This window comes from Vidua macroura, chromosome 21 (genome assembly GCF_024509145.1).
Source record: "Vidua macroura isolate BioBank_ID:100142 chromosome 21, ASM2450914v1, whole genome shotgun sequence".
NCBI lineage: Eukaryota > Metazoa > Chordata > Aves > Passeriformes > Viduidae > Vidua > Vidua macroura.
The window spans coordinates 11,218,835-11,360,258 of NC_071591.1; the positions used below are offsets into that span (position 1 = coordinate 11,218,835).

The window sequence follows — 141,424 nt, forward strand, 5'->3', positions numbered from 1 at the left end:
TACACAGCTGCAGAGCAAAGCAGGGATTCTGGGAGTCTCACTCTTCCCCATCACAGGGGTCTCCTGGAGGGAGCATCTGCCTTCAATCAGTTGTACCTTGGAACAGAGCTGTGCAGGCAGAGGTGAACGCCCACGCCAGGCTGGGATTGCAGCCACAGTGAATCACTGTCTCTGGAAGAGATCTGATGGGACACTGAAGCAGAGCATGGATGCTGTGCTTGATCCCCTCAGGATAGGAAATGAACCCCCCCAGAAATGAACCATGTTGGTGAGCAGAGGCTCAGCCTCCACCATACCCTGCAGTGGGGAGGGCAGACCCTCTCCATTCCACCTGGGAGTGGGCTTTTGCTCACAGTGCTGCAAATGTCAGCCACAGGCAGGGAAGAGGAACAGGGAGCACTGGGTAGCACCAGGTGACACTCCTATAGCAGAAGGCAGTTTATCCCTGCCAAGAGGAGAATAGATTCGGCATTCTGGAACCTGGGACACAAGCAAGAGCCCAGGATACAGGCAGGGCTGCAGCAGCACAGCACGAGGATGGTCTGAGATGGGAGAACACTCTAACTGAGGGATCATAGGGATGATCAGCACTCACTTGCAGGTCTGAGATGCAACAGGCACCTCCTTAGTCCAGTCAGCCCTGCATGGCCCAGCTCCCCATCCCAATGAGAACCATCTCCAGGACCCAGGGTCTTCTTCCGGTCATCACATCCTCAGTTTGCTTCCCAGAGAGTTGCACTGACAATAGCAAGGCCAGGAGGTGAGAGCAGGAGGGCTGCAGGGCCAGGGCAGCAGAGACTGGTGGCCCAGCAGTGCTGATCATATGGCAGGGAAGAAAAGCAAAAACGACAGAATGTTCAGGTCAGGGGCCCAAGATGCAGCTGTTCCTGCTGACATGTAGGATAATTGCTCTGCTGGGACAGCAGCCCTTCTCTGAAGGGGCAGCTGGGCATGGAGTCCAGGCTCAGAGGACATGTAAAGGGCATGTAGCTGGGCAGGAGAAGAGAGAAAGTATGAATAGATAAACCTGGGTGACTGGATCCTTCCCAAACTGCACAGCTGAGGACACAGAGGATGAGACCCTGCATCCCTGGGCAGCCCAGGGGCCAGGTACCCCTCCAGACTGAGCTCAGGAGAGGGCTCACTCTGCTCAGACAGTAGCTCCAGGCTCTGGCAGTGAGGACCCCCCATGCAATGTCATCCTGGCACCCACCATAAATGCCCAGGGACAGGCATGTTGACCCCATGGTGTTGCACCTGTGTGTGACAACCTCCAGCATGGAGGGCTGTGGGGAGGTGAGGTGGGTTGGCAGGAGCTGTCCTGGCTGGGGGCAGCAAAGCCCTGCTCCATCTGTTCCCAGTGTAACCACAGCTTCACACAGTGGGTTCCAACAGTTATCAGAGCCCTGGACATGCCACAGATCTACACCAACCCAGTTCCAGCAGGAAAAAGCCTGAAGAGAATGGAACATGCTCACCCACGTGTTCCAGCATACACATCACTTACAGGCGTGGCCCCAAACGCAGGTCTCATGGCTCCTGAGCCAGCCCCCACAGTTAAGGCTGCCAAAGTGGACACAGCCCAGACCCACAGGGGAGGGTCAGGCCCATCAGGGGCCTAGAAACAGTGTGGCCAGGCCAGAGTGACAGCGTGAGGTGAACTCCGCAGTTCTCAGGGGAAACCTGGTCCCATTGGGCTGTGGCACTGCCAGGGCTACCCCACAACCTGCTGCAGCCTCACAGAAAGTGAGATGGGGGCCAGTTCTGCTGTCCAGGGACAACCCCCCTGGGCTGCGGCAGAGAGCGCTGCCCTGAAGCAGTCTGACAAGGGAACTGTGACTTTCTTTTTCTTTCGAAGCCCTCATGGGCTGCACACCCAAGCAAAGGCATGAAATGGGAACCAAAGGCAGTTACCAACCCTCTTCCTGCCATAGCTGGAACTAGTGGCTGCCCTAAGCAGCACCTGGAAGAGGCCATGGCAGAGATTCCTTTGCCAGCTGCCAGTAAGCAGACTGGGGTCTCCCTCTTGGCTCTGCTCCCTGCAGGGGAGGCTCAGCCTCTGCAGGGTGCAGGGTTCACCCCACAGCCTGGGAAAGGAGGGTGCCCCAATCAGTGCAGAGACTCAGGTTCACCCTTTATGAGTTGCCATCTCAGCATAGGGCAGAGGGACACGTGCCACACATGCCATTCCACTGAGGTCCCCTGTGGCTGACCCTGTGGGAAGGAGTCATTGCAGAGCACCAGCCACTGTTGCCATCACTGTGGGGCAGCTCTGAGAAAGGGTACTTAAAAGTAAATAAGAAGTTGTGAATTGCACCAGCACTGCCTGAGCAGTGTGACCCCCAAGCACAGCTTCTGGAGGAGTAGACAGATGAGGCTACAGCACTTGGAAGGGGTGCAGGTGGCTTTAAGACCCTGCCCCACAGCAGGGGACAGGGTATCCCCAGTCCCTGGGAAGCCCAGAGGTGATGGGAAAGGACATGGAAACATGTCCAGGTGCAGAGACCTCTGGGCTCTTTGTTTGCTCACCAGATTGCAGCTTCAGCTTCCCCTGCATTCTGAGAGACAGGACAGGCAGGGACTTCAGGGCTGACAGCAGTAGATGGGGTGATTTAGGGAAGAGATAGAAGGATAAATTAAATAGGTCACCCCACTTTATTATCCCTACAGACAGGTAACCCTCATAAAAAGGGTCAGTTCTAATTAACCTCAGGCAAAACAGGTACTGGACACTAGAAGAGGCATCACAAAAAGAATGGCAGGCAGTGATGCCCAGGGGACAACTAACACCCAACACCCTTGCAGACAGGGGACATGACTAGCCATGGCCTTGCTGCCTCTCCTCCACCATCTCCCTGGTACTCTGCTGATCCCCACTCCAGCTGCAGGCACAGGGCAGACCAGGGATTCATGCCTTGCAGTCAGCTTTAGCTCAGGATCAGTCTCAAAGAGAACAGGTGGATGGGACAGAGAGTCCTGACAGATAAGAACAGAAATGAGAACAGAATTGGCCTGCATGTGTCAGCTCAGGGCAGAGCCAGCACCTTCTGCCCAGCTCAGCTCAATGCCCAGCATCATGCCTGGAGCGTCAGACCATGAAACAACACCAGAGAGAAAGGTCCTGGCCTTGGGGATACAGAGGGCCAGGCTGTGCTAAATGAGCTCTCCAGTGAAAGTACCACAGATACCAAGTTCCAAGCCACAGTCAAATGTCATTCAGCTCAAGCATCATCACTGAGCTGGGTGGGAAGCAGGAGGAGTCCTGAGATGTGCCATCTAATAGGACCCCATCTTGAACCACCACCACCCCTCAAGACACCTGCAGAGGAGTGCAACTCACAGTCAAGATGTCATCCCTGGTAGTAGCCTCCACAATCATGTGAGGCAGAGCTGCCATTTCTCCATGTGGAGATGTGCACAGGGAAGAGCCTGTCAGCCTCTGCTCTGTCCCACACTCAGTTAAATACAAAACCAAGTTCTAAAGCCCCTCTGTGAGGTCAGGCTGATGTGAGCATCCTCAGGCTATGGAACATCACTTCTCCTTTCACGGTCATCATGAAAATAATCTAATTCTGGCAGATATCAGGAAGTATTTGCCAGGTAAAGCCAAGTAAAGAGTAAGGTATCTGTCTCAACTTGTCAACAGCCCAAATCAGCAGCTCAGAGGTGTAGGCTATCTTGGTTGGGTCTATGGCTCATTCCCTACAGGAGCCTACAGACATGTAAACAGCAACTATGGTATCACTACCACAAACACAACAGAGTGGTTGCCATGAGGACCACCAGTTTGGGCACTACAGGGCCAGGACAGTGCCTCTGGCAGGCAGAACACGGGCAGCAGAGAGGGGCCAAGCATGCCTCCTTGGATTTCCAATCTTGTCTTCCAACAGCAACACAAGCAGGAGCCAGCACCCTCTAAGGGCCAGGCTTGTCTGGAGATGCTGGCTAGTGTTGAAGACACATCACTTTTTCCCAAGAGCACCCAAAATCCAGTCTAAGTCAGCAAGACCACAGCAGCTTACCCCACACAGGCAGCACAGACAGCATCCATGTCTCCTGCATGCTGGGGGTCGCAGGGCTGGGGACAGCATCCCTGCAGCCCACTTAGAACCAGGAAAGGAGCAGCTTGAGAGCAGCATGGCTGATAAGCCATCAGCAGATGCTCCCCAAGAGGGGTCCTGCCTTCCTCGCACAGAGATGCCACCAGCAGCCCCAGACCTTGAGACACAACACCTGGAGCAGCAGCTGTGAATTTGGGGCAAGAGTCCCTTGAAACCCCCAGGTACATTTGGGGATGGGGCAGGGGAGGCATGTACTAGATGAAGGTGGAGTCCAGCTGGCTCATCTCATGGTTGTTGTGGGCATGAGCCTCAAAGAGCTGCTTGATCAGGGCAGATTTCTCCTGCTCCAACTGGGTGATGCGCTCGCTCTTGTCAGTCACCTCCTGCACAAGACAGGGGAGGAAAATGCTGGTTAGAGAAGGAAACTGCTGGCAACTGGTCGTGTTGCTGTTAAAATTTCATAGAACCACAGAATCACAGGCTTTGTGTAGGAGGACAGTAAAGCCCATCTCATCCCAGCCCCTAACCAGGGGCAGAAACACCTTCCACTAGAGCCAGTTGCTCCAAGACCTGTCCAACCTGTTCTTGAACACTTCCAGGGATGGGGCAGCTTCTCTGGGCACCCTGTGCCAGGGCCTCACCACTCTCACAGGGAACAATTTCTTCCCACTATCCCATCTAACCCTGCCCTCTGGCAGTAGGAAGCCATTCCCCCTTGTCCTATCCCTCCAGGTCCTTATTCAAAGTCTCTCTCCAGCTCTCATAGAGGCCTTTTAGGCCCTGGAAGGGGCTCTGAGGTCTCCCTGCTTTTCTCTTCTCCTGGTGAACACCCCCAGCTGTCCTGGCCTGGCTCCAGAGCAGAGGGACTCCAACCCCCAGAGCATCTTTGTGGCCATGTGCTGGGAGAGAAAACCTGTCCCAGTGAGCAGTGAGCCTGGCCCTGGCCTGAGATGGTAGACCATCTCTTCCCTGACAGTCCCCAGCTACAGCCTCTGCACTCTCTCATGACCTCCATTTGTCACAGTCTTTTCCCTCTGGCAGGACTGCCCCATCCCTGCCACTGACTCACCCAGCAAACAGCTGGAGACAGCTGGGCATAGCTGTGTGCCAGAAGGTCTCCACATGCAGCCCACACCCCCTTCTCTGGGATGACCAAGTCTGGCCAAGCTGAAGGAATACTTCCCACTGCCTGTCCTTCCTTCCCTAGCCCCATCCCATCCCCTTCCTCTCCCAGCACCCCCAAGGACATCTCCTCCACCCCTACCTCCACTCACCTTGGTGAGAAGCCGATTCTGCTCCTTCAGCATGTTGATGGCTTGCTGGGAGCCTGTGGAGGCTGGGGATGTCACAGGGACCAACCTGCTCAGTGCTGGGGAGGGGTTTGCTGTCTGTAGAGAAGGTGAAGGGATGAGACACTGAGCCTTCTACCCTGTGGCCCTTCCCAGGCCTTCTTCAAGGTGAGATGTTTCTATGGCACAAAAAGAACTGAGAGAAGCCCAGTAGAAGATTAAAATCCCAGCACAGGCCATCACAGGGTCTCCAGCCCCGTGAATGGGGAAGCATTCATGCCAGTGCCTGGCTTCTACCCAGCAGGACAGTCACCTCTGAATTGGCTGACTCAGTACCTCAGGAGGTCGGGCTCCTTACTCCCTTGACAATGGCTGTACCTTTTTGGGGATCTCCTTTAGGCCCCCAAAGCATCCTCCAGCCCACTTTGGAGTGTGGTGAGGTCAGCCGTGCTGTCCTCTTGGCTGTCCTCCATCACGTTTCCAGAGCTGGCGGAAACTTTGGCAGCTCCAATGTCAGCCCATCCCCCAACATAGGAGGGACAGGATGAGTCCTAAGATCACAGAAATAACCTCAAGCTGCTGATGTGCTGTTCTCACCTTGCTGGCAGTGGAAAGAAGGTCACCCAGGCAGCGGTTCACCTCCTGGAGCTTGGGGATCAGGCACCCCAGGTGGCTCTGGCCACCTTCAGAGAAATCCTGCAGGATGGGGAAGAAGAAGAGGCTGGAGGTTACCATGGGGTCAGCTCCAGGTCCAGCCACCTCCCAGCCCTGTTCTCCAAACCCACATGTAGCCAGGTGAAGCCCCAGACTCACAGCACTGGTTCTCCTCTTCCCCAGGAGCCGCTGGTGCTCCTGCATGAGCTGGATGTGTTGGTGGTACCACTCTCGAGCCCGGTCTATAAGCTCCAGGCCCTGCAACAGGAAATCCTTCTCCTGTTCCAGCTCCTTCATGTACTTCAGCTGCAGGACAGAGCACATGGATGTCACCCACTCCCCACCGAGGCTTTCTCAAGTCCCAGGAGTTGGTTTCTTCATGAGGTGTGGGGGAATGTGGATACAGCCCCTTTCCCCATGAAAAGCTGAAGAGGAGCAGGATAATGACTGCTGCCTGGCGCTGCTTTGGAGGAAGATTTTTGGAAGAAAAGTTCTCCAGTTTGGGAAACAATCAAACTGTGTGAAGGACACTTGGGTCACCTTTACCCTCCTGCTCACCGTTGCAGGTACAGGTTTCTTCACCTATTTACCCAGGGAGGCAGCAGGAGGCAGCCTGCAGCTGCCCCCAGCTCCCTTTGGGGTGTGAGTGTCAGCACCAGAACAGACACACTTGGATTTTGGTGAGCACTGAAGAGTCTAGCTCACCGTGCAGGCTGGAAGTCAGGGAAAGACTGCAGCCCTGTTTCCCTAGTCTGCCTCATCCCTGGAGGCACATGAAGCTGAGCAGAGCATAGCACACCACACCTCTCTGCAGAAGATCTCTGCCAGTTGCTCAGGCTCCAGCACCAGTATCACCTGGAGAGCAGTGGGGGCCTTGCTGTGCCCAGAGAGCTGCTATGAGGGTGCCTGGGGCTTCTGTTCCCAGAGCAGCCCCTTGGAATAGGCCAAGCAGGAACCAAGGCTGCCACAGAGCAGGGGGCTTCACCCACATCCACAGGGGATCCACGGCCCTCATTCCACTGTCACCTTCTGCTCCTGCTGCCCCTTGGCATCATGCTGGCACCGGCAATCAGAGAGGTGGAGAGGGATGAGGGGACATGCCTGGGGAACAGAGCAACTGATGCAGTGACCCATTCATCACCCTCACCCTGTGACCCCACAGCCCTTCTCCTCTTTTCAATATGAGGCTGTTCCCCCAGCTCCCAAGGGTATGGGGAACTTCCTGCCTCGCTACCTCTGCCTTCTTTGCCACAACACAGCCTGGCCTTCACCCACAGCACAGCCTGGGCTCCACAGGCACCAGAGACTTTGGTCACCCAGAAAATGCTGGATGCACCAGAACCTCCTCCTTTGGAGTGCATCAGAAGTGGTGCAGCTCAGAAGTGACCCTGAACAGAAACCTGTGGATAAGTGGCACCATACCAAGACCTTCTTCAGGCCATCAGTATTTCCACATCCTCACTGCCAGCCCCAAAGCCTCTCCGCATCCCATACCTGCCACCCATTATACTGGGGCTGCTCTTACTCCTGCTGCTCCTGGAAATGCTCTTTGCAACCCAAAAACTCCCCCCCACACCCTTCTCCAATGGCCCAAAGGGACGCACCCAGAGGAAGAAGTGCAGAGCCTTAGTGCTGTTGCTGAGGGGCACAAAGAAGGTGCTGTATGTGGCAAGGACCCCCATCCATCCAGCTGGGGGTGCAGCCCACTGCTGCCTGTCCTGCCCTTCTCCCACAGGGCTCGCTGGCCAGCACAGAGACCAGAGGAAGAGGGAGCATCCCACAGAGCAGAGGGACACTGCCAGACCTGCCCAGTGTGGGACAGGCAGCATCTCGCCAGGATGAGACACTTGGGGCAGGAAAAAGACAAAGCACTGTACTTGTACACTGTACACTGAGCTGGTGCTCAGTGGCTTGTAAAGGGGAGGGGACAGAGCTGTGCCCTGGGCTGCTTACAAATGACAGTGCTCTGCCTTTCAGGGAAGGTCTCATCCCAGCCACCCTCATGGCCATGGGAAAATAAGGCCAACAGATGAGGGACTGGCTGGAAAAACACCAGCTGAGCGAGTGAGCACCAGATGAAAGGGTGCAAAGGGTCCTGGGGCTGCAGCACAGCCTCCACAGCTCTGCTCCCTGCTCAGGAGGCACCAGTCCTGGTGCACTTCGAGATGTAGGATGGACACCAGTGCTCCCATTCCCCGAGGGCTTTAGGCAAATTAGTCTAATGACAGTGTTCTTTTTTCCTTGGGAGCCCAACATTGGGGCAGGAAGGGGTAAAGGAGGTGACAGTACAAAGATTCAGTCCTTGCTGGGCTCAAACCTGTTCTAGCTGTCTCTGTAGGCTTGGAAATGGTACCTAAGGCTGTGCTCAGGATGTCAGGAAGGCTGAGACACCCTTTCTCTGGGGTCAAAAGTACAGAAAGGCAGTGCAGCACTTGGCAACATATAGGGAGAGAGGGCAGGAGGCGACATCCCTCCCACTGCCCACATGACACCTTGGGGGAATAGAGACCAGGGCAACACAAGCCCTGAGCAAGAATGCTTATAGTAGAACTGGGGACAGACATGGTGGCAAATACTCCCCTCACAGAGGACCTTGAGATGTACTCCAGCCCAGAGCTGCACACACAGGGAAGGGAAGCAGAGACCTTCCTCTCTCCCCAGCCCCCAAGAAGCAGAGCCCTCAATCCTAGACACACAGAGTGACATTTATCACTTCTTATCAGCACCTCCCAGCAGAGGTTCCTCTCATGGCTGCAAGCCCAGCAAACGACCTGCACAAACATCCCCTCCCCAGGCTGGCACTGGGGAATGTTGTGTCCCCATAGGCCAGCGACAGGCTAGGCACTGCTGGTCACGCCTGTTGGGCTGCAGGAGCAGGGTGACACCAGGGTGCAAGGGGTGAAAATGCAGTGGTGACAGTGCCACCAAGTACTCATCCTGCAAGCTTGGTCCTGGCTCTCTGCCCAGGACAATTTAGCTTGAGCCTGTGGACAACATGCCCAGGCAGCTACTCCATTTCACCTGGGAGCAAATGAGATCACCCAGGCAATTTGATCCAAGTCTCTCCACTCAGCAGTGGAGACAGGGGAGCAGACCCCTCCATCCTGGGCTGCCTTGGTAAATTCAGTGTGGATTTCTCTGCTTTGCTAGCAAGAAGTCTGTCGGAAGCCAAGAGGACCTGCAAGTTTGAGCCCTGATCTACATGGACCATCTGGGAGAGGGCATAGCCTGGCCCCACTGCTTGCCAGCACAAAGCATACCTGACCCTCGCTGGAGTGCTCTTAAGGCCCAGAGATCCATCTGTTCCCACACCTCCACCTTTGTCTTCCTCTTCCCAAGGCCTTGCCCATGGGGAAGGCAGCCAGCACACTGGCTTCATGGGCTGACCCCATTCTGGGGGAAGGATCCACCTCCTTCCTGTCTGGCACGATTCAGGAAAGCACCTTGGAAATAATATACATCCACACACATCAACAGACCTTCATATCCAAGTATCAGGATTTGCCTTACGTCCCACAATTCACTTCTGCAGGGTGGGCAGCAAGGAAGCCAAAGCCCAGAGATGGCGTCAGCAATGAGGAACCCCTGCAACCCACCTTCCCCTTCATGGGAGCCCACAACACTCCCTTACCATGCTGAAGTCCACGCCATTGGTGATGGTGTGTCTCCGGTGTTCTGCACGGCCTCTCTGATGCCTCCGAGTGTCCCCAGCCCCTGGGTAGCCACTGTCTTCCTGGGGCTGCCCAGCAGACTTTGCATCACCACCTGGAACAGAGGAAGGCAGGAGGCCACAAGCTACTTTCAACAAAATCCTCCCCAGGGCCACTTCTGTGAGATGATCTGCAGGGTGGTCTTGCAAACAGGGAGAGACTGAGCAAACCACCAGCCTGAGTGCCTGCTCCTGTTTTTGTCCAGGCAGAACAGATGCCAGGAGTGATTGAGTCAGCTGTGCCAGGCTGGCAACAGATCTCGGTCATCTTCTATAGAAAACGAGTAGCTTCCAGGAAAAGCTGGTCCACTCCCAGCCCGGGCAACTAAGCCATTAGTGATATTGCCTGCCCTCATGTATCCTCATGGGACACCTTGCTTGCACTCAGGTGGCATCAGCTCTGCCAGGGAACCAACTTCTCCTGAAGGCAGTTCTTGCTTTGTGATGGACTTGGCCATGTGAGTATCCAGCCCAGACACTATGTCTATTATGTAACCATAATGTAAATCAGACTGTAGATTTTCCAAAATTTTATTAAAACCCCAACATCCTATCGTGCAAAAGACCAAACTACTAAAAACACATGGTGCTGATGTAAATCTATGCATAACCTTTTTCTGAAGATTAAGTTCATACTGGCAGGTTCCAGGCTGGATCAGGCTCCTCCTGCCTATCAGCCAGGGCAGGAATTCCCTGGGCTCCTGCAGTGAAAGCCATACAAGCCCCACACTGCCCACCCTCACCAGAAACCCAGTGCTGCAGTCACAGCCAAGCCAGCTCTGATCCACTGCTATATGAGCTGGTAGAGCAGAACCCTGACACCCCATTTGCCCAAACCACAGCATCAGGGCAGACAGGGGTGCAGCCAGCATCCCCAGGCAAATCTGGATAACAGCCTGGTGCTCCTTCCTTCCTGCCCCAGTCCCCAGCCAAGTGCCCAGCACACCCTCTCTCATGCCACCCCCTCAGTCCCACAGCTTGCCTGCTCCCTGCACACAGCCTTCCTCAAGAGTTCCATTCCCAACTTGGCTTTTCAAGACGAGCAGCAGGGAGCCGGCAAGTGATGGCAGGCAGCGGGGGAAAACGCCCTCTTCCCAAGACAGCTCCCCACGCATCTGCCAGGCACCCCCACCCCTTGCACATCCTACCAGAGCTGCCTGGCTCAGGTCTGGCACATTCCCTGCTGCAGGCACACAAAGGGCTGTGAGTCCCAGGACAGGGTGTGTGCCACCACAGGGGCTGGCACTTTTCTTCCCTCTGCTTCACAAGTTTCCTCAGCTGAGCACATGGACATGAGAGAGGAACGATATGAGGCAAGAAGGCTGTACCAGGGCTGCCTCTGCTGCCACGGTCACACTGCTTCAGGGATAGGAGACAGGCTCGGGGCGGCAGGCAATGCAACACCTCACTTTGTGTCACTGGGGAAAGAAGTCACCATGTCATGGGCAAAGTCCTCCTGGTCCATCACAGTATCTCACTCCACCTCCGAGCAAGTAATCTGGCACAGACAGTTCTCTAGCACATCAGTGAATACAAAGCGTTTGTGAACACAAAGTCTTTGATATCACCTATCCATCTGCTTTGCCAGCTCCCTTTGGTTTCATACACCCAAATCCATCTGGGAGGAACCCAGCAAGACTTGTGTGACCACGTACATTGTCCTAACAGACCTAGGACATGTAGTATATCCTGCTCAAAAAACTGAGGAACAGCCCCAAAACCAAGGATACTCTCAACAGTAAGAATCCCAAGGCAAAGCCAGGAGCACTTCTGGTAGGAGCTGCAGGACAAACACATGTTGAAACACTTTTTCTTTTTTTTTTTTTTTGCTGCAGTTACTTAAAAGTGCTGGGTTGAGCTGAGCTGCAACCGTGATAAGCAGGAGCTCCTGGTCAACCAATCGAGCTCTGCACACCTGAGCTGACAAGCTAGTGGCTAAAAACAGGACCCCTGCTAATGAGCTGGGATAGTTGTTCTTAGGGAAAGAACAGGATCAGATCACCAGAGGTGGAAGAGATCCTGGCATGTGATAATGGACAGGCTCCTTCCTCCCTCAGGGTTAGCAGACAACTCATGGTTGTTTTACACTTCTCCACAAGTATCCTTGCCAATGGCCCAGAGAAGCCCCTACAAACCATCCCCTCCCTCCAGTTAGTGCCAACAGCAGCTCTCTAGCTGCTAGAGCCAAGTCACCTCTGGACCAAGGGAAAGCACTGTGCTGAGGAGGAGCCAGTGCCCAGGGCCATGACACACATCCTGGGCTCTTTCTGCTCTGTGCCTTGACTTCTCCAGGTCCCAGATCACAGGGGAACTACTGGGCTAAAGACCCCCAAGAGTGATGCGTTCAGACACTGCTGTGACAAGACACCAGGCACCATAACATAGGGACATCATTATGGTGACTTCCCTGCCCTGTGACTTCTCCAATATCCACCTCACCATACTTGTGTCCAGTGGGTGCTGTTGGCTCCTCAGGGACCATGGGGTGCCAAGCAGCAGCTTGCAGACTGCACCAGCACTGCTGGGCTGAAGAGAAGCTGGAAGCTGACTTAAGCAGGGACCTCAGAAGCACTTCTGCCCACATGCTAGCAGAGGTTAGTGTGGGAGAGGGAACAGAATTGGTATCCCACTGGCTCACTGCACCCCTGGACATGCCAGGAGAACCACCTGACCCCAACCTCTGCCATTTTGCCGTGAGTCACATCCAAATCACGTCTGGCATGTGTAGATGCTCCTCAGACCTAAAGCAGAGCTGGGGAGGCACTCTGTGAGCACCCTCTTCCCCCAAAACGCAGGCAGGGAGCATTTCCTCACACTCACTGTAGCTTACGAGCACTGATACATCATCTCACTGCACTTGGTCGGGGTCTTACAGACATGCACCACATGCAGCTGGAAGCTCAGAGTAGCCTCACACCCAAATGATATAATCTTAGTGAAGACAGGTCTTCCTGGAGCCACAGGCAGCTCCCAGCACCCACCACACATCTCCGCAGCAGGGATGGAGCCATATCCTGCCACAGCACTGCCCAACTCCCTTGCAGCCAGCTGAGAACACCCACCTGTTCAACTGCACCCTGGGAAACCACGTGTGGAGGGGCGCACTGGGCAGTTGTGCAGGATCTAGAGCTAAAAGAGATGGAGTAACTGAGTTGTACCATTTTCTAAGCTGCCAAATGAACTTGAAACTCAGGCTTCTTGCCAAAATACAGCCCTGCAGTGTGGGATGCTGGCAGCAAGGGCTGAGGCACTAACCCTGCCCACCGGCTCTGGACAGTTATGGAACATCACCCTGTAATGGAAAGATCCTCAGCAAGCAGAAAGCTGCTGCAGTCATCTGCTTGCTTCTTCCCAGGGCAGAGCTTTCAACCTGCTGTCTATTCACCAAGCCAGATTTTTTTCAGGTTTTTCCAGATTTACACTCCTGATGATAGAAAAGTTAATCTGCTTAATAATATTCCCTTAGATGTAGCTCCAGTGGTTAGTCTGGAGGCAAAAATGGTAAGCAGAGAACCTCAGTCACAGTTAAAAGTTTCTTCTCCACCCAGCAGAACAGACTGGGTTGGGAAGGGAAGGCAAACCAGCCTGACCTTCCCAAGGTGGAGGAAGTCATTGCACTCAGGTGGTGCAATAACGTGTACCAGCACTGCACACAGACTTTGTCTCCTCTGATCTCAAAGCTCTTCACAAACCTAGATAAAGCATTATTACTTACTGAGATAAGCCCAGAAGCCTCGTTTCCTTATAACATCTTCTACTGACTAGCAACAAATCAAGACGCCAGTGAAACAGTCTCCCCCATGCTAAGGTCAGTGTACCACCCTGGAGGGCTCTGGCAGAGCCAGCACAGGGAGCCCAGATCCCATGGAAAGGGCAGAGTCCACAGGGATGTACAGGTGAGCTCTGTGGACAGAGCCTAGGACAGCAGAGCACATCGTCCTGGTACTGCTCTCCCATTTATTCATTGATTAACTGTTATTGGGAATAGTGCCGCGGAATGATCCAAACCAAAAAGCTGGATCAGGTTTTGCATTTTTTGTCTAAACCATGCATGACATCGTGAAGGAATCATTCCTGAAAGCCAGCCCAGCGCAAAGCCCACCGAGCACACGGCCGCTCTGTGACCGCAGCTTCACCCCAGAGAAGCTGCTCGGCTTTGGGGGTCCCCAGGACCCAGCCATTCTCCGAAACGCCCAGCTGTGCCACCCACCCCCGGGGAAGGTCAGGACAGACTCTACGCCAGGGGACAACCACGGACACATTACGGCAAAGCGCTTAATTCCTCCTGTCAGCGCTATAAATAGCCCAGCGCATCGCGAGGGGAGCACAGCCCTGGGCAGGCGGCGGCGCTGGGATATTCGCACTGGAATCGGAGTTCAGCGAAGCCAAACCAGTACTAACAGTAACTCTGGTCCCCCAGTTTTACACCGGCCCTGCGGGAACCGCTGGCTCTGAGCCCAGAGGAGGGCACAGGGGAGCGGGGTGAGCCGCGGAATCCCATTCCGACCTCCGAGCGCCAGTCCCCGGCCTTGGCGCTGCCATCACCCCCGCGAGCCCGAAGCCCCCAGTCCAGTCCCGCCACTCACCGCGGCCTCGGGGCTGGCCGTGCCCCGGTTCCCGCTGTCCGGTGCTCTTCCCCCGCCGCTCCTCGGAACAGCGAGGGCTTGGCGGCTTCTCCGCGCTCCGCTGTTCGCCGCTGCCACCCTCCACCGGCGGCTCAGTCCCAGGCAGGGCCGCCCGCAGCCCCTGTACGAACCTCTCGAAGGTGAGGTACCCGCTGGCCGGCGCCGCCTGCCGCAACCCTTCCATCACCCCAGCGGGCAGCTCCTGGGCTTCCGCTCCCCGCCAGCGCGACTCAATCTCCCGCAGGTGCACGTAGCCTCGCCGCCGGTCATCGAGGATATCGAAAAGAGTCCGCAGGCTCTGCAGGAAAACCCGGGGAAGACCCTCGGTACCGGCGGGGAGCGAGCGGTCACGGCGCTCCGGGGCCATCGCCGCCGCTCCGAGCGTTACTCCAAGCTCCGCCCCCCGAGCCTATTGGCTGGCGGCGGAGAGTGCCGCGCTCCCATTGGCTGGCGGCGGGAAGGTGCTCCGGCCATTGGCTGAAAGGTAGCACGGCGATTTGAGTTGCACGCGGCGCCCCGCCCCGCCCCGGGCCCGCGGGTCGCTGGGGTCCCGCTCCTTTTGCGGGAGGAGCCCGACCTTCCCCTGGCGACGAGGGACCGCGACAAACGCCAAATCCTTGCTCCTTCTTCCCCCCGCTTTATATACTGAGCATGATGTCGTATAGTCCAGAATATATCTTGGGTCCGTTGAGGTCAACTGTCCTGGCTGTGTATCCCCCCCAACACCTTATGCACCTCTATCCCCCTCCATAATGGGGAAGGGTGAGAAGCAGAAAAGACCGTGGGGCTGTACAAGCACCACTCAGCAATAAGAAAAATATCTCTGTATTGTCAACACTATATTTTTGTCTCCATATTTTCAGCACAAATTCAAAACCTATCCCCATAACAGCTACCGTGAAGATAATTAACGCTAACCCAGCCAAAACCAGCACAATTTCTAAAGACTTCAGAGACAATGTGATTAGTGAACAGGGACAAGGAAAATCCCAACGATGGTATATTCACTCTTACTGCCACCTTTGCAAACACATCCAAGAAGTGTCAGTCAATGCAGCATCCCTACAGGAGGGGGTTGTAGTTGCACCAGCACAGAAGAGTCCTGTGTGGCGTATTTGTCCGGTGCCACGGGCTAAATAAATACTGACAGAGGGACTAGAATCCCATTCTCCCAGTGCCGTGGCTGGTAAGGCACCAGTGGCCAGCAGCCAGCAGGAGATGGGGTAGGGGCCCTATTGAACCACAGACATAAAAAAAAGAGGGGAAAACCCACCAGTGTTGACAAAAGTGAGAGAAACAGGATTTGGATCTTATCTTTTACAAACTTAATATGCACTGGCATTGGTAAGAGAATGAGTTTCTCTATTTTACAGGGAAATCTGCTGTGTCTGTTAGACGCAGCAGCATATTAATCCTAGTGCAAGGTGCTGCCTCCTCTGCAAACCCCCTCATCAGAGAGTCCATTGCAACACAGCAGACTGCAAAGCCCTGGTGTTATGATTCCCACATCACAGGCACTTCAGTTTGCTCAAGGGGCTCTGGGCAGCCACGTGCCGGCACCTCCAGACCCCCCCACCCTGGATTGATGCTCACGATGCTGAGAGGAGCATCAGGGAACAACCCTGCTGGAGAAGGGTGATGGCCAGGAAAGGTGATGAACCGCTGTCCAAGTGATCAGGTTGTGAGACTACCTGTGTCATGGACATCTTCCTGTGCCACAGACATCTTCTTGTGCCACATGCATGCCAGGGGTGATTCCCTTTAGCTCTGAGTTGGCTTCAAAGGAAGAGGGTGGAAGCTACTTGGGGCTTAAGTCCTCCCACCCACCTGGCCCTTGCTGTGCTCCACTTGCCATCAGATTCCCTGTCCAGGTCAGACTTCATCCAAGTGTCTTCAGCACCTTGGTCCTACTTCTGGCTTGTCATTCAATTCTTGCCACTTCTCCACAGAGACTCAGCCTTGCCAGCCCCAGGCTCCCAGGTAAATCACAGCAGCCTCTGGAGACCCTCAAGAGGGCTTTTCTCTACCAAGGTCCTGCTCTAGCTGCTCTCCGTGCTGCAGCTGAGCTGTTCACAGTCTGCTTTTCTTTAACTCATTTCTTTTCATAAATTTCCCAGACCCATCCTACCTGTTTGAGATGTCTGCTTGGCTTAGCTGTGTTTGACTGAACAGGTTCACACCTACTGAGGATACGGAAAGAAGGAATCAGTGCTTCCCTTTGCTTCCTACTCCAAAAACAAGGCAGTCACTATGGTGCTGCTCAGCTCTGGTAGCATCAGCACACAGGCTGCTCTGCTCAGCAAAGCTTGATCTGCAAAAAAAAAAGGGGATTTCCCCTAGGTTCCTTCCCCATCTCTGACTTTGCAGGAACAGCCAGGAATAACAGGGAGAAATCAGAACTGCCTTAATGTCTTGTGCCTAACCACTCTATCCCACCAGGAAAGTGAGCCAGAGATACCAGTTTGTGGTGTTTACTGTGTCTGCAAGTTCAGCTGAGGTACTCTCACTGCTGTGCATGTGGAGCTTCCTGCTCCAGCACAAGGAGCTGGGACACAACTGCTGAGGGCAGCCCTGCTCTTACTGCATTTTCTGTACCAAAGTGCCTTTGACAAAGCTGCTTTGAGACAGGTTGACATTTCCATCCTCAGTGTGGTCTAGTGGATGAGGTTAAGGAGATTTTGGGTATTCTTGGAAAAGACTTCTTGGGGGGTTGGTTTTTTGTGGTTTTTTGGGGTTTTTTTTTAGGGGAGGGTTTATTTTCTGTCACTATATAGTTTGTCTTGGGGCCAGCCCAGACCCTTCTGACAGACAGAGATGTCTTTTTTTTTTTTTTTTTTTTTAATATAAACAGTATAGTTATTCAGCTCTCCTTCCTTCAAGCTACTGGGAAGCACCAGCTGCCATTCAGACCTGGCCCAGCCCTCCCTCTCTCCTGGCCTGCGGGTACTGGCAATGACACACACAGCTCTGGTGTGGTGACACCCAACATATCACCACCCCTCTCTGGGGAGGGCACAGGGCATCTGTTGGAGGCTGGTGGCAGCCCAGTGTGTCTCACCAACCAGCATTGCCACCTCTGTGAGGAGAGACCAGAGCAGCTGCACCAAACCTCAGCAGAGCACTGGGGTAAAGAAATGCTGATGTTGGAGACTGGGGCACCTTCCTACATGACACTGACTATCGAAGGGTGCTGATAGGTGATTTAGCAGTTGATTAAGCACTGTGATGGCTTCGGCAGCAGGTAGGTGTTCACATATAAATCTTGATGCTGCAGAGGACACATGGTGACTTACAGCCACAAGGTTGTCTCCTGATGACCATGTCCAAGCAGATGCTATGAACCTCTGTTGCCACATCTTCCCAGGGGAAAGCAAGGTCTGGTGGGGAACCAGCCAGAGGTCTGTGGACTCAGTGTGTGCGTGCTGCTGCCTGGCACATTGAACAGCCAGCACTGCCACTGGCTCATGCAGTGCTGCATCCAGAATGGGTATGTTCCTGGCCAGTGCAGGTCACCACCTGGCACAGTCGGTTCGGCCAGGAGCTGTGCCAACAACAGTCCAGGTGCCAAGTCCTGCTACTTCCTGTCACTGAACAATTAAGCACAATTGGTGTTAACTCTTCTGTCAGTCTCAAAGCTAGCAGGGAATTACTTCCACTGGGCTACCAAAGTGTCAATCCGGAAATGCATCTGTCTCCAAGGAGACCCCTCAGCAGAGGCTAAAAATAGTGAGGAGAGCACGGTGGGAGAGTTTTCCCTTTGGAAAGGGATATCTTGTTCGATCTTCCCAGCTCTGCAATGGCATTGTGTTTTCCATCTTTCTGCTCTGTTTGCCTTGCTGAGGGCCAGGCACTTGCCATAAAGTGTTTTTTCTCACTTCCAGACTCTTTTTTCTCCCGTAAGGTCAGCATGCAGGAAGTCTGGTAGATGCCCAGTGGCTCAGAGGCTGTCACAAGGGCTGGGAGAAGAAAAGCTGGTGAGCTGTTGAAATAAGCTGTCCAGAGAATGGTGGGTTGTTTGCTCACCTCAGTCCACAGAGCAAGAACTGGTATTAGCAGGAAATAGAAGTCACTGCGTCCTCTCTCACCATGCCACCTCTCCTGCAGTCTTAGCACAGAAAGTTTAAATAGAGGGAATCACCTGGGGCTTAAATGAAAGTCCAGTAGATGCTGCAAGGCTTCCAGTCAGAATCCATCTAGCAATCCCTCTGTCCTATCACAAACTCCATTCTCCTGCTGCTGACAAGGCCAGGAGTGGACAAGGGCAACAGCAGTCACAGTGGTGCCACAGCCAGAAATTCATCAGCCTGTCACCTTGTTCAGGGACTTACTGTAAAACCATATTTCTTTGGGGAACATACTGGTGGTCTGTGGAAAAGCCAGTATCCACAAAGTAGACAGAAGAGTCCTTCAACTTTATTCAAATAAAGGGAGAGAGTCCACTGGGCCATACCCCTGTGGGATCTCTCTCGAAGTTTCACAGGACACAGCTTCCTTTTCTCCTTAAACCCCCAGCCACATTTTGCCCTCTTCCTTTCACCATTGGCTGAGTTACTAGGAAGGTACAGTCTTCCGGAACTGCCTACCACATATTCTACACTTGAACATGTATTGACATTTCCCCCCAAAGTTAAGAAGTTCGGGGTTTGTTCTGCAGATCCACCAGAAGTTCAGACTGTCTGGGTTCTGCAACAGACTTTGTGTGGACCCATTTCTCCTATTATCCTGAAATTCAGAAGCTCAGACTGTCTGGTCAAACTGTTTGGGTTCTGTAACAAATTTGTTCGGCTTGATGTTTGTAGATTAAGACCCATTTCAAAGATATTAGCACCCATTTCTCTTAAAGACCCTCACCAATCAATTCATTTGTAAAGACATTAGCACACGCCTGCCTTTCCTATCAGTGGGTATTTACATGTTGAAGCCTGGAGCAAGGTCCTAAACACAACCACCTCTGCCTCTCTCCTGGTGAGATACCGCACCCTGACTGTCAGTGAGCTGGAGCTTTTTTCTTGCTGAATTTCCTGTTCTACTTGCATGTTTGTGTTTTGTTTGGCCCAAGCATCCCTCCCTCCTGTTCACTGGGGTTCTTCTGCCTGGTATAACTAATCCAAACTGTCACCATTTTTATTGCTTGGCAGAAGAAAAGACATACACACAGAGTGCCATGGGCTGTAGAACCAGCCGAGGGGATGGTGTGTAGCTAGACTAACCTGTTCTGTGGATGTCTGGATTTGGGGAATGGGAGCACATTTGCCAGCAGCAGCATGATTTGCTTTGGTTCTTCTAGAATCCTATGGGTATGTGTGAAAAATGCATCTGAAATGATTGGCTCTTTGCAAATATTAAATTGAATACTATATGTGTTATTTTGGAAAGTTATTTTGTAGTACTGTATTAATCCTTTTGAAGTAGTGTGATAGATATAGTTTTAGGTTATAACATAATGTTATGATAGAAACTATGCCATGTAAGATATTTTTAATTAACTCAAGAAAAGGATGAGATAATCAAGAAATTCTTTGCACAGAGATAACAGCAACAAGACACCTGAGAGTTACTGCCTCTTTATCAGAAAAAACAAGCATCCTTCCACCTCCTCTCCATTTTAAGGAGCCACCAAGATTAAAGGGAAGAAGTTAACCATAACTAGAGAACACCCTTTGTTTGAAAAGCAATTATGCATCATGTATGAGATATGCAACAGGCTATTGCTTTTAAGGGTTAATCCTTTGTTAGTGAGCCATGCTTTCAAGAGGAAAGCATCTGAACATTCGTAATTCTTTGTTTTTTATTGTCCTTTATTGTCCTAACTGTAATGATCCAAATTCTTACTGCTCTAATTTTTATTACTATTTTTAATAACTATTTTATTACTATTAAACTTTTAAAATTTAAAAACAAGTGATTAGCATTTTTCACAGTATGAGATCCAACGGCTCTGAGGTGGGATTCCCTCAAGGTAAGGCAGCAAGTTCTGCAGGAAAAGGCAGGGCTTGATTTACAAGTTGGATCTGACAGAGCCTTTTCTGATGGATAAGGGTTGGTGGTTATGTAGGCACCATGTGTGTCGAAAGACCTGCACTCATTTGCACGCTGGGCAGGCAGGGCATGCAACCACATCAGGGAGAGATGTCATGTAAAGGGGAGCACAGCAAGGAGGTTTCAAAACTCCAAGGCTCTTCTAAACAGGAGCTGTGTCAAGTCACATAAAATAAGAAACAGAATGTGAAACAGAAGCTTTGACAAATGTCAGGGATTCTCCCTGACCTGATGGTCATATCTGAATGAGGTCTAGCTTCCCTGAGTGAAATCACATGCAGGGAGGTGGCTGTGTCTGAGCTGCTGTCTGTCTTCTCATGTTCTCCTACCCAGCTGGGCTCTGACTGCAGGCAGGATGACTACTGTGAGTAAGGGGCAATCACAGCCTACAGGTGAGGATTTTTCTATGCTCATGAGCACAAAGTTCAAACAAAGTTGTTATTTGGCATTTTAGTTTGATTTGTAGTGTCCTGCTCTTTACTTCTCAGTTCATGGCTCCTGGTTCCTGCAGATTTGGTTATTCCTTCACCATTCCTTCATCTTTCATAACTTTTTTATTTGTCCTTGAATTTGTCCTGTACTACTTCAGTGATTCCGTGCATTTTTAACTCTTATCCTTCTCATTGGTACTTTATTTCAAAAATGGGGAACTGGATTTGTGAGCAGGTGGCCTGAGTCTGCACCATGTCTGAGGTACAGCTGGGCCTATCCAACTCCTGCTGCATTGAGAGAATCCTGAGACCCTGCAATGTTTCCAAGTGTGAGTGTAAGATGGGACATTGGGACCTCCTGGCACAGGTTACACCAGGACCTGGCAATCCCATCAGACATACCTCATGCCAGCCACAGGACCACAGCCACTGTAGAGCAGAAGTTCGGCCACAGGGCCCAATTTTCAAGAAAGGAAAGGAGTACCCCAGAAACTAAAGGCCTGACAGTGTCACTTCAGTGCCTAGTAAAGTTATGAAGAAGATTATTCTGGGAGTTATTGAAAAACACCCAAAAGACAACACAGTCACTGGTCACAGCCAGCAAGGCTTCATGAAATTGTTTATCAAACCTGATTTCCTTTTATGGCAAGGTAGCTCACCTGGTTGATCAAGGAAAGACAGTTGATGTGTGGGAATCCTTAAAATCAGAAGGTTTTGGGCAAGTTGCAAAAGGCAGGCCTCAGAGACAGCAGAACTGTGATTAGAGCTAAGCAGTAGCCATAAGATTTGTCAGCAGAAAAATTATACAAGAAGTAGAAAGTAAGGACAAATAGAACAATGGTCAGTGTATTAACACTTGGCTAGAATAACTCCCTAAGTTATAGAAAAGTATATCTAGTGAGATATTAGGAAGTTCTAAGCTAATAATAGAGCTCTGTACATTGTATCTTAAGGCTTACAAGCAGGTATTGTATTCTAAATTAGCGAGCATTGTTTTAACCAAAGGTACATGTGCTTATAGTGGTTAGACAGAACTACTGTCAGTATGCTTTTGCTTTGTGTGATTGGTCAAAAAGCTTTTAAAGTAAGTTGTAACATTAAGTTCTTTGTCTGCTGCCGGGGATGTAAGCTGCTGGCATCTTCCCATTGTCATAACCATGTAATGAGACTGATGCTTGAAAATGAACAGCTCGAGCCGCGTTCCTCAGCAGTCCCATCCCGTTTGTGATTTGTACATAGTCCCCTGGCTGGCGATAGATGTAATCTTTTTGGATTTCAGTAAAGTTTTTGATACTGTCTCTCATAGTATCCTTCCAGATAAAATGTCCAGCATTCAGCTGGGTAAACATGGCATGTGATGGGTGAGCAACTGGCTCATGGGTTGGGCACAAAGGGTGACAGTGACTGGGGTGACATTAGGCTAGAACCAGTCACTAGTGGAGTCCTGCTAGAACCAGTCACTAGTGGAGTCCTGCAGGGCTCCATCATTGGCCCTGTGCTCTTCAACATCTTTATTAATGACTTGGACACAGGACTGGAAGGGAAACTGAGCAACTTTGTAGATGATACAAAACTGGGAGGACCTGTTGACTCCCTCGAAGGGAGGGAGGCTCTGCAGGGAGACCTGGACAATTTAGAGAACTTGGTAATTACCAACGATATGAAGTTCAACAAGGGAAAATGCCAGATTCTGCACTTGGGATGGGGCAACCCTGGATATACAAACAGACTGGGGAATGAGATGCTGGAGAGCAGCATCACAGGAGGGGACTTGGGGGTCCTGGTTGAAAGAAGGTTGAATGTGAGTCAGCAGTGCCCTGGAGCCAGGAGGGACATTTGTGCCTTGGGGGCATCAGGCCCAGCACCATGGGCTGGTCAAGGGAGGGGAGTGTCCCACTCTGCTCTGGGCTGGGGTGGCCTCACCTCGAACCCTGATAGCAGTTTTGGGCACTACAAAATAAGAAAGACACTAGGCCATTAGAGATTGTCCAAAGGAGGGCAACAAAGATCTTGAGGGGAAGCTGTATAAGAAGTGGCTGAGACTTGTTCTGATCAGCCTGGAGAAAAGGAGACTGAGGGTCAGAGTGACAGTCGACAACCTCCTCCTGAGGGGAAGAGAAGGGACAGACACTGATGGCTTCTCTGTGATGACCAGGGACAGGACCTGAGGGAATGGCCTGAAGTTGTGTCAGGGGAGATTCAGCTTGGATATTGGAAAAAGGTTCTTCCCCAGACGGTGGTTGTGCACTGGAACAGGCTCCCCAGAGAACTGGTCACAGCACCAAGCCTGACAGAGCTCAAGGAGTGTCTGGACAACACCCCCAGGCACATGGTGTGACCTTGGGGATGGTGCTGTACGGGGCCAGGAGTTGGACTCGATGATCCTTGAGGGTCACTTCCAACTCAGACTATTCTGTGATTCCATGGGGGAAGCGCTGCGCTGGACGCAGTTCCTGCGGGGCCCGGAGTGGAGCGAGCCGAGGAGCGCCTCCCGAACCCTCTGACCGAGAAGGCGCCGCAGCACCGAGACCGCGTGACCTACAAGCGGCGGGGAGGGCTCCGGGGGGGCGGGATGGCACCGCTGGCTCCGCCCCGGCCCGGTGCTGCCCCGCCCGATCCCGCCGCGTCCCGCGACGCTCAGGCCGGGCTCCCCACGCCATGGACCCTCCCGAGGAGGTGCGGGCGCGGCTGGAGCGGTGCGGACAGGGCCATCTGCTGCGGTTCTGGGCCGAGCTGGACACGGCACAGCGCGGAGCGTTGCTGGCGGCACTGCCGCCGGGGCTGGGCGAGCACTGCCGGCTAGCGGCGGCGGCCGGGGCCCGCCAGCGCGGCCCGCACGAGCGCCTGGACGGCCGGATGGAGCCGCTCCCCCCCGAGCTGCTGGGCAGCGCCCGCCGCAGCGGCCCCGCCGCGCTGCAGCGTTGGGAGGCGGAAGGTGAGCGGGGCGCGAGGCCGCCTGTCCCTTCCGTTCCGGGGCTGCCGGGGTCCGGCGCGGGGGTTCGGGGACAGCCGCGTTCTGCCGAGCCCCGCGGTGCGGGACAGGGACTGCCCCCGGCGGGGCCTCGGGGCAGGAGCCGCCTCTTGCGGTGGCACCGCGGGGCGCTGGGCAGTCCACCCCTGGCACCGCGGATGGGAGCCGCAGGGACGGCGGGTCGGGCATGGAGGAAGAGAGCAGGGTCACGGCTACACCCCGGCCCTTAGCGCTGGCAGCCGGTGTCCTCGGCCCGGGGAACTTTGGTTGAGACACCCGAGTTTTCACGCTGCGTTATGAAATGCAGCGGCCGAGGCCCCGCGGCCGTGCCTGGCTGGATCAGAAGATCTCTACAAGCAGTGATAGCCAGCTGGGGCTCAGTCTCTCCTCCCACAGAACAAGCAACGGGATAAAAAGAAAGAACCTCAAGTTGTGTCAGAGGAGATCCAGGTTGAATATTGAAGAAAATTTCTTCATTGAAAGGGTGGTCAGGCATTAGTACGGGCTGCCCAGGGCAGTTGTGGAGTCACCATCCCTGGAAGTGTTCAAAAAGCAAGTGGACATGACACAATACTGTTTAGAGGGCATAAGGTTATTCTGCCAAAATGATTTACAGTATCTGTCATGAAAAAATGTAATACTAAAGGATTTAAAGGGGCTCCAAGAGAGTTTGAGAGGAACTTTGGACAAGGACTTGGAGTGACAGAGCAAGGGGGAATGGCTTCACACTGACAGAGTCAGGGTTAGATGGGATAGTGGGAATAAATTGTTACCTGTGGGAGTGGTGAGGCCCTGGCACAGGATGCCCAGAGAAGCTGTGGCAGCCCCATCCCTGGAAGTCTTCAGGGCCAGGTTGGACAGGGCTTGGAATGACCTGGGATAGTGAAAGGTGTGGCAGAGGGTGGAATGAGATGGTCTTTAAGGTCTCTTGCAACCCAAACCATTCTATGACTATGAGTCCCTGGGGAGGGTGGGAGCGTGGGGGCTTTCATTGCTGCTGAGCTGGGTAGCTGCCTGGAGGATGAGCTCCCAGCCCACCAACAGGTGCAAAGGTCGGTCTCAGGTGCTGATCCCCATCCATGCTGTGTCATGTGTGGCAGGAGGCTGGTGGGATCTGGGAGAAGCCAAGGAAAGTCCATAATCCATGGTTTTTGGAACCTGGTAGATGCGGGTGTGTGAAAGCTAGGGGTAATGGGGGAGATGGTGGCTGGATGTGCTCTTCCCACAGCATGTAAATCTTACATGGATGTCCTATGCTTTTTTCTAAGTGCACACCCTTATTTATTTATAAGGGCTCTTATGTGTCTTGGATCTTTCTTTATAAAACGTAACAGCACTGTTAAAAAATAATTTTAATAAAAAAAAGAAAGCCAGGAAGATCCACCTGGGTTGTAGAGACACTTGCCTAAATTTTGACAAGTGGCTGCACAGCCTTGGCTCAGCGTTGCCAGTAGAGGTGAGGATGTGTGGGCAGGGGAGTCAGATTTTCCAAGCAGAAACAGAAACAGAAGCATCAGGGTCACAGGGCAGAGGAGCTTTTCTGCTGTGTCAGACTCCACTCATGGGGCTGAGTGGTGATGGAGGGAACATAAGCTGGTACAGTAATTCATAACATCCCAGAATGGTTTAGGTTGGAAGGCACCTTAAAGACCATCTCATGCTACCCCCTGCCATGGACAGGATCACCTTCCACTGTCCCAGGTTGCTCCAAGCCCTGTCCAACCTGGCCTTGGACACTTCCAGGGATCCAGGGTCAGCCACAGTTTCTCTGGATAGCCTGTGCCAGGGCCTCACCACCTTCACAGGGAACAATTCCTTCCCAGTATTCCATCTATCCCTGCCCTCTGGCAGTGGGAAGCCATTCCCTGTGTCCTGTCCCTCCATCCCTTGTCCCCAGTGCCACTCCTGCTCTCCTAGAGCCCCTTTAGGCCCTGGAAGGGGCTCTAAGGTCTCCCTGAATCTTTCTCATCTCCAGGTGAATACCCCCAGCTCTCCAAGCCTGGCTGCAGAGCAGAGGGGCTCCAGCCCTTGGAGCAGCTCCATGGCCTCCTCTGGACTCGCTCCAGCAACTCTATGTCCTTCTCATGCTGACAACCTCAGAGCTGAAGGCAGCACTGCAGGTGGGGTCTCACCTGAGCAGGGCAGAGAATTTCCCCTTCTCACTTACTGCCCCTTGTGGTATCAGCCCAGGGCACAGGGACTTTCTGGGTGCCAGTGCACTTGGTCAGGGCATATTGAGCTTCTTATCCACTCACGCCCCCAAGTCCATCTTGGCACGGCTATTTGAGGGTGTCACAGTGAGGAGGAAGGGACTCTTTGAGCCCTAGAGGCAGATGGGGCTGGGTCAGGGCTGGCTCACTTGTCCCCCAGCCAGCTAGGCAAGTGAGAAGCTGGTGTGTCTGCCCTGTGCCGCTGGCCGCAGCACAGAAAGGAAAGGAAGGCCAGGCTGCCTGTGTGGGCTGGCCTTGCTGGTTGCCAGCACTGCCTGCGGCAGCACAGGTCTAACATGTTTGGGATCTTGCTGCTGTGCCCAAATCCTCTGGCCCTAAAGTCTGATGGCTCCAGGCCACCTCAGCCCTGCAGGCAGCCTGAATTTCTGTCAGAAGGGTACACACAGATGTTCTGTTTCATTTGGTTTGTTTTTATGATCCGGTTTAAGGCTGAAGAGGGATTTTATTTCCTGGAACAGGGCAATCGGGAGCAAAGACTGTGTTCCACTGAGCCCAGGCACTGCTGTGTGTCCCTGCAGATGTGGCAGCATCCCTGCATGGCATTTCCCAGTGGAACCAGTGATATGGGCACAGACTTTGTGGGATCGTGGGTCTCTGAGGGAATGCAGCTCTGAAAGGCCTTTGTTTGAGGTGTGTGGAGCAGGCTTGGAGCAGATGAGCCATCCCAACCTGCTGTCCAGTGTCCCTGAGACTGCCTGGCTGGTACAGCCTGCGGCTGTGGGGTCATCATCACACTGAGCTGAGATTCTCTGTGCTCTGTCTGTGGGTGTCTGAGCTCCCCACAGCTGCCACCTGCATTGCATCCTCCAAAGACTGAACAGCTGAAATAATACCTCCTCCTCCCCCCTCCCCCTTTTTCTATGATAAAAAATTATGGATAAGAACCAGACAACTGAAAACTTGCCTTGGGAACTGTCTAGGTTTGGAAAGACAGATGTTTGTTAAGGAAGGCAGGAGCCTCCCCTGAAATGGAAAAATGTAGATTCCTTCCTTCTGAATTGTTATAAATTTGAAATTAAGGGAGCTCTCAGGTAAAAATATGGGAGCAGGAATAACAGTTCTTTATTAGGGAAGACAAGAAAAAGATAAAATAAACAATGCGGTGAACCAAAACAACACTGACAGAGTCAGAATACAACCTGACACCCTGTTGGACAGGGTGTTGGTAGCAGTCCAATTGGAATTGTGGCTGCAGTCCTCCTGGAGTGTCAGGCGTGGTTCTGTTGGAGTAGTGATCTTGTAGAAAAGGGTGCAGTCTTCCTCTGAGAGGCAGTGGAAGAGGCAGCTGTTCCTCTGGGAAAAACCAGCAGAGAAAAAAAAGTGTGCTGGTGGGCCAGAATCTCAGGACTATCTGCAGGTAGGAATGCTTTGCTCCTCTTTTTGGGCAGAGCATCTTACAATGGGATGTTCTAGTTTTTATCAGTTATGCAGTGACACTCAATGGCCCATTATTAGCAGATGTCGCCGAAGGGAGGATTGATTGTGGAAGAGATAAGGAAAAACTGCCTACTTAACACAAGACAACTGCCATACAGATGACAAATAGAATACATCTTGCTTTTTAATCTGGGACAGGAACACCTGAGATATTTTTAATAGTTAAAAAACGAATACTATTGTTACTGTGTCTCAGACAACAAAACTGCCTGGTCAGATTTGCTTTCAGATCTTAAACACCGACATCTAACAATCACATTTTCCAGGCAGCCCTAGGAATGATGGTACAAATCAAACATAGACACAAGCACTTTTCCATTCTGTCAGTGTTTTATTAATGAAATCTAAGTCATGGCCATGGGCTGAGGTGTACCCCATTTCATCTGAGAGTTTGATGAGCCATTCTGGTTATCTGACTGCTCTGCAGAATTGAAAAGTTTGGAGTCTTTTTCTCTTACTGACTACTGTTGTAATGGGACTGATGTGCCTGTTCAGTAAGAGAATTCAGTCTATTCTTGCAAGACCAGTCTGTTTCTCCTACAAAATCTATTTTTGTTTTTTTACTTTTTATGCAGAGTAGGAGCAGCTGTAGCATTGGTGGGTATCTCCGCAGCCAACACGTTTTCTCTTTATTTTGTGTTTCATATGCTTCAGAAAACTAGGTGGATTTCTTTAAAGGGGATCGATCTTTCCATTGCAGCCAGATGAGTCAGTTCTTATGAACTTTAGTTGTGAACGTTGGTAATTTTACAGTTGGGAAGTCAGAGCAGAGCTACTTACTCAAATTTTTGGTGTTATTTGTTTTCATGGTGACCTAAGATCAGAATTGAAAAAACTGTCTGGGTTGTAGGGTTGTAATCATAAATACTGAGAATGCCATAAATGAGGGGATGCACTCCTCTGTCTGGGTTGTTCTTGTGCACCATGGTGAGCCCTCCTGGAATATAGCCCTGTCAGTCTGCTGGATTGTAAAAAAGAGTGACATCATTGATGTTATCAGTGGTATTGCTTGAGTTTATCCCACTGAGGTTGAGGTTTCAGTCCGTGCAGTGAGAGGCCCCTCCAGGAGATGGGTGTGAGATGGCAACTCCCCCTTGGGTAGACCCCATCCCTTTGTCACTGTGTGGAAAACCTCTGAGAACTGCTATCTCCTGTGGGGCATCTGCATTTCAGTGGGGTGTCGCCAGCTGTGGCACCTGTGAGCTGTGGCTGAGAATTGTAGCTCCTTGATGCTGTGGGGCAGAGTGGGGACCTCCTTGACTTTCCCAATACAGTGTTCACTTCAGAGTGTCATGTAAATGGTGCTCTTGGTCACAATCTGTTGCTCAGCAGAAACATCTAATTTGGGATCTGTGGGATGTGGTCTGTGAAATGAACAGGGCTAATGCCTTTATTAATGTTCAGCTCTTTATTAAAAAGATCAGCTGGGCAGGGGGCTCGACGCAGAGCTCGCCCCCGCGGTCGTAGCTTTCCCAGGCAGCCGAAAGGAAGGCGGCGTGCAGAGTTGGTCACTGGAGTCCCGAGCAGCAGCTGTCCTTTCTCCTTTCCTTGTGGCACACCGGTGGCCCGAGGATGAGGAGGCGTGGTGTGCAGAGTCTGTTGCTGAAGTCCAGAACAACAGCTGTCCCCGCTCCTTCCATGGTGGCAGCACCAGGGCTCTCTGTCTCTATCTCCCTGCTTCTCAGAGCCTAATATAGTCTGTTCTCTCTTAGGTGATGGCGACGGTTAAAAGCCAGTCAGGGGATGTGTTTCCCTCTTCCTCAGCTAGGGCATTTATCTAGACTCCTCTATTGTGTTCAGTTTTTGATTTATATTCATTTTTATCTCCTAAAAATACTCCCATGATCCTAAGGGGTTTTTATTTGCATGTTAGTCCCAGAATGGCAGCGTGGAGGGGTGGGAGGCCAGGTAGTTTAGAGAAAACAAACAGAGCAATTAGCTAATTAGCATTTCAATATCGGTACTTAGCTAGAGTTAGTAGTTTTCTTTTAGTGTTGCCATGGGAACTAGGAAAGCCCTGCCAGCGTCTCTGGGGAACACCTGCAAACTGTTCATAACAAATCCCTCCTCTACTTCTTTGATCGGGCTTAAGCCCGCATCAACTTACAGTCTTTGGCTTTTGAGGGCTAACTTCTTTTGGCATTTGTATGCTTTTACTCAGGCCTGAGGGTAATTCTAGTGTTCTTTAGAAACCAAGTTTCTTTTTTTTTTTTTTTTTTTTTTTTTTTTTTTTTTAGGTAACTCCTTTGGCTAAAGGACACTTAGTCTTATTAAACAATTACCAAGTACTTAAACCTTTTCTATGGTACTTTAACTCAGAAACAGTTATTAACACCTTACTGTATATCAGCCTCTAGCAAGTCTTCTTTAAAGTTAATTTTAAGTCCTCTGGTTTCTTAATTACTGTCCATGCACAAGAGGAGGCGGGTGACGCTGTTGGGTCTGGTCTGGCGTCTGGGGGTGGCACTGGTCCTTTAACTCTGGTGATGTGGGTCCAGCCTTTTTCTTGGGTCCGTACCGCAGTGTGTGTGGTGAGTAGTACCTGGAAAGGTCCTTCGAATTTGGGGGTTAATGGAGTGGTAGTGTACCAGGACTTTATCAACACCCAATTCCCAGGACTGATGTGGGCATTGGTGTCCAGAGGGGAAGTTTGGGAGAGATACCCCTTCTTTCGGAGGCCTTCTAGGGATTTTCCTATGACCTCTAAATATTTCTGAGTTGCTGCCTCCCCTTCCAGATAATCTGCTGTACTGAAAGGGGTGATTAAAAAAAAAGGGAGTCCAAACATTATTTCATAGGGAGAGACCCCTATGTCAGACCGAGGTCTGGTTCTGCTGCACAAGAGAGCGAGAAGTAAACACCTGAGCCAATTCATCTTTGTTTCTTCAATTAATTTAGTTAACACATTTTTAAGAGTTCTATTCATCCTTTCCACTCTTCTAGAGCTTTAAGGATGCCATGGGGTGTGCAATCTCCACCTTACCCCCAGGACTTTTGTTACTTGATGTAAAGTTTGAGTGACAAAATGTGTACCTTGGGCTAAGTCAATGTTATTGACTAGCCCATATCGTGGTATGATGTTTTCTAAGATTATTCATGCAACTTCCTGCACAGTTTCCTTTTTGGTTGGGAAAGCCTCCACCCAGTGAGTGAGGTGATCCACGATCACTAGTAAATGTTTGTACTTTAATTTTCCCATGCAGGATCAACTTTTGGGCTTCTTTTATCAGGATAGCTGCTGCTGCTGCGATTACTTGCAGGCAAGTTGGCCATCCTCTGGCTACTGGGTCTAGTAGTTTTGAGAGGTAGGCTATTGGCTTTTTTTTATCTTTCCCACTTAAATACATTCTTAGGGCTTCTTTGAGCAACTCATTCATGTTCTTTTCTTGCCACTCCTCTATCTTTTCTAGTTTTTGTCTAATATCGGGTCAGGATTTGGTGACAAACTAGACCTTTAAGAGGACTTGACCCTCTGGGCTATCTGGGTCTATATTTGAATATAACTGGAATTTTCGTTTTAGTTGGTTAAGCCAAATTGCCAGGGTCTCATCCTTCTCCTCAGTACCATCAAAGGCCAATTTCGTGTTGCTTCCTCTAGGGATACTCTTTGATCCCTCTTATCATGAGGGACCTATAGTCTCTCATGTTTTGCCTACCTTCTTGTTGGCTGGGACTCCAGTTGGGGTCCACCAAGGGCATCCCCTGGTTCCCTGGGGGCCCCAATCCACCCTCTCTTTCCCATATCTTCACCCCTGCCGCTCAGATCATCTGGACCTTTCTCAGAAAGAATAGAATGCTTAGAATAGCTCAGGTCTCCCCAGGTACAAATACTCAGCCCTAGAAATTGGTCCAACTGGCTAGATATTCCAACGGGGTCTTCCACTAAATTTCTTAGCTCTTTCCCAAATCCCCGGACTTTGGAAACTGCCAAAGGTGCATCCACAAACCTAACTCCCCCAGCTGCTCTACCCACAGGAACCCCTCTAAGGGGAAAGAGCCCCTCCACCCTTGGTGCTTTGGATCGGGTGCTACAATACGGCCCTTTTTCTAAGGCACCAAGCAGGGAAATAGTAGTGGAGAGAGACACTGGAGGCCAGGGGGCATGCCAGGTGGTGAACCAACCCTGGGCAAAGGTGGCCTCAGCTCCCAAGTGGGAGGAGGCAAGGAAACTCCATCTGGAGAAGAGGAAGAGGGAGTTGGGGAGATGGCTGAGGAAACTAAGGGAAGGGACGATGAAACAGAGGTGGGAAAACGGGGGAAAGGAATCAGGGACTCAATAGGAGGGGCTGAAGGACCAACTGGGGAAACTGTTGGGGAAGTAACAGGAGCAGACGGGGACAGGCAATCGAGGGGGTCTCATTCCTTTATTTTTCTAGTCTCCCCCTCTCTATTCCCTTTTGTCTTCCTCTCTATTTCTTTGTAACTTGCATATTCTCACAGTCTCATTATTTATAGAATTCTCCAGCCAGCAAGCTGCATGAGATAGTTGTTCTATATCAAGGCCCTCTCAGTTGTGGTTTGTTTTTTTTGTTTGTTTGTTTGGTTTTTTTTTGTTTTTTTTTTGTGTTGGTTTAACTGATTACACATCCACTGATCTTGGGTTCCATATCACGGCCACTGTCCCTGTAATTCTAACTTCGGCCATACTTCCTATACTGTAATGTATCATCTTACTCTTGTCTAAACCCTTCATAGTCTCCTGAGAATCCCATTAGTCTAACAGTTGCCCCAAGGGGCTGTTAGGGGGAATTCTCTTTGCTTTGGAAGGATTTGCTCCTTTACTATAACCTCTTCCCATTTTCAGGCCTCAAAAACAAAAAAAAATATATACCTTAAATGGTGCTTCTATCTAAAATGGAATATACTGACAGGCAGCTAAAGCGCATCTGGCCCCTCCCAACTTCGTATTTTGAATCACTTGACTAAACTTAATCTCTTTTAACTAAATTCCCACTCTTGGTCCTACCCTCTTGGCACTTTACATTGTCTCTTGGCCAGGACAATCACTAGTCACACTCTCATCTATTGCCTTCTGTTCTTTTCCTCTTTGGCCTAAGTTTTGAACTTCTTGATGGACTTTCTAGGCTTGTACCCCTGCTAAGTCCTGCCCAAAATCTTACTTGGCCTTTTGCCTAACCTTACTAGGCTTGGGAAGCTTGGTCTCCCTGCCGAGGTAAGGTCGAACGTCCTGCCGAGCCTTACACTCGAACTCCGGCCAAGCCCCCTTGCCTGACCCTCCTACTAGGCTTGGGAAGCTTGGTCTCCCTGCCGAGGTAAGGTCGAACGTCCTGCCGAGCCTTACACTCGAACTCCGGCCAAGCCCCCTTGCCTGACTCTACTAGGCTTGGGAAGCTTGGTCTCCCTGCCGAGGTAAGGTCGAACGTCCTGCTGAGCCTTACACTCGAACTCCGGCCAAGCCCCCTTGCCTGACTCTCCTACTAGGCTTGGGAAGCTTGGTCTCCCTGCCGAGGTAAGGTCGAACGTCCTGCCGAGCCTTACACTCGAACTCCGGCCAAGCCCCCTTGCCTGACTCTCCTACTAGACTTAGCTTCCTTGCCTTCCTGCCTTTCTGCTTACTTGGGTTAGTGCCTGCTCTGATGGGGACATCCTGCCCTGCCTTCCAGGGCCATTCCCCTATCTGCTCTGACGGGGACCTCCATCCATGCCTGCCATGGACATCCTACCTGCCCTGTTATCCTGTCCTGCCTGCTGGGGACATGCCCCCTGCCTGGCGGGACTTGCTGCTCCTGCTTGCTAGGACATCCCGCCCTACATGCCCTGTTATCCTCTCCTGCCTTGTGGGGACATGCCCTCTGCCCGGTGGGGACATGACACTCCTGCCTGCTTGGACATCCCACCTGCCCTGTTGTCCTGTCCTGCCTGGCAGGGACATGCCTTTTGCCTGTCGGGGACATGCTTTCTGTCTGCCAGGTACATGCCCTCTACCTGCCAGGTACATGTCACTCCTGCCTGCTAGGACACCCTGCCCTACCTGCCAGGGACATCCCACCTGCCGTCCTATCCCATCCTGCCGGCGCCGGGGACATGTCCTCTAGGACCTCCACATCCCACCTGCCCTGCTGGGGATATTCCCCTTGCCCTGATTGCCAGGGACTTACTTTGCCCATAGGGCACCTCCACACGCTTGGAGGAGGGCCTGCTTTACTTCTAAGGAGACGCCTCAGTCGTTCCTCTATTCCACTCGCTTCCCCCCGTTCCCGGCCGGCCCCTTCGCAGGAGTCCAGAAACGCGGTACTAGCGGGTCCCTCTCACTTCAGGGGTCCGAGCTGCCGGCCCCCGTCTCATTCACTCACTCATTCGCTCGTCTCCTGGTTTTTCTTACCTATCCGATGCTCCTCTGCGTTGCTCCTCTCACGCAGATCCTAGGGTCCGAAGGTAGCCAGCAACTCCCGAGGGTCCCTCGAAGCAGATGGTTGAGCTGTCCAGCTGTCCGGGGGTCCTCTTCGGGCGTGGCTATCCCGGACGAGCCCCCAAATTGAAATGAACAGGGCTAATGCCTTTATTAATGTTCAGCTCTTTATTAAAAAGATCAGCTGGGCAGGGGGCTCGACGCAGAGCTCGCCCCCGCGGTCGTAGCTTTCCCAGGCAGCCGGAAGGAAGGCGGCGTGCAGAGTTGGTCACTGGAGTCCCGAGCAGCAGCTGTCCTTTCTCCTTTCCTTGTGGCACACCGGTGGCCCGAGGATGAGGAGGCGTGGTGTGCAGAGTCTGTTGCTGAAGTCCAGAACAACAGCTGTCCCCGCTCCTTCCATGGTGGCAGCACCAGGGCTCTCTGTCTCTATCTCCCTGCTTCTCAGAGCCTAATATAGTCTGTTCTTTCTTAGGTGATGGCAATGGTTAAAAGCCAGTCAGGGGATGTGTTTCCCTCTTCCTCAGCTAGGGCATTTGTCTAGACTCCTCTATTGTGTTCAGTTTTTGATTTATATTCATTTTTATCTCCTAAAAATACTCCCATGATCCTAAGGGGTTTTTATTTGCATGTTAGTCCCAGAATGGCAGCGTGGAGGGGTGGGAGGCCAGGTAGTTTAGAGAAAACAAACAGAGCAATTAGCTAATTAGCATTTCAATATCGGTACTTAGCTAGAGTTAGTAGTTTTCTTTTAGTGTTGCCATGGGAACTAGGAAAGCCCTGCCAGCGTCTCTGGGGAACACCTGGAAACTGTTCATAACAGTCTGTTGCATCAGAATGTGAGTGTGTGTGTTGGTGTGAGGCTGGCAGTGCAGGGGGGAGATGCAGCAGGGCAAGTGCCCGACTTCTTCCACTGGTGGGTGAATATCAATTGCACTCTAAAGCAGCACCCCCTATGCTGCAGCAACTGAGACCAGCAAATGCTGAGCTCAGACCTCAAGCAGCTTTGGTTTAAATTGCTGTGAAATACTTTAGATCAAGTTTCAATTCTAGATTATTTTAAAGAAAAAATAATTCTTAAAAAATGTTTTTATTGCCTGTTTCACAGAATCACAGGATGGTTTGGGTTGGAAGGGATGTTAAGGACAAGATAGTCTTGTTCTAACTCTCCTGCCATGGGTGTGGATGCCACTCACTATATGAGATTGCTCACGGCCTTGTCCAACCAGGCGTTGAGCATTTCCAGGCATGAGGCTGAACACTTTGGAAATGTCCCACAGGGCAACTGTTTTAGGATTTTTTCCCCCTCCATAAATTCTTTCTGTGCTGGATCCCAGTAGGGAAACAGCCACCACCCAAGCCAGGGCATGAGAACATTTGGAGCCATGCTTTGGTGCCTCTCCATTCAGCTCTTTCCCTTCTCCTGCAGTGATGCCCTGCACTGGCAAACAGCTGAGCATGCAGGAAAACCATGTGATGGGACTGGGGCAAGTACTTGTTGTAAGTAATAGCTAAGATCCTCTGCTCTGTACTTTGAGTGTCATAGGCAGCTCAGTGGAGGCACAAAGGGCTCATTTATTGCTTGTGGTTTGTTGTGAAATGATGGATGTCTTATTTGCATCACCATGCAGCTCATTCAGATCCTCTGTGTCTTTTACATTACCAATTTAAACCTATTCAACTTTCCTCTGCTGTCCAAGGACCTCCTGAAACCTAGAAATCCCAAGATTTCTACACTCAGGAAAGGTTTCTTCTTAGGGAGCTCTCCTAATTCCACTTGGAGGATTGAAGATCTCTAGAGGTTGTTTTCTACCCAGTTGCGGCAACAGTATGGAGATGTCCTGGCTAGCACTCTCCCTATGGCCGGAGGGCACAACAGGAGGGGCTGCCCCCAGATCTCTTCTGAGATCTCCTGGGTGGCAGTGCTCAGAAGGAGTTGCTGCTCCCTGTGGCTGGCTGTGGCGTGGGTAACACAGCTCTAAAGCAGAAACAAAGGGCTGAGGCAAAGAAACAAGAAGGGGCCACTTGTATGAATTCCAAGGTACTTTATTCTCAAGGAGGGTTCAGGGACAAGTAAGGCACAGGAATGAAGGGGGCTCCACATTTTAAAGAGGGGAGGGTACGAGGGGTGGAACAACTGACATCCAATGAGGGGACATTAGGGGAGGAGAACCCAACTGGGGTAATCCAATAGAGACAGCACAGGGGAGGGAGCAGGCTTAACAATCCAATGGGGAACTGTGCAAAGGGTAACAGACAAGGAACTTTCCGGAACAACCAGGGTGTGTCTAACTTGACAGGCAGGGGTAGGGGGCAGTGAACTGGGGATTGACAGGGACACATAAGGAGACAAGGGAGGTACAAGGGAGGGACTGGGGAGACTGACATAGGGACTGACAGGCACTTGGCGGGAAAATGTAGAGGTAAACAGCTTAGGGCAAAACCATTAGGGGAACAGAACGGGGTACATGGAACAAACCATTATAAACTTATTAACAGAAAACAATTGTAAAACAACAAACCACCACAAGAGGTGGCTTCCAGCTCTCACTCCTGGGGCCTTTGACCCCAGAGGCTACTCTACAGCAGAACCATGGCTGTGTGCCAGGACCAGTCTTTTTGGAAGGGGTGTGTTTAGGGAGAAAGTCTTGTGTTACTGCTGTGGTAAGACTGAAACTTGTAAGCATGGGAAGGTGAATGGTGTTACTGCAATGTCATGGACAACTTAAGTCCTTGCTGAGAAAATTGCTGGAAGCTGCAGTTTTGAACAGAATTATAATCGAGCCAGAGTGTTAAAATGGCAGTTGGTAGTTTTGCTCTATTGTTCATTTAAACAGCCAATTATTTAAAGATTAGGATAAACTCAATCCCGTTTGTTTCTAATTCAATTTCTTTGGTCCCCATATATTTCAGTCCAAATCAAGAATATTTTAGCCACAGCCGTGGTTAATGTGAGGTGTTTCCTGAAGGCTGGGGTGCTCCACAGGCTGTCCTTGTCTACAGGAGCAGTTGCAGTTCAGTGCTGTGTGATGGCAGAAGGCCCTGATAGCTACCTGCAGCAGAGCTGTGGCTTCTGACATGGCAAGCCTAATGTTCCTTGCATTCCCAGAGAAACGCAAAATGTTCCCTAATGAAAAATCTTTCTCACAATTGTCAGTCATTATTGTGATGCTAACTTCAGAGAAGGGGACCAAAGTCTGAGAGTGAGCTGAGTGTTTATTATGTGCTCTGGTTCTTCCCCAGGTTCTGGACTTCCCTGGTTTGTCAGGAGCACTGACACTGATTTCAATTAGATTGTGGAAGTTGTAGCTCCTGCAGGCTTGGCTGTATTACTAGCAGCTGACTGCAGCTGTGTTCAGCTTCTATTGAAGCTGGAGCACAGGTACAGATAATCAATTAAGGCAGATTCCAGAAATCCTTCTGCTTTACTCAAGATGATGAGACTTGGCTTCTTTGGGATATAGAAATGGTAAGGGAACTCTGGAGGTCTCTAGTCCAACCCCCATTTGGAACAGAACTGTAAACATCCTGAGGCCAGGTCAGCCACAACTTTACTAAAGTAAGCCTTGAAAACCTTAGAGGACATTCCTTCCTCTCTGGATGTCTTTTCTAGTGCTGCACTAGCTCCCTAGTAAAGATTTTGTATCCTAATTTGAATGTCCTAAGCTGTAGCTCATGACTATTGCCCATTTTTGCACCAATTGTTGCTTTAGGTGAAGAAACTACTGCATCCAGGAGTTGAAAGGAATTTTCTCCTTTGTGTGCAGTGGCATATTTCTCTCTGAGCTGCCAGCATTGAACTGTCAGCTTCGGGCTGTTGCCTGAGCTCTGCAGAAACGCTCAGGAGAAGAACATGGGGTGTTGATTGCTTTGGAGGTTCTTATATTCCCTTGGGCTTCTTTTCCTACAGGTTTACATCAGATTTCACAGAACAAGGTGGCAGTGCTACTCCTGGCTGGAGGACAAGGAACCCGCCTGGGAGTCAGCTATCCCAAGGGCATGTACAACGTGGGCTTGCCCAGTGGCAAGAACTTGTATCAAATCCAAGCAGAAAGAATCCGCAAAGTGGAGCAGCTTGCTGGCAAGAGACACCACTGCAAGTGTGTCATTCCCTGGTAGGTGATTTAAAGCCCGGCCTGCTGTGCAGGGCTCTTTGCATTCCAGTCTTGCCCATGTTCTCTTCAAGAAGCACTGAGCTGGGTCCTGTACAGAGACAGGTTGAGAGGAACCTTTTGTTGGCAGGATTTGCAATGGCAGTGGCTGGAGGAGGGTGCAGAGGGATGGGAGGTGGCAAGTCCATGTCTGCAGACCTGAGGGATTGAGTACTGCCCTTCTATCATTGTCCACAACCCTAACTGCCCTACCTTGCTGGCTTTGCAAGCAGCTACTGGCAACACTGTAAACAGCACTTTTCAGTGATTACTGCAGATGCTTTACAAGAAATTTCATCAATTTCTGCTTTCTCAAGTTCCTGCATGGAGGACAACCTAGAGCTTGCCTTCCAAGCCCTTCTTCCTGCCCTTGTCCATAACCTTTGCAAAAAAAAACTCTTGCTTTGTGTGCAGGCCACCTCCTGCTGTCACTGTTTACAGTTGCCCCTTCTGCTGGCTGCTCCTGGCTTTCAAAAGAGATGAGCTCTGGGCAAAGTGCAAAATGTGAATTCCATATGGGGTGTGGTGGGTGAGAGGAAGGCACTGCAGATGTATCTGTGTTCTGGTTTGAAAGCAAAACCAGTGAGAGACTCCAAGTCAAAAACAGAATTTATTGGGAAAAGGGAAAAGAAACAAAATACATGCAATAATACAAAAGGAAAACCACTGACAGAGTCAGAATACAACCTGACACCCCTTTGGCCGGCGTGTTGGTAGCAGTCCAAATTGGAGTGTCTGCAGTCCTCCTGGAGTGGCAGATGTGGTTCTGTTGGAGCAGTGGTCCTGGAGGAAAGGTGTAGTCTTCCTCTGAAGGTCCAGTGGAAAACCACAGCTGTTTCCTATGGGAACCTGTGTAAAGGCTGCCTCTGATGTCCCCAAAACCCAGGTTATATCCAGTTAGGAATGCTTGGCTCCTCCCTCTGGGCGGAGCATCTCACAATGGGATGTTACAGTTCTTATCAATCATGCAGTGACATTCAATGGCCCATTATCAGCAGATGTCTCCTCTGAGAGCAGATTGGTTGTGAAAGAGATAAGGAAAACTGCTGACTTAACAGAAAACCACTGCTACACAGATGGCAATAGAAAACATCTGGCTTCTCAATCTGGGACAATCAGGAAATGTTTTCTGCTAAATGTCCTCTGTTAGACCATGAGGACTATGTAGAAATACCCTTACGGAATCAGTGTCTGGTCTGAGACAGGGTTTTGGCAGTGAAAGAGCAGGTGTCTGAGGACTTCAGGGTGCCACATTATTTTACAAATTGGAGGTCAAAGTTGATTTCTACATTGTTTCCTCATGGAACATGAGTCCATATTGTGCTTCTTCCTGAAGCCTTGTGTACAGGACCTGAATTGCAAATGCATCATCCCTGGTGCTGCTAGAAGCCAGGATGGATTATTTGCAAGATGCCACATCTGTTTCCAGTTCCCCTCTCAGGGGCAAGGAGGCAATTGAAACATTTTGCTGTTCCAGTATACCTGGGCCCAGGCTATGTTGTGCTACAGAGATGTAAACTGGGGATGGGCAGTTGAGGTCCAGGCTCTTCTGTGTTGTTTCCTCATGCTGACAGAGGACCCTGTACCCCTATGCTGATAGTTGTTGAAGAGTTTGACAAGTAGATTATGAAAATGGCTTTTAGACAGTAGTGGAGGAAGAGACAGAAGCAATGTGGAACTGAAAGGAAAGGAGGAAATAGAAAAACTTATGACAAAAACAAACATGCAGCCAACATATGGAAAGACTGCTGTTGCCTTGGCACTGAAGAGATGCTGACAGAGTGAATTGGTCAGGGTTTCTGTAGACATTTAACATCATTTTGAATCTAGAGTGAATGAGGCTGTTTTCTGCCCTTTGTCTTGTTTTCCAGCTCATCCAGATACGCAGATGTTGTTCACATTTAGGGCACGGCTCTTCTGTCCTGGCTGGAGCTAGGCCAGGGTAGGATCATGCCCTGATATGGTCATAGGACCCCATACAGCCTTACTGCAGGATGAGTTCTGGAGGAGAACTCTCGTGTGCAGTTGCTCACCACGGGATGCTGCCATGTGTCTCATTTCACACTCCTGGGATTCCTCTCTTTTCTGTTCAGTTTGTTGTTTTGCCTTTCACTTGTGTTGTTCTTTCTCATTGCCAAGCTCCCATTCCTGCCCAGGTACATCATGACAAGTGAGTTCACACTGGGGCCAACAGAAGAGTTTTTTGTACAGCACGACTACTTCAACTTGGATAGATGCAACGTTGTCATGTTTGAACAGAGGATGCTGCCTGCTGTCACCTTTGATGGGAAGGCCATCTTGGAGGAGAAGGGGAAAATTGCCATGGCTCCAGGTACCTGCTATTTGCTCTTCCATACTGCAGTACTGTCATGTGTGTTGGTAGTTGCTATGGACCATCAGCCTGCCTAGGCACACAGAGCAGGCTTTGGGGGTCAGGGTTAATGCTTCCAGTTAATGTGGAAAGGTTCTCTAATGTTTCAGGCTGGTAATCAGGAACATACATCTGTTTAGTTCTGGCTGGACATTTGACCACAGCACATGTTTTTTATCCAAGTCTGGGAGTGGTGGCAGGATTAGGAGTGCTCTGGCTGCAGGGTAGGAGAAAGGTGCATTAGCAGAGCTCTTTATGAGGTCTCTGGAGCACTGCCTTCTGTGGTGAAGGTCAGGAGCTCAAGGCTGATAGCTGGAAATGGGTAAAAAAGCAGCAAGAGGATGAACTCTTTTCAAAATGACAGCAATGTCTCACCTTGTAATGTTCTTTTAACCTAGACATGGTGAGAGACTTGGTGAGGGCAGCCCTGCTGGGACTGTGTTGCAGCTGCAGAGTGGTTCTCCCAAGCTGACAGGGGCATCCCAGGAGGAACTGTTAAATGGGTGATTGGTGATAAAACATGCAGGTGTCATTTGTACAGCTGCAGTTCAAGCCTTTGAAAAGGCATTGAGAAGTTGTGGGAGGGGGAAGATAAACAGAGAATAAGACTTATTTTGGTCTTTCTTCAAGAAAGAGAATAAATATGCTTTTGCCCTGTACTGGAGGAGAAATGTAAAAGACTTTTCCCACCCTCTGCATACATTTGCCCTTTAGTATTCTCCCTCTGAGGATCCTACTAACCTTCATAAAGTCTCATAATGCTGCTCAGTGAGGTTGGTCCCCATGGTCCCACTCTTCAAGTGAGAGAACTGGGGTGAAAAGAAGAGCATGCTCCTCTGAACTGTGTGGCAGAACTGGAAATAAAACCTGGTATCGCTGGCTCTTGGCTAGAAAGCATTCTTCCATTCAAGAAAGTTTATTCAGTACTTTCTGCTTTTGCTCTATTAGCTAGAAAAAACCCACCCCAAAGTCACAAATGAGCCAAGACTTTCTCTTTTCTCTTGCATTATAGATGGAAATGGTGGCTTATACCGTGCTTTGATGGATAATAAGATCTTGAATGATATGAAGCAGCGTGGAATCCAGTATGTCCATGTATATTGTGTGGACAATATCCTCGTGAAAATGGCAGATCCAGTCTTCATAGGTTTCTGTATTTCCAAAGGGGCAGACTGCGGTGCAAAGGTGAAGGAGTGCTAGCACTTGGCTGGTTTCTCACAGGGAGTTTGGGTCTGATGACACTTGGAAGCTGCTGGTTGTGGGGAGCTTACATGACCTGTGGAATTCAACCCTTTGCCCATCAGCAGCTCACTCTGAGCAGGTTTAGAGTTCCTTGCTGCCTGCACAGCATTTCAAATTCCTAGCTGTGGGTGTCCTCTGTTCTTCCCAGAGTACTGTGGAAAATAAACTTCAGTTAGAGCAGGGAGTATAGCTGCACAGGAAACTGCACACTGGAATTGCTTTGCATCTATGCCCAGCCCTTTCTACAAAGGCACTTGGGCTGTCTAGAAGCCATATTGGACTGGGTTGTGTTTTATAAATGCACCTGTAAGTCCAGTGGAGGCATTTCTTACACTCTGTGCTGTGGAAGATGGGGAAAGCCTTTACAGTCTGGATTTTGTTCACCTAAAGCAGCACGTGCCTGAAGAGAAATTTATGTTACCTGAGTCATTAGCTCTGTTCAGGCAAATGGGGAGTTGAAGGCTAATAGCTGCAAACAGCTTTCTTTTAATGCCAGATCCTAGTCCTTGGTAAGAAAAGTGCCCCCCACTATGCAGATTGCTTTTAACTGTCTTCTGAGAAACTGTCAATTTAAGTGGCTGAGTACTGGGGTTTGTGTTGAATTGTTGGGCAAAATGTGCCTCCAGGCTGCTCTGTGCCCCTTACACAGCACTGAGGTGCTGGAGGATCAGTCGTTCAGTGGGATTGTTTGTACTTGGGAGTTGGAATAGTCCTGGGATTTTCTTCCTCTTTGTCATAAATCTGTGCCCTGTGGCTGCAGGTAGTGGAGAAGGCCTACCCCACAGAACCCGTTGGGGTGGTGTGCTGTGTGGATGGAGTGTACCAGGTGGTGGAGTACAGTGAGATCAGCCTGGAGACTGCACAGCAGCAGCGCCCTGAGGGGGGACTGATGTTCAGTGCTGGCAACATCTGTAACCACTTCTTCACTGTTGAGTTCCTGGAAGTAGTGGCCCAGTAAGTCCCAGCCGACCTTCTAGGTAGCTGTGCAGCCCAGAAATACCTCCAAGACTGGGTGTTCCTGTTTTGCACTCTGGAATGTCAGTTATGGTTATCTTCTGTGTTGCCTTTCATCTCCTCTCTCTTCCAAACGGTTCCAAACACCTGAGTCCCCTTTCTGACAGCCCCAGCATGCTCTTCAGGCCCTACCCAAGGAAGAGGTTCCCAGGTTCACTGTAACAAAGTCAATTGAGTTATACCAGTGCACCATCTTCCTTGGCCTTCAAGGGTGAGCAGCTGTGCAGGCTGCTGAAGCAGCCTCATACCATGGGATTCTAGTGGGAATGTCAGCCATGCCAACACTTGGGGCAAGAGTTTGTGGGAGAGGGTGAAGTTATGGGTGGACTCTGCACCTTAGTGTTGGGGAATGGGGATGTGATGCTGGGCATTCAGTGAGCAGCTGTACAACCTTCCTGAAGAGCTTGAACCACCTTTGGGTGAGGGATCTGCTCTGCTCTGACCCCAGTCAGGTAACAATTTGGGTTGCCTCTTTGTTTTTTTTTGTAACCTCTGCCTGCAATTTCAGCTTGATGCAAACTTCTCTCTGTCAGAGACAGAGACAGTCAGAGGACTGTCATGTCCCAGTGGTACAGAGAGAGCCCATGGCCAGGCTGCTCTTCTTGGGGAAGTGTTTCCTGGATGTGACTTGGATCACTTGGGAGGCCACAGTTGAGAGTTGACCCAGAGGAGTAATGAGCCATCCGCTTCCCTCAAGTGTATTGCTTTTTTTCTAAGTGGGTTTGAACTAAATAAAATGGTTGGTTTCTTCTCCTTTTGCAGGAAATGGGAGTCACAGCTGAAGCATCATGTAGCCATAAAGAAGGTGCCCTACATTGACAAGGAGGGAAATCTGGTAAAACCACTAAAACCAAACGGGATAAAGCTGGAGAAGTTTGTGTTTGATGTGTTCCAGTTCTCTAAGTTAGTGACAGACATAATTTTACTTTTCTCCTCCCCTTCTCAGTGTTTGTTTGAATGACTGTAGGTTGAAACAAGCCATCCCAGGGAGCACATGGTTTGTGGGTGCCTTGTTAGGAAGGTTGTTGGATCTACACCCAGCTCCAATCCAACTGTAATGCCGCAGGCTCTAAGGGGAACTCAAAAAGCACTCAGTGCTTGCGCCAGCCCTGCTCCCAGACTGGTCATCCTGCTGAGGATGTGTTGACTGGCCTGGCCTCTGCCAGCCTGGGAAAAATAAAAGGAAATTGAGTGCAAAGCCAATGAAGCCCATATTGGAGTATTCAGACTTTCAAAAATTGGGTCTTTCAACATTGTGGCTTCCATGACAGCTGCGGCTCTGGTTACATTTTTGGGTGCTGTTAAGCCAGGGCTCAGCTCGTACCCTTTGTGCTCGGAAAACTGTTTTCTTAAGCACCATGGGGCCAAATGGAACTATCAGTGTTTGCTTTCCAAATTCTGCAACATAGCTGGGAGTGCTGTGACATACATAGTCAGGGGTACTTGTGTCTAGGGAATATAGGATTTTAGCAATTAAGCATAAATGTTGTTATAAAATCTATTTTTCCAATGTCTCAAATTCAGCACTGAAGATTCTGTTTTAGGCTTTAATAAATGCCAAAGAGAGACCTCAGGCAAACTGAATGATCTTTGTTTGGGTATACTATTTCTCTTTTTATATTATTTCCTTTAGAATAGAGAGCTCAACGTTTGAACCAGTCTCTGTTTCCTGACATGTGTTAAATAAAGTAGTGTCAAACTAAAGACAAAACCAAAATCCCAGGGCGATGGGAACACTGCTGAGTTCTGAGCCGTGACAGAACTCATTTTTAAGCAGTGGTTCCTTGTGGTTTTTTTAACGGCTCAAAACCACCTTGGCAGCTGTGCTTCACACATGAAGTGCAGAAACGCACATATGTTGCTGTGGGGCTTTTTAATTTGCATTCCCATTTCTAGTAAACAGCTGTACTTCACAATCACCTGTGAGGCCTCCCTTGTTGCTTATTTGTCCCTGGGAGCTGGTGTCCTTAGTTGGTCCTTAACTACAGACTCCCAAGCAGGGGGCATTTCTTGGGGCATGGTGGGGTGCTCTGCAGTGACTGCACTGCTCATGCTGTGCCCAAGCTCTGAACAGTGCTGTGCTCTCTGTCCTGCTGTGCTCTGAGCTGTCTTGTCCAAGAACCTCCCACTGCTTAAAGATGTTTCTATGGCATCTCTGGTGAACTGTTGCTTTTTCTCTCCCCTGAGCACAGCTCTGGTAGGTTGGGAGGCTGCTGTTAAGTTCCCAAAGAGATAAGGCTTCTTGTGTTTTTCCATTCTACAGCCCTGGTACTCCTTGGCTCTTCAGAAGGGCAGTGGGCTTCCATTGACTTGACTGCCTCAGGCTGCATACAGTGCTTCTCCCAAAAATATATATAGGCCTTTCCCCATTAATGTTGTTGCATTAGCAGGGCTGATGACTAGCTTTGGTTTTCATGATCATTGTTTTCTTCCCTTTGCTGGTAGGAATTTTGTGGCATTTGAAGTTTTGAGAGAAGAGGAATTCTCGCCACTAAAAAATGCAGACACAGCTGACAAAGATACTCCTACCACTGCTCGGCAAGCCCTCCTGGCCCAGCATTACCGCTGGGCTCTCAAGGCTGGAGCCAGATTTGTGGATGAAAATGGTTGCAGGATACCAGAAAAACTCAGGTATAAATCTGTGACCTTCTCTGCAGCTTCTCTAGTCGAAGTGCTCAGCCATGCCAGCTGGCCAATGGCACATGCTGGGCTCTCCAAAACCGGGCATTAGTGTAGTCACAGGGTGGCTCAGCGTGATTTTTGTTCAGCTGGTCCTCTCTGCATATGCAGGTTGATGTCTATTACACTTCCTGCTCCTGTTATGGCTGTGGGTGCTCCAGATAGTTACCGCTTGAGGCTCTGGGCTTTCTCTCTGGTAGATCCCTGCTCTTGGAGTAATGAGTTGGCCCTTCCTGTAGCACCTTGTTAGACGGGGGCAGCCTTTTCCATCACTCTGGATTTAGCAATGCTAGGAATTTTAATTTGTAGGCCCTGACAGCTTTTCTGTGTCCCTAACAGGATTCTCAGGTGGTCTTAAGGATTGGTTGTTAAGAGTGATTACCAGTTCGGATACCTTTCTGCATCATATGTAATGGAAAGCTGCTTTTATTCCATGGGGCCATTACTTCATCAACTCATAGTTCAGTAGACCCACAAGTTGTTCATTTGACTTGAAGAGCATCTCTATAAAAGGGGTGTTTTGGTTTTGCTGAGTAACATTTGTGACTTATTAATTCCTTTTTATTTTCACACTTTGTTTTCACATAATGTCTGGTGCATATGACTTTAACAAATGTCTTATCCTTCTGGATATCCTGTTCTGGATAATCTCTTGAAGAAGATGCACTGTTTTTTAACCATGGCAGGAAGTTAATCCTGCGTTCTCTTCTTTAGTCTCTCAGGAACTGAAGATCCTCCGGCTGTGTGTGAGATTTCTCCACTAGTGTCTTATTTTGGAGAGGTGAGAATAACTATCTATGGAGGCATTTTTAAGTGTGCAGGTATGCATCTGACTTCCTTCCAAACACAGGTAGTTTCTTTAGCCTGGGCTTGCTGAGAAATGGTAAGATCAAAGAAACAGGGACTTGGACTCTGTGTTATCATAATGTGGTTCCATTATGATTTATTCTTCAGCACTTTGTTCACTCTCAGTTTTAGCCATCTGTAAAATGAGATTTGCAACAAGGCTGCAGTTTCATTAAGATTTGTGAGCGCTTTGATAATGAGAAGTGCAGAATATTCAAATTAGAAAATCCATGGATTGTGTGCTTATTTGTGCTCATATCCCACAGTAAGTGAATCCTGACTGAGAAATATTATATGGGTGTTGGTTTTAGGGAAGCCATTTCTCAAGTTTGTCTCTCTGAAAATAATTGATCCTGAGAAACCTGCTTCCATTTTATAATGAGAATAGGAGCTTCCCGATTGGATGGACAGAGTGAGAAATAGTAGATTGCAGGAGAATGTGTGGGCACTGTTTGCTAGGTTTCCATATGTGATAACTTGCAAGCCAGCTACCTGCAGTAGGTGTATTCCTCAATACGTGCAGGTGGTGAACTCATTGAAATCAATAGGTTGTCAGAACAAAATGAAAACAAGGCAATTTGACATTCTTTGCCAGGATTATTCTAATTTCAGTTAAGGACACACCTTCCCATGCTGCCCTCCCAAGAAGTTTGTTTCTGACATCAGGTTTCCTTAACACCTCTGCTTCTTGAACCCCAGAAACACTTTCTGTCACTGGGGAAACTGTTACTTTTCCTTTGTTCCTGACCTTTGTCAGTCACTTGAGGACTTAAAATAGTGCATTTACAGCCTAACAATACTGTTCTCACACATTCTCAGGGTCTGGAGGTATACATGAAGAATAAAGAATTCCCTTCTCCCTTTGTACTCGACGAAAACAAAGTGGAAATGCTGGAAAATTCTTGAAGTGGGAAGCCTTTCCTTCTCAAATCAGATCCATGTTTGTCAGATCCATTATAAGAACTGACAGTACTAAAATGTCAGCTATGAAGTGCATTATAAAAAAAAATGCTTCTGTGGATTAACACTTTCTGGGTGCTAAACAGATCCTACAATTCTTACTTACTTGCATACTTGCATATGAATATGGAAAAGAGCCAGTCAAGGCCTGATAAATCAGCTTTGCCTTCAAGAAGATTCAATTTCTTCAGTGCCTTGTTAGGTGTCTTGTTTGTGTTGGTGTGGTTGTTTTTTTTGGTTTGGTTTTGTTTCTAAATCACGTGCACAGTTGCAGTCAGATTGAGGTCCCATCCTGAAAAGTATGGAATGACTTTGGATATTGAGGTTTCTCTCTAGCAGTCAATTTTTTCCCTAATCATGTGCTGATTAGAAGATCCAATTCAGCAATTGCATCCTCTAAGCAGATCATACAGGGTCTGCTGTATGTAGGGATGTTGCTGTGCCTAAGCATTGCTTGAGGCTTGGAGTCCAAAGTAGAACAGACTAGTTTTGTATCTGGGCTCACTGGTGCCATGTCTAGACTGATTGCTCCTTACATTTGTAGTGACTTGGGTTTTTTTAATTAAAAAAAAGATAATATTTTCACAACCCTCTGCCCTTCCTGACTATTACAGTTTTCTTTTCTATTTCCTGTGTAATATATATCATATCCCTCAGACAAGGCTCTCTTGACGTACCTGAAAGTAGTAAGAGAAACAAATCCCAGTGGTAGAATTTAATGCCTAACCAAAATAAATAAATAAAAAAAAAGGCTCTCAGCATTAACAGAGTGCACAGTAAGACACCAGCCTCCGCTTCTACAGTTTTTCCCCAGGTGATGTTCCAGCACTCTTTCACTTAGGAAGTAATTCCATAGATGCCTTTCTTTTAGGTATGTTACTAACCACAATGTAAAGATAAGTGCCAGCTAATGAAGGACACTAATTGTCAGAACATATCTAGCATGTGAACTCAGCCCTGGCCAAGGGGTCTCAGGGTAGCTCTGGCCCTTGACCCACCAGTGATTCTGCATGTTCAGTTTTTGGACACTGCCCCAGAAAGCTCATGCCCATCTGATGGAGAACCTGCGCTGAGCATACCCGACACGTTTCAGCCTTGGTGAGGATGCATCAGCTGCACTCTCTGGTGGCTGGCCTTTGCATCAGAAATATTCCAAACTCTTTCCCTAAACATAGTGTTAGGAAAGGTAGCGAGAAAGACATTTCATTTGAAACGTTATTTCATGCATTAGCTTCTACTGAGGAATTGCTTATGCTATTTCATTAAGCATAATTAATTTCCATAGCTTTCTGCAATTTCTGATCTGAAGCTCTATTCAGAATCATAGAGAAGGGAACGGGGAAATATAAAAATTACTTTGAGAGTAAATACAGTGTGTAAGTATGCTCAAATTTTCCAAAGAAAGCATCTAAATGTCAGTATCAGTTTTTGGTTGTAAAGTGTTTCCGCATGAACTTGAGTAATGATCCTTTCTCACATGCAGACGGCTTAATGACTGGTTCTGACTACCTCAGTTGGCATGTGCAGCCAGTAATTCACTTTTTTAGTATAAATTAAGCATTTGTCCTTGTCACCCAATTCTGTAGTCTTTTTGCAGTGTTTCTATGACACATTCCATTCCTGTCAGTCAAGTTTTATATCTGAGAACAAATTGTCTTGTAAATTTGTGAGTATTGCTCAGCAGTTCAAGCACATGCTTCTTTTATACTGTGCTGTGCTATAAAGAAATATTTCTTCTGCTTTTTCTAAAGTTCTTTCTCTTTTGAAGCTTCAGTTTCAATGCAAACAGAACAGAGCTGCTGACGTGGTTTTCAAGAAGTTAAATTAGAATGCTAAATGCCTTGTCTCTTGGGTTTTTTATTTTCTATGACTCCTCACATTTTAAACTGGAACATAGAAACAATTTTGAGACAACTTTAAAAAAAAAATCTGTCCTGTATGTAAGTCTTTGTACACATTATAAAATGAAAAAAAGTACCTGAAACAAAGGGAAGACCTGTAGTACTCCAGAAACTTCTGGACATTTAAGAATTTTTAACAATAAAGATGTTACTGTGATTTCTATGTGTTTGTCTGTGTTTCTTGTATGTGAGAAAAAACACACTTCTTGTCTCTGTCCCTGTGAATGTTGTCACTACAGCTGCAGGATGGTGTCACTCATGGTGCATCTGGAGACTACAGTGCCCACTTTTCAGATTACAGGGGCATATGGAACTGAGCAGAGGGTGATTCCTGAAGGGAGTTGACATTGTGGGATCTATTTTTTCATCAGAAAACAGAATAGTATGTTCTTGTCTCCAAGAACAAGAGACAAGCTGAAAGTAAACTTTTCAGCTTAGTTTACTGAGGGAAGGGAGTTTAATTGTAGGTGGTGGTTGTCTTATTTCAAGTCGATTTGAGTAACATGGTTCTGAGTCAGTCTCACAGCTGGTGTGTAGGTAATGAGCACTTGCTGCAATGCAACTTTGCTTTCCAATGAGAGGCACTTCTTAAACACAGTTCTATTTGTAGCACAATCAGTAGGGAAAGGTAGAAATACCTCACAGATTGCCCTCATTTGGGGGTTTAGGGCTGAACCCAGCAAATGTTCCTTTCTTACCTCTTTCCCCCTGTTTCTCTCTTGACGCCCATGTGAAGGCTGCTGGGGATTTAAATATGTTTTTAAATATGTTTACACAAATCAGTAGTTTCCTGTGATAGGAAAATTAATACTAAAAATGAATGCATGCTTTAGGCATCTTAAATTGTTCTTCTGCTTGTTTATGTGCTCTTCGTATCTACCGGGATTTTTGATTAATTAGTTTTCTTAATCATTAAATGCTCAGAAAACACCAAATTTTCAGTTTTATCTTGAAATCTACTGTGAGGTGGATTGCAAATGTAAAGGCTTAAATGATGGAGGCTAACCTGCCACTTAGGCACAGTGGAGGTGAATTCACTGCCAGCACTTAGAGCAGCAGTCTTAAAGCAGCTGCTTCAATGCTGCCTTCTTCCTGCTGGACTATGAACCTGCGCTAGAAGTTATTATTTGGTATGCTATGGCTCTGAATGTGTACATCACTAAACAATGCTCTTTCCTACTCCAGCTGAGTATGTCCCTCCTTCTCCGCAGGGAAATCTTTAATTGCAGAGGGAATGACACAGGGCTGCGAGGCTGTGGAGGAGCAGCTGAAGGAAGGAATTGTGTGGGATGAGTGCTTCCTGCTGCATACCAAAATTCAGTGCTGGGTCTTATCGAAGGGTCTATTTACACAACTGGTTAAGTTGCTTTTCACCCACTCACATACATCCTCTCACAGATTCCAGTTGTCTGCTCTCAGGCCCGTGTTCCAGCACTGCCTGCTGGAAAACTGTTGTGTCTCGGTTTTTCGGTGGCTGGTGATAATGCCATCAGACAGCACTTCCCTGCCCTCTCAGACGCAGCAGCACTTCGGGTTTTCCCCGGCCGTGCTCACTCTGCAGGTGGGCGGGAGGAGCCGCAGTGGCCGTGCTCCCTCCACGGGTCTGGGTACAGTGCTCTGTGCCGGGGCTGCACCTCACCACAGCGGCCTACTTCCAGCTCCATGGGGACTTGCAGGCCATTTACTGAGCTGATTTTCCTTATTATTTGCCACATGCACGTCTTAATTTACATTTCTTCCATGCCAATGACTCTGTGACTGGTCTCTATGCTGTAGTCTCACGACACCAAAGAACAGCGAGGATTCCCAGCCTCTTTGTCTCACTGCCGACCCCGGCAGCTGCTGTCCTCGCTGGGCAGGGCGCGGTTCGGCGAGGTGCGCCGGGACAGCGAGAGGCAAGGGCAAAATCAAAGCAGCTCTGAGCACCCCCATCCAAGCCTGAAGCCGGAACCCGTGAAGTAGGTGGGGGGCTCGGGCCGTACCCACGCCTAGGGCTGCGGCCTCGGGGCGGCTCGGCGAGTGGGCAGCGCGGGCTGAGACCTTCTCCTGCCCGCCCGCGGAGAGGGCCCCTCCCGACGGGGCTTCCTCAGGGCCGCTGCTCCGCGGCGCCGCCGGCCGCGCCGGGTCCCGCCTCACCCCGGTGCCACCGAGCGGGGACGCGCCGGCGCCAGAGCGGCACCGGAAGCGGTTGCCGGAAGCAGCCGCTCCGTCCCGCGGAGCCATGGCGGCAGGCGGCCCCTGAGGCGCCGCCATGTACTCCGGTGCCGCCGCCGCGGGATCGCCGCGCCGGGACTTCATCTCCGTCACTCTCGGCCCGGAGGAGGCGGTCGGGGTCGGTGGCTACAACAACAGCAAGGCCTGGCGGCGGCGCTCCTGCTGGCGGGTGAGGGCCACGCGGGGAGCTGTGCGGTACCGGGGTATCGTCGGGCTGGGTTCGGGGAGCACCTGGTGATGGAGGAGGGCTGTTGGGTGGCCAGGAATGTCCCTAGGCTTAGGTGCAGCTGGAGTGTCATGGGAGACCTGGCGTCGTCCCCCAGTTCCGAGTCGGGCAGAGGCCACGGCTGTGGGCCCTGGGCGCTGGGGCGGCCCCGCTCTGGGCTCTGCTTTCAAGAGTGCTCAGGGAGCTGCTTTCCGCGGGTAGGGGGGTGTGTGAGGCGCGGGCTGGCTGAGGTGTCCCCACGTCATGTCTTTTCACCAATAAAGCTGGGACCGGGGGCATACGGTAAAATCTTGCCCTCTGCTAGTGGACATTTGAGGGGCAACGCTGTGCTCTCTGGACAGGAATGAGGGGAGTGAGATTTGGTCTCTGTGCCTTTGTTCCCTGTGTTAAGGCTTAAGGGGAGAGAGTCCTGTCTTCTGCCCATGGAGAGTAAAGGGAACAGTGTGAAAGCTGAGTGTGAGAAGAGGTGTCCTCTGGCAGAGCTCTGGGAAGTGACCTTCTTGTCTGCTTGTGGGTAGAATGGGCAGACAGCTTCATGTGCGATGGGAGTCTTAGGCTGGAGAGTCTTGTGTGGGAAAGAGTGAGTCAGAGGGCCAAGATAACCCTTGTTACAGATAGGAGATGATGTATACTCACCTCATAGAGGTTTTACAGGTCATTAGATGAAGTGTATGAAGAGCTTATTTAGGCACACAGTTCCACAGTTCTCTTTTTGTTACCAGCTAGAGAGATATGGGCCCGAATCATCACCCTTCATTTTACACTTATTCATTGTGAGCAAAAAACCAGTAAGATGGTGGTGAATGCCGTCACATATTCTTGTGCCTTACTCCTACCCATTGCAAGACACCACAATTAAAGCTTCTTTTCTCGTCCTACCTTGATGAACCACGGGGCTGCTGGATTTCAAGCGTCTTTTTGCAATGGGGAGAGGGTCATAGAGTTTGCTAAGCAGGTAGAACTGAAGGTGACAGAGTGGGACCGGCATCTTACAGTGTGCACAGAGAAGGGTATACAGTATTCCTGTACAGTCAGCAGTGCAGGTGGAAGGCAGGAAACTGTGCTGTGGGACTCACAGTGTGAGCACATTGACAGTTCTGCACAGAGACATTCCCAGCCTCTGGCTGTTGCTAAGAGGATGAGGACTGTGGGAAGTGCTGTGTGGTTTGTAGGAAAGGTCGTTCCCAAGTGTAGCACTGGCAATGAATTTCCCTCTGTATATTCAGAATTAGTGAATTTCAGGAGGACTGTTGGAAAAGTAATGGTGGCAATTTAGCTCTTGATGTTTAACTCTCTCTGTAAATGGAGGCTAATGTACCGTGGCCTTTTTCAGGTTAATGTCATTTGCTGTCAATTTTTCAGTGATTATTGCATATAATCTAGTGTTAACAATACATTTTTGCCCGGGATTAAACTTGAAAAATTGTGGGTTTGTCTTGTTTGTTGTGGTATTTTACTTAATTTTCACATTGCTGCAGGTTGGTGCCTCTTTTTTTGTGGTGCAGAATTTGGTCTGTATGACAGTTCCCATGCTTGTCAGAGCCAGGATACCTGACTTCTCTTTCACAGATTGACAGAATATTCTGAGCTGGAAGGGACCCACTCTTTAAGCAAACGGCCCATACAAGGATCGAACCCACGACCTGCCAGTGATTGGTGCTCAGCTTATTTTGAGCCCTTCTTCTTTGCTGCAGTAACATTTTTAGTTTTCCTGCCATTTTCTTCTTGTTTCTAATTTTGCATGTGCACTCTGCAGTCCCTCTCCAGCCAGGAGGAAAGAGGCTTTTGGCTGATTTCCCAGTTGATAGCTGAGCAGGTGCTCAGGTCAGCCAATGGAGATTGTGATTGAAGTCAGCTGTAGTCAAAGCTTTCTGGGAGTCTTGGCATTTGGCAGGTTCTTGCAGCAAGTGGCTCTTATGTTTTTGTGAGCTTCTTGTGCCTTGTGCTAGCTGGTTGGGTTTCTGTTTTCTCTGTCATTAAAGAAAATAAGCAATGGATATATGCAGTTGGAAACAGGGTAAAATTAAACCTAGTCAATTTTGTGGGTTTTAATCTGAATGAACCAATAAGAGTTTATTTTTAACCAAGGAGGTTCTTAATGTTATGCTAAATATTCTTTCTTTCACTTCTTTTCTCTCCTAAAGAAATGGAAGCAGCTGTCCCGACTCCAGCGGAGTGTCATTCTCTTCCTGTTTGCATTCTTGGCAGTGTGTGGAGCAATTTCGTACACAAGCATGGGGGAAACATGGAAAAGTATGTGTTCTGTACAGCTTGCAGTTGCCAGAATGAGGTGTTGGAGTGAGGAGATGATTGTGGATCTTATAACCAGTTGTAATTTCCATTGGTAATGACTAGGTGCATTCATTGAAGTGCAGTTCTGAGATGATTTTATGTGGTGTTTGAATGATGTAATGCTTACTCAGAAATATATTTTGTATGCCTTTTCTTTATTTATTTTGACTAGAGCAACGTTTTGTTTTAGTTGATGTCCTGGTTTCAGCCAGGATAGTTAATTTGTTGGAGTAGCTGGGAGGGGGTGTGGCTAAGGCCTGGATGCTATTCTGTACTACCTCAGTCCTTGCTGGGCATGGGAGAGGGGAGAAGGGGCTCCTTCTGGTAGAGAAAACATAGCAGGGGCAGCAGTCTGTATTCATGCCTTCATGTAAATAGTTTCTTTTTCCTATACCTTTTGTTCTTAATACTGTTGGCCTTACTGTTTGTTTTCTTATTTCATTGCTGTTTCCCCTAAATTGTTCTTATCTCAACCTGTGGTCTTTGCCTTCTGTGCTTCCAATTTTCAACTCATCTGCCTCAGAGGGAAGGGGAAGAGGGAGGGCAAAACAGAAAAGGGAAAGAAAATGGCAGTGTAGTTTTTGTGGTCAGGGAGCACTGAATTGGGAAGTACCATTCCTAAACTATGACAGTTGATTAAGATCTGAAGGTTTTGAGTGTGGGTTTTTTGGTTTTTTTTGTTTTTTTTTTATTATGCTTGCGTGTAGCTACGGGTAACTCAAACCTAATCACTAGAATAAGGTAATTCTCTCTTGGTTTTGACTGGCTGTCAGTTTAGAAATTCTAAGCATTTGGGTAATACTAATGCACATTTACCTCTGATATTATCTTATTAATTGTATTGAAAAACTGAAATACTAGCAATTTTTAAAATCCCCATGTGCCCTTTAGCAGCTTCCATTTATATTAGGGAGAGGATTAATACCAAAATATGCTTTGTATCTAACAATTAGTGTGTGTTTATCAATGCTTTGTGAATGCAAACAGTTTTTGGAGGTGCATCTACTACTTGTATACAGCAAACTGTTATAAATTTCTAACTGCAGCCTTAACTGTTGATTCCTTGTGCTGAGTAGTTTTGTGTGTCTAGGTATCACAAACAAATCGTTGGATGATCAGAGAACAGAACAACAAATTCCTAGATTGAAACTGGCAAATCCAGTTGTTCTACCAGCACCCCAGAAAGCAGATGCCAACCATGGAGACTACCCTGAGCTTTCACTGCAGGTAATGTGAGAAGAAATTAGTTTTCTAACACCGCAAAGAGTTTGTGAAGGGAAATAGTGCTTGGTTCCAACAGTTGTTGTGGAGTAAGGAGTTAGAACTTGCAATAAAGCTCTTGGTGGAATGCTGTCCTCTCAGGGAGGGTTTTGGTGTAGTATTTCTTGGCTTTATCTTTTTTATTTACATGTTCTGTATGCTGTTTTTTATTCGCTGCTCTGCCCAGGAGTGCCAGGACTTTATGTCGCAGTGACCTCTTACTTGAGGCTTTACTCGTGCTGTCTGAATTAGTCTCCACTCTTGTGAGGAGCCTGGAGTCATGGTTTATCTGGGAGCTTGAGAAATAGCTTCAGAATGAGCAGATGATAGGAGGTTTTGAAGGGTTATGTTTGTGGGGAATGCATTGGGAAAGGAACATCAACTGACTGTGTGAATTAGTGGAGCAAAGGAATACTGGTTAGTGTGTTTGTCATGAATTTATCTCATGAATTCAGGGATTTTCAGTTAATGAATACAAAATTTTGTATGAAATTTTTTCTTAGTCATGCAAAAATGTATTACTGTGTAGTAATTCTTGGTATTTACACTGGCATTGTGGGAACTTTTTTTTGCATTCTTTTTGCAAATTCTCATAAATTTACTGTGCCTAGTAAAATGGAATCAAATATCTTTACAATCCTTTGTCATTGCCTTGTGTTAAATGAATACTTGGGAGCAGTAGAGGTAGTTTAGAAGCAATTTATCAGTGTAAACTTAAGAACGGGATGATTTTACCAAAAGTTTAAAGCAAACAAAACCACAAGCATACATTCCATTCAGGTCAGAATTTGCTTGCTGCAAAACAAACAAAATAAGATCTACCTGAATTTATGTTTAATACTGGAATGATGTTGATTTATGGTTTGAAGTTTTACTATCTCTGCACCTGACCAAGCACATTTTTTTTTCCTATTCTCAGAAACCACCGAAACCGCCTCATGTTCGTCGTGGTCCTTCTAATCTTCAGATCAAGGCACCACGGAGAGACACGAGGCTGAAGACCCGACATGATACCATGAGGGCTGTAGAAGAGCTGGTCGAAGCGCATAAAGTAGAGAAAACAGAGAAATCCATTATCAGGTAGAAACGTTTCAGGCAAGGTACAGTGCTTCCTTCCCCCTTGCCCCTGCCAAGATCCATTGAGTGTTAGAGTGAAAATTTTAAGGGCTTTCTGTTATATGTGTCCGAGGTTATTTTCTTTCTTTGCATGGGTTTGTTCTCAGGCCTGGCATGATAGCTGCTGATATTATTAGGCTGATAGATTTAATTTTGATGAATGTGCAGTTTCTCTAATTTTACTGTTTGCATCACACAGCTGCAGAGGGTTTGAAGCCCTGCGAGGCTGGCTGTGTTTCTAATGCACTTAGACACTCTTAATGTTCAGCAGGATTCTCGGTGTCCAGAGGTTTCTGCTGTTTGTTGTAATAAATGCTAATGTAACAGTATCAATGTAATAGTGCTGCTACAAGTGTTTTTGTCCCGGGGCAGGTTTGGAAAATGATAGCAGTGTCATTGCTGCTTGTGGATTGGTGCCACTAAAAATAGTGGGCCCAGACTGACCAGGCAGAACCAATAGAGGTGTACGTAGTTGTGTGTGTGTAACACCATGTGCTTACTTCTTTCTTACAAGATATGTCATCCCTTGTACAGATCCTTTAACAGAAGGTCTGTGCTTCTATGGTTATGGAAGTGTTTTGATTTGGGAATAAATGAAGGAAAGTAATGTGGATATAGAAAAGATTACCAAAAGTTCAGCAGAGGTTCTTCAGATTTGGAACACAAGGCTTGGGGGTTTTATGTGTTTTATGTTCTCTTTAGCACTTGCTCAGATGAGCTGATGATAGCATCAGAACTGTGCCTGGCTCAGCATTTTGGCTGTCAGTATTGTCTGAAAGTGTTCTATTGTTTTGCTTTTGCTTGTGCTGTAACTCACAGACTTAAACAGGTGGTAACAAGAGAACTTATAAGAGCAATGAAAACATGGTGAAGACTAGCTACAAATTTAAAAAATGAAAGTAAGAAATGAACTATGGCATTTATCTAAGTCAGAAGATAAGCTGACTGCAGGCAGTTAGACTGTTAAAGTAAACACTATAGACTTTAAAGGTCCTGTAAGCCCAGTTCTCTTAGGAAGCATATAATGGGCTCAAAGGCACCATACCTATATATTAAATGGTATGGTCAAGATTTTTTGATCTTGATATGAACTTGGCCTGACTTGAAGTCCACTCTGAAAGACTTCTCCTTCAGGAGATTCTTCATGAAAACCTATAAAAACTGATTTACGCATCTGTGGTGGAAGAGAAGGCTTGTGATCCCTTGATAGCAGAGTTAGTACTTTGAGGATCTCAATCTTTGTACTTAATAATGAGTTTTGTTGATCATCATTTATGTAGTACTGTTGCAGCGTGGCAGGGTGGTAGAAATGCTGCAACCTTCTTTGAAGCCTCTCCTTCAGAAGTGGCTCAGAGTAAGGCCATGAGAACAGGGCAAAGGGCAGCAACCTGTAGGGGCAATGAGGGATGAATAGTTGGGGTGGGCAGTGTCAACTAGCCAATGGGGGAAGCAATCTAATGTAGATTGGCAATAGTGCTGCAGAGCACCATGGGCTGAGTTCTCTTTATCAGCCTAGGTGGGGAAACTAACTCTATGATATATTCTTCTAAGGCAAGGCCCTGCAGATTTTCCTCAGGGGGAAGGATTCCAAGGATTCCACATTAGCAACTACTGTGGTCATTTCAGAGCTGGTAGATAATGAATTGCTTGTAATACAGCATTTTCAGGTGTTTATTTTAAGAAGGTTTTTATTAAATTCCATTGTCCAGATATTTAATGAAATTCCAAGAGCTTGTAACACACATTTCTTTATCAAGCAAATTCCTCTGCAAAGAAAATTTCTTTGAACAGAAAACTTACTTAGTGGGCCACATAATCATTTTGATCCTTGATACAAAATCTAACTTCTGTTTTATCAAAGTATTGTGTGATAAAGGAAATACAGAGATAAATCCCATTCATTTACATGATTTTCTGTGACCAAAATAAGTCCCTTGTATTTGCAGCTGGAGAGGAGCAGTGATAGAACCTGACCAAAGCACTGAACCGCCATCCAGTAAAATAACGGAACCAGAAAAGCCTTCATCTGTGGAAGCTGAAGACCAGAAAGAACCAGGTAAACAGGACAGCTCATGATACCTTTTTTTTTGTTTGCTTTTATGGTTTAAGTTGTGCAATTTCTCCCCATACACATTATTTATTTTATTTATTTAGATTAAAGGAAACAAAAAGTGTAGGGGAGATTGCTTACCTCGAATATCCTAGTTTTTCAGTGTTTTTATTTCACTATGCCAGCCTTCATGCTTGTTAGCCTTCAGAATTTGAAAATAAATTTTAGAGACAAATCTTTGAAATATAGCCTCTGGGAAGAGCCAGGATAACCTAAAGAAGGAGGGCATGAAAGAGACAGCTTCCTTTTCAGCTGTGCCTGTCCTTTTGTTCTGCAAATACAGGGAAAGTGACTTCCTCCCTGAACTAAATGGAACTGTTTTTAAGGCTCAACCAGAAAGCTGCAGAAGTTGTTTTTCAAGTTGCTGCGCTTGTGGACCTAAGAACCTGTTGTTCCTTTTTCTGAGTTCGGAAAAGAAACCAGGAAGTTCTGGTGTGATAAACGTGGCATATTTCAGTGTGATGTATTTGCACTTCTGCAAGCTTAAAATTTATGGGGTTAAAATTTATGTGCTGCTTGGTGTTTCCCACTCTAGAAGTCTTTGCTCAGCTAATGGCTTGAAATTTTTCATGTTCAATGTGTAACATAAGCTCCACTTCAAGGCAGATTGCAAGCAAAAAATCAGTACAACTATGGGATAAGACATGATTTTGCCAAGATGGAAAATGTAAATTTTCTTTCTATTTTGCTATTAAATAGAAAGTTCAATAGAAATAATTTTGTAGAAGTGATTTTAAATTTAACAGAAAGCAGTTAGTAAGAGAGGGAAGATGAAGAAAAGATGTTATGTGTTGAATTAGCTGAGGATTTTATTGTTAAGCATATGTATTCAGCACCTGGATTACCATGGATCTTAATCTGGTATTTCCTGATTCATGTCTTGGAGCTTTAGTGATACTCATCTACAGCTGTGCATGTGATTATTTTAATGTTTTATTTGCAGAAGTGACAGTTTTGTTGCCAGGGAGAAATCTCTGCTTCCAGAGAGATTGCTCGCTTCCAGAGAATTTGGCTGAACTGCTGACTGGAAACACTGACTGGTTATTCTGCAGAGGAAAGGCTGTTCTGAAACGAATAATGTGAGGGTGGTTTTTCCATTACACTGATCAGTTAGTTTGGAAGAAATTTTATTTTCAGTGGAATGCAGTAAAGTGGTGCATAGTAGAGTTCCATCAGGGCCCTGCAGAAGTCCTGAGCAAGGTGCTGTTTCTCCTTTGCAGTGCCCATCAATGAACGGCAGCTGGCTGTGATTGAAGCCTTCCGCCATGCCTGGAAAGGTTACAAGGATTTTGCCTGGGGTCATGATGAGCTGAAGCCTTTGTCCAAGTCATACAGTGAGTGGTTTGGACTTGGGCTTACCTTAATTGATGCCTTGGATACCATGTGGATTTTAGGCTTAAAAGAAGGTAATTTTTTTTCCTCTAAAATAATTTTTTAATTTCTCTTCAGGCAGTGCCTGTTCAGAGTTTTGAGGGGAATATTTATTACATGTGGCCTATAAATTTAGCTTCTCTGTGAGGGTAAATACATACATACATACATACATTGTGTATACATATGTATGTATGTATCTGGTAGAATTTGAGGGATGTTTTAATAAACTTCCTGGTCTTTGTTTCTGTACTAAAACCTCTGTGCAATTATACAGCCACCAGAGGTTTTGTGCCCATCACTCTTGGGTAGTTTGTCTCTATGTTCCTTGCTTGTGTTTTCTCACACCTAATACCAATATTTCATATATGGATTTAAGAAGGCTGTTTCTGTAAGGAATCTATGGGTGGAGAAAGGGACTGCTCAGTACCTCTTTCCTGAATAGTTTTGTTGTCTGTATTTTTGAGAGTTATTCTTGAAATGACCATGCTAGAAAACTTTTGAACAGATTTTAAAAACTAAGCCAAAAATTTTGCAATTCTGTTGCAAAAAAACTTAAATGCTTAATTAGTATTTAAGACCATTTTTTTTGTTGTTGTTTGTTTGGGTGGTTTTTTTTTTTTTTTTTTTGGTGATGCTGAGGTTTTTTTAATGGTATTTAAAAATTTCTGGAACTGTATCTATTTAACTATGGTCAGTAACCACCTTTGTAAACTTCTATTAAACTTGCAGATTTTTCTGTCATGATAGGAAGAACAGATCTGCCAGTATGGGTACAATAAATACTCTAAGTATTTCATAGTTTTGTCTCTTCTACCTTTGAAGTTTTTGTAAAATAATATGTTGTGTGTCTGCAGCTCTAGGCCTGCGCAGACTATCTTGAAGTTTAATCAAGTTGTCAGTATGTTGCTCTTTTTTTTTTCCTAAAAAATTAATTTTGAACTGAGTAGAGTTTTTAAAATAAATTATTAGTATTAGAGATGTGTTGAAAATGGGTTTTTGGTGAGGGATTCTTTCTATTTAATATCAGTTCTGCTGACTGCCTTAGAGAGCTCCTGGGGTTTCTTCTGAATAACAAATGCTGTGTAAATGCAAGTTCTAGCAAGGCTGCTAGTCTTTCTTATCAGCTGATAAATGCAAAAGATTCTGTGGCAGAGAACTCTGCCTTTGCTACTGTACTGCTGACAACACTGACTGAAGATTTTTAGTAATTCTTTTCAATGTGCCCAACATATCCTGTATTTGCTCAGCATCAAAGACTGGAGGGTGCAGAGGCATCCATTTCCTTCAGAGTTTATCTCCTAAGGAATGCCTTCCATTTCTGGCAGACTGGTTGTTCTGCTTCTCGCAAGCAGGAGTTTCGGAGTTTCCAGAAGCTGTGAGATCACTGAAACAGCTCAGCCTCCAATTGTGAGGGCTGAGCTGACTCACATGCACCATGGAGCCCCTGTGCCAAAGCAGTCATTGAGCGATGCTGCTGCTAAGCTGTTTGATGAATGTAATACAACTTTTCTTTTAACCTTTATTTTGAATTAGTAGTGTGATAAACAACCATTTTTGCTTCTAGAGAAAACGATTGCAACATCTTGGAGGAAGCAGGCTCCTGAGGACACTGCTATGCTAAAGCTATTAACTGAAAATGTTACCTGTTGTCTTGCTGGATAACGGCTGTGGTTGAAAAAGATTTAACTAAAACTAGAAGGCTATGTGGAAGTGTAACTAATTACCTGACAAGTCAAATGGATGGATTTGAAAGACTGGACTATTTTAATAAAAAATTCTTATATTTCTTCTTAAACTATTAAGGATTTTCTGTTTTGGTGAATATTTCTGTCTGTAGGTATCTGTGGTGTGTGCTGAATAAGAATTAAGCCAATGGTAATGAAACTTCTTCCAGCATGTGCTCTTCATTTTAATTTTCCACTTTAAATTATCATCTCTGTAGACAAGTACAAGTAACTGTTATGGATATATGGAGTACTCATATCTTTAGTTGTTGGAACATGCCAGAAGTTCATAACTGAACTACCTTTTATGCTTTGCAGAGTTTGACGAAGCAAGAAAATGGGTAGCAAATGATTTAGTATTTGATAAAAATGTGGATGTAAACCTATTTGAGAGCACTATCCGTATCCTGGGTGGCTTGCTGAGCACCTACCACCTTTCTGGAGATAGCCTTTTCCTGGAAAAAGCTGTGAGTGTCTGGCCTTACAAATGAAACTGGGTTATGTATTCCATATTGGACAAAGTTGAGGGACGATTCCTCAGAAAGTTAAATGTTGCTGGTTTTTAACAGTTTCATAAAGTGGTGAGAAAGACATTTACCGTTAAGCTTTGAAGCCTGCACTTCTGCTCTCTGTACAACCTCAAAGCTTTGCTGTGTTTGTCACCTCCTTGTATGTCTGCTCTTCTGCTGATGAATGGCTGACCATCATAAAGTTCATGAAACAAAAGAAGAAATAAATGATTGGCAAAGGGTAATAGTTGTTTTTTGTTGCCCTTTCTGTGTGTCTTAACACCATCAGCCACTTCATCAGATTAGCTAGATCAGCCAGTGACTGCATGATAGGGATTGCAGCTTCAGATGATGCCTGCAGTGCGAAGGACAAGGTGGAAGCTCTGCTCATTACTGTGAATAATTAATGACTTTTTAAATGTCTTCAATTGCTTGCATCATCTAAAACTAAGCTGCTGTTCTATCTTTTTCCATCTGCTTTGTGAAGAAAATCTAATGGGATGTCCATTTATATATATGTATTTTTGGTTTGACTGTTGTTTTGTCCTGTGCTCTGGGGTTTTCTTTAGAAAGACATTGGAAACAGGCTTATGCCAGCATTCAAGACCCCCTCCAAGATACCATATTCTGATGTCAACATTGGTCGGGGCACCGCACATCCCCCTCGCTGGACATCTGACAGCACCGTGGCGGAGGTGACCAGCATTCAGTTGGAGTTCAGGGAGCTCTCTCGTCTGACTGGAGATGAGAAATTCCGGGTATGGAAGAATCAGTTGATACCGCTCTCTTTTTCCATTTCTCTGCAGCTCTATCACTGACTCCATCAGTACTCATGGTCTCAGGAGTCTATAAGTTATGATAAATAAGTTGTGAAACTCTAGACAAGGGAAGAAAAATAAACAAAATATTCCATTATTTTGTTGAATACCAAAAGTAGTAGTGGAGATGAGTAATTGTTTTTCTTCCTCAGAAACAGCTTTTAATTAGAAAAATAAAAATTTCTGAGTGTGGTTTCTTGATACTATTTTCTATATGCAGAGAACAAAACTGAAATGTTACCATCCAAGGAACTAAAATGTCACTCAGTAGTTAAGAGTCTGAGAGCAGGTCACCATATAGGGAAAAGTTAGTTGAAATAAAAAGAATTTCAGAGAAAATAATATTTTCCATTTTTCTTTTTGTTTGCTGATGTTGTTATTTTGAACTGTATCCACAGCTCAGTGCTGAAGAATGCAGTAATTTAAAGAACCTTAGCTATTGCTAAATAGATTCATTTTTTTGCTGGACTTCTACTTTGCAAGTCTGAGTAAATCTGAGCACTGTAGTACTCGCTTTTGAGTGGGTTTGCGTTCAAGGAAAGCAAGCAGTTATAATTGCTTCAGAGTACTTGAATGTAACCAGAACATCATATTTTGAGAGTCCAGAAGTCTGAAATCTTGAATTTAATATATTGCTCTAGCTGAACTTGATGTCCCTGATGCGAATTTGGGGAAGCAAAGTTACAAGTTTGTTACTGTGCTATAGTGACTAGACACAGTTCTGTACCTCATTCATACCTATAATTTATGCTTTCCATTTTCTTCCTTGTAGAAAGCTGTAGATGAGGTGATGAAGCATGTTCACATCCTCTCAGGGAAAAATGATGGCCTAGTGCCTATGTTCATCAACACCAACAGTGGGCAGTTCACCCACCTGGGAGTATACACTCTGGGAGCCAGAGCTGACAGCTACTACGAGTATCTGCTCAAGCAATGGATTCAGGGTGGAAAGAAAGAAAATGAGTAAGTTCTTTACACTTGTCATATTGGTGTGATAATTAGGTGAGCTGTAAAACTCTCTGTTGTAGTTTGCTGCTTAAAGAAAAATAATGCATGTGCCCAAGAGTCAGCTGAATTTAGTACTGTTTTTAAAAGCAAGCTAAACAGAAAGAGAGGCCTGTGGTAACATGATGAAAGAACACAAGGAGAGTTAGCTTTAGTCTTAAAGCTTCCTCTCCACAAAACCTTTTCTTCCTCAGGTTGTTGAATGTGAGGAGTGTCACAGAAAGGAGATGAGCATAATTAGACACTTCTGAAATACTGTGGGCATTTCCTTTGGACAGCGATGTCTGTGTTTACTCTGGGTTTGTTAGTGAAGGGTGAAGGGAGACAGAAGTTTGATGTTTGTGTTATCTTCTCTTTAATTCCAGAATCCGAGACTGGTTGGAGTTGGAAGGGATCTTAAAGCTCATCCTGTCCCACCCCTGCTATGGGCAGGGACACCTTCCACTAGACCAGGTTGCTCCAAGCCCCATCCAACTTGGCTTGGGACACTTCCAGGGATGGGGCAGCCACAGCTCCTCTGGGCACCCTGCGCAAGGGCCTCCCCACCCTCACAGGGAAGAATTTCTTCCTAATATCCAGTATCAATCTACTTACTTTCAGTTTAAAGACCCTTGCTCTATCACTACATGCCCTTGTAAAAAGTCCCTCTTCAAGTCTCATATGTTCCTTTTATCTGTACTGCATTAGTGGAAGAGTGTTTACAAGGAGGAGTTGGAAAAGAAGCTTTCCTTTTCTGTTGGAAAAGAAGCTTTCCTTCAAGACAAGTCTGCATATAAGCTAATTCTGTTAGACTCCTTGTTAATTTCAAGGAGTTTAATGCAGACAGAGCAAAAATGTGCCTTTTGGAGGCATACCTGTGTCAGAGCAGATGCCTTTCTGCAAACGAAGCTTTCATCACTGCTCTTTCCAAGGCTTACCTTACTGTAAATTGAGAACCAGTGTCTTTGGGACCACAGTGGCATTTTGTGAGCCTCAAAATCAATAGGTTGTTTTCCATATTGAAAGTACATGAAAAGAAGGAAAAATGAAATTAAATACTGTGAAACAATGTTTCACAATGAGAAAGGTCAATTGGAGAAGATTGCTCAAACTCTTTGAATCTCCATCTTTGGATAGGGGTACTGAAAAATTGCTTGGATAACCACTCAGACAACCTGATGAAATTGAATCTGCTTCAGAGCAGAGGGTTGAAATAGAGACCTCCAAGAGGTCCTTTCCAGCCTAGATTTTCTGTGATTTCAATAACTCTGCTTCCAAGGAGTTTTGAAATAAAATCTGGTTATTGCCTAGAAACAGTTGCAGGTGTTTTCTTTAATATTCGAATAAGTATTAAAGTACTATTATTTACTTTTCAAGTAAACTCAGTATTGCTACATGGTAGTGACAACTGATTAATGTCATGTTGATGGTTACTGAGGGGGTTTTTAAAGTTTTCACGTTTAGTTAAATATTACTCCATGGACTGAAGTAACAGTCATCTAAAAGACTGTGCTGAACATCACCTATGATCAAGTATGTTCTAACTGTGTGCATGTGAGTCAACTGGGGATGATTTTTTTCACAGGCTGTTGGAAGACTATGTGAGAGCCATAGAAGGAGTGAAAAAACATCTTCTTCAGAGATCGGAACCCAAGAAGCTTACTTTTGTAGGAGAGCTTGCTCATGGCCATTTCAGTGCCAAGATGGTAAGAAATAGCTGCAAAAGAAAACAGAAAAACCATTATAAAATTTAAATAAAACCCAACACAGAGGCAAATGCAAAGCTTTTCCCTCTTAAAAACCAAAAACAAACCCCAGCAAAAACAAACAAAAAACCAACAAAACCCCAAAACACAAGATGATACATACATACACATCTGTCCAGTGTGAAGGCAGTAATGAGTAACTGCCTTGTAGATACTAACCACATGTACAAACCAAGGGCCTTCTGTATGAGTTACTCTAGTAAACCCATTTTGTTCCTTCAAGAATGAACATTTTGGTGCTGGAGTTAAATTTTCTTTTTTCTTTTTTTTTCTGTTTTAGTCATAAAATTCCAGTGTCCGGAATTGTTGAGATAATACCTATTTTATGTATTACTAGTTTTCCATAATTCAAAAATATATGTAGACACTTGCACACCCATGTTTTCAGATTTGCCTTCAAAAGAAGCATGTCATCTAATACTGTATTATGGGGTTAAAAAATAAATTAATAATTTTGGAGGTTTCTGTCCACTCATGACATCTTTCTTTTCCTACCTGGAAGGTTCCTGGGTATAACAGTATGCTGTTTGCTGTTGGGAGAATTGATTGATCTTAACCCTCTGTTCCCAATTTGTGTATTTTAAGATCTTTCAGTCAAAAATCTCATGCAGTGCAGGTACTGTATATGTGTGTGGCTTGTCTGAAAGATGAGTGATGTATTATTAATGTATGTATAGCCATTCCTAATGTAGTATTTTTAAGATACTCAGTACTAGTTTTCAGCATGTGCTTCTTGGATCTGAATTTCTCAAAAGCTCTCCAAAAAACCTGCTGTGAATAAGACCAGAGTCTGGGGCTTGGGTAGAGGGGGCTGCCCCATTCCAAGATAGAACAGAGTTGAATTGAGACATATAGATTTGGCTTAGTTGTCTGTACATGTGAGAACACTTCCTTCTGTTTCAGGGAGTCAGAATTTTCGTTTTAATCCATTATTATTGGGTGAAAGGCTGGACAGGTCTCTTAACCTGTCCAGCTGGAACAGTGGGGGATGTTTGGCACCTATGTCTATGCTAACCTTTACAACCCTCCACTTTCCTTAAGGACTGGACAAAGATTTTAAAGGTCCATACAGGGACATCAGAGTGGTTTCACTTATGTTTTTGGGTGATAAGACCTGAGCTCTGATTCTGAATCAAAGATTCTGTTTGTGACATTAATCTGCAGTGCTTACTTTCTTACATCAGTGGTAGATTAGCTCCAGAATGAGGACACCAAGCCTTTAGGTGGTTCTGTTGATGCCCTGCATGAGCTGATATGAAATTTGGTAAACCAAAAGACACTCTCCTTCCCCTCAATGTGACCTGAGACCTTTTTTTCAGAAACTTGTCATAAAAACACATTCTTGTACATTTTTAAAATTAACGATTTCTCTAATAATGCTGCCTGCCTCATGTTACATTACATAAAATTGTTAAAAAGTTATCCTCAAGTTGTTGGTACCAGAAATATGTTTTGAAGAAGAGAAAGAATCAAAAATTAAAAAGATGGTGCCCCCTTACTTCCCCTTGCTGTTTGATGTGTAACTTCTCCATAAGAGTTGTCTTGTCTTGCAGGATCACTTGGTTTGCTTCTTGCCAGGTACTTTAGCACTGGGAGCTCACAATGGACTGGCTGCTGATCATATGAAATTGGCTGAAACTCTTATAGAAACCTGCTACCAGATGTATGCTCAAGTAGAGACAGGCCTGAGCCCAGAGATCGTACACTTCAACCTTCATGCACAGAAGGGCCACAAGGATGTAGAAATCAAGGTGAGCAGATAGCTGGCCTGAACTCCAATTCCATGATTTCTCTGTAGCTCTATTCTGCTATTGAACTCCTGGCCAGATATTAGGGATGGGGTTTGTTGTGGAGCAGCTAATTCTTTCTCTGCCTTACCTTCTAGCTGTACCCTAGGCTTTGGTTTTAGTTACCCTGGCAGTAAATTTAGAAGCTGACTTATGCGTAGCAAACTCTTGGAAGCAGATGGAGATACGAATAATTATTTTTCTCCCTGCATGTATCCTTGAAGAAATTCCCTGTCTGAAATACTCTTGCCATTTTTTTTTCTTGCAGCCTGCAGACAGGCACAATTTGTTGCGACCAGAAACTGTGGAAAGCCTTTTTTATATGTACAGATTCACTGGTGATAAGAAATACCAAGATTGGGGCTGGGAAATCTTGCAGAATTTCAACAGATACACCAGGGTAAGGCCAGTTTATTATAACCTTGTTCTATCAGGACTGTATTTGCTCACTTGCTTTCTAACACCAACTTTGAAAACATACTACGTTTCAAGATTCATCAGATAACTGTGGGGGAATTTGTAAGTATATACAGAAAAATTGTTTTCTTACAGATGGAGATACCTTGCTTAATCCATATAGTGAAAGAACTTGTACTACATTGATGAAAAAGTGAAATGCAGAAGCTGTGGGCAAGACCACCAAAGTGTTAGAATCTGTAGTTTTTGGACTGCAAGACGCTGAGAAGGGCATGGCTGGGTTGAAAGAACTCTTCAATTAAAGTTGCCAAAGAAAAAAGAAATAGCACAAAATGGTTTAATAGAAGATTTTTCTGTTCATTCTGACTACGGTGCTTGTGGAGATGTCACTGATATGCTGTGGAAGTGTGGCACCAAATATCAATGGTCTCTTCTTAAGAGAAATGGATACAAGGCTTGGGTCAGCTCTAATATAAAAATTGCTGGTTCCTTTCTGTATATATGTCCAGAAACTTCAAAGGGATGTTCTTTGTGATACCTCTCTACCCTGAGCACAAACGGATATTTTGCTTCATTTACTGTTGTGGTTTCTTTTAAAATGCAATGAGATTTTTTTTTTTTTTTCATCACTGGAGCTTTATATATAAATGAAAACCAAGTATGAAATGAAAAGCATGAAAACATGATCTGTTCTTAGCACTTATCTTCTCCAAGTGCATCTGGATGTTAGGAAGTAAAAAATTATTTTAGGTTATGTAAAGATAATTTTTTTTTTTCCCCTGCAGGTTCCTACAGGTGGTTATACTTCCATTAACAACGTTCAGAATCCCAGTAATCCAGAGCCACGGGATAAAATGGAGAGCTTCTTCCTTGGGGAAACACTCAAATACATGTTTCTGCTGTTCTCAGATGACATAGACCTAATCAACCTTGACAGATACATCTTTAACACAGAGGCTCATCCGCTCCCTATCTGGGTACCAGCATAGCCTCTGCATCAGTGGATCTTCCAGTGGTGGCATTTTTATCTTCAAGTCACTTTACTTTTCAGGGTTTGAGGAGACATGCTATAATGCACCTTTTTTGACTTCAAACACAGACAAAAGCTTGGGAAAAGCATTTCTGGTTTGAAGAAATCATGTCAGTCTTAAATCTAATCTCTGGTTCTGGGATGGGCAAAGCTGTGCCATATGAAGCTGGTTTCCCTGGTACTGGTGATGAGGTTCAGCAGGTAATTGTAGTGTGGACCATGACATTCTCGGGGCTCTGATGACCCACTTAACTGATGATTCACTTATGTCAGTGTTACTAAATGCTCATTAATTATTGGGAATGCAGCGAATTGGCTTAGGGCACAGCGTTGTTCCTGGAGAGCAGGAATAAGCCTCCAGTTTTGTGGTTTATTCTGGATTCACTGAAACACTGGATTACAGAGCCATTCCTTTGTCAGACTGACAGTGGTTCAGATGCAAAGTGGAATAAACAAAGAGCTGTAGTGCTATCCCAGGGAGAAGCTGTCAGTATTGCTGCTGGTACTCTGATCTCATTCCAAACTCCCAAGATATGCTGCATCATGGTAGAAGAGGCAGCAGAGCATCTGTTGTATAGTGTCTTAGTTTTGTAGAGTACTTGGAATGGTATTCAAGTTGTGGCTGAAATGAATGGTGAAAGAGAATTTGCTGCTGGTTTAGCTCAAAGTGGTATATAATTTTGTAGAAGTATTGCAGTTTTTTTAACTTCCCTGCAGGAAAGCAGGAGATAATGTGAAATGCAAGTTAAACTACACGTGCATTTTATATCTTATTTGCATCAGTTAGACTCAGGTATTCTGACTGAAAGCTGCTTTCAGCTTTTCAGAGGTTGGACACTGGGAAAGCTTGTGAGCATACTAGGTATCAGCCTTCTTCCATCGCTTCCTGTTCAGATATCACCTCATGGGTTTTTGTTGACTCAAAACAAGCTTACAGCTGTACAGCAAAGTTCTTGTTATTCATAATTTCTTGGACCATGGAGAAATTATCTTTTTTTTTCCTTAGGAGTACAGAGGGTATTTTCAGCAGTAGTGTTAAAAGCAGACAGACTACAGCAGTTCTAGGCCCCAGTAGAATTGGAGAAATTAATTTCAGTTACTTGAAGACAAAGTAGACCCAGGTTTTTTAAGAATCTTACAGGAGCCCTGTGATCTTCCATTTTTATATGTGCACACATACAGATTTTAAGCCATGAATTTGGAAATGAGCTTTCTAGAGTGCTTTTCCTTTTGGATTTGGACAGTCCTGTATTCATGGATAAGATCTCAGAAATGTGATTATTCATATTTCCAGAAGAGGGTGGTCTCACTGAAAGTCTCTTTCCCCCATGGCAGTGGGTGTCATTTAGTGGGGACTGGGGCAGGGCCAGTCCCCACTAAATCCAGGGGTCCCTGGCCATTAGTAGAGCTGACTGAATTTGACTCTAATAGTTCATTTTCCAGTGGCTGAGAGAGGTATTTTATAGTAATTGTAACCTTTGATTTGTAAAGTAAGATGTATCTTTATTTGTTTTATGCTGATCCATTCTGTTTGCTGGAGTTACAAGTTACTCTTGGGACCACTATTTAAGTCTTTTATATAATACTTATCATTCCATGTACTAATGGAAATGGAGAAATTTTAGGAATTATTTAAATGCACATTCTTCTGTCATTAGAGGGACCCTGTCCTGGGATTGACAGGACATAACTAGTTAGTGCAGAACGTTAATGTTCCTCCTGTTCACATGCCAGCAGTAACTCTGAGAACAAGCTTCTCACTTATAAGTGCAGTGGAATCCTGTCACTATGGCCTTTGGCTACACAACCAGTTTCCTGCCAAGGCTTCTGTTTTCTTTGGCACAACAACAAATGAGGATAGTGCAGCAGAAATGCGGAAGGAAGCACCTTCAGTTTTTTTGTTCATGAAGCAGGTTTGTGCCGCTGAGGAGCTGAGTTTTGGCTAAAAGCTAAAGGCTTAAAATTGGAGACTAAAGAAAAAAATTAAAAATTTAAATTCCGTGACACTACCCAGGTCCTGCTGACCTGTGTTGCTTTGGCCGTGTGCCTTTGAACAAAGCGAATTTTGAACCTTTAATTATGACTGTGCTATGGATTGTAAAATTTCCAGGGAGCTGCCTGACTGAGGCAACAGAGATTTCTTAGAAAATGGAATACATATAAATACTTACCAAAAATCTTCTGGTTTTGAAGTTGTACACAAGTCGTAATGTAATCGATTCTACAAAGGGGACTATGGGAGTCTTATGTGATACTTTTTTTGCCTTATGATTGGCTTGAGAGTAATATTTAATTTCCTAATGAGTTGAAGGAGAGAAGAATAAACTGTCACTTTCCCAAACATTCTTGTCTTTTAGCTGAGGTTATTGGTCCAGCTGATTTCTATCTAGTTCCTCTTGGGACGTGCAGTCTCCTCAAAATGTGGCTTTACTGTCCTCAGCCTCTAAACCTGAGGTTCAGATTGTTAGCTCTCACTCCCTTTGAGAACAAACATTTGTTTCAGACATCTATATCACGTGTGAAATGGCACAAACTAAATAATCTCAACAAAGCTCATCTGTTCTTCCTGTTCTTCTGCAGAGGTCATTTTAATTGCTTGTTTATTTTAACTTTCTTAACAAACTGGTCAGATCAGTCTCTGAGCTCCACAGCCTATGTCTGTTCCATAATGTGCTCCTCCAGTGCAACTGAAGCTCAATTTGTGGATCCTTGTTCCAAAGCTTGAAATGCTGGGTCTGTAATCCACTTTGGTGTTTCTACATGCTAGGACATTTTTGGCTTAAGTGGAGTGTTGTGGGAAGGCCACCACTGAGCCAGGGATTATGTCCTTCACAATAGAAAGCCTTGGCTTTCACTGAGAAACAGAGCTGGGCACGGGCAGAGCCACAGAGAACTGCAGGGCTGTGTACTTGGGAGTCTCACACTTGGGGCTTTGAGCAACGTTCAGGAAATACTGACCTGTATGCTCAAAAAAAATTCAGCAGATGGATGGGGCACAGTTACCATCTAATCCCTTGAAAGCTGAATTCTCATTACAGGTCTTCAGAAACTGGCAGTTTTGCAAGGTCCCTGGTGTTGGTTGACAGGATCCTTGTGATTTGCAAGACTTCCATTTAACAGGATTTTCAGCATTCCATGCCAAGCTCGGGTACAGCTCTGTTTACTCCTCCAAAGAATACACCTTGTTTCCTGGTTCCATGCGAGCGTGATGTTGGCAGTGATGACAGATGAAGACAGGAAAAGTTTTTGCAATAACACATTTAGTTTTGTGAATTTTTCCTGTGCTTCAGAACTTGCCTCTTAGAAATAGCCCTGCAAGAGAATTCAGCTCCTGACTGCCAGTGCCACACTCAGTATAATTAACAGGATCAGTAAAACTGACATGATGGGGTAGCTCCATGAAGCTTGTTGCTTCAAGAGAAGGGGTTAAGATTTTTCTGACTTTGGATTTGGGAAGAAAGACTTGGGGTTTTTTTGTTCTCTGAAGTTCTGCTGGAGATTGCTGTCCAAAGCTGGAAGCCTCTGTGTCCACTGGAGCCCAACGCTGAGTTCCTGTTCTGTACAATGTTCCCACCTTGGCTGCATTCATTGTGTCAGTAAACGATGATAGAACAAATGAGCCTTTGTTCAACAACCTCACTGTTGCGGACCTTAAGCGCAGGGCCTACACCCATGGTTTGGTCTGGGTCACTCACTGCTTATATGCCATTTTCCTTGTGTGGCCCTGAAGTTCAAGCCGGGAGCAGCATTCCCATGATGCTCAAGAGTGGTGCTTTGGGGCTCTTCCCTTCAGCTCAGACAGCACTGCACAACAGGGTTTTCTTTTTACCTCCCATGCTTGCTTGCCAAAGGATTCAAAACATTATCGATGTTGATGGCACTGGCTTCAGGCTTCTGCCGTGATTTCTTTTATGGCATTGCTCATCTGTGCTGGATGTCCATGTGTATTATCTCTTCACCATAGTGTCTGAAAGCATTTAGTTTATCCTTCTGTATCAATCAAACTGTGTGTATTCCTTTGGAATAAGAACTATGTGTAAGAGGAAAATAAGGGCTCAGTATAGTCCAAGAGAAGGGGATTAAAAAACTTGTCCTTCTGGAAGGTCAGCAGACACCCAGGCCTCCTTTCTTTTCAAAGCACAAACCCAGCCCTGGTGACTGGGACAACTTGGAGTGACTTCCTGAAACACTTGCCCTTGAACCTGGCTGTGGTACCTGCTTACAGGTGTGAAGGGTGCTGTTTCAAGGGAAATAAAAGCAGGATGCAATCCTTGCTCTCTCCTTTTTTTCCCTAATGTGTTAATCCTGAATAATGGCTGGGGTATAGCAAATCTGAATTGAGAAAAGTTGTGGGCTCTGAGCCCAACAGAGGATGACCACTTCAGTAAGGCTTGATATAGCAGCAGTAAAGCCAAAGCCTGATTTGAGCAGGAACAAAAAGAACAGTGGCAGCTCTAAGCAGAACCCATGGAGGTTTTCATCAGCATCAACAGAGAGGATTCAGGTCAAGGATGTGGTGCCACTGGCAGTCTTAGCACAACTTTTGTAGGGACTGGAGTTTGATTAATTTGGTCTTCCAAGTCATCCTTCATTTACATGTATCTGAAATAGCTGGTCAGCGGATCCATCTGTTCCTGCTCTCCTCAGCATCCCTGGCTGGAGGGACCAGAAGCTTTGGTCTTTTGTTAAGAACAGGGCAGAGGCGGATGAAACAGATCTCGGCACACAAATATTGTGAAACACCAGCAATGGCTCTGGGAACCAGTCCTGGGCCCGGCAGTGCAGACAATGACACCAAGCACCACTGTGACTGTGCTGCACAAACAGTGAAAACCTTTGGGAACTCAGGAAACCTCTTCACTCACTCATCACTGTAAAGTAACATCAACTGAGGCAGCCAGTTATCAGGAATTAGTATTTCCGCAGTTATGCTAGTAATTATTGGTGCTTAGTCAGTCTAGTAGCACCTGTTCATGTGTGAAGATTCACCTGGGAAGGTGAGAAGGAACCTTTTTGTATCTTCTTTGGTTATACTACCAAGCCATGAAATTATATCACACCCTTTAATAAACTTTTATATCACAGACTTTAATATACTTGTAATTGATTTTTAAAAGCTCTGAAGATGCCTCAGTGGAAGTGTGCTTTACTGGTCACCAATACACAGCCCTTGAGTGACAGCAGTGCACACCAGGATTCCTTTGTGTAAATCTTCATCTCAGCAACTGGAATCTCTTCAACAAGTTAAAACTAGAACAGCCCCAACCTACAGCTCTGGCTAAGACTGATAGTCTGTTTTAGATAACTGGTCACTAGTGGAGCTCACCATGACCCTGTGTCAGTCATAATTATACCTCTGCTATTCTACTAACCCTCTAGTATTTCCTTTTTCTCTAAAAATAGTTTATTTTCAACCTTAAGGTGCCTCATGCAACCATCCTGTTCAGGGCAAGCTTTTCGTATTGCTGCCCTTGTAACAGCTCATTCTAAGCAGACAAGCATGAAGCCCAGAAAATGTGGTTTTGGCTTCTGTCAGTGATTTGGCCTTTTGCGTTTCTTTTCATGCTCAATGAGGTGTGGACACTTGGGAAAAGGGAGTTCCCACCATCATGGCAGAGGAGAGAATAGTGTCCCAGCCAGCCTAGTAGAACCAGTGCAGCAGACTGCTGTGTCCTGTGGCAGCTGCACCCAGGGGCTGTGGGGATGGAAGGGCTCAGGGCTGGCTGCCTGCTGCAGCTCCTGTGTGCTGCTCCTTCACCCGCTCCATGCCTGCAGATTTCACCCAGCTGCTGATGATCCTGGCTTCAAGCTTGCGCACCTCTGTGACAGATGGGGGGTCAGCTGGGTTGTGTCCCCTAGGGAAAGGAGAGCAGTGTCAGTTACTGGATAGTGGGTATTTGCCTCCTGCAGAGCCAGAGTCTGATTTTAAGAACAGAGACTGACTGGTTTGTGCTTCACATGTGTGCCTGGAAATCAAGTTGCAGTGTCTGATCTCCATCCAGTACAGGTGGGCAGCAGCCCCAGGCTTGCCCTTGCTGGCTGCTGCCTCCTCTGCTCCAGGCCCAAAGGCAGATGGCTAATGCCAGATGGCACTGGACTACTTCATGTGACTGATTGCTGCAGGCTGTCTCACGCTTGTGCTAACCCCTGTGCAAGAACACGATCTAATGACAGTAGGTGAGCTGAGTGTCAAGTTCTGCACAGCTCAGCATCCCTGGAGGCTGAAAGAGCCCTGTGCTGGGGAAGATCACTCTTCCACATTGGCTGCAATAGCCTTGTACCCATCCTCTCTAGGTACTTGCCGTATGCTAGGTGCTGGTGAGGCCACACTTCAAATCCCGAGGTCAATTTTAGGTCCCTCTTGACAAATAAGACATGGAAGGGATGGAGCATGTCCGGGGAAGGGAACAGAGCTGGGGAAAGGTCTGGAGCACCAGGAGTGGCTGAGGGAGCTGGGGGGGCTCAGCCTGGAGAAAAGGAGGTTTGGGGGGGACCACCTCACTCTCTACAACTCCCTGACAGGAGATTGTAGCCCGGTGGGGGTCAGGCTCTGCTCCCAGGTAACAAGGGACAGGAGAAGAGGAAACAGGAGATCTTTAGACTGGAGAATAGGGAAAATTTTTTCATGGAAAGGGTTGTAAAGTATTGGAACAGACTGCCCAAGGAAGCGTTGAATTCACCATCCCTGGAAGCATTCAAAAAACTTGCGGATGTGGCACTTGAGGACGTGGTTTAGTGGCAAACATGGTGGTGATGTTGGGTTCATCTTAGAGATCTTTTCCAACCTCAACAACTGTGATTCTAAAATATCTCCTGGTTGGTTGGGCTGTGGCTTGCTGAGATCAAATACCCAGGGCATCAGGATTTTGCCAGTCAAAGGAAAGTTCAGGACTTACCGGAGATCAAGGTGATGGGCACCTCCTTTAATGGTAAGTGCAATCAGTGAAGGGCTGAGGCTGCTGTTTATCTGGGAGAAGAAGGAGCAAAGACCAATTCTCATCAAGTTACTGGGAAGAACTGGACATGAGTCCTGAAAACTGGAACATGATCTGGGCAAGACTGAGGAAAAGCATGGGAAGACGTCCTTGGTACGGCTGGTATCCGCAGCTAACAGTCTGAATGAACCAGATCACCTGTCCCAAATGAAGGGAATGTTTTCTGCAAAGTGGGCACCTTCAGCTGATTGCAATACAGGCAGTTGGAAGTTAGGTCTCTTTTGGACACATGCACCCTAAGCAGCCTGCTCCTCCTGGGATTCCAAGCCAGTCTAAAACACTGAGCTTCTGTATCCAATCAGGAGCTCAAGTAACACAAAATCCAGTCCTGGGTTTTTAAATTTTAGACTGGACACTGACAGCACTCTGAGGTTTTGTTGAATCTAAGCCAAAACATCTCCTAGTTTGCATCGCTGCTCATAGCACCCACCTGGTCTCACCAAGTGTGCTGGGACTGGAGAGAGCCAGAACCATATGGCTGGCAGCACTGAGACCACATGTGAACACAGAAACACACCAGGTTGTGGTTCAGACCCTGGGTGTGGGGTAAGGAAGGTCCTTCCATGTCTGCACTAGTGAAGCCACATTTGTTCCATCAGTATTCCTGGCTAATGGACACTACTCAATGTGTCCGTCATTAGTGTACCAAGAGTCCTCAGTGGTTGACCATGAAACAGCTGCTCACAGAAACTCAGGTTAAAACTGAATTGCCAGTGCTGCTCTGAAAGGGAGGGAGGGCAGTATGTCACCTGTAAAGGCTGCTCTGTGCTCAGGATACAGGAGTGCACATGCTTACCCCACCTCCAGCCCATGGGTCCAAGTCTCCATTTGAGAAAATGATGTTGCTTGCACTTTTCAGGTCTGAAAGAGGTCAGGTCAGAGAGTTCATAATTGAGAGGTCTTCTTCCTGCCCAGTTATCCAAATATGTTTGGCTACTGCAGCAAACATGGCCAAGAACAGAAAACATCAAATAATTGAACAAATTACTGGTAGTTTTTATGTTTTCCTCTTCTGTACCAAAGAGATACAGAAAGGTGTGTTTGGCTCAAGTCAGCACAAGGCTGTGACTTTCTGCCAGGACTCATTAGTCTGCTGTGCCTGTCCTCATGGGGCTCAACTGGACTGAGGGAAACAGGGAGACAGCTACAGGGTAACACAAAGAGACAAGAAATCAGCACAACTCACCTTCTCCCCAAAAGTTTATCTGCAGCCAGTGTGCTCGCGGCCTCACACGCCACTTGTTCCAACAGTACTGCTCACGCATAGCTTCTGTGAAGGGCATCTCAGGGAACATGTCTGTCACATTGTTACTGTTAAATGTTAAGTTGATCTCAGTGCAAACCTAAGAGAAGCACAAGAGCTGTCATGGGGCAGGGGCATAGGCAGGACAGCAGCTGAAACCTGTTGGGGGCTCCTTACCTGGTAGTCCCAAGCCTCTGCATCTGAGCCGATGCCACAGCCCGTGGGGTCAGCACAGGACTGGTACAGCTGGTATATGTTATAACACTGTGCCAAGCCAGAGGAGTTGTAGAACACCCCTGCCAGGTGGGAACACAGCACAAAACCAGTCAGTAACTCTGCTGTCTCACTCACCACCTCCCACATGAACTTCATGGCCAAAACCAAGCCAAGGGCTGCGTGAGTGTGCAAGGATGGGACAGAACTCACAGAGCTTGGAACTGTGCAAGGTTACAATCCAGCCTTATGGCAAAGTTTTTACATGGGGCTGACAAATTCCTTCAGGCGACACAAACTTTGTTACTGCCCCCAATCCAATGCAATATTGTCCTGTTTAGACAATTTCCTTTGTAATGGGTTAAAACCCTGGATAGCAGGCAGGGCTTCACCTATGCCAGGTAGAGCAGGTCCTTGTGGCATCTTGCTCAGCTTACTCCTCTGATTTCCCAAGAAAACTCCTTCCAAGCCATGCTGTTCTAGTATTTTATTCAATTTCTTTTGAGGCTCTGATTGCTAAATGTGGATCAAAACTCTGGCACCCTGAGCCCTACGATGATCAAACAGATGTTGGGACACTAGTTTCCCTTATCATGAACCAAGCAAACCTGACATGATAGCAATACCACTTGAGACATGATATGATGAGTAAGTGCTGGTCTGGTTCTCTGCAGGTAGAGGAATGGATTCACATTAAGAATATGGAGTATTACTGCTCTGGAAGCAATCAGTGTCCCCATTCACACTGTCCCCATTCACCTGTTGTAGTTCAGCATCACAGCCCATGGCACTACACTCTACCTGGCTGGAGGTGGGCTGATGAAGCACATGTAGAAAAAAGTGTTTTCCTGTATGACACAGAGGGTTAAGTATGGAGGAAAGCTAGTCTCCTGCCTTAAGTTCTGGTGGATTATTCCTCTTGTATGATTAAACTCCACCAAGTGAATGCAGCTGGGGAGATAGGGAGAGGCATGAGGTGCTCCCCTGGAACTGGGAGGAAGAAATCCACCCTTGGCATCTCAAAGAAACAAGACTCCCACTCTTCCTCACAGAAGAAGTAGCATGTGAATACATCCATTAGATCTGACAGTGTTTGCCAAGACATTAGTGTTTTAAGAAAGCTTCTAGCTGCCAGCCAAGTATCTTTAGCAGTGATTAAGGATTGGTACATTTCTGACTTGGGGCATATACATCATTTGGAAAAAAAAAATTAGCTCCCAGTTATACTAAATTGCATTAAATCTGTAAGAATTTCTTAAATTTTTTTTTTTTTTTGTGTGTGTGTGCCACTCAGAACCTGTTTTTCTGAGTAATGATGAAGGTAGAACTCATTTTTAATAAGCAACTTGAGAGATTTTATTAGGAACTCTTCAAAAGTTCTTTGAATTCTACTTCTAGTAATAATTTCCTTACAAACACTGCTGGCTGACAAAATAAGTGCTCACAGAGATAAATGTATATGTGTGTATTTAGATGTATTTAAGATTGCCTTGCCTCTGGATTAAGACCACTGGACTTGTTCTCAAGGAGACCTGAAAACTTCCTTCAGTGAATGTGCACTGAGCCCGTGACTCTGGAGTCAGAGTATTGGTAAACTTCTAAAAAAGAACTAAGTCTCTCAGAAGTCCACATCTCATGGACAGACAACAGGCTATGGGGCTTCAATGCTTGAGAAACATGGCAAGAATAAGTTGGGAAAGGTGAGAGAATGAACCTACGGGCCACTGTGAGACATCCCAACAGACAAAATCAACAGGAGGCAAAATGTCCCAAAGGGAGATCAGAGTCATACCAACTCCCCTGACACAGCAATGTGACAGGTCTACTGATAGATGCTTCTAGAACACATGGTGGTACATAAAAGATCAAACTGATAATATTATAACTCACCAACAAGAGCAGCCAAGCCTTCAATTGGGTCTTTATGGGCAATAATTTGTTCACAGCCAACCTGGGAAAGACACATTACAGGCAAATGGCAGACAGTTACCAGTTGCTTTGTGAAAGGGCTAAGCTGGAAGATTCATTAAAATTATTATTTACATATTTTATGGTTCCGTAGCTTTCCAAAGGCCTAATGCAACAGGTCTTGAAGTTTTTCGCTTCCTCCCCTGTAGCAACAAAGTACATAGAAGCAAGCAGACAGGACAAGAGCAGACAGTTCCTTCACCAAGTCTGGGAGTTGTGGAAGAGCAACAGTGATTCACAACAGTTCCTCGTACAATCAGAATATTTCAATGCCCTTTTCAGGGAGTGGGGGGAATGTGCAGAATAATTATTTCCATTTTAGAGGTCATTAAACAGACCCTAGAAGAAAACTGGATGCCCAGTGGAGCCAGAGGCAGCATGTCCAGAGTTCCAGTGCGGCAGAGCCTGTGTGACCTCTTGCACAGTGTGTTCCAGGTAGGACTAGAACCCTAAATGCCACAAAGCCAGAGGCAAATGAAGTCCCATGGGCTTGACAACACACTAGAAGACACCAAGAATTGCAACAGCCTCTGGTGATCTGGGATCAAAGCTGGTACCTTTCAAAAGCAGCTGGTGTCTTAGAGGTCTTTGTAAACCCCTGAGAACTTGGTCCTTTTCCCACACTTTCCCATGCCATCTGTGGTTCTCTGGGAAGTTCACCCGTTTCCCAGCTCCCATAGCAGCAGGCTTTTTTCTGCACTGTACTTGAGGTATGTCAGCTTCCTGGGCAATACTTTCAAAAGAGCCTGATTTTCACATCTCCATCCCTACCCACCAAGAAAAATACCTCTCTAAAAGCATGTTGAGATGGGCTACAACAGAACTACTTTTTTCTTTTTTCTTTTTTTTTTTTTAAGCTACAAGTTTTTAGTATTTAAAAGCTGAAATCAACAAGCTTGCACAGGTGTCTGTGTCTAAGGTAAAGGCAGAGCAGAATAGGAGTGACTCCAGCAAACGTCACAGCAGTCACCATCACAGAGAAGTTTCAATTGTGTACATTTATTGTCAGACTGGAAGGGCTGCAACATCCACCACTACTGGTCACCCTGTGACCAACACCCTGTCACCCTGTGACACTTGTCACCCTGTGACCAACACCAATGGTGTCTGGTGGACAGTGTCCTAAGCTCCAGTCACCCACTCACACCAATGTCCTCACCTTCACTGGATTGGCAGGGAGGTCACCCATGAAGTCAGTTTTGTATGGATAGTCCATCATGGCCATCATGGTGAAGGCATTTCTAGCAAACCCAAACAGCTGGTAAACATCCTCCTTGTTAGAGATCTTATTGCACGTGGCCATTTTGCTGCTGATCTCATCATAGGCTGCAAAAGAAAGGAAAATAAAAAGCACAAACTTCAACAGAGGAAAGTAATACCAAGCTTCAGCATCTTATTTCAGTCAGGAGTAAGAAGATGCTGTAACATAAGATGAGGTTTTTAGTGGAAAGGACACATTGCATCTAAATTTACACATGCGAACAGAACATTCAGGCACAACTTCCCTGGGGAGCCTGGAGGAATCAGCACGTGCAGGACAGAACTGATCCCAGCTGAAGCAGTGAGCAGATCAGCTTGGTACAGCCTGTCCTTGCAGTGCCCTGATGGCTGTTCCTGCTCATGTCTGCATGAGCTCCTTTCCCTGCAGTACCATTCCTCATGCTTCTATCCCTGGCAGGGCTGCTGTGTCCCACAAGGCAGGCTCCCCGAGCAAGCTCTCATGCAGAAAAGCAAGGTACAACATATGCCACCCAGCGAAATTCAAAAGCTGGAAAAACTGGCAGAGGGAAGAAAAAAAAACAACTAAAAAAATTTAAAACAAAAAACCCACCCCCCCCAAAAAAAAAACAAATACCACCACTCCCCCACCAGGGAAAAGAAAAAAAAAAAAAAAAAAGCACAGCTTCTTGGGAGGAGGGTGCATCTGCAGTAAGAACTGCCAGATGAGAACAGTCCTCATAAAGGATTCTCAAGATCCCAAGACATACCTTCAAACATCAGTGGGATGCAGAGGTCAGCTGGAGCCAGGAAATACATCTTTAAAGACATTCCTTCAAAATGTACCCATACACCTTTGCTTTTCTGCTGCAAAAAGCTGCTCCTTTAATTTTCATCCTCCACATTTTGCAGTCACAGATCCTGTCCCCATCCTGTTCTACAGCTGACCACTAGAGCATGGCTGCTTTTGCTTGGAAACCCACAGCCTGGGACCCGACTCTGAATATGCACTTGAGGGCCAAAGCCTTAAATATGACCACCTTACCCCCAGCTGCAGGAAGCACGGCCCCAGGCAGAGCTGGAAGAGCTTGACTAGTTAACAATAACATTCTTCCTGCTGTGAACCAAAACTAAAATGACGTTTGGATCCCTGGGCTCCTCTGGCAGTTCCAAGACCAGCAGCAGCTGGGAGGCATACAGCTCCTGACACACAGCATGACAGACCAAGGCTAATGACAGACCCAGAAGCCACTACATCTGTCCGAACACCATGCACAGCTTCCAGGAGATGCTGCAACAGCCCATGGCATCTGGTCCAGCCTACTTAGAAGCCACTGCAGAGGTCTTCACCAGTCTGTCCTAACTGTCAAAGACTGAAGATGGAAGGGACTTGGATGAATGCTTCAGGACCTACACTGCCCTCCACATATTTCTCAGATCTGTCCAGTGAGCTGAGTCACACAGCTGTCATACCCACCAAAACAGCTCTTCATGATGTGGATATTGAGGACAAGTATTTGGTGAAAAATATGGCTTTAGTAGCTGTAAATACTATGCAAGTGGTTTTCACCTGCACGTGGTTTTGCATTTTGGTGCAGAAAAAATTGTTTCATTAAAACTGTGCAAAGCTCCACAGAGCTACTTATGTTTCAGTATTGGTTACCAATTTTAATGCTAACTGAAACTGTTAATAAAAGAAAAAAAAAACAATTGTACAAGCAGAAAGAGGAAGCCATGTGGGCATCTGATTCTGAACAACTAGCTGAGGTAAAGCTGTACCAACTTTTTCCCTTCATGGCTGGGAATGCTGGCTGCCCTTGGGAGCCATCTGCAGGGCTCTCTTCTTACCTCCACTCAGGCACAGGTCCTTGATCTGCTGGAAGGCTTTACGGACAGCTGTGACACAGCCTAGGCTGGACTTCTGAAAATCCTGAAGGGACAGAAAAGGTATGAGATGACAGTTTCCTACAGGAGATATTTAAGAGGCTGCAACAGAAAGAACTGCCAGAAAGACCAGAAGATGACACGGGTTATTGGCCCACTGGTCAGCACCTCATTTGCATTTCCATGACCAGTGACACCAGTGCTTCTGCCTTGTCCTTCAGAGTCTCAGCATGTCTCTGCAGAAGCCAACACTCTGGACAGCTCAGGCCAAGCAGCAGCTGTGTCACCAGGTCTGGCTGGAATGACCTGTCAGACAGAACACACTGTCCTTCATGGAGCATCAGGCTGAACGTGAAGCAGCAAGAGAATATGAAGCATGCCTCAGAGGGGGGCAGGCTGCAAGGGTCATAAGGGGTTTGTTGTTTTTAAACACAGAGCAGAGTCCTTGAAACTGTACTTTGTCTGTCAGAAGGAGCCATAGGAGAAGTCAGTTATGCATTGGGAGTACAAGACCAAGATCTGCTTTTCTTCTTAAGCTTGCTAGTGGCCTGCCAAATGACCATGTCCTTTTTCTTGGGAAAACCATTACTGATCCTGAAAAAGCACTTTAAGTTAGGTTTGAAGAGCTGTGGCTGGTTATGGTGGACCAAGTTGTTTCTGTAACTGAAGGCCCTAGGAACTCAAGCTCTTTCTCCTCTTTCAAGTTGTAAGGCAGATTAGATCCGCTGGTAGCCAGTGTTTTGTAACAAGAAGAATTATTAGGGTTCTTCTGAGGTCTCTTTACCCTGCTAGAGCAAGGTAAGTAACCACAAATCACTAGCTAGGCGTTTTTCTTATAAAGACACACCCTCAACTAAAAAATAGATTTGGGACCTTGCTTTTCTTCCTAATTCTAACTTTGTCTGATAATTATGTTTAAATAAATAATTTTGGAGTTTTCCACAGTTTACCTGAGCATCCCTTTAGGAGTTCCAAAAATCCTTCTGGATGTGCTTATTGATCTTCACCTGCTAATGGCTCTAACTGGCATGTGGGGACTGTTTGGCCTGGGACAGACGAGCAGGTCTGCTCTGGCTGCTGTGATGGCTGAGCTCTCCTCTAGGCACTGCTGGGCTGCTGCCAAGCACTGCCTGGCATGAGGACACTTACAGACCAGAAACAGTTCAGCTTAGCAGAGGCAGGAGGAATTGCAGTCATTCCATGTGCCTTCATTGGGATTAATAGCTCTCACGGGTGTTCTCAGCAAGAAGAGCAATCAGATTTCAGATGCATAAATTGCAAATCAGAGCAACCTCCACACTGAAGATGGAAGGGAGTACTTTGAAACCATATAGTGCTTTCTTAAGAGCTCAGCCCAGAGCTTGCCTTACTACTGCAGAGAAAATAGATTTTTAAATTAGTTAGAAAGTTTTTTTCACACCCTAAGTTTGAGGGTATGTTATGACTCCCAGCATATTCACAGCTGAAGCAAGACAAGGATGCTGAAAGGAAATTAGCTTCAACCAGGGAAGAATTCCCACTGCAGGGCTTGTTAGCTGACTAAATTGAAAGGAATAAGATGAATGTGTCTTTACAAACAGACTGTGAATCTGCTTGTAGACAGGGCCAGGGACTTATAGATAGGGAAGTAACAGAAGAAACTACCAGTTCTAGAAAATGTTACTAATTGACATGGACCATTGCTCAGCCAAAGTCATGTTAAATTCCTGAACTTAGAGAAAAATAACAAAGGCTTAATAGAATTATGAATAGTGTTTTGCTATATAAAAGAAAAAAAAAGGAGGGGTGCACAGAAAAGGGGGACATAAAGCAGGTGATTCGGGAAGTCTGTACCTTCCAAGTACCTCAGCCAATGGGGAAAGGAAGAGGGTGATGAGTCTGGGAAATTAGGATAGAAAGGGGGCTGCATCCCCCAACCATTTGAAAGACCCCTTGGGAAATGCCTCATGGCCTGTCCCTTTATTAGAATAAAATTACAGGACTCCTCTGCCTCCTTTTTGGACATAAACCTCTGGCACTGTGAATTTTTCCACACTAAATGGTATTACATTTTTTGTTTGAAAATGTATAACTAAGACAAGATGTCTATTATTCTTTTATGCACTTAAGAGTTTCATATGTGTTTATTTTCATATAACAGTCTCATCTTTATACTTACTGGTAAAGCTATCTGTTGTGTAAGTCTGCACAGAAACAAGTTGTTCATGTATATAAATAAGAACAAAGAGACCAGAAGTTACATACACAAGTGTGGTCCTTGAAGTGGAGAGTAACAGCAAAGTAACACAAGAATGTGTCAACAAAGATGAACCACCTCCAGACCAGAAGGATGGGGAGAAGAATGCTAAGGTAGCCCAAAGGTAACCTAAGACTAAGAGCAAGGTAAAAATCACCCCTGAGACATCTCATGCTAATGTCAGACCACCCTGGTATAGTGAACTGACACTGATTGGAGCATGTGTAGAAAAGCACTGGTTAAGTTGACCACTGAACAAGTTCTGTGCAACTTCTTTGTTATAACTTGTATAAAAGCCTGCAAATGTCCCAAAGAGAGGTGCCAGCTTAATGAACTATAGCCTAGCAATAATTCTGGGCAGAAAAGCATGAAAGGTCTCAGCTCTGTGTGCTCACTGGCTCCTGCACCAGGCACAGACCTCAGCCCCAACTGAGGGACAACAAAGGTAGTTAATACAAAGACATCTGCGTCACCCAGATCTAGAAATTCATGTCAAAAGAGAGGCAGAACAGACACCATCGCAAGATTTCGGTACAACCAGCTAGTACATTTCTTTCCTTATAAGATAAATCTAAGTCACTTCCAACACCAACTTTTCGTGGCCTTAAACTGCAAAAGCCACATTTAAATTTTAGCTTAAATGATCCCAAGACACCTTGCACATTTTTAGTTATGAAATGAAGATTTCCAAGTTCTTCACTGAAATGCAATCACCTTTGACTAAGGAGGGGCTGTGAATCATTGGTACCAATACAGCATTTTGGAAGAGAATTTGAAAAATAAATTATCCAAAAGGAGTTCAGCCAGACACAAGGGAAAACGTTCAGGCTGTAATACAGTCAAGCCACTAGAAATGGGAAAGTCAATTCTTAGTGGTACTAAAGGTATGGAGTTGGGCTTCTTGGAGCAGCACCTTTGAACCCTGAGCTGCCCCAGTGGAGACAGTGCTCAGCCATCCTGCAGCTACTGTTTTTCCTTTCAGGTTGCCGTTTAATTGCACTCCCTGCTTAGCAGTGATGCTGTGAAGACAGATATCTATTTAAACACCTGGAAAATAAAAAAGAAATAGCATTCCTAAAGGAAGAAAATACTGCTCCTGAAAAGAGATGCTACTTACTGCTGTGACATCTCTGAAGAACTGGGTGGGGTCTCCAAGCCCAGCCACAGACAGCAGAGGAGCACTGGCAGCTAATGCTCCAGCCACAACATTCGGGTATTTCATCCTCAGGTAAGCGCTCAGCATTCCTCCATAGCTACCAAGGAGAGACAAGAGTTATTTCCTTCAACAGACAACTTATACTGTAATAACTCAGAAGTTCAGGCCAGCATTTACAGGCTCACCTAAACCAAGGCAACAATAAGCTCATGGATATCTGTGATGCCTCATGTTTTCTCACATGCTCCGTGATATGCATGATGCCCATGGATACCTGTGATGCTTTGTGCCTCATCCTCATGTTGATCCAGTTATGGCCAATGAGCAGCACACAGTGCTCTTACTGGCCTTTCCCCAAATGTTCACATCAGCTCTGGTGGGAACACAGCAGTTCAGTTTGCTTCTGTAGACAAATTTAAGTCCTGCCTCAGTATTTAACTTTGCACCATCCTGAGCATGTCCTGATAGCTTCACAGCAGAGCAAACCAGGGTTTGAGTGAAGCACTCACTGTTCAAAGAGAGAAGACACACTGTACATTTTGCATGCAGAATGACAAGAACTAGTTGGAACTAGTCAAAACTTTGCCAGGGTTTTGGCAAAGGCTGTCCATGAACATGGCAGAACAGGCAGCCCTCTTGGCTCCTGGAAAGTGGAGGCTATCCTCCCTGGGCACCACAAATAACAGCTGCATAGTTGATCAGCACAGATACAGGGAAGTGGAAAAGTTAACAAATGCAACAAGAAAAGTCAAAGCTACCTTGGTAGCCTCAGTGCCAGGGCCACAATCTACACATGGATCAAAAGCTGCTAGATAGACCCAAGATGACAGCAGTCATTAATTTGCTGATGGTTGCAGAGTTTCTCTGAGGCCATTGGGGGTGGTAAATGACATCCCCAAAACACAGATTAAACCTGGTCTAACTCCAAGCTTAAAAGCACTCAATCTCCCTCTGCACCACCTCAAGTGGTTCAGTAAATACCGTTCCCACAACACCCACGTGTAAAGCAATTTGCATTTCTCTAGCCCTGGTCCTGGAGACAGGCGTTACCTGAAACCTGCAAGTAATTTCAGGTTAATATGGCACAGTTATAAGCACCAGAAGTTTTTTTTCTCACCTGGGAAATGCTGTGCTTCTCCAACACTGCCATATTTCAGTGTTCTTCATTTGGGTCTAGTGTGTTCAGGGCTGCTGCAGACTGAGCCCTCAATTACACACAGAGAGCTGCAGTCTAACATGCAGCCAGCTAGGAGGTTTTGCTGAATCCCACTCCCATCTTCCTATCCCAGGACAGCTTCTGGGCCTTCCTACTCTAGCTACTGTCCTGATAGTCACAGTATAAACCTCCGTGAGATCAACAGTTCAGTCACCACACTGCAACCAGCTGAAGGCTTAATGATAACTATCATGCCAAATGCTTTTTAGCTCACTGCAACTGAATTCAAAGCCCTGTACTTCTGGAAGACTTTTGGAGGGAAGCATCCCTCTACTGCAAGAGAGGAGATCCATCAAGAAACAAGGACATCCACCCAGCTGTAGCACAGTGAGCAGTCTGAGAAAGGACTGCTGCAAGGAACCAAAGAGCAGCACAGCAGAATTATGAAAAGGCCTACAATGAAAATGGCTGGATGCTGTTAAAGAGGCTGTGTTTAATAAAAAGCTGTGTGGCCCCTCAAAAGAATATTTTACCAATTATTAGTTGCTTGTGTTTCCAATGTAAAATGTTGTGATCCTTCAGGAAGAATTTCTCATTTTCACAGAGTTACAGAATATGCTGAGCTGAAAGAGACCTATCATGATCATTGAGCCCAACTCCTGGCCCTATGCAGGACACTCCAAGTATCCCATCCTGTGCCTGGGAGTGTTGTCCACACTCTTCTTGAACTCAAACAGGCTTGGTGTATGACCACTTCCCTGGGGAGCCTGTTCCAGTGCTCAACCACTCTCTGAGTGAAAAACATTTTCTTGATATCCAATCTAAACCTCCCTTGACACATATTCATGCTGTTTCCTTGAGTCCTGTCACTGGTCATGAGTGAAAGAGATCAGTGCTATCCCTCCACGGGATACTGAAGAGGGCAGTGAGGTTTTCCCTCAGTCTCCTCCAGGCAGAACAACCAAGTGATCTTAGTCACTCCTCATAAGGCCTCCCCTTCAGACCCTTCCCCATCTTCATGGCCCTCCTTTGGACACTCTCTAATAGTTTAATGTATTTTTTATATTGTGGTACCCTAAACAAGGTGATGCCACCCCAGTGCAGAGCACAGTGGGATAATTGCCACCCTGACCCAGCCAGCGATGCTGTGCCTGGTGCCCCCTAGGACACAGTTGGCCCTCCTGGCTGCCAGGGCACTATTGACTCACATCCAATATGCCATTGGACCCCCAGGTCCCTTCCCACATCTGCTCTCCAGCCACTCATTCCCCACTCCATACACACAGCCAGTGTTGCCCCATCCTAGGTGAAAAACCAAGCACTTGCCATTGGGAAACTTCATACGGTTGGTGATTGTCCATCTCTCTGACTTACTAAGGTCTCTCTGCAGGGCCTCCCTGCCTTCAAGGGAATCAACGGCTCTTCCCAGTTTAGTGTTGTTGGCAAACTGACTTAGTATTATTCCTTCAAGTCATTTGTGGGAACCCAGGACATCCCTCTGGCTGCCCTGGCTGTCTCGAGACCCTGGCAGGGGGCTTGGAGACCTTGGCATGAAGTCAAAAACTCCTGTGGCTTCGATTTTAGCCCGTGGCAAAAACTGCCAACTTTGTGTGAAGATTTACAGGTCACAAGGGTTTGAGTTAAAAGTAGAATTCTGGGGTTTTTTAGAACGGGGTTCAGGAGGCAAGATGGAGGAATTTGGGTGTGTCTTGTCCTTCTTCTCATCCTCCATCTTTCACTGTGATGGTGACACTTTTTATTGGTTTAGAGTAGAGACACACTGTCTAACATAGGTGATAGGTATGCGGAATTAATTGTAAATAAAGTGCACGTAGTTCATAGTATAAAATGTAAACACCACCCTAGAGGGCAGACAGAATGCCACGATCCGACTTGCTAGACAGAGCTTAGCAGGTCAGAGAAAGAATGTTACAGATAAGAGAAAATAAGCAACCTTGAAAAGCAAAACCGACGCATCTGGACTTCTTCTTTGGCTGTGGGGCTGGGAGGAAAAGACTTTTTACGATCTCGGGGTTACCTTGACCACAGAACCCCAAGAGTCATTGGCAAACTGACTTAGTATTCTTTCAAGTACTGCATCCAGGTTGTTAATAAAGACGTAGAAGAGATAAGGGCTGAGCATGGAGCCCTGCAGAATCCCACTAGTGACTGGACACCAGCCTGGTGTTACCCCAGACACTGTAACTCTTTGTGCCAACCAGTGAGCCAGTTGCTCACCCATCATGTGCTTGACATTTTGCCCAGAAAAATCTTTGGCACAGATAGCATCAAATGGTTTGCTAAAGTCCAAAATAATGACATTTACTGGCTCTCCTACATCAATCAGGTGGGTTACCCCACCATAGAAAGAAATCAGGTTCAACATACACAACTTTCCCCTCCTGAAGCTAGCTGCAACCAATGACTGCATTGCCCTCCAGGTGGTTTTTCAATATCTCCCAGAATAATATTTGCCATGATCTTCCCAGATTTTACCAGCACTGAAGTGAAACTGGCAGGCCTGTAGTTTGCAAGGTCCTCCTTCCTGCCATTTTTGAAAACTGGGACAATGTTTGCCAGCTTCCAGTCAGCTGGGACCTCTCTGGATTCCCAAAACTGCTCAAAAATCATCAAGACAGGTTTTGCAATGACATCAGCAGCTCTTTGAGAATTCTTGGATGAATCCCAACAGGCCCCATAGATTTGTAGGGAATCAGATGGAGCAGCAGATCCTGCACGTGTCCAGGGTCAACAGGGGGTTGATTATTCTTGCATACATGGTCCTCCAGCTCAAGGCACTGGGGCCCTTTTGGTTTGTCAACCATGGTGAAGACATAGGCAAAGAATGCAATAAACACCTCTGCCTTGTTTCTGTCCCTGTTTGTGAGGTGACCATCCTCATCCTGGAACAGGCCAATGTTATTTCTACATTCCTTTCACCATTCATGTACTTAAAAAACTCTTTTTATCATTCTCCAGTTTTGGCAGTTTCAACTCCAATTAAACTTTAATCACACGAATTTTCTCCCTATAGTGGGGAGCAGTATCTCTGTATTCTTCTCATGTCACCTGACCTTGCTTCCACTGGGCATACAACCTCCTTTTTCATCTTATTTCCAAGAGAAGATCCTTGTTCAGCTAAGCTGGCCTTCTGCCTCACCTGCTTGACTTTCAGCATTTGGGAATTGTTACTCCTTTGCCCTTAACAGGTGATATTTAACACAGATGGACCCCATCGCCTACAAAAACATTTTCCCAGGAGACTTTACTCAATAATTCCCTGAGCAGCCTGAAGTCTGCTGAAGTCTCTCTTCATGGCCAGAGTTGAGGTTTTGCTGGTACTTTTCCTCGTGTCAAAAGAGATTTTAAACTTGATGGCATTATGGTTGCAGTGGCCAGAACCGCCAACCCCCACTTTGCTCACAAAATCCTCTCTGTTGACAAGCAGTAGATCAAGAAGGGTATCTTTCCAATTCTGCTTCTTTAAGAACTGTGCCATAAAGTTGTCATCTGGATTTTTCAGGGAATCTTCTGGCCTAGATTGTACTGTGTGATTCTCCCAGTTGATTTCTGGCAAGCTGAAGTCCCCCATAAGGACAAGGGAAGTTGACTTGAAAGCATCCTTAGTTCCTCAAAGAATAATTTGTTTGCGTCATCATCTTGTCTGGGAGATCCAAAGTAGACTCCTACAGTGACATTTGCATTATTTATTTGTCCTTTGATTCTTACCCAGGGGCTTTCAACTGCGCTGTTGCCAACTGTGACCTCCAGACATTCTATCCCTTTCACTACATACAATGCCATCACTTCACCTCTTCTGCCCGATCCCTCTTGAAGAGCTTGTAACCATCCAACAGGGCACTCTAGTCACAGGACTTATCCTACCAGACTTCACTTTTGTTAATGGTGCCAAATCTCTGGGCTTGGGCCAAAGCTTTGAGCTCCTCTTTTTTGTTCCTTATGCTGTATGCATTAGTGTAGAAACATTTCGGGCAAGGTTCATTGTAGCCAACACCTCATGAAAGCAGATTGAGGGACCCCATTAGTGCTTGCTTCCTCAGGTTTTGGCACACCATCCCATTGCTTATGGCTGGCAAGGCTGCTATTCTCCCATTACCCTTTTCAAGTTATTTTTTTTCTGCAGCTCTAGATGATTCAGATATTGAAGAAGCTTAGAAACATCCAGTCAGGGGTGCTTCTCCAAAGCAACCACAAATGGAGACTAATTCCTGATGGGAAAGAAGAGTGGGACCTGGTGATGAGCTCATGGGAGCTGAGGCACAGGCACATCTGCTCTCAAAAGGATAGCTTAAAGCGCTGCATTGAGAACTTTCTTGAGAGCAAAAGAGACCTACAGCAGCATAACTTTGGCTGGAAAAGGATGCAGAGAAGGGAAGGAGTCCATGCAACACATACCTGCCTCCGAAAGCAATGACAGGGCAGTCTACAGCACCAAACTGCTGCTTAAGCTCAGTAATGAGCACTGCATAGTCAGCAAGGGCTTGTTCCACAGTGAGCAGAGCAGTCTTCTTCAACTGTGTTGACTCAAGTCCAAAGGGAAGAGACTTCCCATAGTACCTCTGAAATGAAAGAGATACACTATGACAACGCTGGTCTGAGTCTTCTCTACTTTCATCATAGAGCTGGGCTAAGTGTGCACTAATATGAAGAGATAACAGAGTATGAGATGTCCTCTAACTTGTCCATAACTGAGGAAGTGCCTTGTCTCCTGCATCTGATACACAGACACTCGCAGGACAGATCATGGAGTGGATGGTCAGGACATGACAGCTGCTTCAGTGGGCGCCAAGTAAGTTCTCAGCACATGCATCTCTCCTGAAGTTCCCAGCTACAAAAGGGAATAGGATAATCTCTTCATGCCTAAGATGATAGATAGTAAATTTAATAGAGTAGTGTGGGAAAGGTTGGCTTGGGACTTTGCAGGGTAGAGAGATTAAATATTATCCAAACAAAGTATCTCTCTACTCCAACATGGAGTTTAAGGCCTGTAGAAACTACTTACAAAAGCAAATCATTCAAGGCATAGGCTGTACTGAAACAGCAGTCTGTATCCTGGAGTGCTGGGAGGCATAGTAAAAAATTACTCAAAAGCCATGATTACGGAAAGAAAATCTACTGTCATGGGGAGAAAGCTTACTGGTCCGACTCAGCTCCACAGCAAGAAATGGTACCACTATTCCACACCTGCCGAAAGCTGAATTTGGTAACACTGAACAGAACAGGACTCTAAAGGATGCATAATGACGAAAATACTCACATGTTCAGCAAAAATGACAAGTGCTTGCTGTTCCTCTGCTAATTCAAATATGAAGTCAGAGTTCTGAGCAAAAGTCCAGATGTCACCTTCATTGCCAGTATAGAAAAAGATGGGTCCAAATCCTTTCTTCCAGAACTTTGCTGAGGTAATTGAAAGAAAGAAAATAAAAATTAAAATAAAAAAAACCCAAACCCACAAAAAACACATAATACCCCCCAAAACACAACAAAGAATATGTGCATGAAATTAGTCAATTTTTGGTTTTGGGCAGGAGCTTAACAAGGAAGAACTCTGTCAACATGCTGATTCCTGAGATCTGATCTGGGACACAAAGGTATTAGAAAGGCAAGGCTCCAGAAATCTCTCATTTGCATGGGGGTAAATAAGAGCTTCCATAAAATCACTACGTGGCCTGAAAATCTCACTTCTGCCTGAAAAATACCTAAAATCTCAAGTTCTGTAAGTCCTTTGCAGACAGCTGCCCCCAAAAAGAGCAATTTCCCATTTATATACCCTTTTTAGCCCAACTCACTCCAAAACATTTGCATAGCTAAATTTTCACACAAAACTGACATTAGGGAATTGCCTGCATCTTTCTGATACTCCTGCTGTGATGTATAAAGTTGTAAATTACATATCATAGGACGCTTTGAGTTGGGGGTAACCATCAAAGACCATCCAGTTCAAGCCCCCTGCCACAGGCAGAGACACCTCCAAGTAGACCAGGCTGCTCTAAGCCCTGTGCAATCCGGCCTTGAACACTTCCAGGAATGGGGCAGCCACAGCTTCTCTGGGCAACTTGTGCCAGGGCCTCACCACTCCCACAGGGAAGAATGTCTTCCTTATATCCAATCCAAATTCACCATCTGTCAACTTCAAACCATTGCCCCTTGTCCTATCACTACTGGCTTTGGTAAAAAGCTACTCCCCCTGTTTTTCACAAATGTTCTCTAAGTACTGGAAGGCCACAATAAGGTTTGCCCAGAGACTTTTCTTCTCCAGGCTGAACAAACCCACTCTCCCAATCTATCTCCAGAGCAGAGGGGTTCCAGCTGTCACGAGACGAATGAAAGCTTCAGACAAGCCCTGCCTTAGCCTCAAATTTTGGCAACATTTCAAACTTAAGGAATCACTCTGACTCACAGTTCTAATGACAGCGAATCGGATCTACTTGTAAAAATGAAAGACAAGAGATAACAGACAAAAGATCTGAACCAGAACTACTCACTCCACAGTATAAAACTAAAGAACTACTAGTCAATAACAGTAAACCATAGAACAGTACACTATATCAAGGTATCTATATTAAATCTGGCAAAATAAATAGTATTGATTAGGAATCAAATGTAATTTACTACCAAAATGGCTATAACATAGAGACATTCCTTCACTCAACCCCTGGGGGTAACCATGAAGCAGATGTACCTGCTCATGGGAGTAACTCCACACATTTCCAGAAAATATATATTTTTTAGCAGATTTCTGCTTTGTGAAAGTTTGGGGTGGCTTTTATAGTTGTGAATTGAACGGCTATCAGTCAGTCAAAATCCAGCTTCTTTTGTCAGTTCTCATGTCAACGGTAAGGTATCTTACCATTGGGAAATACCAGACCAGTGTTAACCCATGGGCCCAAAAAACTTCACAATAACACAGCTTGTCCTGTTTGAGATACCTGACTGGCTAACAAACAACAGATAAGCTCTTGGGAGAGGGTGAGATGCTCTGCTACACCAGCTCTCATATCATTGCTGGGGCTTCCTCTGGACTCACTCCAGCAGCTCCACACCCTTCTTCTATTGAGGTTCCTGGGCCTGGAGGCAGTTCTGCCAGTGGGGTCCCACCTGAGCAGAGGGACAGAATCCCCCCCGACACCTGCTGCCCACACTATGAGGAGGAGCCCAGGATATGCTGATATATGTTATATATGTGTCTTAGGTTAGAAATGGGGGGTGTATTCTATTCCTATCTGATGTTATCTTCTGTTAATTGGGCAGTTTTCTTTATTTCTTCCACAACCAATCCTCCTTCTGGGGAGACATCTGCTGTTAATAGGCCAGTGAGTGCCACAGCATGACTGATAAAATTACATCATCCCATCATGAGAAGCTCTGCCCAGAGGGAGGAGCCAAACATTCCTACCTGGATATAATCAGAGATATAGAGGACCGCAGGGAGGCTTTTCCACTGGATTCCCAGAGGAGTAGCTGTCTTCTCCATTGGATTTTTCATAGGAAGACTGCATCCTTCTACAAGTTCACTACTTCAAAAGAACCACATCTGCCACTCCAGGAGGACTGCAGCCACCATTTCAATTGGACTGCTACCAACACCCTGACCAACAGGGTGTCAGGTCGTATTCTGACTCTGTCAGTGTTGTTTTGTATTACCGCATTGTTTATTTTATCTTTATTTTCTTCTCTAATAAAGAACTGTTATTCCTGCTCCCATACCTTTGCCTGAGAGCCCCCTTAATTTCAAAATTTTAACAATTTGAAGAGAGGGGGTTTACATTTTCCAGTTAAGGGGAGGCTCCTGCTTTCCTTAACAGACACCTGTCTTTTCAAGCAAAGACAATATGTAACACACATGCATATGTGTATGTGTATGTACATATATATGATGATACATGAAGATGATGTGCTTCATCCTCAGATCACTTTATAACTGAAGGCAAATTGAGTCTAGCAGGACAAGCTGAGCTGTGATGCTAACACTGGCTTATCTAACAAACAGTTGCTCTAATGCTTGCTGACTTAGCTTAGTCATAAACTGCACAGGAATTAAGAGAGCTAATAAATAGTTTTCTTCAATGACAAAACTCAGACCGTCAGTTAAGTGCTGATTTTGACACAAAGAGACCCTGCACAGCAGTTGTCCCATGGATGTTGCTGTCACATGAGGCTGTTTCCATGAACATAAGAGGCCCAAATTTAATTCTTGGCATTCTCAGCACAGACTTGACAAAGCCAGATTTAGCTTGAAATGGGATTTGAAACCTCTCATTAGTGAAACTGCTCCTCTTAATTAACAAAGAGGCCAACTGACTATGATACATTTGCTTTGGATATTGGGTAGGTAACTGAAGTGCTCAGTGTTCTCTTTCCTCTGGCTCTTCTCATATGGCTTAATGGCTCCTGGAGTAAACAACCATCACAGGAGCCAAAACCAAACTAGATGGACTCATTGAAAGGTATCTATTTTTAGATTGAAATCCTGGGAAATTGCTAGCTAAACTCAAGAGTATCAGATTCCCTGTTGTGAAATTAGTTTTTATTTTCTTGCTGATAATCTGAAAAGTCTCATTGCACAAAAAACAGTATAGGGAAATGGAATTACGGGAATTTTGAGTAAGAAACTCTCTATAAACCAGCAGAACTGCACTGTTAATATTTTGCTCCTCACAATTATTATTCAGTTCTGCCCAGGACTCACAGATAAAACATAACACTTTAAAAGAAAACAAATAGAAGTTGCACAGTGCTTTAAACCATGTAATCCAAACATTCTGTTCAAAAAGGACCACTTAATTAGTGAAATTGCAGCCTTGGGTATGCTCTCAAAATTCACTAGTGTGTCCATATCTTTAGGTTGAACTAAATTCATGAATTCATGCCTGGTGAAACATACAACTTGGCACAAGTGCTGAACAAGCTGCAGAGCAACAGGTAATGTGAAGGTGAGATGGAGTATCTGAAAATCCCAACGCAGCAGGTGGGCACCAAGCTGGGCAGTGCTCATGTCTGTTGCTATTCCCAAGTCCACCTTTGCTCTCTCCCTGCAAATTGCTCCCCAATTCCTCTGTATAGGCAGGGTTAAAAAACACATGACACTGGTTATGGAAATTGCTCTGTTTTTAGTCACATGCTGTTTAAAAAGGCCTTTTCTCTTTTACTGTCAGTGACACAAAAGTAAGACACAGCTGGCTCCTTGCTGGCAGTGCTCATTGTTTCGCATGGATTAAGCTATCTACAGTTGCACAATTTTAAACAATGCAAACCACTGACCCAAGAGGAGTTACCTTTACTACTAAAAATGATCAGTACAGAGTGCAACATTTCAGTTGCTATTTGTTTTTCCCGACGCATTCAGAACACTGAATTACATGCACTTGTAAGAGATGCTGGTATCAACTGAAGACACAAACAAAGAGCCATCTCCGGTGCAAGCCTAACACAGCTCCTGCTTCTAGTCTACTCTTGCTCCAGAGAGGCCAGTCCCCACAATCCAGTCTGCACCACACAGCAAGAACAGAAGGCAAGGAGCGAATTCCAGACTGGTTGGTGCTGGAAAGGACCTTAAAGTTCCGTCTACTTCCACCCCTCTGCCATGGGCAAGGACATCTTCCACTACCCCAGGGTGCTCCAAACCCTGTCCAGCCTGGCCTTGGACACTGCTAGGGGTGGGGCAGGCACAGCTCCTCTGCATAACCTGTGCCAGGGCCTTCCCACCCTGCAGGCAGGGAAGAATGCCTTCCTGATGTGCAGTCTAAGCCTACTCTCAATTTAAAGCCAGTCCCCCTTGTTCTAGAAGTGCATGCCTTTGTAAAAAGTGGATGAAAAGGAGAGGAGGCTATAGACAATGCTGGGGAATGCTTGGCTGGTACAGGGTTGGCCCTTGGCTAACACTGATTCTTGGCTGCCCAGTGCTCTAGCTCCTGCTTTACCTCGGAACAGAGGCAGTTAAAGCTTAAGCAGAAACCAGAAACGAATCCAGCCCGAAGTCACAGCACCCACGGGACCTACCCGACACCAGGTACCGCTGCGGGAAGGTCTCGTTGCCACAGGTCTCGAAGCTGAAGTGGTCCCGCACCTGCGGAAAGAGCCGCTCCTCCAGGCCGGGCCATACGACCCGGGCAGCTGGAGGGGGCATCATCAGCACAGCGGAAACCGACAACAGGCGCTGTCACCCAGTACGGCACAACCCAGCCTGGGAACCGGGACCCGGGGAGCTCGGAGCGCCCTCCCGGTGCTCCCCAGGCTGGCTGAGGGCTCCGGCCCAGCAAGTTCGGGGTCCTGCCCAGGGCCTGGAAAAGCTAGTTGAGGGTCCTGTCCATGGAGGGCCGGGGCTCTAGCCGAAGAAGGAAGGAGGGGGTCAGGCAGAGGGATCCGGCCCGAGGAGCAGAGGGGACAGGCAGAAGGGTCCGGCCCGAAACACCCACCGGGAGCGGCGTGGGCGGACGGCAGCGGCGGGAGCAGCGGCAGCGGCGGGAGCAGCAGCAGCGGCGGGAGCAGCAGCAGCGACTCCATAGCAGCGGCTCCGCTTGCACCACAGAGCGAGCGCGGCCGCGCAGGCAGCGGTCACGTGACCCACCGATTCGGGATCACGTGCTGACCCAGCGTCCCTTCACGTGACCACGCGAGCACCAGCCCTGCCGTGGGTCCGCCCGGCTGCTTCATTTCCCAGCAGGCCGGGATGGGCCGGACCGTGCCACTGTGTACTGCAGAGGTTAAAAAATATGAAAAACGCCAACGACTTGTTACTTTAAAATCTTAAAACTTTATTAGTAATAAAAAAGTTATAAAAATAGTAATAAAATTAGAGTAATAAAAAATTGGACAATGAGTGTTATAGACAAATTCAATTGGGGAGGCTAATTATAGATAAATCCATTAACAAGAATTTATTAAGCAAGCGGTATTAAGCAAAAAACAGCGCTGGGCGGCCGGGGAGTTTCCACTCTGCCACGGCGCACCTTCCCCCTTTGACCTTTTTGTTTTTATAGTCCCCCCTCTTTTTCGGTTGACGTATTTTCTCTCGATGTACTCTGCGCCGGTGCAATTGGTTGCTAGGGGGTCCTTTTTCTCTCTGCCCTTGGTGGTCATAGGGATGAAGGCTCCTTATCTTCTTTGCCAGTTGTCCTTGGCCTAAAAGTTAGCTTGTATATAGTTAGTTACACAGTCTTCTGTGCTAGCTGCATTTGCACAATTCTTAAGCAGAATACTTGTTGTTTATCAAACCACCCCCCCTTTTTTTTTCTCTTTCTCTTCTCACAGTCTGAAATTCTCTATTCAGTTTAAATTCTTATTTTCTTTCAATGTTCGTTTTAATGAACAAAGACCTTTTTATTACAATCCCTCCTCTTTCTCTTTACCAATTTGTTCATTAAAACGCTTTAACTCTTGGTGGCTTAAGACCAGGGTTTCATCTACTTCTGAGTCCCTGGGCAATGCTTCGTACCTCTCCCTAATAAGCATTAGATGAGCTGCCTCTAGTCTTCCTTTTACAATGTCTATGATTTTATTAAAAATGCAAGGTCTGAAAGTTAAACCTAGTAACAACAATATCACAGGACCTGCAAGGGTTGATAGTAGCGTGGTAAGCCAAGGGGAGCTGTTGAACCAAGTCTCATACCAGCTTTGCTGTGACTCTCTCTCCCTCTTTCTCTGTTTGAGGCCTTCCCTTAGTTTAGTCATTGTATCTCTCACAATTCCCGTGTGGTCTGCATACACACAGCATTCCTCCCTAAGGGCAGCACATAATCCTCCCTGTTGCAAGAATATTAAGTCCAATCCTCTACGATTTTGTAATACTACCTCTGACAGGGATCTTACAGACTTTTCAAGGGCTGAGATCGACTGTTCAATGCGGGCTAAGTCTTCATCTACAGCAATCCTCAAGGAATTAAATTCTTGATTCTGTTTTACTAATGATGCCACCCCGGTGCCAACACCTGTTCCACCTACAATCATTAGGGTAGCTACTGTCAAGGCTGTGAAGGGTTCCCTTTTTGATAAGTGATGTTCAGAAGTGACTTGAGCATTAAACACATATTCCTCAGGATGATAAATGATTTTAGGGACTATTACCACTTGTATGCAAAACTCAGAGACTTCGTTGAATAGGTCAAGAGCAATACAGGGTGTAAGCCCCCCTCTGGAGCATATCCATTTAGTATTTTTGGCTGGAATCAACCATTTTGCCGGGTTACCCTTATGCTGTGCTTTACTGACTGTTTTACACAAATGTTTCTTTTGCCACGGGACTCTCCCTATGCATCGTCCCTTTCCAGTTACTGCTGCTAACGTTATCCCTTGGGTTTGGGGGTCTTTCCAGTTACATTGTGGCGGATTGCTCCCATTAACTCACTTGGGTTTCTCATTGAGCCCTACTGCCTCATAGAAAGGAGGTTTAATATCAAAGCACAGCCAGCATTGTTCAGTAATGTTAGGTCGTGTTACATTGAGGACTTGGTATGCTGCCTGCATAAGTTTCCAAAGGGTACTTTGCTGGGGATCCGGGGTCGGGAGTATGAGGGTCCCGTTTCCGGGCATTGTGGTGTCACTGGTCCCTATAGCTGTCTCGGTTAACTTCTCCTCAGCAATTACAGAGTTAGGGCCTATGGGTAGAGGATCATGTGGTAGGATTTCCTTTTTTATTTGAATGTACCCTCCACGATCCTTACCCGGTTCCCAACACCTTACTCCCCAAGTTTTTCCTACCAGCCATCCTGGGGTCCAGGGGGTTGAGCACCTGTATTTTCAAGGACCTACAATTCCCCATATACAGAATTTCTCCTTGAGTGCCATACCATGGAACTTTGCATCCTTTACGACACCATGAGACCTGTAAAAATTTATCTGGATGGGTGACAGCCCAGGCAGTTGCTATGGTTTCACAGCCCCAATATCCACACAGATATTCCCCAGGGTAATTACAATATCCCCTCCCAGGATTGGAGCTAGGACACCAATAGATAGCGTGGAAGTCAGGTTTACTCCATCCCCACACAGACTTCACCAAGTCCTCATTAGTAACTAAAAAAGTAGGAGCTACAGTGGTGGCATTTTGCTTAACAACTTTCCCTTGGTCTATTTTGGTCAGAGTCCAATTAAATGGCTGGTGTGCATAGTCCCCTTGTACAGGCCAGGTACAACTTATAACTAATATGTACAGAATTTGCCAGCAAGGGTGGAGTCCAAACCGCCCCAGAACTTGATTATCATTATTTCCCCCTTCCCACTGTTTGGTTTGACATGTTATTGCCGGGCTCACCTTTACCCTTGGGAGATCAGTACCCTTGAGGCAGTTCTTGAAATACCTTTGAATTGTCCCAGTTTGAGGGCTTTTTCCTCCACTGCTTCTTATCCCTCTGCCTCGCTCGCCGACCGGGTTGCTTCGAGCCGCGAGGTGTACCATCTTCTCGGCAGCAAGGATATTCTTCAGGAGGACCCTTACTCTGTTTTTGCTGCCTCTTTTTGAATGATTCCCAATTCTTATCCTTCACTTGCGGCGAATTACACTGAATTCCAGGTAAAGTCTTCCGGCAATTCCCTTTTATAATTTGAACAATTAGGGGAATTGGTTCATTAGAGTGGTAACAACAATTTTCAGGCCTAGCCCCCTTAGTAAACACCTCCCACCACTCTTGGGATTCCCTTGGTAGGGTCCTGTTCTCTTCTCCAATCTTTAGGACTGACTTTGTCAGTTCTCTTTCTAATTGGAAACACCCTTTACAAATACCCCTAGGAGGGGTACCTCTATAACTATGGACCCACCACCGTTCCTGGCAGATTTTACAAATATAGCATACAAAAGGGTAACAATCACAATCCTTATTTGTACAATAGACTCTAAAATCATCAGTTATAGGATATCCATAATCCAATATCTCACTATACCAGCTGGTTTGTACAATTTTTACTGAGTCCATTAAGTCCATTTAAATGTGACCTTAAGATCTCCGGGTTGGCTGGTTATTCTCCAGGGGTCTTCGGCAGCAGCAGCAGTAATCGGTCCCTTTATTCGGCTCGCATGTGTCCATCCCTTCTCGGCGGTTCTGACTGCAGTTTCTGTAGTAAGTAAAACAACATAGGGGCCTTCCCAGTTTGGGATTAGTGAGGTTTCTTTCCAGGTTTTTATTAATACCTTATCACCTGGTTTTATATTATGGATTGCTAGGTCTAAAGGAGGTCGTTGCACTAGTAACCCAGCTCTTCTAAACCCTTCCCGAGCCTTTATAAGTTGCATGACATATTGGTTAATTTGTTGATTACTTATTCCAGGGTGGTCTATCGGAGAATTCATGTCATAAGGCATCCCATACAGCATTTCAAATGGAGAAATTCCAATATCTGTTCTGGGCTGAGTTCGTATATTTAACAAGGCTAAAGGTAGACATTTTACCCAGGATAACTGTGTTTCATACATCAATTTAGTTAGTTGTTTCTTAATTTCCCCATTTACCCTTTCCACTTTACCTGAGCTTTGTGGATGCCAGGGAGTATGATATTGCCACTTCGTTCCTAGAGCTGTAACTACTTCTTTAATTATTTTGGAGGTAAAGTGTGGCCCTCTGTCTGAGTCTATTACTTCTACTAGTCCATAACGGGGGATTATCTCTTCTAATAGTGTTTTTACTACTGTTTGTGTAGTTGCCCTGGAGGTAGGGAATGCCTCTACAAAGTGAGTCAAGTGGTCTATTATCACCAATAAGTGTTTATACCTTCCTACTTTAGGCAAATCAGTAAAATCTGTTTGAATGTGGGAAAACGGTCTATGTGCCAATTCCCGTCCCCCCATTTCCCTTTGTCTCCATTGCCTCTTGTTGACCCGTTGACAGGTTAGGCATTGTTGTGTTATTTGTTTAGCTAAGGTGTGCATCCCCATACAAGTATATTTAATTTCAAATTGATCTATTAATGCTTGGGTACCCCAGTGTGTTTTTGTGTGAATTGCTTCCAGGATTTTTCAAGCCACTGATTTTGGGAGTACCTCACGCCATCTGGTAATTCTTTTCTATTTCCCTTTTCTATAATCCCCATTTCTTTTAGTTTTTCCTGCTCCTTTTCAGTGAACACCAATATCTGGATTGGTCCATGTAGTATACAATACTTCTTGTTGGGATTCTTGCAAACACAATTTATTCCACACATCCCAAATTCTTTCCGACAATCGTGACAAGGTTCACTCTCTAAATCAGCTCCACAATCGGGGCAGTCTTCCCTACCCCTTTTGGTAATTACAGTTTCCTTTAACACTCTAAGAGCCGCATTCTTTGCCTCTTGATCAGCGACATTGTTTCCCCTTACTTGGTTACATATCCCGGTCTGGTGGCCTTTTACATAAACTACAGCGATACCTTCAGGCAACCTTAGAGCTTGCAGTATTCTCCTAATTAAATCCTCATGAATTAATCCCTTTCCCTGTGAGTTAATCAAGCCCCTTTCTTCCCATATCTTTCCAAATGTATGTATTACCCCATAAGCATATTTTGAGTCTGTATAAATAGTTCCAGCCTTTCCTTTTAACAGCTCTAAGGCCCATAATAGAGCATATAATTCACAAGCCTGTGCCGACCACCCTGAGCTTAATGGCCCTTATTCTATTACCTCCAAAGTTTTCCCATCAATTACAGCATAACCTGATTTTCTTTTTCCTTCTATTACTCGAGACGACCCATCCACAAATAATCTCTCACCGTCTTCTAATTCTTCTTCCTCCAAATCAGGCCTTATTTTTGTCTGTTCTTCAATAACTTTTAGGCAATCATGTGTCAGGTTTTCGCTAGGTTCTCCATACAGAAATTGAGCAGGTTTTGGAGGGAAGTGGTTTCTAAGCTTAACTTTGGTGAGGAAATCAGAATTCCTTCATATTTTAGGAGCCTAGCATCTGTAATCCATTTCTCTGCTTTTTGCTGTAACACTCCTCGAATGTTGTGGGGAGATAGTACATGTAATTCCCCTCCAAAAGTTATTTTTATTGTTTCCTCTACTAACATTGCTGCTGCAACTATTGTTTGTAAACAAGTGGGCCAACCTCTAGATACTGGGTCTAACAGTTTTGATAAATAGGCCACCGGTTTTTTACTCCCTGCCCAATCTTGAGCTAATACTCCATATGCTGTACCATCCTTAATGTTTACAAAAAGATAAAAGGGCCTTTTTAAATCAGGAAGACTGAGAACCGGTGCATTTACTAATTCTGCCTTGAGGTCCTGTAGTTTTTCCTCATCTTCCCGAGTCCACTTAAGCAAGCCTTCTTTTGTTAGTTTCTCATGTAGGAATTTTACTTTCCCGCTAAATCCCTCTATCCATTGTCTACAGTACCCAAACAATCCTAACAGCTGTCTAACCTCCCGCTTTGTCCTTGGCCCTGGCATAGCTAAGATTCCCTTAACCCTTTCTGGGTCTAGTTTCTTCATTCCTTGACTCAGTCTATGTCCAAGATACTTCACCTCTTTTTCCACAAATTGTAATTTGGATTTTGACACTTTGAGTCCTTTCAGGCTTAGAAATTTGAGTAATCTTATACTCTCTTCCCTGACAATTTCCTCTTCTTTCCCAGCTACTAACAAGTCATCTACATACTGAATCAGGACAGCCCCTTCTCTCAACTGAAAATCTGTAAGCAGCTGCTCCAGTGCCTGGCCAAATAAATTAGGGGACTCTGTAAACCCTTGTGGGAGTACCGTCCAACGGAGTTGTTGTTTTCTGTGGGTGTCTGGGTCTTCCCATTCAAAGGCAAAATAGTCCCTACAACTTTCTTTAAGGGGACATGCCCAAAATGCATCCTTTAAATCTATAACACTATACCACTGATTTTCGGGGCCTAACTGACTTAATAAAGTATGAGGGTTAGTTACTACAGGGAATCTTTCTACAGTCCTTTTGTTAATTTCTCGTAAATCATGTACCAAACGGTATTTCCCATCGGGTTTTTTAACAGGAAGGATAGGAGTATTAAAAGGGGACATGCAGGGTTCTAATAACCCTTGTGCTTTTAATCTTTCGATTTCAGGTTTGACCCCTTTCCTTCCTTCATTTGGAATTGGGTACTGCTTAACTCTAACTGGGACTTCAGGATTTCTTAATATTATCTCAAAAGGTTTTATGTCCAATCGGCCTGCTTTTTCTGGGGTGTACCACACTTCAGGGTTAATTTTCTGTTCGTCCTCTACCCGAAGAGGACATAATCTAATATTTAGGTTCTTGTCATTTATGTCGATTCCAATTCCTAATTCAATCATCAAATCTCGTCCCAGTAAGTTATAGTCAGCCTCTGGAACTAACAACAGTGACCCTATACCTATTTTGGAGCTGGTTTCAAAAATCACGTCTTTGATTACAGGCACTTTAAAGGCTTCCCCTTTTGCCCCAACTACCTGTATTGTTTCTCTTGATAATTTACACCCTGAGGGAAGGGTTTGAACCGTTGATCTCTCAGCTCCTGAGTCCACAAGAAACTCATATTCTTGCTGCTGGGGACCAATTTTTAGTTTTACCAGGTGTGATAAATTGAGGCGAATAATTTGATTCAGCCTTTTTAAGGTCAATTAGAATTTTATTAATTACAGCAAGCAGTAGCAAGCAAAACAGCGCTGGGTGGGTAGGGGTCTCCTAACCGCCCCTCCTGCAGTGTCCCACACTGCAGTGCCCCACACCCCACCCCCCTTATTCAGTCTCTTTTATAGTTTCTTGGAGGTTTCTTCATTTGTGTCTCTTGCGATAGCGGTGGGCGTAGCTTGAGCATCCCTCTGCATCGTGTCTGCGTTGTGTCGAGGCAGGTGATCGTTGGTTTCACAATCGGTTCCGGACAGTGATGGGCGTACCCGGAGCACTCCTACGTGTCCAGTGGCCGTTGCCTGGTGGTCGCTGATTTCATAATCAGCTCCGGCCATCCCCCAACATCCTTAGCCTGTGTCTGCAAAAAAAAGCTAAGAAAAGCTCCCTAAATGGTGATTAATCATACTTGTGGTCTTGCGTTTTGCAATATGTCTATAGCCTTGCAGTTTGTAGCAGTTGCTTCCTTATTGTCCTTTTTTTAGTAAATCCCACAAGTTGATGTTTCCCAACTTCACAGATGCTTCCCCTATCTCTTAACAAGCAAGCTGGTCCCTTATACTTTAATTTTATATTTTCCCCCTTTAATATTCTAATTCTTTTGATGAACAAACAAGTTACCACAGTTTATCCCACCAGGGGCTCTGCTTTTTTCTGGATCCCCAGCAAATAGAGCCCCTGACCCCCTCAATCTTCCTTGAATTGCTTTTCATCTGCCAACCTTTTTCTGCATTCCCACCGAAAATGCCCTCTCTTACCACAATAAAAGCAGCTTCCTTGTCCACTCTCCTTTTCTCTTCTCCCTTCTTCTACCTTCTGGCCCCTCGGCTTACTTCCCTGGAACTGACTAAGCGTTCCCCTCTGCCCTTCACGTACCACAGCCATCATCACTCTTGCTTGTTTCCTATGTCCTTCCTCCTCTCTCCGTACATACACTTTCTGAGCTTCCCGCAACAATTCATCCAGGCCTCTACCATGCCAATCCTCAATCTTTTCCAATTTTCTCCTAATATCAGGCCAGGCTCTGGCCACGAACTGGGTCTTTAACAACATCTGTCCTTCCGGAGTGTCAGGATTTACTCCAGAGTACAGCTGAAAAGATCTCCGGAGCCGTCCTAACCATTCCGTGGGGTCCTCATCTTTCTTTTGACTCTCACAAAAAGCTTTATTCACATTCTGCCCCTTAGGGACTGATTCTCTGATCCCCTGGATAAGAATTGTTCTTAAGTCTGCCATATGTGTCCTATGCAGGGGATCCTGCTTATCCCAATTAGGACGCTGTAAAGGCCACTTAGTATCTGCTTGGGGTCCTGCCTGATGGTCTCTACCCCAGATTCTCATACCGGCTGTCCTGATCATCCCTCGCTCCTCAGATGTGAATAAAATCCCCAGTATTGACTGCATTTCGTCCCACGTATACACGTTGGGCCCCAGAAACTGATCCACCCGCTCTGCAACTCCGAGGGGGTCTTCCAATAGATGTCCCATTTCTTTCTTGAACTCCCTCACATCTCCTGAATTAAGAGGTACCTCCACATAACCTATTCCCGGAATTTGGGATGGTTGTCCCTGCTGACCAGCATTAGGATTAGGGATCATTCCCAAAGCTACTTCCCTTAATGGATATAGAGCTTGCCTTTCCCTCTCGCTTTTCCCCCTTGTTAGGCTACGAGTAACACGACGATTTTCCTCAGGGACCGGTTCCAGGATTTCTACTTCCTGGTTTTCAAAATCCCCCCCTTGATCTAAACTGGGGTAGACTACTGGTGGTGCTGGTGGAGGTGGAGGAGGGGGAGGTATGTATGGTAGAGGGGGTGCAGTTGGAACCTCCTCAGGCTTTTTATTTTTCTTTTTTTCTCCCTGGGTGCTTAAGGCAAAAAGTTTTGCTCTTGTTTCCCCCACTATCCAGAGAGCAGCGTACTTGCGCTCTTCCATATCAAAAGGTTCTTTAGAATTTACATAAATGTTTAATGCCTGTCAAATCCAGTCCTCGAAGCTTCCAAACACTGGCCAAAATAAATTATCACCACGGATTTGTTTTCCTCCCCATACTTCCATACAATAATGTATCATTTTTGCCCTATCCTTCCCTTTTCTTGAAGGGTATTCATCCCAAGAGTTTATTATTAAACCTAACGGACTGTCAGGTGGTATCTGGGGAAACTTTACCGGGGTCCCCATCCCCATGGAATCAGAGGGCTTGCTTTTCCTCTGTCCCATCTTCCAGGACACCTTCACACACACACACACTCGGGGCCCCCTGTTCGTGGCCCAGCCCCTCTCGGGGTCTGGAAACCGCACTACTTAGAGGTCCACACTTGCCTCGTCCTAAAAGGACGTCTCGTACGTTATGTCCTGGGATCCCAACCCCAACCGAGTGGATCCCACTTTTATACTCACGCTGTCCTGCGTCTTCGCCCAGGCTTCGTGCACAAAGATTACGGGGTTACCGGTATCCCTTTTGCTTAATACCGAATTTAGGTTCGTCGGTAAGGACCCGAGAAGGAAAAGCCTGCACCGGGGCCACTGAAAAGGCAGCGGGGCGCCTCCCTGATTAGGAATTCCTGCCCGTTTGCCCTTATCCGAGTCACGGCACCAAATTTGTTATAGACAAATTCAATTGGGGAGGCTAATTATAGATAAATCAATTAAAAAGAATTTATTAAGCAAGCGGTATTAAGCAAAAAAAACAGCGCTGGGCGGCTGGGGAGTCTCCACTCTGCCACGGCGCACCTTCCCCCTTTGACCTTTTTGTTTTTATAGTCCCCCCTTTTTTTCGGTTGACGTATTTTCTCTCGATGTACTCTGCGCCGGTGCAATTGGTTGCTAGGGGGTCCTTTTCCTTTTCCCTTTTTTTTTTTTTTTTTTTTTTTTCTCTATGCCCTTGGTGGTCATAGGGATGAAGGCTCCTTATCTTCTTTGCCAGTTGTCCTTGGCCTAAAAGTTAGCTTGTATATAGTTAGTTACACAGTCTTCTATGCTAGCTGCATTTGCACAATTCTTAAGCAGAATACTTGTTTATCAAGCCACCCCCCCTTTTTTCTCCTCTTTCTCTTCTCACAGTCTGAGATTCTCTATTCAGTTTAAATTCCTATCTTCTTTCAATGTTCGTTTTTGAAATGAACAGGGCTAATGCCTTTATTAATGTTCAGCTCTTTATTAAAAAGATCAGCTGGGCAGGGGGCTCGACGCAGAGCTCGCCCCCGCGGTCGTAGCTTTCCCAGGCAGCCGGAAGGAAGGCGGCGTGCAGAGTTGGTCACTGGAGTCCCGAGCAGCAGCTGTCCTTTCTCCTTTCCTTGTGGCACACTGGTGGCCCGAGGAGGAGTGGTGTGCAGAGTCTGTTGCTGAAGTCCAGAACAACAGCTGTCCCCGCTCCTTCCGTGGTGGCAGCACCAGGGCTCTCTGTCTCTATCTCCCGGCTTCTCGGAGCCTAATATAGTCTGTTCTTTCTTAGGTGATGGCGACGGTTAAAAGCCAGTCAGGGGATGTGTTTCCCTCTTCCTCAGCTAGGGCATTTGTCTAGACTCCTCTATTGTGTTCAGTTTTTGATTTATATTCATTTTTATCTCCTAAAAATACTCCCATGATCCTAAGGGGTTTTTATTTGCATGTTAGTCCCAGAATGGCAGCGTGGAGGGGTGGGAGGCCAGGTAGTTTAGAGAAAACAAACAGAGCAATTAGCTAATTAGCATTTCAATATCGGTACTTAGCTAGAGTTAGTAGTTTTCTTTTAGTGTTGCCATGGGAACTAGGAAAGCCCTGCCCGCATCTCTGGGGAACACCTGGAAACTGTTCATAACAGTTTTGATGAACAAAGACCTTTTTATTACAATGAGGATTAGGACACCACGAGACAATAAAAAGCAAAGCATTACGGACGTCAGGATGTTTTTGGGCACTGAGCTGCCAAAAACATGCCTTGTGAACAAAGGAATAACCCTTAAAAGCAATAGCCTGTTGCATATTCATATATCTCATACATGACGCATAAATTCCTTGCAAATTAAGAATTTTTCTGGTTTTTGTCAACTTCTTCCCCTGAATCCTGGTGGTTCCATAAAGACGGAGAGAAGGTGGAAAAATGTTTGTCTTTTCTGATAAGGAGGCAGTAACTCTTTATGTTTCCTGTCGCTGTTATCTTTGTGCAAAGAATTTCTTGATTATCTCATCTCTTTCTTGAGCTAGTAAAAAGTAACTTACATCACATAGTTTCTATTTTAACATTATGTTATAACCTAAAACTATAATTAACACGCTACTTAAGAGAATTAATACAGTATAACTTTCTAACATAACACATATAACATTCATTTTAATATTTGCGAAAAGCCAATCATAAAATACGCATTTTTCACAAAAGGTAGCAGATGTGGGAAGCTAGTACTGTATTTTGCACCTCTGGTAAATGTTATGTGGCCACTCCATCCTGTGTACACTTAGGTCAGAGCTAGGAGAAGGAGGCATCTCCTCCCCATCAGGTCTTTGTTGTGGTCCCTCCCAAGCACAGGTTCATGCCGTTGCATAAAAAGCAGGACCGGGGAGCTGAGCCAGCTGAGAAGGAGGTATGCTTTTGTTATATATGTAATTCGTGCAGTTCGGGGTGCATGTAATAAACTGTAGTTAGTTCACAGATTAAGTTGTTCACACCTAATTAGCATTTTAAAAGCCCTAGCCAGCAATAACGAGCGGGCCATCAAGTCACACCCAAGCTAAACCCAGACAGATGGGGCCAAAGCCAGACCCAGACCCAATCCCAGGAGCAGACACAAAGAGATGAAGTCCCAGAGATAAGCAACTATTGTCTCCTTCCCGGAGATATCTGGACAATATCGCGAGTAGATGAGCAGCTGCCAAGAAGACATCAGCGGCGGGGACACCTCATCCTGAGAGAGGACTGCATGAATATGCAGTAGCTTATTGCCGAGGGCAAAATAAAACATATAAAACCCTCTGCCAAAATACAATGGTGCACAAACCGGACGGATTCACTGACTCTGTCAGTTTGCACTCAGAGCTGCTCTGTAGACTGTGGGCGAATTCGGACTTTAAATTGTTACACGATTGTGAAAAATGCATATTTTATGATTGGCTTTTCGCAAATGTTACAATGAATATTATATGTGTAATGTTGTAAAGTTATGCTGTATTAATTCTCTCAAGCAGTGTTTTGAATGTATTTTTAGGTTATAACACAATGTTAAAATAGAAACTATACTATGTAAGATACTTTTTAACTAGCTCAAGAAAGAAATGAGATAATCAAGGAATTATTCCCACAACGATAACAATTACAGAAACCCCTACGTTTTCCAGAGGAGGGGAATTTATGGCTTTCCTTATCAATAAAAATGAACTTCTTCAAGCCTGACTTAGACTCGAAGGCGCCTGGGGATTAACAGAAACTTTTTGACAAGTACCAGACGAATTTCTTGTTTTAAATAAAATATATGCATAATCATGAAGTGTTTTGTATATGCAACAGGCTATTGCTTTTAAGGTTATTCCTTTGTTCACAAGGCATGCTTGTTGTGGCTTAAGTGCCCGAGAGCATCCGGACGTCTGAAATTCTTTGCTTTTTATTGTATTGTAATTGTCCTAACTCTAAATTTTTATTACTCCAATTGTATTACTATTTTTATAACCATTTTATTATTATTAAACTTTAAAAATTTTAAAAACCAAGTGATTGGCGTTTTTCACAGCGATCGCAAATAAATTTAGTTATTAATTATTAATTCAGATTGCCTTATCTCTATTTACAACACTTTTCTTCTGTTGAATTAATTTTCTGAGGGATTGGTCTTCGGGTCAGGTTCACAAGAGAGTCCGTGTAGAGGCCTGTGCCTGCCCCAGGAGGGAAGGCAGGGGCAGCTGAAGTAGAGGAAGGTGAGGCCGTGCCTTCAAGTAACAGCTGGATTTCTTCAGGGTTGCAGAATTGGTGTAGCCCAGGAGAACACTATGGGACAGGTCTCTTGTTTTGATTCGCTCCAATGCTGAGCTAAGAGTCACCTCAGAGAATGACTCAGTGACATCCCCAGAACCAGGGGTAATGACTTCTTTTTCCCATGGAAAATGGCCTCTCTATGCAGCCACTCCCACTGGCCCTCACTGGCATCCTGACCTCAACATTTCCAAACTTTGCAGGATTTCTCCAAAACTACAGATGTCAGCCAACTGGAAACTGTGTTACCTTGAAGCCCCAAAACCAAGCTCTAAATAGGTCTCCAGAGCTTGGGGACATGACTTCTTTTTCCCATGGAAAATGGCCTCTCTTTCTGGCCACTCCCACTGGCCCACCTTGGCATCCTGACCTCAACATGTCCAAACTTGAACAGGATTTCTCCAAAATTACAGATGTCAGACTCGAGGCCCTTGTGTGACCTTAAAGCCCCAAAACCCAGCTCTAAGTAGATCCATAGAGCCTGGCTGCATGATTTTGTTTTCCCATGAAAAATGGCCTCTCTTTGTGGCCACTCCCACTGGCCCACACTGGCATCCTGACCTCAACATTTCCAAACATTGCAGGATTTCTCCAAAACTACAGATGTCAACCAATAGGAACCTGTGTGACCTTAAAGCCCCAAACCCAGCTCTAATTAGATCCCCAGAACCTGTGGTAATGATTTCTTTTTCCCATGGAAAATGGCCTCTCTTTGTGGCCACTCCCACTGGCCCACACTGGCATCCTGACCTCAACACTTCCAAACTTCACAGGATTTCTCCAACACTACAGATGTCAGACTCTAGGAACCTGTGTGACCTTAAAGCCCCAAACCCCAGATCTAATTAGATCCCGAGAACCGGGGGTAATGGTTTCTTTTTCCCATGAAAAATGGCCTCTCTTTGTGGCAACTCGCAATGGCCCACACTGGCATCCTGAAGTCAACATTTCCAAACATTGCAGGATTTCTCCAAAACTACAGATATCAGCAATGAGGAACCTGTGTGACCTTAAAGCCCCAAACCCCAGCTCCAAGTAGATCCCGAGAGCCTGGGCACATGACTTCTTTTTCCCATGGAAAATGGCCTCTCTTTGTGGCCACTCGCACTGGCCCACACTGGCATCCTGACCTCAACATTTCCAAACTTGACAGGATTTCTCCATAACTGTTGAGGTCAACAACGAGGAACCTGTTTGACCTTACAGCAATAAACACCCCCTCTACGTAGATCCACAGAGCCTGGGATAATGACTTCTTTTTCCCATGGAAAATGACCACACATTGCGGCCACTCCCACTGGCCCACACTGACATCCTGACCTCAACATTTCCAAACTTTGCAGGATTTCTCCAAAACGAGAGATGTCAGACACTAGGAACCTATGTGATGTTAAAGCCCCAAAGCCCAGCGTCTGGGGACATGACTTTTTTTTCCCATGGAAAATGGCCTCTCTTACCGCCCACTCGCACTGGCCTACTGTGGCAGCCTGACCTCAACATTTCCAAACTTGAACAGGATTTCTCCATAACTAATGAGGTCAACAAGGAGGAACCTGTGTGACATTACAGCAACAAACAACCCCTCTAAGTAGATCCACAGAGCCTAGGAACATGACTTCTTTTTCCCCAAGGAAAATGGCCTCTCTATGCAGCCACTCCCGCTGGTCCCCAGTGCAATCCTTACCTCAACATTTCCAAACTTTGCAGGGTTTCTCCAAAACTACAGATGTCAGCCAACAGGAACCTGTGTCACCTTGAGCCCCAAAACCCAGCTCTAAATAGATCTCCAGACCCTGGGGAAATGACTTCTTTTTCCCATGGAAAATGGCTTCTCTTTGCGGCCACTCGCACTGGCCCACACAGGCATCCTGACATCAACATTTCCACACTTTACAGAATTTCTCCAAAACTAGAGATGTCAGCAAATAGGAACCCGTGTGACGTTAAAGCCTCAAACCCCAGCTCTAAATAGATCCCAGAGCCTGGGGACATGACTTTTTTTTCCCATGGAAAATGGCCTCTCTTTGTGGCCACTTGCACTGGCCCCAACTGGCATCCTGACCTCAACATTTCCAAACTGCAGGATTTCTCCATAACTATTGAGGTCAACAACGAGGAACCTGTGTGACCTTACAGCAACAAACACCCCCTCTACGTAGATCCACAGAGCCTCAGAACATGACTTTTTTTTCCCATGGAAAATGACCACACATTGCGGCCACTCCCACTAGCCCACACTGGCATCCTGACCTCAACATTTCTAAACATTGCAGGATTTCTCCAAATCGAGAGATATCAGACACTAGAAACTTGCGTGACCTTAAAGCCGCAAACCCCAGCTCTAAGTAGATCCCCAGAGCCTGGGGACATGACTTCTTTTTTCCCATAGAAAATAGCCGCACTTTGTGGCCACTCGCACTGGCCCCCAGTGCAATCCTGACCTCAACATTTCCAAACTTTGCAGTTTTTCTGCAAAACTTCCAATGTCAACCAATAGGAACCTGTGTGACCTTACAGCAACAAAGCCCCCCCTAAGTAGAACCACAGAGCCTGGGGACATGACTTCTTTTTCCCATGGAAAATGACCACACATTGCGGCCACTCGCACTGGCCCACACTGGCATCCTGACCTCAAGATTTCCAAACATTGCAAGATTTCTCCAAAACGAGAGATATCAGATACGAGGAACCTGTGTGACGTTAAAGCCCCAAACCCCAGCTCTAAGTTGGCCCCCAGAGCCTGGGGAAATGACTTCTTTTTCCTATAGAAAATGGCTTCTCTTTGGGGCCACTCACACTGGCCCCCAGTGCAATCTTTACCTCAACATTTCCAAACTTTACAGAATTTCTCCAAAACTAGAGATGTCAGCCAATAGGAACCCGTGTGACGTTAAAGCCGCAAATCCCAGCTCCAAGTAGATCCCAGAGCCTGGAGAAATGACTTCTTCTTCCCATGGAAAATGGCTTCTCTTTCCACCCACTCGCACTGGCCCACACTGGCATCCTGACCTCAACATTTCCAAACTTTGCAGGATTTCTCCAAAACTACAGATGTCAGCCAACTGGAAACTGTGTTACCTTGAAGCCCCAAAACCAAGCTCTAAATAGGTCTCCAGAGCTTGGGGACATGACATCTTTTTCCCATGGAAAATGGCCTCTCTTTGGGGCCACTCACACTGGCCCACATTGGCATCCTGACTTCAAGATTTCTAAACTTTACAGGATTTCTCCAAAACTATCTATGTCAGACTCTAGGAACCTGTGTGACCTTAAAGCCCCAAACCCCAGCTCTAAGTAGACACAAAGAGGATGGGAACATGACTTCTTTTTCCCATGGAAAATGGCCTCTCTTTGCGGCCACTCGCACTGGCCCACACTGGCATCCTGACCTCAACATTTCCAAACATTGCAGGATTTCTCAAAAACGAGAGATGTCAGACACTACGAACTTGCGTGATTTAAAGCCGCAAACCCCAGCTCTAAGTAGATCCCCAGAGCCTGTGGTAATGATTTCTTTTTCCCATGGAAAATGGCCTCTCTTTGTGGCCACTCGCACTGGCCCACACTGGCATCCTGACCTCAACACTTCCAAACTTTGCAGGATTTCTCCAAAAGTACAGATGTCAGCCTCTAGGAACCTGTGTGACCTTAAAGCCCCAAACCCCAGCTCTAAGTAGATACGAAGAGGATGGGAACATGACTTCTTTTACCCATGGAAAATGGCCTCTCTTTGTGGCCACTCCCACTGGCCCACACTGCCATCCTGACCTCAACATTTGCAAATTTCATAGGATTTCTCCAAAAGTACAGATGTCAGACTCTAGGAACCTGTCTGACCTTAAAACCCCAATCCCCAGCTCTAAGTAGACCCACAGAGCCTGGGGAAATTATTTCTTTTTCCCATGGAAAATGGCCTCTCTTTGCGGCCACTCCCACTGGCCCTCATTGGCATCTTGACTTCAGGATTTCTAAACTTTACAGGATTTCTCCAAAACTATCTATGTCAGACGCTTGGAGCCTCTGTGACCTTAAAGCCCCCAACCCCAGCTCTAAGTAGATCCCCAGAGCCTGGGCACATGACTTCTTTTTCCCATGGAAAATGGCTCCTCTTTGCAGCCACTCCCACTGGCCCACACTGGCATCCTGACCTCAACGCTTCCAAACTTTGCAGGCTTCCTCCAAAACTACAGATGTCACAGACTAGGAACCTGTGTAACCTTAAAGCCCCAAACCCCAGCTCGAAGTAGATCCCCAGAGCCTGGAACACGACTTCTTTTTCCCAAGGAAAATGGCCTCTATATGCAGCCACTCCCACTGGCCCACACTGGCATCCTGACTTCAAGATTTGAATACATTGCAGGATTCATCCACAACTACAGATGTCAGCAAATAGGAACCTGTGTGACCTTAAAGGCCCAAAACCCAGCTCTAAGTAGATTGCCAGTGCCTGGGGACATGACTTTTTTTTCCCATGGAAAATGGCCTCTCTTTGTGACTACTCCCACTGGCCCACACTGGCATCCTGACCTCAACATTTCCAAACATTGCAGGATTTCTCCAAAACTACAGATGTCAGACTCTAGGAACCTCTGTGGCCTTGAAGCCCCAAACCCCAGCTCTAAGTAGAACCCTAGAGACCCCGGTCAGGGTCTGAGATGACGTCATGTGACGCTGGTCAGAGCCTCAGATGACCTCAAGTGACCCGAAATGACCTCAAGTGATCCCGGTCAGGGCCTCAGGTGTCCTCAAGTGACCCCGGTACGGGCCTCAGCTGAAATTGAGTGACCCCAAATGACCTCAAGGGATGCCGTAGCATGCCTAAAATGACCTCAAGTGATCCAAAATAACCTCAAGTGACCCCAAATTACCTCAAGTGATCCCAGTCAGGGCATTAGGTGACCCCAAGTGACCCCCGTCCGGGCCTCAGACGAACTCAAGTGGCCCCAAAAGAACTCAAGTACCTAAAATCAGGCCCCCAGGTGACCTCAAGCAAACCCAAATGACCCCAAGGGACACATGTCCGGCGTCAGGTGACCTCAAGTGACCCCGTTCAGGGCCTCCCATGACCTCAAGTGACCCCGGTCCGGGATCAGGTGACCTCAAGTCACCTCGGTCAATGACTCAGATGATATCAAGTGACTCCACATGACCTCAGTTGATCCTGGTCAGACACTCTGGTGACCTCAAGTTACTCCAAATGACATAAAGTGACCCCAGTAAGGGCCTGAGGTGACCTCAAGTGACTCCAAATCACCTCAAGTGACCACAGTCAGGGCCTCAGATGACCTCAAGGAAACCCAAATGACTCCAAGGGATACAGGTCAGGGCCTCAGGTGACCTCAAGTGACCCCAAATGACCTCAAGTGAGCCCAGTCAGGGCCTCAGGTGACCTCAAGGAACCCCCATCTGGGCCTCAGGTGACCTCAAGTGACCCCGGTCAGGGCCTCAGGTGAAATCAAGTGACCTCAAATGACCTCAAGTGACCCCGGTCACGGCCACAGGTGATCTCAAGTGACCCCAAATGACCTCAAGTGCCCCCTGTCAGGGCCTCAGGAGACCTCAGGTGATCCCAAACGACCTCAATTCATCGCTGTTAGAGCCTCAGGTGACCTCAAGGAAACCCAAATGACACCAGGGGACACAGGTCAGGGCCTCAGGCGACTTCAAGTGACCCCAGTCAGGGCCTCACATGACCACAAGTGACCCCAAATGACCCCAAGTGACCCCAATCAGGTCCTCAGACGACCTCAAGTGACCTCGGTTTGGGCCTTAGGTGACCACAAGTAACCCCAAATCACCTCAAGTTACCACACTCTGGGCCTAAGGCGACCTCAAGTGACCCCAAATGACCTCAGTTGATCCCAGTCAGGGCCTCAGGTGACCTCAAGCAAACCCAAATGACCCCACGGGACAGAGGTCACGGCCTCAGGTGACCTCAAGTGACCCCAGTCAGGGCCGCAGATGACCTCAAGTAACCCAAAATAACCTCAAGTGACCCCGGTCAGGGCCTCAGGTGACCTTAAGTAACCTCGGTCAGGGCCTCAATTGACCTCACATGACCCCGGTCAGGGTCTCAGGTGAAATCAAGCTACCCAAAATGACCTCAAGAGACAACAGTCATGGCTTCAGGCGACCTCAAGTGACCCCAGATGCCCTCAAGTGACTCCAGCGGGCCTCAGATGACTTCAAGTGACCCCAAATGACCTCAATTGATCCTGGTCAGGGCCTCAGGCAACCTCAAGTGACCCCAGTCAGGGCCGCAGATGACCTCATGTGGCCCCAAATGATGTCAAGTGACCCCGGTCAGGGCCTCAGTTGACCTCAAGCAAAACAAAATGACTTCAAGTGACCCCAGTCAGGGCCTCAGATGACCTCAAGTGACCACGTTCAGGGCCTTTCATGACCTCAAGTGACCAAGGTCAGAACGTCAGGTGACCTCAAATGACCTCCAATGACCTCAAGTGACCCCGGTCCGGGATCTGGTGACCTCAAGTGACCCCAGTCAATGTCTCAGATGACATCAAGTGACTCCAAATGACCTCAACTGATCCCGGTTAGAGCCTCAGGTGACCTCAAGTGACTCCAGATCATCTCAAGTGACCGCAGTCAGGCCCGCAGGTGACCTCAAGAAAACACAAATGACCCAAGTGATCCCGGTCAGGGCCTCAGGTGACTAGCAGTGATCCCAGTCAGGGCCTCGGTAACCTCAAGTGACCCCATTCCGGTCCTCAGATGACCTCAAGTGACCTCAAATGACCTCAGTTGATCCCAGTCAGGGCCTAAGGCGGCCTCAAGTGACTCCGGTCAAGGCTTCAGTTGACCTCAAGCAACAACAAAAGACCTCACGTGACCTCGGTCATGGCCTCAGATGACATCCAGCGACCACAAATGACCTCAACTGACATTGGTCAAGGCTTCAGGTGACCTCAAGTGATCGCAAATGTCATGGGGACAGGACATTTTCATGCTCATTATCCCAATCGTGGTTTCTGTTCCCTGTTCTCAGTTTGTTTTGTCTTCCTTCCCCCCCCCGGCTGGCTGCTGGCTTGCTGCTTGACTTGCTTGCTGCTTTTGCTTGCTGCTGGCTGCCTGCTTTGCTGGCTCTGTTTTCCTCTCTTTTTTCTCTGCTTTTCGCTGGCTTGCTTTTTTGCCATTTTTTTTTCCTCTTCCCCGGTTTCCGTTGTTCCCTTCCCCCCCCCCCCCCCCCCCCGAAGACATTGGACCTACTCCGGGCAGGAGCTCCCCCGGGGTCTGCGACAGAAGCTCCGTACCCTCTGCGGCGAAGAGAGATACAGCTCAACCCCCTTGGACTGGTGAAAACATCTGTGGTCATCTTGGGCTATTTCTCTTGTGCTGGGGAGTGTTTTTTGTTGTTCCTTAATAAACAAGTTTTTTCCACTTCCCCTCTGAAGGAATTCCTCCCGAACCCAGTGGTGGGGGGAAGTTGCGGAGGGTTTGGTTTCCTATAAGGGGCTCCTATGGAGGTGTTTTCCCCTAATTTGTCCTAAACCAGGACAGCAAATGACCTCAAGTGACACCAGTCATTGCCTCAGATGACCTCAATTGAGCCAAAATGACCTCAGTGATCCCGGTCAGGGCCTCAGGTGTCCTCAAGTGACCCCGTCTGGGCCTCAGGTGACCTCAAGTGACCCCAGTCAGGGCCTCAGGTGAAATCGAGTGACTGCAAGTGACCTCAAGTGACTCCGGTCAGGGCTTCAGATGACCTGAAGTGACACCAAATAACAGCAAGTGACACCGGTCAGGGCTTCAGATGACCTCATGTGCCCTAAATGACATCAAGTAGCCACGGTCAGGGCCTCAGATGACGTCAAGCAAACCAAAATGACCTCAAGAAACGCTGGTCAGGGCATCAGATGACCTCAAGTGACCCGAAATGACCTCAAGTAACCCCGGTCAGGGCGTCAGGTGACCTCAAGTGACCCCTGTCTGGGCCTCAGGTGACCTCAAGTGACCCCAATCAGAGCCTTACATGACCACAAGTGACCCCAAATGACCCCACGTGACCCTGATCAGGGCCTCAGGTGACCTCAAGTGACCCCAGTTAGGGCCATTTGTGACCTCAAGTGACCCCAAATGACCTTAGGTGATCCCATTCCGGGCCTCAAATGACCTCAAGTGACCTCAAATGGCCTCAATTGATCCCGGTCAGGGCCTCAGGTGACCTCAAGTGACTCCGGTCAGGGCTTCAGATGAACTCAAGCAACACCAAAAGACCTCACGTGACCTCGGTCATGGCCTCCGATGACATCAAGCAACCCCAAATGACCTCAAGTGACCCTAATCAGGGCCTCAGGCAACCTCAAGTGACCCCAGTCAGGGCCGCAGATGACCTCATGTGGCCCCAAATGATGTCAAGTGACCCCGGTCAGGGCCTCAGTTGACATCAAGGAAAACAAAATTACCTCAAGTGACCCAATCAGGGCCTCAGATGACCTCAAGTGAGCCAGGTCAGGGCCTCAGCTGACATCAAGTGATCCCCAATGACCTCAAGTGACCCTGTTGCATGCCTAACATGACCTCAAGTGACCCCAATATGGGCCTCAGGTAACCTCAAGTGGCCCAAAATGACCTCATGTGACCCCGGTCAGGGCCTGAGACGACCTCAAGTGGCGCTGGTCAGGGACTCAGATGACCTCAAGCGAACCAAAATGACCTCAAATGATCCCGGTCAGGGCCTCAGGTGACCTCAAGTGACACCCGTCTGGGCCTCAGGTGTCCTCAAGTGACGCCGGTAAGGGCCTCAGCTGTAATCGAGTGACCCCAAATGACATAAAGTAACCCCGGTCAGGGCCTCAGGTGACCTCAAGTAACCCGGGTCAGGGCCAAAACTGACCTCAAGTGACCCTGGTCATGGTCTCAGGTGACCGCAAGTGACCCTGGTCAGAGCCTCAGTTGACCTCAAGTGACCCCAAATGACCTCAAGTGATCACAGTCAGGGCCTCAGATGACATCTAGTGACCCCGGTCAAGGCCTCAGATGACCTCAAGTGACCCTGAAATTATCCCAAGGGACCCCAGTCAACGCCCCTGGTGACCTCAAGTGACTCCAAATGAGTTTACGTAACCGTGGTCCGGGCCTCAGTTGATGCAGATGAGCCCAAATGAACTCAAGTGACCCCAGTCAGGGTGTCAGATGACCTCAAGTGAGCCCAAATGATCTCAAGTCACCCCGGTCATGACGTCAGGTGACCGCAAGGGACCGAAAATGACCTCAAGTGACGACAGTCAGCGACTCAGATGACCTCAAGTGACCTCAAATGACCTCAAGTGACCCCAGTCAGGGCCTCAGGTGACCTCAAGTGACCCCTAATGACCTCAAGTGACTGTAGTCCGGGCCTTAGGGGACCGCAGATGAGCCCAAATGACCCCAAGTGACCCCTGTCAGGGCCTCAGATGACCTCAAGTGACCCCAAATGATCTCAAGTGACCCCAGTCAGGGCCTCAGGTGACCACAATAGGCCCGAAATGCCCACTAGTGACCCTGGTGAGGTTCTGAGATGATCTCAAGTGACCCAAAATGACCTAAAGTGACCCCGGTCAGGGCCTCAGGTGACTTAAAGTGACTCCAAATGACCTCAAGTGACACCAGTCATTGCCTCAGATGACCTCAAGTGACCCAAAATGGACTGAAGTGACCCCGGCCAGTGTCTCAGATGACCTCAACTGACGCCAAATGGCCTCAAGTGACCTTGGTCACAACCTCAGATGGTCTCACTTGATGGCAAATGACCTCATGTGACCTTGGTCACGGCCTCAGATGACCTGAAATGTCTCCAAATGACCTCAAACAACTCAGGTCAGGGCCTCAGGTGACCTCGAGGGACCGCGGTCTGGGCCTCAGGTGACGTCAAGTGACCCCAAATGTCCTCAATTGACCCCAGACCGAGACTCCACTGAGCTCATGTGACCGAAAATGACCTCAAGTGTCCCCGGGCAGGGTCTCAGCTGACCTCAAGTGGCCCAAAATGACCTCAACTCACCCCGGTCATGGGCTCAGGTGACCGCAAGGGACCGAAAATTACCTCAAGTATCCCCGGTCAGGGCCTCAGGTGACCTCAAGTGACCCCAAATGGCCTCAAGTGACTGTGGTCCGGGCCTCAGGGGACCGCAGATGAGCCCGAATGACCCCAAGTGACCCCTGTCAGGGCCTCAGATTACCTCATGTGACCCCGAATGATCTCAAGTGACCCCAGTCAGGGCCTCAGCTGACCGCAAGTGACCAAAAATGACCTCAAGTGTCCCCAGTCAGGGTCGCAGGTGAACACAATAGGCCCAACATGCCCATTAGTGACCCCGGTGAGGTTCTCAGATGACCTCAAGTGACCCAAAATGACCTCAAGTGACCCCAGCCAGGATCTCAGATGACATCAACTGACCCCAAATGGCCTCAAGTGACCTTGGTCACGGCCTCAGATGGTCTCAATTGACCGCAAATGACCTCATGTGACCATGGTCACAGCCTCAGATGACCTCAAATGTCTCCAAATGACCTCAAAGAACTCAGGTCAGGGCCTCAGGTGACCTCGAGTGACCGCTGTCTGTGCCTCAGATGACCTCAAGTGACCCCAAATGACCTCCAGTGACCCCTGTTAGGGCCTCAGGTGACCTCAAGTGACCCCAAATGACCTCAAGTGATGCCGGTCATGGCCTCAGGTGACCACAAGTGACCGAAAATGGCCTCAAGTGACCCCAGTCAGGGACTCAGGTGACTGCAAGTGACCAAAATGAAATTAAGTTACCCCAGTCAGGGTCTGAGGTGACCTCAATTCACCCCATATGACCTCAACTCATTCCAGTCAGGGCCGCAGATGACTTCAAATGACCCTTAATGACCTCAAAAATCCCCAGTCATGGCATCAGGTGACCACAAGTGACACCAGGCAGGGCCTCAGAAGTCCTCAAGTTGACCCCAAATGACCTCAAGTGACCCCAGTCAGGGCCTCAGCTGAAATCAAGTGACCCCAAATGACCTCAATTGACCCCAGATCGAGCCTCCACTGACCTCATGTGACCCCAAATGACCTCAAGTGTCCCTGGTCAGGGCCTCAGATGACATCATGTCACCCCAAATGACCTCAAGTTATCCCCAGTCAGGGCCTCAGATGACCTCAAGTGGCCCCAAATGACCTCAAGTGGCCATGGTCAGAGTCTTAGATAACCTGAAGTGAACCCAAATGACCTCAAGTTACCCCAGTGAGGTGCTCGGGCGACCTGAAATGACCCAAGATGACCTCAAGTGACCCCGGTCCGGGCCTCAGGTGACCTCAAGTGACCGCAAATTGCCTCAAGTGTCCCTGGTCAATGCCCCTGGCGACCTCAAGTGACTCCAAATGACCTTAAGTGACAGTGGTCTGGGCCTCAGGTGATGCAGAAGAGCCCAAATGATCTCAAGTGACCCCAGTCAGGGCCTCAGGTGATCGCAAGTGACCAAAAATGACCTCAAGTGTCCCCGGTCAGGACCTCAGGTGACCACAATAGGCCTGAAATGACCACTAGTGACCCAGGTAATTGTCTCAGATGACCTCAAGTGACCCAAAATGAACTCAAGTGACCCCAGCCAAGGTCTCGGTTGACTTCAAGTGACCCTAAATGGCCTCAAGTGACCCCGGTCAGCGCCTCAAATGCCCTCAAGTGACCCCAAAAGACCCCAAGTGACACCAGTCATTGCCTCAGATGACCTGAAGTGACCCAAAATCAACACAAATTATCCCAGTCAGGGCCTCAGATGATCTCAAGTGACCCAAAATGGACCGAAGTGACCCCGGCCAGTGTCTCAGATGACCTCAACTGACCCCAAATGGCCTCAAGTGACCTTGGTCACAGCCTCAGATGGTCTCAATTGACCACAAATGACCTCATGTGATCTTGGTCACGGCATCAGATGACCTGAAATGTCTCCAAATGACCTCAAACAACTCAGGTCAGGGCCTCAGGCGACCTTGAGTGACCGCAGTCTGGGACTCAGATGACCTCAAGTGACCCCAAATGACCCCAAGTGACCCCTGTTAGGGTCTCAGTTGACCGTATGTGACCCCAAATGACCACAAATTACCCCGGTCAGGGCCTCTCCTGACATCATGTGACCACAAATGATGTCAAGTGACCACAGTCACGGCCTCAGATGACCTCATGTGACCCAAAATGACATCAAGTAACCCCGGTCCGGGCCTCAGGTGACCTCAAGTGACCCCAAATGACCTTAAGTGACAGTGGTCTGGGCCTCAGGTGATGCAGATGAGCCCAAATGACCCCAAGTGACCCCAGTCAGGGTCTCAGATGACCTCAAGTGACCACAAATGACCCCAAGTGACCACAGCCAGGGCCTCAGTTGACTTCAAGTGACCCTAAATGGCCTCAAGTGACCCCAGTCAGGGCCTCAGGTCATGTCATGTGACCACAAATGACCTCAACTGACCACAGTCAGGGACTCAGATGATATCTATTGACCCCAAATGTCCTCAAGTGACCCCGGTCAAGGCCTCAGGTGACCTCAAGTGACCACAAATGACCTCAAGTAACTGTGGTCCGGGCCTCAGGAGACCGCAGATGAGCCCAAATGACCCCAAGTGACCTCTGTCAGGCCCTCAGATGACCTCAAGTGACCCCAAATTATCTCAAGTGACCCCAGTCAGGGCCTCAGGTGACCGCAAGTGACCAAAAATGACCTCAAGTGTCCCAAGTCAGGGTCTCAGGTGACCACAATAGGCCCGAAATGATCACTAGTAACCCAGGTAATTGTCTCAGATGACCTCAAGTGCTCCCAGTCAACGCCCCTGGCGACCTCAAGTGACTCCAGATGACCTTAAGTGACAGTGGTCTGGGCCTCAGGTGATGCAGATGAGCCCAAATGACCCCAAGTGACCCCAGTCAGGGTCTCAGATGACCTCAAGTGACCACAAATGACCTCAAGTGACCCCAGTCAAGGCCTCAGGTGACTTCAAGTGACCCCAGTCAGGGCCTCAGGTGACATCATGAGGCCACAAATGACCTCAATTCATTCTGTCAGGGTCTCAGATGACTTCAAATGACCATTAATGACCTCAAAAAACTCCCATCAGAGCATCAGGTGACCTCGAGTGACACCGTGCAGGGCCTCAGTTGTCCTCAAGTTGTCCCACATGACCTCAAGTGACCCCAGTCAGGGCCTGAGGTGACCTCAAGTGACCCCAAATGACCTCAAGTGACCCCAGTCCGGGCCTCACGTGACCTCAAGTGATTCCAAATTACCTCAAGTGACCCCGGTCCGAGCCTCAGGTGACCTCAAGTGATTCAAAATGACCTCAAGTAAAGCCAGTCAAGGGCTCAGGTGACCTCAAGAGACCCAAAATGACCTCAAGTGACCCTGGTCAATGCCCCAGGTGACCTCAAGTGATTCAAAATGACCAGAGGTGACGCCGGTCAAGGACTCAGGTGACCTCAAGTGACCTAAAATGACCTCAAGTGACCGCAGCCAGGGCTTCAGGTGACCTCAGGCGCCACCAAATGACCCCAAGTGACCACAGGCAGGACCTCAGTTGACTTCAATTGACACCAAATGGCCTCAAGTGACCCTGACCAGGGCCTCAAATGACCTCAAGTGACCCCAGTCAGGGCCTCAGGCGATGTCATGTGACGACAAATGACCCCACGTGACTCCGGTCATGGCCTCAGGTGACCTCAAGGGACCGAAAATGACCTCAAGTGACGCCAGTCAAGGCCTTAAATGACATCAAGTGACCCCAAATAACTACAAGTGACCCCAGTCAGGGACTCAGGTGACCTCAATAGACCCCAAATTACCTCAAGTGTCCCCCGTCAGGGCCTTAGATGACCTGAAGAGACTCCAAATGACCTCATGTGACCTGTGTCAAAGCCAGGGACTCAGGTGACCTCAAGTGACCCCAAATGACCCCAAGTGACCCTACTGAGGGGCTCGGGCGACCTCAAACGACCCAAAATGACCTCAAGTGACCCCGATCTGGGCCACAGCTGACCTCAAGTGATCGCAAATTACCTCAAGTGTCCCCAGTCAGGGCTTCAAATGACCTGAAGGGACTCCAAATGACCTCATGTGACCTGTGCCATGGCCCGGGCCTCAGGTGACCTCTACTGACCCCAAATGACCTCAAGTGACCCCAGTCAGGGCCTCAGGTGACCTCAATGACCCAAAATGACCTCAAGTGACCCCGTTCAAGGCCTCAGATGACCTCAAGTGACCACAAATGACTTCACGTTACCACGGTCAGGGCCTCAGGTGACCTCAATAGACCCCAAATGCCCTCAAGTGTCCCCGGTCAAGGCCTCAGATGACCTGAAGTGACACCAAATGACCTCATGTGACCTGGATCATGGCCATGGATGCAGGTGATGTCAAGTGACCCCAAATGACCCCAAGTGAGCCCCTCCAGGCCCTCAGTTGACTTCAAGTGATCCGAAATGGCCTCAAGTGACCCTGGTCATGGCCTCAGGTGACTGCAAGTGTCCGAAAATGGGCTCAAGTGACACCGGTCAGGGTCTCAGGTGACCACAATAGCCCTGAAATGACCACTAGTGACCCCGGTCAAGGCCTCGGGTGATCTCAAGTGACCCCAAATGACCTCAAGTGATCCCAGTCAACGCCCCTGGCGACCTCAAGTGACTCCAAATGACATTAAGGGACAGTGGTCCGGGCCTCAGGGGACCGCAGATGAGCCAAAATGACCCCAAGTGACCCCAGTCAGGGTCTCAGATGACCTCAAGTGACCACAAATGACCTCAAGTGACCCCAGTCAGGGCCTCAGGTGACATCATGTGGCCACAAATGACCTCAATTCATTCCTGTCAGGGCCGCAGGTGACTTCAAATGACCTTAATGACCTCAAAAAACTCCCATCAGAGCATCAGGTGAACTCGAGTGACACCGTGCAGGGCCTCAGTTGTCCTCAAGTTGTCCCACATGACCTGAGGTGACCCCAGTCAGTGCCTGAGGTGACCTCAAATGATTCAAAATGATCTCAAGTAAAGCCAGTCAAGGGCTCATGTGCCCTCAAGCGACCCAAAATGACCTCAAGTACAGCCGGTCAAGGCCCCAAGTGACCTCAGGCGCCACCAAATGACCTCAAGTGACCCCAGTCAGGGACTTAAATGGCATCAACTGACCCCAAATGACTACAAGTGACCCCACTCAGGGACTCAGGTGACCTCAATAGACTCCAAATGACCTCACTAGACCCCAATCAGGGACTCAGTGACCTCAATAGACTCCAAAAGACTTCACTAGACCCCAATAAGGGACTTAGGTGACCTCAATAGACCCCAAATTACCTCAAGTGTCCCCCGTCAGGCCCTCAGATGGCCTGAAGGGAGTCCAAATGACCTCATGTGACCTGTGCCACGGCCAGGGCCTCAGGTGACCTCTACTGACCCCAAATGACCTCAAATGACCCCAGTCAGGGCCTCAGGTGACCTCAATGACCCAAAATGACCTCAAGTGACCCCCTTCAAGGCCTCAGATGACCTCAAGTGACCCCAAATGACTTCACGTTACCCCAGTCAGGGCCTCAGGTGACCTCAATAGACCCCAAATGCCCTCAAGTGTCCCCGGGCAGGGCCTCAGATGACCTGAAGTGACACCAAATGACCTTATGTGACCTGGATCACGGCCACGGATTCAGGTGACGTCAAGTGACCCCAAATGACCCCAAGTGAGCCCGGCCAGGACCTGAGTTGACTTCAAGTGACCCCAAATGGCCTCAAGTGACTGTGGTCCGGGCCTCAGGTGACCGCAAGGGACAGAAAATGGCCTCAAGTGACACCGGGTCATGGCCTCAGATGACCTCAAGCGACCTCAAATGACCTCAAGTGACCCCAGTCAGGGCCTCAGCTGACCGCAAGTGACCAAAAATGACCTCACGTGTCCCCGGTCAGGGTCTCAGGTGACCACAATAGGCCCGAAATGACCACTAGTGGCCCTGGTCATTGTCTCAGATGAATTCAAGTGACCCAAAATGACCTCAAGTGACCCTAGTCAGGGCTTCAGGTGACCTCAAGTGACACCAAATGACCCCAAGTGACCCCAGGTCAGGGCCTCAAGTGACCTCAAGTGACGCCAGTCAGGGCCTCAGGTGACATCATGTGGCCAAAAATGACCTCAACTCATTCCCGTCAGGGCCGCAGGTGACTTCAAATGACCATTAATGACCTCAAAAAACCCCCGTCAGAGCATCAGGTGACCTCAAGTGACTCCGGGCAGGGCCTCAGTTGTCCTCAAGTTGTCCCACATGACCTCAAGTGACCCCAGTCAGGGCCTGAGGTGACCTCAAGTGACCTCAAATGACCTCTAGTGGCCCCAGTCAGGGCCTCAGGTGACCTCAACTGACCAAAAATGACCTCAAGTGTCCCCGGTCAGGGTCTCAGGTGACCACAATAGGCCCGAAATGATCACTAGTAACCCAGGTAATTGTCTCAGATGACCTCAAGTGGCCCCAAATGACCCCAAGTGACCACAGCCAGACCCTCAGTTGACTTCAAGTGACCCCAAATGGCCTCAAGTGACCACGGACAGGGCCTCAAATGACCTCAATTGACCCCAGTCAGGGCCTCAGTTGACGTCATGTGACCACAAATGACCTCAAGTGACCGCGGTCAAGGGCTCAGGTGACCTCAAGTGACCCCAAATGACCCCATATGACCACAGTCAGGGCCTCAGATGACATCTAGTGACCCCAAATGACCTCAAGTGGCCCCGGTCAAGGCCTCAGGTGACTTCAAGTGACCACAGTCTGGACCTCAGGTGACGTCAAGTGACCCCAAATTACCTCAAGTGACCCTGGTCAAGATCTCAGGTGAACGCAAGTGACCCCGGTCAGAGCCTCAGTTGACCTCAAGTGACTCGAAATGACCTCAAGTGACCCCGGTCAAGGCCTCTGGTGATCTCAAGTGATCCCAAATGACCTCAAGTGACCCCAGTCAACGCCCCTGGCAACCTCAAGTGACTCCAAATGACCTTAAGTGACAGTGGTCCCGGCCTCAGGTGATGCAGATGAGCCCAAATGACCCCAAGTGACCCCAGTCAGGGTCTCAGATGACCTCAAGTGACCCCGGTCAAGGCCTCCGCTGACTTCAAGTGACCCCAGTCAGGGCCTCAGGTGACCCCTGTCAGGGCCGCAGATGACTTCAAATGACCTTAATGACCTCAAAAAACCCCCGTCAGAGCATCAGGTGATCTCAAGTGGCTCCGGGCAGGGCCTCAGTTGTCCTCAAGTTGTCCCACATGACCTGAGGTGACCCCAGTCAGTGCCTGAGGCGACCTCAATAGACCCCAAATGACCTCAAGTGTCCCCCGTCAGGGTCTCAGGTGACCTCAAGTGACCCCAAATGACCTCAAGTGACCTCACTGAGGGGCTCGGGTGACCTCAAACGACCCAAAATGACCTCAAGTGACCCCGGTCCAGGCCTCAGCTGACCTCAAGTGATCCCAAATTACCTCAAGTGTCCCCAGTCAGGGCTTCAGATGACCTGAAGGGACTCCAAATGACCGCATGTGACCTGTGCCATGGCAAGGGCTTGAGGTGACCTCAGCTGACTCCAAATGACCTCAAATGACCCCAGTCAGGGCCTCAGTTGGCTTCAAGTGACGCCAAGGGGCCTCAAGGGACACAGGTCACGCCCTCTGGTGGCTTCAATTGACCCAAAATGACCTCAAGAAACTGGAGCAGCAGCGGTGCATTCCGGAGCTGCGTATTCTGCCTCTCTAGTCTTCTACATCTTAGCGAAGAGCTTTCCCACTCCATTTCTCAAGGAGAAAGTCTACCAGCACTGCTCACTTCCCCCGAACTCGCCATGAAATTGGATTTCCTACACATTTGAAAGACAATGCACTTTCCTGGGCAACCTGCAAACTGCTGGCCGATGGCCGTGCTCTCTGCCCACTCCTGCCCAGTTCTTGGTAGCAGCGGCCAGGTTGCAACCTGGCGAAGGAAAGAAACCTCGAGAGCAGTCGCAGAGCATAAGGGCACCTGAGATGCTGAAAAGTAGCAAAGCTGAACAGCCTGCCTCAACTTCAATACTGCGCAATTGACTGAATGCAGAAATGAAGGAGCAGAGCAGCGGGCTTCTGTGCGCAGTGAAGGCAGTTGTAAAAATCCAGGCGATGCCTATGCCAAGCACAGTCAGCTACCTATGTTCTTGTTTCTAGACCAACTCACTGTTGCCTTTTTTTCCAGAGCTGCCATCGTGTTCTCTGCATCTGGGAGCCGCTGGGGAGCAGCAAGAATTTCCAAGAAGGGATGCATGATGACTATGTAAAAGCCCAGAAATATTTTCCTTCCTGGAATACCTTCCATTCGCATGCCAAGAGTGAATTTAACAGGCAGGCGAGTGGGAGCCACCGTCCTGCAGCTGTCTGCAAGCTTCGCACAAGAACCCTCTTCTTAGCAGCTTTGTCCTTCGCCTCTTGCAAGCTACCGCGATGTCCGGCTGCCGGATGCCAAGAAGCGGCTGCTTCGCGCAGAGATCACTGGAACGGCAGCGGTGCGCTCCGAAGCGCCGCTTTTGCCGAAAGACGCCGGGAAGCGGCACTTGCTTTCGGCCAGCTCCGGAGCTGCGCATTCTGCCTCTCTACTCGTCTACATCGTAGCGAAAAGCTTCTCTACGCCATTTCTCAAGGAGAAAATCTAACTGTACTGCTCACATCTCCCGAACTTGACAAGAAATTGCATTTGCTGCACATTCGAAAGACACTGTACTTTCCTGGGCAACCTGTAAACTGCTGGCAGATGGCCGCGCACTCTGCCCACTGCTGCCCAGCTCTTCGTACTAGAGGGCACGTTGCATCCCGGCGAAGGAAAGAAACATCGAGAGCTGTCACAGAGTATAAGGCAGCTGAGATGCTAAAAAGCAGCAAAGCTGAATAGCCTGCCTCAGCTTCAGTAGCGTGCAATTGACTGCGAAAAACGAAGCAGCAGAGCAGCGGGCTCTGTGCGTGCGCACTGAAGGCAATTGCAAGAATCCAGCAGCTGCTCCTTGCCAAGCACAGGCAGCTGCCTAGGTTCTTGCTTCTTGACCAACTCACAGTCGCCCTTCTTTTCAGCAGCTGCCACCATGTTCTCTGCATCTCGGAGCCTCTGGGGAGCAACAAGAATTTCCAAGGAGGGGTTAATGACCACTGCGTCAGAACCCAGGAAGGTTGGTCCTGGAACACCTTCCATTGGCATGTCAAGAGTGAATTCAACAGGCAGGAGAGCGGCAGCCACCGTCCTGCAGCAGTCTGCGAGCTTCGCACACAAGCCGGCTTCTTCGCGGCTTCGTTCTTCGCCTCTTGCAAGCTACCGCGATCTCCGGCTGCCGGAGGCCAAGAAGCGGCTACTTCGCGCCCAGATGACTGGAGTGGCAGCGGTGCGCTCCGGAGCGCCGCTTCTGCCGAAAGACGCCGGCAAGCGGCACTTGCTTTCGGCCAGCTGCGGAGCTCCGTATTCTGCCTCTCTAGTCGCCTACATCGTAGCCAAAAGCTTTTCCGCTCCAGTTCTCAAGGAGAAAGTGGACCAGCACTGCTCACTTAGCCCGACCTTGCCAGGAAATAAGATTTGCTGCACATTCCAAGGACACTGCATTTTCCTGGGCAAGCTGCAACCTGCTGGCAGATGGCCGTGCTCTCTGCCCACTCCTGCCCAGCTCTGGGTACTAGCGGGCACGTTGCAGCCTGGCGAAGGCAAGAAACCTCGAGAGCTGTCACACAGAAGAAGAGCACCTGTGATGCTGAAAAGCAGCAAAGCTGAACAGCCTCCCTCAGCTTCAGCAGTGTGCAATTGACTGAAGGCGAAAAACCAAGCAGCAGAGCAGCGGGCTTCTGTGCGCACTGAAGGCAGTTGCAAGAATCCAGCAGCTGCTCCTTGCCAAGCACAGGCAGCTGCCTATGTTCTTGCTTCTTGACCAACTCACAGTTGCCCTTCTTTTCAGCAGCTGCCACCGTGTTCTCTGCATCTCGGAGCCTCTGGGGAGCAACAAGAATTTCCAAGGAGGGATGCATGACGACTATGTCAAAACCCAGGAAAGTTGTCCCGGAACACCTTCCATTGGCATGCCAAAAGTGAACTCAACAGGCAGGAAAGCAGCAGCCAATGTCCTGCAGCTGTCTGCGAGCTTCACACACAAGCCGGCTTCTTCGCGGCTTCGTTCTTCGCCTATGCAAGCTACCGCGATCTCCGGCTGCCGGAGGCCAAGAAGCGGCTGCTTCGCGCAGAGATCACTGGAACGGCAGCGGTGCGCTCCGGAGCGCCGCTTTTGCCGAAAGACGCCGGGAAGCGGCACTTGCTTTCGGCCAGCTGCGGAGCTGCGTATTCTGCCTCTCTACTCGTCTACATCGTAGCGAAAAGCTTTTTCGCTCCAGTTCTCAAGGAGAAAGTGAACCAGCACTGCTCACTTAGCCCGACCTTGCCAGGATATAAGATTTGCTGCACATGCCAAGGACACTTCATTTTCCTGGGCAAGCTGCAACCTGCTGGCAGATGGCCGTGCTCTCTGCCCACTCCTGCCCAGTTCTTGGTAGTAGCGGGCACGTTGCAGCCTGGCGAAGGCAAGAAACCTGGAGAGCTGTCACAGAGGAGAAGGGCAGCTGAGATGCTGAAAAGCAGCAAAGCTGAACAGCCTGCCTCAGCTTCAGTAGTGTGCAATTATCTGAAGGCAAAAAACCAAGCAGCAGAGCAGCTGGCTTCTGTGCGCACTGAAGGCAATTGCAAGAATCCAGCAGCTGCTCCTTGCCAAGCCCAGGCAGCTGCCTAGGTTCTTGCTTCTTGACCAACTCACAGTTGCCCTTCTTTTCAGCAGCTGCCACCGTGTTCTCTGCATTTCGGAGCCTCTGGGGAGCAACAAGAATTTCCAAGGAGGGATGCATGACGACTATGTCAAAGCCCAGGAAAATTGTCCTGGAACACGTCCCATTGGCATGCCAAAAGTGAATTCAACAGGCAGGAGAACAGCAGCCACTGTCCTGCAGCTGTGTGCGAGCTTCACACACAAGCCGGCTTCTTCGCGGCTTCGTTCTTCGCCTCTTGCAAGCTACTGCGATCTCCGGCTGCCGGAGGCCAAGAAGCGGCTACTTCGCGCACAGATCACTGGAGCGGCAGCGGTGCGCTCCGAAGCGCCGCTTTTGCCGAAAGACGCCGGGAAGCGGCACTTGCTTTCGGCCAGCTGCGGAGCTCCGTATTCTGCCTCTCTAGTCGCCTACATCTTAGACAAAAGCTTTTCCGCTCCACTTCTCAAGGAGAAAGTGTACCAGCACTGCTCACTTAGCCCGACCTTGCCAGGATATAAGATTTGCTGCACATTGCAAGGACACTGCATTTTCCTGGGCAAGCTGCAACCTGCTGGCAGATGGCCGTGCTCTCTGCCCACTCCTGCCCAGCTCTGGGTACTAGCGGTCACGTTGCAGCCTGGCGAAGGCAAGAAACCTGGAGAGCTGTCACAGAGCATAACGGGAACTGAGATGATAGAGAGCAGCAAACCTGAACAGCCTGCCTCAGCTTCAGTAGTGTGCAATTGACTGAAGTCAAAAAACCAAGAAGCAGAGCAGCGGGCTTCTGTGCGCACTGAAGGCAATTGCTAGAATCCAGCAGCTGCTCCTTGCCAAGCACAGGCAGCTGCCTAGGTTCTTGCTTCTTGACCAACTCACAGTTGCCCTTCTTTTCAGCAGCTGCCACCGTTTCTCTGCATCTCGGAGCCTCTGGGGAGCAACAAGAATTTCCAAGGTGGGATGCATGAAAACTAAAGTAAAAACTCAGGAAGTTTGTCCTGGAACACCTCCCATTGGCATGCCAAGAGTGAATCAAGAGGCAGGAGAGCGGCAGCCACCGACCTGCAGCAGCCTGTGGGTTTCGCACACAAGCCGGCTTCTTCGCGGCTTCGTTCTTCGCCTCTTGCAAGCTACTGCGATCTCCGGCTGCCGGAGGCCAAGAAGCGGCAACTTCGCGCACAGATGACTCGAGCGGCAGCGGTGCGCTCCGAAGCGCCGCTTCTGCCGAAAGACGCCGGGAAGCGGCACTTGCTTTCGGCCAGCTGCGGAGCTGCGTATTCTGCCTCTCTAGTCGCCTACATCTTAGCGAAAAGCTTTTCCGCTCCAGTTCTCAAGGAGAAAGTGTACCAGCACTGCTCACTTAGCCCGACCTTGCCAGGAAATAAGATTTGCTGCACATTCCAAGGACACTGCATTTTCCTGGGCAAGCTGCAACCTGCTGGCAGATGGCCGTGCTCTCTGCCCACTCCTGCCCAGTTCTTGGTACTAGCGGGCACGTTGCAGCCTGGCGAAGGGAAGAAACCTCTGAAACGATACGCGGAAGAAATAAATAGACTCCATAACCTGGGGTAGTTATGAAGTGGGTACGTATGTCAGCGCCCGGCACAAGTGAGATAGCTCTCCAAAACTTGTGCCCCGAGCCTCAGTCTGACCCACACTTTTATTCTTAAAGACGTTCCATATGCAATACATTGCACAACATTTTCATGCATATTCCACCCCTGGCCCCGCCTGTCCTCGCTTCTCATGCGAAGTAAGTCTACGCCCTTCTGGGCATGCGTGGTTTGCTGTGGTGGTCGTACGGGGGTCTCTTGGTGGTCCTGAGGCTGAAGATTGTGGTCTTCCTCATGATTGAACTTTTGAACTTTTCCTCTCTGCGCGTGCGCTTTTGGTCCTTTGGTGCTTATCTGAGTACGTCTGTCAGTCTTGATAGGCTTGGAGACAGAGGAGCTTCTTTATCTGGGTTCTTTCCTTCTTCTGGTATTGTTCTCTATGCAAGAAGCTTCAGAAATTTGCATTTTCCTATGCCCTTTGTACTAGGCAGAGGTTTCTTAAGTAAAAGGTTGAAAATTCAACACATAACTCTACAAGCTAAATTAGAAATGCTTCATTCATTTTGTTAACCTAACTCTAAAAATCTCTGCTTCAGTCCCCCCTTTTCTTAAAATAGATTAAATTCTTTTACTACAGGGGTCTTGATTTAAATTCTGATCTACTATCATGACCGTCCTCTTTCAGTAAGATTCTATGAGTTCTAGAGAATGATGTCAGACTGGCCATGTGTTTTAACATCCTCGAATTCTACATGAGTGTTAAAGTAGACATCATTAAACTTACAGTAACTAAAATTAATAGGATTATAATTGGGTGACATAAAGTCTTCTAAACAGTGTATTTCACTAGTTATGACTTGTGTTTATTAGCTAGTGATTGGTGCTGGATACACCAAGTTAAGAGACTTAACATACAGGAGGTTAGTGACATGTCTTGGGTAGACATTCTCTTTCGCACCCCATATGGTTTTTCATAAAGCAATTCAAAGTGGTTTAGCTTTTCTTTACTCTTGGGTTTGGTTCGGATCTGCAGTAGTGCTAATGGGAGGGATTGAGTCCATGACAAATTAGCTTCTTGTCCCAATTGTACAATTTGTTGTTTGATCAAATGATTCATTTTTTTTACCTGACCACTTGATTGTGGGTTATATAGGGTGCGAAGTTCTCAGTCTATGTTCAAGTATTGGCTAACTTGTTGCACGAATTTTACAATAAAATGTGGTCCTCTATTTGAGGAGATTGTGGCCAGGACTCTAAAGCGTGGTATGTTTTCTTGTACCAATACCTTAGTTACTTCTTGAGCTTTAGAAGTCCTGGTGGGGAATGCTTCTGGCCATCCTGAAAAGGTATCTGTTAGCACCAGGAAAAACTTATACCCCCCTTTTCTTGGCAATTCTGTACAATCAATCTGCCATTGCTGCTCCGGCCCATGACCCTTCCTAATCTGGCTAAGCTTTGGTTTGGGAGTATTTTTGGGGTTGGTCTGGAGGCAAAGGTCACATTGTCGAGTTGTAAATGTCTAGTTATGCTAGAGCATCAATACCCCAATGGTTTTCTGGTGTTCTTCCTTTATTAGGGACCATCATAAATAGGAGGGTAGAACTAATTTTCCTTCTATGGTGGCCCATCCCTCTTGGTTATAGTCTCCTTTTTGCTCATAGATTAATTTTTTTTCTGGTTTGTTGTATCTTGGCTTACCTTTAGGGGAAATTTGCCCGTCTTGCTGCTTCTTTTGCTTCCCTATCTGCCAGCTCGTTTCCTTCTTCCAATTCGGAGTTGATCTTATGATGTGCCTTAATGTGCATGATCGCTACTTTCTCTGGCAACTGGACTGCTGCTAGAAGTCGCAGTACTTCTGATGCATCTTTAATATTTTTCCCTTGAGACTTCAGCAGTCCTCTCTCTTTCTAAATGGCTCTGTGAGCATGCACTACTCCAAATGCATACTTCGAGTCCGTGTATATGTTTATTTCTTTCCCTCTTGCCAATTCTAGGGCCCGAGTTAGAGCAATTATCTCGGCCTTCTGTGCAGAGGTATTTGTTGGCAGGGGCCCAGATGATATTACTTCCTTGCACGTTGGAACTGCCTAGCCGGCGTGCCGTTTTCCACTGATGATATAACTGCTTCCATCAGTAAACGAGACTTCTGCATTCTCGAGAGGGGTGTCCTTCGAGTCAGGGCAGCTGGAGTAGGTGGCTTCAATGGTCTCCAGGCAGTCATGTTCCACTGGTTCCCCTTGGTTTCTACTGAGGAAGGAGGCTGGATTGACAATGTTAGCCACTACTATCTCTACATCATCTTGCTCCGCTATGATAGCTTGGTATCTCAGGAGCCGTTGTGGGGAAAGCCAATGCCCACCTTTTACCTCTAGCACTGCAGACACTGTGTGAGACACTAGCACAGTTCTTTTCTGGCCTAGGGTGAATTTGTGTGCCTCTTGGATGTTCAGGACGACTGCTGCAACAGCTCTGAGGCACCCAGGCCACCCTTTAGCTGCTGTATCCAATTGCTTAGAGAAGTAAGCCACTGCTCTCCGATATGGGCCCAGGTCCTGTGCTAGTATTCCTAAGGCGATTCCTTGCTTCTCATGGGAGAATAAAAGAAAAGGCTTACTCACGTCCGGCAATCTCAGGGCTGGAGCTGACATGAGGGCTTTTTTCAGCTGGTTGAAAGCTTGCGTAGCTTCCTTTGTCTCTTGGATGTTCCTGCTTTCAGTTGCAATCAGTTCATAGAAGGGCTTAACAAACAGTCCATAGTTATAGATCCATAACCTGCACCACCCTGTCATCCTCAGGAAAGTTCGTAGTTCCTTTACCGTCTGAGGTTTTGGGGTCTGGCATATTGCCTCCTTCCGGCTTTGGCCCAAGGTACGTTGTCTAGCACTGACTTCGTAACCCAGATAAGTTACTTTCTGTTTTACTACTTGGGCTTTTTTCTTTGATACTCGGTACCCTTGGAGCCCCAAAAAGTTCAAGAGGCTTATCGTCCAGGCCGTGCATGCTTCCCTTGTCCGTGTGGCTATCAGGATGTCATCTACGTACTCTAGCAACTTCCCTTCCTCTGGAGGGGCTTCTCAGGTCTCTAATTCTTTTGCAAGTTGTTCTCCAAACAAAGTGGGTGAGTTTTTGAATCCTTGTGGGAGTCTGGTCCATGTCAGTTGAGTTCTTGGCCCGCTCTTAGGATTTTCCCATTCAAATGCAAAAATTTTCTGGCTTCGTGGATAGGAAGGCAAAAGAAGGCATCTTTTAAATCTAAAACGGTAAACCAAGTTAGCTCGGGGGTTAAGCAAGTTAATAACGTGTAGGGATTGGCCACCACAGGATACAGATCCTCAGTGACCTTGTTTATGGCCCGCAGATCCTGTACTAACCGGTATGACCCATCAGGTTTACCAACTGGTAGGATAGGGGTATTAACACTTACATAACATAAGTTGGAACAAGGTATTATAGACAATATCATGGTCATCAATGGAAGCAATATTTGATGGAACTTTTTCAGTTCTGAGGGTTCGTAACTTGTGTTTGTCGGTGACAGCAGGGAAGCACAGTGAGGCTGCTTAACAGGGCAGGATGCATACATATACTTTCCTTCGTCTACATTCACTTAACTTTATTTTACTTACTCTTACACATAACAAAACAACCACAACAACAAGGTACCTTTTCTTTTTCAACACACCTATTACACTTGTAGGTGTCCCTGGCTAGTCCCAGTGTTCTTGGATACCCCTCAATCTAGCTGTGTGGTTCCCAACTCTAGATCCTGTCAGACTTCTCTTCAAACTGGCAAAATTTTTACTCAATCTTGGCTGCTCTCAACAACCCAGCAAACTTAATTCTGGGTGCTCTTGGAATGTTAATCCCTCAACCCAGCAGGTTTGACTTAACCCTGGATGCTCTTGGAACATTAATCCCTCAATCCAGCAGGTTTGAATCAACCCTGGATGCTCTTGGAACATTAATCCCTCAATCCAGCAGGTTTGAATCAACCCTGGATGCTCTTGGAATATTAATCCCTCAATCCAGCAGGTTTGATCTTGGATGTTCTCGGGCATTCTTATCCCTCAATCCAGCAGAATTTTTAGGGGCCCCTCCTACACATTTTACCTTTTATTTTTCCCCAATAGATTATGCCAAGAAAACCCTCTTTTTACCTTTTCATTAATTTTTTTTTCTAATTAATTACCTTTTACTCCCCCCCCCCCCCCCCCACTAAGGGGTCCCACTCTTTCTCTGAGACCCAGTCCCAGGGGGGTTCTCTCACTCTTTTTATTACTCGCTTCGTCTCTTTACTGGCCGCTTTTCACGCGAAAAAGACGGAAACGCAGCATGGGAGACTGCCGCTCTCGCTTAGCAGGTCTGGGGTAACCAGCCCGCCTCTGTCACGATCCGCTTCTTCCGGGGTGTCGTGATGGTTCTTTTCACCCATCCCAAAAGTGCAACAAAGGCAAACAACAAGGGACTATCAGTTAATCACAACAAATGCACCTTTAGTAGGGGCCAAAACAGTAAACGCGATAGTGGGGATCTGAAAGGAGATAAAAGGTTAGAGAGAGAACAGGGATATGGGAATAGCTACCAACACAGGCGAGATCCTCAGTGCTCCGGACGATGGGGATCCGTCTGTCGTGTCGGGGGAGTCTTCGAAGTTCTGGCCGACTCGGGGCTCCAATTATAGTCCACAGAGGAGAGAGGGGGGGAACAAGTGTAATAATGAAAGTCCATTGTAATCGCCCCGAGGGAAGGGGTGAGTCCACAGAAACCACCAAAGCAAGACGAATCCAATGAAGAATAAGTCCATTTGAATCACTGAAGGGAAACAGGTCATGTCATTAGTGGTCAGACCACCAATTTCCCCTCCTCCCTATAGCAGGGGTCTCAGTCTCAGTCCTTGGGAGGAGGGTTCTCATTCTTTCTTTGTCACAGTGGTAACGAGGCAGATGAGGGGTCTTCAGTGAAGGACCGCGAGAGTCACCCCAAAAGTTCATTGGGCTTAAGAACGGAGATTAGAAGCAGGCCGCGCATCAGGCTGTCCCGTGCTGGCTCCATGTCAGGTCTTTGCCAAGTCCTTGCCAACTCCTTGCCAAGTTCTTACCAGGCCTAGTTGGGAACAGCCAGCATGACGGTTCAGTGGTCCCACCTGTGCTGTGTCCTGTTCTAAGCCGGAACTACAGTGGGGGAAGGGATTCTTTCTTGTGGCAATCGGAAGGCAGAATGGAAAATGAGGGGCTTCTGACGGGCTCTTACACCACCCCGTGACTGACGATTGCCCTCGAAAGATCTTCATCAGCAGGATTCCATGGTGTCGTCGTGGAGTCTTCAGGACTCGTCAAGTGTTGGCAGCAGGTCCCAGGGAAAAGAGAAGAGGAAAAGGGAAAGAAAGAGAAAACGGGAAAACTAAAACAATCACAACATATTAGTAATCACAACAAATTATAATTAAACAATAAGCAAAATACAATTAGTAAATCAATAATAGTTATTTAAATAATAATCAATATGAATCAATTAAACAATAAATTGATCAAATAATAAACCAGTATCATCAATATTAAACAGTAAAGTAATAAACCTAGTATAATCGATATTACTCAGTACAATTTTATAAACAATAAACAAAAATAATTAAAACAGCCATTAGAACAAATCATAAAAGAAAATGATGTAAAACATATCTTCTAACCTTATCATCTTCTTGTGTCTACTGTCCTGGGAACATCTCTAGTGTAAAGGATGTCGGCCAAGTGGTGTGCATTAATTATAGATGTTAATTTTGTTCATCGTTTCATCATTCTCCAATTTACAATAAGCAAGATTACTGATAAAACAAAACCAATCATAACTAAAATCAGAAGAACAACAATGGGATGACACAATTTCTTCAGGATACCGGTGGCGGTGGGTGACCACCCGAAAAGGGTATCCCACCACTTGTGCTCGGCATCACTTTTCACCCTTTCTACAACACGATGTATTTCTTGCACATGATGATGAACAGTTACCAGAGTTTTCTGTCCATTCCCCTTGATTTTTCCTAGGATCTCTATTAGATCTTGATGAAGTAATAATTGCTTTACCAGAGAAAGGTTCATCCCAATGGGAGTAGGCAGTAGCTTGTGAATCAACGTGAGATTGGATTCTAAAAGTTCATGTGAAGTAACTGGAGCTACAAAAGAAAAATCACATCCTGCAATTTTAGTAAAGTTGCAAGCACAAAAATTTGAATGATTTTTAGTAGCTACTACTGTACTTTCTATAAACACAGTATCCCAAGCGGTTCTGAAGCAGGCACACCCATTGTCTGTAGATACAAGGACTGTTTCAGAAGTCTCGTTAGGATGAATATCAAAATGACAGCTATTTTGTTCTGTCTCCAGACAAATATCTTGAGCTACAATTGCATTACCTTCACAGATAAACCCTAGTTGTTCTCAGATGGTACAGGACTCTAAATTGACAGTTTGCCATTTGTCATCAATTTGACGGGCCCATTCTCTATGTTCAGAAGGATAGAAAGTGGGTCCATCATGATTTAATCCTAGTGCAATGATAGGGAATATCAAATGCACCCAGGCATTTCTTATGGTCAACGCAAATGCTGTGGCTGTGTTTGTGTTAGGGTCATAGGTAAAATTCACTAAATTCCACCAGGATTGGAAATCTCTTTCAAAGTCAGTGGCACTGTCCCAGACTATTTTCCTAATTTCAGTGGGAAAAGTGCCTTCTTCACCTTCTCTTATAATTGAGGCAGCAACTGACTGCATCCATCATTGAGCCTGGATACGGCTAAGAGCTAAGGAAACGTTGCTTTGTGTGGCATTAAGTGCATCAATGATCAATTTGCTATTATTTACATTTATCTTTTCCCAATTTGCTAGAATGTTTGATAGCAACCACTGATGTGTTCCCAAGGCTGATAAGGACGATTGCAGTGGTTGTTGTATTTTGGTTAAATCTTTAGTTGTGGAAGCCAATTTATTCATTCATACTTCTGAATCAATACTATTTAGGATTCCCAATCCTGTTCCCACAAGACCAGTTATGTCTCTTGGCAGCCGGTTTTTAGGAGGCTTCCACTGTCGCAGCCAGGTTGTCCAAGCCTGAAAAGAGGTCTGCAAAAAGGGTGAACAAGCTGGTTGTATTTCTCAGATATTGTTTTGCATCAGCAATTTGACTTGTTTAAGAGACCATAACAGATTAAACAATATCTGTTGTTGGCCAGTTTTCCTGATTCTATATGGTCCAATTTCAAAAATTTTCGGGCTAAGTGTAACCAGTGGTTGGGTGGTAGGTGTCACAACATTAACATCAAGTCCTACTCCAGTATTTGAATCAATACTTTCAACTTAAAAAACAAAAACAAAAACAAAAACAAAACAAAACAAAAAAAAAGTGCTTCAGTATTTTTGGACCAAAACCAAACTACTTCTACAGTTTGTGTTCATGTGAAATTGTGCCAACAATCCTGTATGCTTGGCTGCGTACAAACCTTTTTGTGCTTCAAGAGATCCTTTCACTTTTTCTGCATGCTACCACAATTAGTTCAGACCACGGTCACTCAGCTGCTTTCTGGCCATGGGGTTGCGGTAGGATGCAGAAAAGTATTACCAGTTTTATCATGGATTAGGTGGTCTTCATGTCCCTCGGAGTTCTTCTGAGAAAGTAAACACAACAGAATTCTGCCGCCGAGAGGCAGAAAAGTTAGAATGATGGAATTATCCAGCATGTATTTGTCCAATGCTCTTTCCCTAGAGCACCAGAGGATTCCCATGCATATTTCTTCAGAGGGGGTTTTAGCACAAGTGCTACTAGTCCTATAGTAAGAGAGGTCCACCAGAACAGGTTGGCCAGGGTCATGAGCTGGATTATTAGGATCATTTGGTACAGAGCATAGGAGTCAGTGTAGATGCAGACCAAAGAGGAATTCTGTGCTTCTCGTTGAAAAATACTCCAGACAGCTATCAGCTCCCCACTGTGTGTACTACCTTCTCCCTCTGTAATCATTTGCTCACCAGAGGAAAAGTGGAGGGCTTCTGCCCTAGATTTCCATACTTTTCCTTCCCCTTTTGCAGAAGCATCAGTAAACCAAGAGTTTGCTGATTGTTCGGGGCAGAAAGGAGGGGTTACTTTGATTACAGAGGCAGGTTTGTCCAAGCTCTCCGTTTCTTGGATTGCTAAAGTTTTTACAGCTCCTTCTGTCATTGAGAAGAAGTTACAGTAATGTTCAACCTGAGCATACCACTTTCTCACTGAGGCCCTCTGGGCCACCCCGTCAGGAGGGGGACTCCCACTAGTGACTGTCTTAATAACCTTGAAGGGGCCTCTCAATACAATTGGTTGTTTTTGTGCAATTTTTTCTACTTCTAGGAAAGCTAAGATAACCATCAACAATCCTTTTTCCCAGGTAGTGTATCTTTTCTCAGCATCTTTGGAACCACGGGAATCAAAACCAACAGGTCTTGTCGGAGCCTCAGGACCCCGCTGCCATATGTGTACTGACAGCCCTGAGGAGGCAAATGCCCATTCCACCTGGAAAGGATCTGTAGGATGGATAGGGCCCAGTGCTTGATGAGCTGTTGCTTCAAAAATCAGCAATTGCAATGCTGACTCCTGAGAAAGACTCCAATCCCATTTCACCCCTTTCCTCAACAAGTCATAAAGGGGAACAAATGGGTCATTCCAGTGACTAGGAAATCTGTCTGGTCTTTCTACAGGAGATACAGCTGCTATCGTTTTTGGAAGGAGAATTGCTGTAGGTTTGAGTGATTCTGGAAGCCCACAAATTCAAGGGGTCATTATCTTGGGCTTCACAGGTAATTGCATCAGGGATTCAAAGCCAGGAATTCATTTCTTTTTGTGAGTCATTTGCAGGCAAGCAGCTTTGTGCACATTTTCCAAGAGCTGGTCGGGGGTACTAATTCTAGCTATGGG

General features: G+C 47.2%; 4 protein-coding genes across 9 annotated transcripts; 2 read left to right on the plus strand and 2 right to left on the minus strand.

Moving 5' to 3' along the window:
* Positions 1–2,632: 2,632 nt before the first annotated feature.
* SAPCD2 (suppressor APC domain containing 2) lies at positions 2,633–14,758 on the minus strand. Its single transcript, XM_053996586.1, has 6 exons — positions 14,300–14,758; positions 9,636–9,769; positions 6,164–6,310; positions 5,948–6,046; positions 5,336–5,449; positions 2,633–4,444 (listed from the first exon to the last, which is right to left on the minus strand). Exons 1-6 carry the CDS (start codon positions 14,703–14,705, stop codon positions 4,316–4,318), a joined length of 1,029 nt encoding a protein of 342 aa, XP_053852561.1. The 5' UTR covers positions 14,706–14,758; the 3' UTR covers positions 2,633–4,315.
* An 8,687-nt stretch (positions 14,759–23,445) lies between these two features.
* On the plus strand, positions 23,446–49,141 carry UAP1L1 (UDP-N-acetylglucosamine pyrophosphorylase 1 like 1). Of its 2 annotated transcripts, XM_053996411.1 has the most exons (9): positions 23,446–23,743; positions 37,725–37,929; positions 40,122–40,297; positions 41,349–41,521; positions 42,339–42,532; positions 43,355–43,495; positions 45,038–45,223; positions 45,986–46,052; positions 46,937–49,141. In XM_053996411.1, the coding sequence occupies exons 1-9, from the start codon at positions 23,467–23,469 to the stop codon at positions 47,021–47,023; spliced, it is 1,506 nt and encodes a 501-aa protein (XP_053852386.1). In that variant the 5' UTR covers positions 23,446–23,466; the 3' UTR covers positions 47,024–49,141. The 2 variants fall into 2 exon arrangements, with proteins under 2 accessions (XP_053852386.1, XP_053852385.1); XM_053996410.1 differs by having other exon boundaries at positions 45,986–47,025.
* A 2,043-nt stretch (positions 49,142–51,184) lies between these two features.
* MAN1B1 (mannosidase alpha class 1B member 1) lies at positions 51,185–73,697 on the plus strand. Of its 3 annotated transcripts, none has more exons than XM_053996701.1 (13): positions 51,185–51,361; positions 53,563–53,671; positions 54,801–54,937; positions 55,890–56,050; positions 58,033–58,142; positions 59,417–59,602; positions 61,613–61,761; positions 62,373–62,561; positions 63,394–63,584; positions 65,191–65,311; positions 66,925–67,122; positions 67,427–67,558; positions 68,361–73,697. In XM_053996701.1, exons 1-13 carry the CDS (start codon positions 51,230–51,232, stop codon positions 68,562–68,564), a joined length of 2,019 nt encoding a protein of 672 aa, XP_053852676.1. In that variant the 5' UTR covers positions 51,185–51,229; the 3' UTR covers positions 68,565–73,697. The 3 variants fall into 3 exon arrangements, with proteins under 3 accessions (XP_053852676.1, XP_053852677.1, XP_053852678.1); XM_053996702.1 differs by lacking the exon at positions 68,361–73,697 and adding an exon at positions 67,711–68,339; XM_053996703.1 differs by lacking the exons at positions 65,191–65,311; positions 66,925–67,122; positions 67,427–67,558; positions 68,361–73,697 and adding an exon at positions 63,992–65,179.
* DPP7 (dipeptidyl peptidase 7) lies at positions 73,650–97,266 on the minus strand. 3 transcript variants are annotated; one of them, XM_053996704.1, is made up of 13 exons: positions 97,111–97,262; positions 96,695–96,808; positions 91,953–92,092; positions 91,091–91,254; positions 85,480–85,615; positions 82,091–82,172; positions 80,184–80,350; positions 78,947–79,007; positions 77,021–77,139; positions 76,787–76,943; positions 76,397–76,461; positions 75,502–75,572; positions 73,650–74,460 (listed from the first exon to the last, which is right to left on the minus strand). In XM_053996704.1, exons 1-13 carry the CDS (start codon positions 97,196–97,198, stop codon positions 74,319–74,321), a joined length of 1,506 nt encoding a protein of 501 aa, XP_053852679.1. In that variant the 5' UTR covers positions 97,199–97,262; the 3' UTR covers positions 73,650–74,318. The 3 variants fall into 3 exon arrangements, with proteins under 3 accessions (XP_053852679.1, XP_053852680.1, XP_053852681.1); XM_053996705.1 differs by lacking the exon at positions 75,502–75,572 and having other exon boundaries at positions 74,348–74,460; positions 97,111–97,264; XM_053996706.1 differs by lacking the exons at positions 73,650–74,460; positions 75,502–75,572 and having other exon boundaries at positions 76,449–76,536; positions 97,111–97,266.
* Between the last annotated feature and the right edge of the window lie 44,158 nt (positions 97,267–141,424).

Excerpts from the sequence above, each read along its gene's own strand:
- SAPCD2 (XM_053996586.1), bottom strand. The coding sequence starts at position 14,705 with ATGGCCCCGGAGCGCCGTGACCGCTCGCTCCCCGCCGGTACCGAGGGT. Across the intron at positions 9,770-14,299 it reads CGGCCAGCCCCGAGGCCGCG|GTGGTGATGCAAAGTCTGCT; the intron begins GTGAGTGGCGGG and ends CCTCTGTTCCAG. Across the intron at positions 4,445-5,335 it reads AGAATCGGCTTCTCACCAAG|GAGGTGACTGACAAGAGCGA; the intron begins GTGAGTGGAGGT and ends TGTCTTGTGCAG.
- UAP1L1 (XM_053996410.1), top strand. The coding sequence starts at position 23,467 with ATGGACCCTCCCGAGGAGGTGCGGGCGCGGCTGGAGCGGTGCGGACAG. Across the intron at positions 37,930-40,121 it reads TGCAAGTGTGTCATTCCCTG|GTACATCATGACAAGTGAGT; the intron begins GTAGGTGATTTA and ends ATTCCTGCCCAG. Across the intron at positions 41,522-42,338 it reads GGGCAGACTGCGGTGCAAAG|GTAGTGGAGAAGGCCTACCC; the intron begins GTGAAGGAGTGC and ends CTGTGGCTGCAG.
- MAN1B1 (XM_053996701.1), top strand. The coding sequence starts at position 51,230 with ATGTACTCCGGTGCCGCCGCCGCGGGATCGCCGCGCCGGGACTTCATC. Across the intron at positions 63,585-65,190 it reads GGTGGAAAGAAAGAAAATGA|GCTGTTGGAAGACTATGTGA; the intron begins GTAAGTTCTTTA and ends TTTTTTTCACAG. Across the intron at positions 67,559-68,360 it reads ATTTCAACAGATACACCAGG|GTTCCTACAGGTGGTTATAC; the intron begins GTAAGGCCAGTT and ends TTTCCCCTGCAG.
- DPP7 (XM_053996704.1), bottom strand. The coding sequence starts at position 97,198 with ATGGAGTCGCTGCTGCTGCTCCCGCCGCTGCTGCTGCTCCCGCCGCTG. Across the intron at positions 96,809-97,110 it reads GTCCGCCCACGCCGCTCCCG|CTGCCCGGGTCGTATGGCCC; the intron begins GTGGGTGTTTCG and ends TGCCCCCTCCAG. Across the intron at positions 79,008-80,183 it reads TCCCTGCCAATCCAGTGAAG|GTTGGCTGTGAACAAATTAT; the intron begins GTGAGGACATTG and ends TGTCTTTCCCAG.